The 104,520-nt window shown below is 48.8% G+C and overlaps 4 protein-coding genes and 1 long non-coding RNA gene across 18 annotated transcripts; 3 read left to right on the top strand and 2 right to left on the bottom strand.

Annotated features, from left to right (window-relative positions):
* Positions 1-1,028: 1,028 nt before the first annotated feature.
* On the bottom strand, positions 1,029-35,012 carry ubr2 (ubiquitin protein ligase E3 component n-recognin 2). 9 transcript variants are annotated; one of them, XM_021314443.2, is made up of 46 exons: positions 34,887-35,003; positions 32,201-32,475; positions 26,824-26,902; positions 26,625-26,738; positions 26,292-26,422; positions 25,556-25,694; positions 23,876-23,938; positions 23,031-23,151; positions 22,850-22,957; positions 22,167-22,255; positions 21,341-21,439; positions 19,379-19,542; positions 19,213-19,312; positions 19,009-19,137; positions 15,461-15,644; positions 15,330-15,391; positions 15,147-15,257; positions 15,014-15,079; positions 14,812-14,928; positions 14,674-14,734; positions 14,469-14,593; positions 14,317-14,369; positions 14,130-14,232; positions 12,716-12,764; positions 12,495-12,649; positions 12,314-12,416; positions 12,118-12,227; positions 11,946-12,029; positions 11,686-11,864; positions 10,467-10,711; positions 10,292-10,385; positions 10,051-10,212; positions 9,892-9,980; positions 9,750-9,810; positions 9,517-9,665; positions 5,230-5,285; positions 5,051-5,147; positions 4,910-4,977; positions 4,694-4,832; positions 4,513-4,603; positions 4,295-4,425; positions 4,117-4,225; positions 3,734-3,868; positions 2,793-2,963; positions 2,585-2,686; positions 1,029-1,707 (listed from the first exon to the last, which is right to left on the bottom strand). In XM_021314443.2, the coding sequence occupies exons 1-46, from the start codon at positions 34,992-34,994 to the stop codon at positions 1,566-1,568; spliced, it is 5,322 nt and encodes a 1,773-aa protein (XP_021170118.2). In that variant the 5' UTR covers positions 34,995-35,003; the 3' UTR covers positions 1,029-1,565. The 9 variants fall into 9 exon arrangements, with proteins under 9 accessions (XP_021170118.2, XP_021170119.2, XP_021170120.2 ...); XM_021314444.2 differs by lacking the exon at positions 21,341-21,439 and adding an exon at positions 21,172-21,270; XM_021314445.2 differs by lacking the exon at positions 21,341-21,439 and adding an exon at positions 21,172-21,270 and having other exon boundaries at positions 10,467-10,675.
* LOC118557213 lies at positions 17,798-18,955 on the top strand. Of its 2 annotated transcripts, none has more exons than XR_004927710.1 (3): positions 17,798-17,825; positions 17,914-18,441; positions 18,570-18,595. It is a non-coding gene; the product is annotated as an uncharacterized LOC118557213 (long non-coding RNA). The 2 variants fall into 2 exon arrangements; XR_004927711.1 differs by lacking the exon at positions 17,798-17,825 and adding an exon at positions 18,940-18,955 and having other exon boundaries at positions 18,314-18,441; positions 18,570-18,895.
* A 6,208-nt stretch (positions 35,013-41,220) lies between the features above and the next one.
* Positions 41,221-73,801, top strand: znf318 (zinc finger protein 318). Of its 4 annotated transcripts, XM_036126386.1 has the most exons (12): positions 41,222-41,643; positions 47,223-47,335; positions 58,847-59,453; positions 59,652-60,864; positions 60,982-61,076; positions 61,172-61,271; positions 61,520-61,833; positions 67,394-67,579; positions 67,671-67,764; positions 68,119-68,237; positions 68,843-72,022; positions 72,377-73,801. In XM_036126386.1, exons 1-12 carry the CDS (start codon positions 41,419-41,421, stop codon positions 73,436-73,438), a joined length of 7,308 nt encoding a protein of 2,435 aa, XP_035982279.1. In that variant the 5' UTR covers positions 41,222-41,418; the 3' UTR covers positions 73,439-73,801. The 4 variants fall into 4 exon arrangements, 3 of the variants coding, with proteins under 3 accessions (XP_035982280.1, XP_035982279.1, XP_035982278.1); XM_036126385.1 differs by having other exon boundaries at positions 68,843-73,801; XR_004927625.1 differs by lacking the exons at positions 68,843-72,022; positions 72,377-73,801 and having other exon boundaries at positions 41,221-41,643; positions 67,671-68,045.
* Positions 73,802-76,311: 2,510 nt separating this feature from the next.
* On the top strand, positions 76,312-92,012 carry ppp2r5d (protein phosphatase 2, regulatory subunit B', delta). The gene is made up of 17 exons (XM_036126089.1): positions 76,312-76,465; positions 83,704-83,784; positions 84,048-84,222; positions 84,608-84,807; positions 85,914-86,024; positions 86,126-86,218; positions 86,300-86,430; positions 86,505-86,564; positions 88,580-88,688; positions 88,756-88,809; positions 88,885-89,055; positions 89,141-89,268; positions 89,941-90,042; positions 90,121-90,193; positions 90,288-90,335; positions 90,471-90,581; positions 90,654-92,012. The coding sequence occupies exons 1-17, from the start codon at positions 76,439-76,441 to the stop codon at positions 90,789-90,791; spliced, it is 1,812 nt and encodes a 603-aa protein (XP_035981982.1). The 5' UTR covers positions 76,312-76,438; the 3' UTR covers positions 90,792-92,012.
* Positions 91,829-103,382, bottom strand: mea1 (male-enhanced antigen 1). Of its 2 annotated transcripts, XM_036126091.1 has the most exons (5): positions 103,300-103,382; positions 103,079-103,211; positions 97,397-97,740; positions 97,222-97,330; positions 91,829-92,380 (listed from the first exon to the last, which is right to left on the bottom strand). In XM_036126091.1, the coding sequence occupies exons 3-5, from the start codon at positions 97,724-97,726 to the stop codon at positions 92,199-92,201; spliced, it is 621 nt and encodes a 206-aa protein (XP_035981984.1). In that variant the 5' UTR covers positions 97,727-97,740; positions 103,079-103,211; positions 103,300-103,382; the 3' UTR covers positions 91,829-92,198. The 2 variants fall into 2 exon arrangements, with proteins under 2 accessions (XP_035981984.1, XP_035981983.1); XM_036126090.1 differs by lacking the exon at positions 103,079-103,211 and having other exon boundaries at positions 103,300-103,354.
* Positions 103,383-104,520: the final 1,138 nt, after the last annotated feature.

The following is a 104,520-nucleotide window of genomic DNA, read 5'->3' as shown; positions in this document are numbered from 1 at the left end:
TGTTTTGTTTTTGTAAAGGCCTTTCCAGTGATGAGCGTGGTACATTAGCCACAGCTACAGGTGCTTTAGTATATGACACTTAAATGTACATATTGTCCCTACTGAATAAAGAAATACATCAGTACATTTATATCTTATTTTGAAAGGATGTCAATGATTTTAAATGTAACTGATGTTGAAACAGTTACCCAGGTTTTGTGTCTGGCATTGAGTTTGGGTATCACCTGGTTACCTGGCTGATGTGTGCAGGTGTGGGTCGGATGGGAGGCCATCTTGTGGTGCGAGTTTTCATTTTACATAAAACTAATGAAATACTTTGAACAACAATGTTAAAGATGTTACTGACTAGCTGAGTCCGAGTTGTTAAAATGTTGATATCTAATAGCTGCAGATGTTTCTGTGGCCAACGTACAGAAGTGTGGCGCTGCTGCCAACCCAGTTGTTCCTTCATACATGTTCATGATGGGAAAACGTTATAATCATCATCTTTATTGTCACTGCAACACCCATGAAATCATTTAACCTGTTTAGGTTGTAGCTCAGAGTGCCAGTGTGTGGAAGTGGAACCAGGAACCTGATGGATCTGGTCCCAGACAGCAGCTTGATGGCAACGTTTTTTATCCCAGGACTTTTGGACGTTTCAGAAACTAAACGTCTAATAAAGTCTAACTTTAAATATAAATATTCCACAGAGGGATGATTTCAGGGACCAAAGTATAACGAGACGCTGACGTTAAGACGGGTCGGTACGCGGCCCACACCAGAACCCGTCCTTGTGGAACCGTCCCCATGATGTTTCTACAGATGAAGGTAGAACCTTCTGGAAGTTGGACCAAGGAGGAACCAGGCGAGTGTCTGGGCTCATTTCTTCATGATGTCTCAGAAGGAATCAGTTTGAGGCGTTTTATTACGCAGCCACAGGTGATCAGATTACAGCGCCATGACATCATCATCTGGGCCGTTCTGAGGGACAGTGGCGTATGTAAACTTCTGACAGGTCCGCTTTAATCAGTCAATGGACTCAAAGGTTCTTTTCAGTCCTTTTTATTGGTTCCTTTTCTTATATAAGACCAACTCATTTATACAGGAGTCGACGGGTTAAAGTGACGTTAAAGTGACGGAGCCGTCAGCGCAGTCCGCTCTGGATCCTTCGCTCCGTTCTCCAAACTCAAGCACACAAACAGGAAGTGATGTCACACACTCACCTGGTTAAATAAAACATAAAAGCAGAACACTTCCTAATCATTACACACATCAGATATGACGGCTGATCCAGCTCCGCTGCCACCGAGACAGCAGGCGCCATCGATCAGACCAACCAATCAGCTCACAGAACCTTTCCCTGGAGCAACTGCTGGCCAATCAGCAGCCGGCTGACTGAGCTGAATCAGGTACAGAGGCCTCTGATTGGAGGACTGAGAGGAGGGGACAGTCAGAGGTCCTAAAAAATCCCTGAAAGCTGCTCTGACCTCAGCTGCAGCAAGCTGATTGGTTCAAAGAAGAGGTTCATTGGTGGGCGTGGCCAAGGCTGCACGCCGGTGAGCGAGGGCGGGGCCAGTCCACGGTCACAGGTGCTGCCAGTCGATGGCGACCAGCGTCTGATTGGCCTCCTGAGCGTGGCCGATGACCTCAGCGATGCCGTGCTGCCGCCACAGACGCTCGATCTTCCTGTAGCGCTCCGAGCAGAGGTGGAGGGGGTTCCCCCGCCTGGAGACAGACAGACACACGTCAGAGAACATCCAGCTTTGACCACGGAACGTCTGAGGGTCGGCCATGACGGTTTGGGTTAAAGGTTCTAGAGAAACCAAAGAACATGATCCTCCCAGCGCCGCCTGCTTCATAACGATGAGCAACATGCAGGAGGTCCTGGCAGCTGCTCAGACCTCCATGATGGGGGTGTCAGGAGTCACTGGGTTCCCTTAGAGAACCTTTAACCTGTGCTGTGGATCGGCACCACATGGACAGAACTGTGGAACCGACCCGGTGACCCGGACAGACAGGAAGCAGAGCGGGACCGAGTGTCTGAAGACATCATTTAGGACGACTTCACAGCTTCATCCCTGACTCAGGGTCAGCTGGACGTTCATAAAGATCCACAGACTCACAGAGAGCCTGAGATGGATCACCAACACCGCAGTGCCTTTGGGCCAAGGACCGACATCCTGGGTTCACGCTGTTCTGCTCAGAACAGAAACAAACATTTACTGCTTCAGCTTTCTATAAAGGTCCTCTCTGTCTGGCTCCCTATACTGCATGTTTTATTCAGGATGGAGGACTTTATTTTATACGGCCCAGTTTACCACCATCCCAGGTAACCAGGTAACCAGGGACCATCCCAGGTAACCAGGGGCCATCCCAGGTAACCAGGTAACCAGGGCCCATCCCAGGTAACCAGGGGCCATCCCAGGTAACCAGGTAACCAGGGGCCATCCCAGAGGCCTACCTCCCTAGAGTTGGACCCTCTTTGGTTGGGTCCTGGTCCCTGCGGTGGAACCACTGTTCCTCCTGACATTGTTTTACCGACACACAGACATGAACGGTTCAGTTACCATGACCAGGTATCCCAGAGTAAACCCAGACGTACTTGAGGCCTTGGTCCGTTTCTCCGTAGTCGTCCAGGTAAGGTGGAGGATAGAAGCAGCCCTTAGTTTTACCTGCGACGAACAACACCTGACTCTCTCTAACCCTGCACACACACACACACACACACACACACACACACACAGGTGTAACAGCTGCAGGGTGGGACCATGAACACGTAGAACCAGACGCCACTGAGGCAGGTGTGTTACCTGAGGAAGAGGCCCACGCCGGCTCCACAGGTGAAGGTGTGGGCGGTGCAGGCTCCAACGTCCTCTCCGTCCACCTCCGTCTGGCAGCAGTAGCTCTGAGAGCACAGCATGCAGCCGCAGACCAGGCACAGCGTGGGAGCGCGGGACTTGTCCCCACCTGAGCGTGGGCACCTGCACAGGTAACAGGTAGCAGGTTATGAACCTGGTTCCAGAACTGAACTGGTCCCAGAACTGAACTGGTCCCAGAGCTGAACTGGTTCCAGAGCAGAACTGGTCCCAGAACTGAACTGGTCCCAGAACTGAACTGGTTCCAGAGCAGAACTGGTACCAGAACTGAACTGGTTCCAGAGCAGAACTGGTTCCAGAGCAGAACTGGTCCCAGAACTGAACTGGTTCCAGAGCAGAACTGGTACCAGAACTGAACTGGTTCCAGAGCTGAACTATACTCTTTTGAGGACTTTTTAAGACCCCTTGAAAACCCCGCCAGCACCGCTGGTTGTTTCAAACAGTGATGTTAAAGCTGCTGGTGGCATAAAGGATCCAGGAGGTCCAACTGCACTCTGGTCAATATAAAAACAGGAGTAGGATCACATAATCAATCAATACAATGTTTATAATCACTTGGTTTTTGGTTGGTGGAGAAGCCAATAATTTACAGAACCAGTAAAGAACTGGCTGTAGAAGCAGCCGTGGTTAAGAACTTAGACTAGTTTGGGTGAAAAGCCCCCGGACTGACCAGCAGGGGCCACCTGAGGACAGGTAGGAGCAACAGGTGAGGGTGGTCCTGTTGTTGTAGCTGCATTAAACCACCTGAAGCCATTGTGCCATACACACAGACGTGGATCTGGTCCTGATCCGGTATTGATCAGCTACAGATCAGTCTGGGTTTGTTCATCATTAAACAGCTCCTTCACTTTCCCTTCCACTCGCTGGGTACTGACGTGAAGCTGGACGCCTGGTTGATCAACACGCTGTAATCTTCTGGCAGGTTGATCAATCTGTTCGACTCTCTGGGGAATCTGACCAAGACTCCGCCCCCTTGTAGCACCTGTCCCACACCTGGATCGCAGCACCACCTGGATGACACACACAGTGGATCACAAACCGCGGACGTGTTTGTTAAGCTGGTAGTAAAAACACTCTTGGTGTGATAAGCGTCAGACGATCTGGGCCGTTTTATTTTCACATGATGTGTGAATGATGCAGAGTATAAGTGAGTATGTTGTATAACCACCACATCCTGCGACATCATGATCTGTCACAGCTCACACATGGAACCTTCTGACAGGTGTGTGCTGCGGCTGCAGGTGAGTGCAGGTGTTACCTGTGAATGAGTGGCTCCAGCAGCGTGCGCTGGCTCTGGTAGAGCAGCAGCAGGTTGGAGGGCAAACTGAGGTAGCTGCACAGCGCCTCCCACTGACCGGCTCCGGTACCTGAAACCCAGTAACACAGTCTATATGCAGCTCTCACAAGGGGAGCGGATGAGTCTTTGTTGTCGTTACCCAGCAGGTCAGCAGGGGGCGCTGAAGAGTTCAGGTAATGGAAGAAGAGGGCGGCGGTTCGGAGGAAGGGCAGGATGCCAGCCTTCACACATCTCCACAGCTGCCACCCAGAGGACACTTCAGGTAATGCACTGACCAACACAGGCAGATTCTAACTTAAACACCTGATCAAGCAATCAAACCATCACTCACACCTGATCTGATCCACCACCACACACCTGCCCAGGTGTTCTCTAAGGCTTAAGTAAAGCTGTAAGGTGAGCGCCTCCTCCTCTGACTCTTCACCGTCCTGATCCATGCACACCTCATCTGGAGACAAACAGGTGAGGTACCGACAGGTAAGGGGCCGACGGCTCACAAGCAGACAGGTCAAAGAGCTGCCGCCGGTCTGTTTCCCACCTGTGGTGAAGGTGAGCAGGATCTGAACCAGGTGGGCCACCGTAATGAGGTGAAGCAGGTGGAGATGAGCAGAATCCACAGAGCTCCGCCCTGATTGGTCCAGACTGTGAACTGAGCTGTAAGACAGCACGCTGTACACCTGCAGACAGAAGAGCAGTAGGTCACCTGGAGCCAGGCAGGTGAAGCCGGACTTTGACTGGACTGTGGCTGCCTTACCAGCAGGTGAAACATGTCCATGTTCAGGATACAGGGAGTGTCCTCCACCTGGGAGTTTGGCACCAGAACTGGACCAGAGCAAAGCAACCAGTTAGTGACTTATTGGGGGGGGGGGGGCAGACGGGCTGGGCGGTTCTGTACCTGCCAGGAGTCTGATGAAGTGGCTGTGGACGGTCCTCAGAGAAGCTGAAGTCCAGCAGGCTGAACTGAACCTGGTCAGAGAGCTCAGACAGTCGTCCTGAAAAACACCAACAGCCCCATCAGCTCCGTCTGCTGCAGACACCCGCCCGCCACCAGCAGCACCACCTGTGTGCTCTCACCTGTCGGCAAGGCAAACTTCCAAACAGAGGCTTCTTCTCGTCCATCAGGAGGCGCTCTGCAGAAACACAGGAGGGAGATCAGAACCGCGCCTAGATGGGAACAGTCAGGTTCACCTGACAGGTGAGCGCACTCGTTACCAGACAGGTGGGCCTACTCGTTACTGTACGAGAAGGCCCACCTGTCAGGTAACGAGAGCGCTCACCTGTCAGGTGGACGCACACTCGTTACCCGTCAGGTGGGCCTACTCATCACTGTACGAGAAGGCCCACCTGTCAGGTGAGCGCACTCGTTACCAGACAGGTGGGCCTACTCGTTACTGTACGAGAAAGGCCCACCTGTCAGGTGAGCGCACTCATTACCAGACAGGTGGGCCTACTCGTTACTGTATGAGAAGGCCCACCTGTCAGGTAACAAGTGCGCTTACCTGTCAGGTGGGCCTACTCATCACTGTACGAGAAGGCCCACCTGTCAGGTAACGAGTGCGCTTACCTGTCAGGTGGACGCACACTCGTTACCAGACAGGTGGGCCTACTCGTTACTGTACGAGAAGGCCCACCTGTCAGGTAACAAGTGCGCTTACCTGTCAGGTGGGCCTACTCATCACTGTACGAGAAGGCCCACCTGTCAGGTAACGAGTGCGCTTACCTGTCAGGTGGACGCACACTCGTTACCAGACAGGTGGGCCTACTCATCACTGTACGAGAAGGCCCACCTGTCAGGTGAGCGCACTCGTTACCAGACAGGTGGGCCTACTCGTTACTGTACGAGAAAGGCCCACCTGTCAGGTGAGCGCACTCATTACCAGACAGGTGGGCTTACTCGTTACTGTATGAGAAGGCCCACCTGTCAGGTAACAAGTGCGCTTACCTGTCAGGTGGGCCTACTCATCACTGTACGAGAAGGCCCACCTGTCAGGTAACGAGTGCGCTTACCTGTCAGGTGGACGCACACTCGTTACCAGACAGGTGGGCCTACTCGTTACTGTACGAGAAGGCCCACCTGTCAGGTAACAAGTGCGCTTACCTGTCAGGTGGGCCTACTCATCACTGTACGAGAAGGCCCACCTTTCAGGTGAGCGCACTCGTTACCTGACAGGTGGGCCTACTCGTTACTGTACGAGAAAGGCCCACCTGTCAGGTGAGCGCACTCATTACCAGACAGGTGGGCCTACTCGTTACTGTATGAGAAGGCCCACCTGTCTGGTAACGAGTGCGCTCACCTGACAGGTGGGCCTACTCGTTACTGTATGAGAAGGCCCACCTGTCAGGTGAGCGCTCTCGTTACCAGACAGGTGGGCCTACTCTTTACTGTACGAGAAGGCCCACCTGTCAGGTGAGCGCTCTCGTTATCAGACAGGTGGGCCTACTCTTTACTGTACGAGAAGGCCCACCTGTCAGGTGAGCGCTCTCGTTATCAGACAGGTGGGCCTACTCGTTACTGTACGAGAAGGCCCACCTGTCAGGTGAGCGCTCGCTGTGTGAAGACGTGTGAGGAACCTGTTAGAATTATTTTTACTATTCTCTACATGTTTTATTTTATTTACCATGTTCATTGCATTTATCACGTATTTACTCATTACTATTAAAAAGGTTTTAAGGTTTGAGTTCAGTCAGATGTTAAAGTGTCTTTCAGACGACTGATATCTCTCTCTTATGTATTATTGTGTTTATGAGTATCATTTATTTACGGAAACATATACCATGCTTCATCTTAAATTATGTGTTTCCACTGTGTCGCTCATCGTTGCAGAAGGCCTGCAGAGATACGACTCTTTTTCCAAGAACTGAACTGAGTGAACTGCTTTGTATTATCTCGAAGGTCACATTGCAACCTGCCCTTAGAGTAATAACGGGTTCTTGTAACTAGTGACCTTTCCTAAACCGAATAAAGAGAAATTAAACGGTGCTTCAGAGCAGCAGGATTTGTAACTGAACACATCTCTGCTGTTCTCCTTGCAAGTAAAAAGAAACTAGCGTCTGTTGTCTTTATTCCCTGCGTGGCTTAATGAATGAAATTTAGGTGTGTGAACCTGACAGAACCTGCCTGAGGAAACCACTTCCAGCACATCTGCTGGAGTTTACAGCTCAGAACTCTTAGTCCTTGAAAGCATCCTTGCACAACCCAATTCTGCACATTCAATGGTTTGTATACTGTGACCTTCTCCTGCATTGTTTACATTTCAATAGTTTTTTAAAGTGTACTTTAAATCTATGTTTACTTTTAAATCTCTGCTGCACCTAAAACTGTAATCTAACTTTTACTGCAATTTACAAAGCTGTATGCAACAAACTTTCGTTCTGTACGCACTCTGTGCATAAAAATGACCAATAAAGTTGTCTAAGTCTAAGAACCTGTGCAGATGTCTCCTGACTCAACCATGAGTTCTCCCCTCCGCGCTGCGTGGGTCGCTCCATCTGCTGAACGGTTCTGGTGGTTCTGATTAATGGAACGCAGCAGAGAAATGCAGCTCCTGCATGAGTTGCAGGTGTTTGGTAGAGAGGAACCTGCCTGGAGCCACATCAGAAGGTCCATGCAGTCCATGGAGTCCTCCTCTGGACCAGCTTTGTGCTAAAGGCCCGTAAGGCAGTGCTGACCTACTGCATAACAAGCGTACCTGTCAGGTGTGTGTTCGTATCGGTCAGGTGTGTGCGTACCTGTCAGGTGTGTGCGTACCTGTCAGGTGTGTGCGTACCTGTCAGGTGTGTGCGTACCTGTCAGGTGTGTGCGTACCTGTCAGGTGTGTGCGTACCTGTCAGGTGTGTGCGTACCGGTCAGGTGTGTGCGTACCGGTCAGGTGTGTGCGTACCTGTCAGGTGTGTGTTCGTACCCGTCAGATGTGTGTTTGTACCCGTCAGGCAGTGTTGTAGTACTCGAGTCCGAGACTCGAACTCGAGTCCGAGTCATTGGCTAAATTTAGAGACTCGTGACTTGACTTGGACTTGAGCACTGATGACTCGAACTTGGACTCGGACTCCTACATTCAGATCATTTTGACTCGGAGATTGAGAAAAAGACTCGACTTTTTTTTATATCATTAGGCTATAATTTTAATATGTCATTAGAATATTATTTGGTGTATGATTTTAATATCTAAATGTCATACCGCGCACGTGACGTCACCATCTCATGAGCAACGCCCCTTGCTGCTAAGGAAGGGCAAACAGTGTGAGAGCGCACGTAGCAACCAGCCATTACACATGCAACAGATACAACGATATGACCGACTTTACAGCTGTTAAACTTTCACAAGAGGATGTCCAGGCGCCCATTTTACTGGTAGAACTGTGGAACAACATACCAACGTTCAGCTCAAACGATGGCTTGAGTGTCGAGGGCTTAGAAAGACTGGAAAACGGGCCGAGTTGATAGAAAGGTAAGTCGTTGATTTCTCCTGCCCGGCGTTCATGGCGTCATTTGCAGTTTTTTCCTGTTTGTAGTCACCGTCCAGGAATCGGTATAAATTTTCCGGCCCGCCGAACAATTTAGTCCGGCCCGGTGGCGAAATGCATTATCATTATCCAACGGCTGTATCTCCTCGCTGCATCGACTGATCTGCATCAGATTTGTTGTGAGTCATGGGGGAACGCTGCCGAACGCGTTTGTGGGAATCGGCCGGTGGACGAGCGAGGAAAATGCGTAACAGCATCTGCGGTGGCGGGCGGCCGGCGGTGTGGGAACCCCGCCCGCCGGCCGGCACCGTGGCGGTGGCCAACAGGCCGGAGTGCGCTTGGCTCCGAAGGCCGATCGACGCCGCTTGCGGCTTTAACATCCTTCATATGTGGCCTATCAGCGTACCTCGAGTCGCTGTTGCACGTTCCATAACAACAATGTTTAAAAACCATGGTTAGGAGACGTCTTAGACTTGGAAAAAGCGGTAGTTTAACCGAGTAAAACCAAGGGTAACTACAGCGAAAGAGTTATTAGTGCAATGGAATGTTACTGCTTCATGTCATACATCACACATCACAGCATGTTCCTACAACGAACTTGGATCAATAGTGACTCGACTCGGACTTGACTCGGATTTTTTTTTTAATGACTTGGACTTGAACACTGGAGACTCGAACCTGGACTCGGACTCGAGGCATAGTGACTTGACTACAACACTGCCGTCAGGTGTGTGTGTACCCGTCAGGTGTGTGTGTACCCGTCAGGTGTTCGTACCTGTCAGGTGTGTGTTCGTACCTGTCAGGTGTGTGTTCGTACCTGTCAGGTGTGTGTTCGTACCTGTCAGGTGTGTGTTCGTACCTGTCAGGTGTGTGCGTACCTGTCAGGTGTGTGCGTACCTATGCTCTGCATGGTGTAGGCGCAGGTGGACCAGCTCAGCACCGGGACTCTCGGGTCCTGCTCATTTGGGTTCACTTTCAGGCCCACCTTGTAGGCCGACATGCAGAAGGTGTTGATCATCTCGCTGACGCTGCTGGAGAAGGGGTTCCTGAGGGAGGAAGTGACATCACTGGTGACGTCATGGACACCACCTGTGCCTCACCTCCATCAGTGTTCAGGTGTTAAAACTTACTGAGGAACAAAGTCAACTCTGAATCCTTCAGGGACGACTGGCTCCGCCTCCTGGGCTGCACCTGCAGCATGGACACGTTAATCCCAGCTGAACACCTGAAAACACTCACGCGCCTGCCTCCCACCTGCGACAGGTGACTGACCTGGGGACAGCTTCCTGTGGGCGGAGATGAGCACAGCTACCTGCTGACTGGTTCTGCTCAGCCACGCCTCTAGAGAGGGATGCTCCACACTGAGGAAAGAAAACATGTCTGCTAGCTCCAGGACTGGACCTGTGTAGCTGGCCAGGTGTGAGCAGGTACCTGTGGTCAGGTGAGGGGGTGTGTGGGAGCAGAGGGATCACGGTGTTGCTCAGACACTCGCACAGCGGACACAGGAACTCTCCGTTCTCCACGTCGTAGCTCGTGTGACCTCGCAGACGCTGCTGCCGTCTCTGCTCCTTCTGCGTGACTGCCTCAAAGTACCTGCACACGCACAGGTGTGGGCGGTCAGGTGATGCTCCAGTCAGCTCCTGACTGGACTGAGTCAGCTGCGGCGTCTTACCTCTGCCAGCAGGCGGCGTGCATGATGTGTCCACAGCTGGCCGTATGGGTCCCCACGGAGAGGTCGGGGTGCATGAACAGAGGGTCGTGATGCTCTGGAACGAAGGCACACACCTTTAGCAACAACCAATCAATCGCCGGCGCATCATTTTCACACCTAGCGGAGCTCCAGGCACCTGGGTCAGGGAAACCGCGGCTGCGGTTTTTGGATAAAACGGTGGACCTCTGGATGAAGGCTGCCAGCACCATCGCTCTACCCAGACCTCTGACCTCCTGCTCCTCCTGGCACAGGATGCAGGTGACCAGCTGACGGCGCTCCGCCCCGCCCATCCTCCTGGGGCCGACGCACACCTGAGAGGCGCAGGTCACCTCTGAGCTGGGAGGACTGCAAGACAGAAGACCGCCATGAGCCCCCGAGACGCTGGAAACAGGCAAAACACGTGTTCAAGGACATGTAAGGGTGTCCAGGTGTGTGCAGACATAAACAGGTGTGTGCAGGTATGCCCAGGTGTAAGGAGGGGGAGCAGTTATGGGCGACATAATCAGGAGTACGAGAGTGAATAAGTGAGCTTCTTTAGGGCCACTAGGTGCTTTATATCAGTTCCAAACCAGACACTCCAGAGGTGGAGTTACATGTGAGGCTCAGAAGAACAGCGACACGCTGCAGTTGTTAAGAAGCTTTGGGAAAAAGAGAAATTTGCTCCTCAAAGCCTCTCCAGAACCACGAGGACGTAGCGAGAGGGGAGATCCTTCAGAGCCTGGGTGCCTGGAAGGAGCGACCTCCTCCGGTCTGTGGGGACAATGAGGAGGTTCTGATAAACGGCCACAGCAGGGCTGCAACAAACAGCTGCTGCTTTGAATGGTGCTCAGGTGACGTCTCCATCAAACATCACGCCCAGCTTTCTAGGGCGTGGTTAAGCCGGCGAGCTCAGGTCACAGAAATACTGCTTGATTCCTGGAGTGACATCAGCAGGAGCAATCAGCAGCACCTCAGAGAGGCGGCTCCTTAACGAGTGCTCCTTAACGAGTGCTCCTTAACGAGTGCTCCTTAACGAGTGCTCCTTAACGAGTCCAACATCTCAGTGGGCTTAAAGGAGCGAGACAGCTGAATGCCGTCTGCAAAAAGGTGACAGAGACGTCAGCAAACTCCTGAAAAACAGGGGAGGAACATTCGGAGACACAGAATAGGTCCCAACACAGAACCCTGGGGCACCTCACAATAAATCTGCAGAGTCAGCGATGAGCTGGTTAGCCGAGACGCTAAAACTGCTAGCGGACAAATATGGCGAGAACCGAGCTGGTGCAGCTCCTGTCAGAGCAGCCAGGCCTGCAGTCAGGCGCTGAGGACAGCCCAGCAGGACCACAGCAGGTGTGACCAGGTGTGACCAGGCGTACCTGTGCTCGGCGGTAGACGTGGACGCCTCCAGGTCCTCCATGCTCTGCTGAAACAGCTCCTTGTTCTCATTGATGAAGTGCTTCTGCATCTCGGACATCTGCGCCATGATCTTCTCCCTGCGCAGACGGGCCATCTCAGCCTTCCTCTTCCTCTCCGCCTTGTCTTTGTCCCTCAGCGTCTGCAGGAAACGGCACCGATCACCTTAACGGCTCACAGCAGGTGAGTCTGAGCGAGGCGGCACGCCCTCTGCAGGCCTCACCTCCTCCGGCCCGCGGCTCTGGTTGACGTTGACGCTGCCGCTGGATGACGTGCGTTCTCGGGCGGTTTTGATGTTTCCAACCATCTGCAGACCAACAACACCACAAATCTTAGACGAGTCGCTGGGAACAACGAGGGAGAGAACCGGCAGAATCTGACGGGACACCTGGTACCTTAAGAATCCAGGTGATCATGTCCTTGTGGACCTCCAGGTGAGGAGCATTCTGCAGACTTTCTAACAAAGCCAGGACACTACCTGAGGTGCTGGGAGCGTCACCTGGACCTGAACACACACACGAGGCAGTAGTCATGACATGGACTGCTCACACAGGTAAGACACAGGTAAGCTGAGCGTGCTCGTGCGCTGACGTGCGATCTTGCTGCTGTATCTGAAGCTGACGTCGTCGTCTCCGCTGCTGTTCTCCAGCTGCTGCTGCTCCTCCAGCAGAGCCATGCCCACCAGGTGGAGCACCTACAGGTGAGCAAGCAGCACAGGTGAGTCTAGCGCAGCCGCCGCTGACGTCCCGACAGGTACGGCCGTGGGGCTCACCCTCTGCAGCATGGACTCGGTCCAGCCGCCGCCGCTGGGCTCCACGGCCCACTGCAGCACGGCGCCCTCCACGGCCAGCAGCACGTCGCACTGCAGCAGGTTCACCAGGCTGCCGAAGAGCGGGCAGAGAGGGGGGGGCAGGGGCGGGGGCAGGGCTGGAGACGCACACAGGTTACCATGGTGACCAGGTGAGGCACGGAGCGGGGTTTGACTGCGCTCACCTGTGTCCTCTGCGTTCTGTCGCCTCAGCTTCCTCTGAGCCTCCTCAGCCTGGGAACATAAACCGTAACAATGACCACACCCGAGAAACACCTGAGAAACACCTGAGTGACACCTGAGAAACACCTGAGAAACACCTGATAAACACCTGATAAACACCTGAGAGACATCTGAGAAACACCTGATAAACACCTGAGTGACATCTGATAAACACCTGAGAAACACCTGATAAACACCTGAGAAACACCTGAGAGACATCTGATAAACACCTGAGAAACACCTGAGAGACATCTGATAAACACCTGATAAACACCTGAGAAACACCTGAGAAACACCTGAGAGACATCTGATAAACACCTGATAAACACCTGAGTTACACCTGAGAAACACCTGATTAACACCTGAGAAACACCTGAGCGACACCTGAGAAACACCTGATTAACACCTGAGAAACACCTGAGCGACACCTGAGAAACACCTGAGTGGCACCTGAGAAACACCTGATAAATACCTGAGCGACACCTGAGTGACACCTGAGAAACACCTGAGAAACACCTGAGAAACACCTGAGTGGCACCTGAGAAACATCTGATTAACACCTGAGTTACACCTGAGAAACACCTGAGAAACACCTGAGAAACACCTGAGAGACACCTGAGTGACACCTGAGAAACACCTGAGAGACATCTGATAAACACCTGAGAAACATCTGATTAACACCTGAGTTACACCTGAGAAACACCTGAGAAACACCTGAGAAACACCTGAGAAACACCTGAGAGACACCTGAGTTACACCTGAGAAACACCTGAGAAACATCTGATTAACACCTGAGTTACACCTGAGAAACACCTGAGAAACACCTGAGAAACACCTGAGAAACACCTGAGAGACACCTGAGTGACACCTGAGAAACACCTGAGTTACACCTGAGAAACACCTGAGAAACATCTGATTAACACCTGAGTTACACCTGAGAAACACCTGAGAGACACCTGAGTGACACCTGAGCGACACCTGAGAAACACCTGAGAAACACCTGATAAACACCTGAGAAACACCTGAGTGGCACCTGAGAAACACCTGAGAGACATCTGATAAACACCTGAGTGGCACCTGAGAAACACCTGAGAAACACCTGAGAAACACCTGAGTGGCACCTGAGAAACACCTGATAAATACCTGAGAAACACCTGAGTGGCACCTGAGCGACACCTGATAAATACCTGAGAAACACCTGAGAAACCCCTGAGTGGCACCTGATAAACACCTGATAAATACCTGAGAAACACCTGAGTGGCACCTGAGCGACACCTGATAAACACCTGATAAATACCTGAGAAACACCTGAGTTACACCTGATAAACACCTGATTAGCACCTGAGAAACACCTGCGCTGCGCTCTGATGCGGTTACCTTGGACTGGTCCGCTCTGCTGTAGTGGTGGAAGTAAAGGTTGAAGTGTTTGCTCCACTCGGGCCGCAGCTCGTAGAGGCCCCGCCCCGTCACACCTGGCTTCCTGTGGAGCAGCAGCACAGGTTGATCTCTCAGGTTCAAGGCTGACTTACCGGGTAAAGTGGACGGCTAAGCAGCGCAGACTGACTTGAACAATGCAACGCTGTCGATGACTCTCTCCAAGCCAGTCTCCTTATTGCCCTGAAAGACAGGCGGGGAGTCAGGTAAGCCAGCAGGTAAGCCAGCAGGTAAGCCAGCAGGTAAGCCGACAGGTAACCAGGCCAACAGACACGCTCTTACGTTCTCAGGCAGTGCTTTGACCAGCTCGCTGTGAGCCATGGGTCTGATGGACAGCTGGTGGAGGATTTCTCTCCTGACCTCGTCCAGGGGCTCCACCTGGCCGACGCCGGGAAGGTACCGCTCACCTGGAAGAGACGCGCGGCAGGTAAGCTCACCTGCAGACGCTGCTGCTGTAGACCTGCCCGGCTTCTCTGTGGACACTCACCAACGACCATGATGATGAGGTGCAGCATCTCCTCTATCAGGGTGTTCTGCTGGGCCAGATCCTGCAGAGCGGAGAACATCAGAACCGGCGCGTCTCAGAACCGGCAGCAGATTCTGAAACGGGCCGGCAGGTTCTGACCTTATTGGCTTCTCTGTATCTCTTCCTGATGTCGACGGAGCTGAAGATGTGGAAGAGTTCAAAGCGGCTCAGAACGATCATCAGAAAGTGGTTTGGATCCATCATGGAGGCCCCCACCTGCAGCAAAAGCTGTGAGTGGAACAGAACCAGAACCAGAACCAGAACCAGAGCGGGTCGGGCCGCGCGGGGTCAGAGGGCGTACCTGCAGCATGACCACGTCCTTGTCGAACATCTCCACTCGGCACTTGACGTTGTGGTAATAATAGATCTGGAACACAGCAGACGTCACCAGGTGTTCCTGCAGGCGGGAAGTTCTGGTCCGAACAGAAACTCACCTGGTTGATCAGAGAGAAGCCGTTCCGCCTCCACATCCCAGCATGCACCTGTGCACAGAGCACCAGGCAGCGCAGGGGCAGCTCTATCAGGAGGTGGGGGCTGAGCTCGCCCTGAGGAAGCAGAGACAGCCGTCAGTCCTGTGATTGGTCAGAGCCGGTCATGTGATCAGAGGCGTTACTGACCAGCGGCAGCTGCTCGGGGAACCGGGACGCCACCTCCGTCCTGCTGAGGAGAACGTGGAGCCCTGAGAGGACACAGCAGCGTCAGGAAGCACGCCACCAACACGTATGTTCCTCTGCACACGCCTGCTTACCTGCCAGCAGCCTGCACACGGGCAGGTGGATGGACACCTTCTCCTGGGACACCTGGTACCTGAACGTGTCCACGCAGTGACCCGCCAGGCTCAAGCTGATTGGCTGCTCGCCGTCAGACAGGCCGGCGTGGCACTGACTGAGCGCGCTCAGACACTTCTTATACGCCTCGATCAGAACGCGCTCCTTCAAACCCAGACAGGACAACGGGTCAGTGCACAGGTACGGACCAGAGGACACGCCCACATGCAGCGTGAACACACAACCACATGCCACCTGGACCCAGTCACCCAGCCTAGGTGAGTCCCGGAGCACAGGTGTGACATGAATGCTGCTGCCTCAGGTGAGACCTGGAGCACAGGTGTAACATGAATGTTGCTGCCTCAGGTGAGTCCTGGAGCACAGGTGTAACATGAATGCTGCTGCCTCAGGTGAGTCCTGGAGCACAGGTGTAACATGAATGCGGCTGCCTCAGGTGAGTCCTGGAGCACAGGTGTAACACGCGTGCGGCTGCCTCAGGTGAGACCTGGAGCACAGGTGTAACACGCGTGCCGCAGGCTCAGGTGAGACCTGGAGCACAGGTGTAACATGCGTGCCGCAGGCTCAGGTGAGACCTGGAGCACAGGTGTAACATGAATGTTGCTGCCTCAGGTGAGACCTGGAGCACAGGTGTAACATGAATGCTGCTGCCTCAGGTGAGTCCTGGAGCACAAGTGTAACATGCTTGCCGCAGGCTCAGGTGAGACCTGGAGCACAGGTATAACAAGCGTGCCGCAGGCTCAGGTGAGACCTGGAGCACAGGTGTAACATGAATGTTGCTGCCTCAGGTGAGACCTGGGGCACAGGTGTAACATGAATGTTGCTGCCTCAGGTGAGACCTGGAGCACAGGTGTAACATGAATGTTGCTGCCTCAGGTGAGACCTGGAGCACAGGTGTAACATGCGTGCGGCTGCCTCAGGTGAGACCTGGAGCACAGGTGTAACATGCGTGCGGCTGCCTCAGGTGAGACCTGGGGCACAGGTGTAACATGCGTGCGGCTGCCTCAGGTGAGACCTGGAGCACAGGTGTAACATGCGTGCCACTGCCTCAGGTGAGACCTGGAGCACAGGTGTAACATGAATGTTGCTGCCTCAGGTGACACCTGGAGCACAGGTGTAACATGCGTGCGGCTGCCTCAGGTGAGACCTGGAGCACAGGTGTAACATGAATGTTGCTGCCTCAGGTGACACCTGGAGCACAGGTGTAACATGCGTGCGGCTGCCTCAGGTGAGTCCTGGGGCACAGGTGTAACATGCCTGCGGCTGCCTCAGGTGAGACCTGGAGCACAGGTGTAACATGCGTGCGGCTGCCTCAGGTGAGACCTGGAGCACAGGTGTAACACGCGTGCGGCTGCCTCAGGTGAGATCTGGAGCACAGGTGTAACACGCGTGCGGCTGCCTCAGGTGAGACCTGGAGCACAGGTGTAACATGCGTGCGGCTGCCTCAGGTGAGACCTGGAGCACAGGTGTAACATGCGTGCGGCTGCCTCAGGTGAGACCTGGGGCACAGGTGTAACATGAATGCTGCTGCCTCAGGTGAGACCTGGAGCACAGGTGTAACATGCGTGCAGCTGCCTCAGGTGAGACCTGGAGCACAGGTGTAACACGCGTGCGGCTGCCTCAGGTGAGTCCTGGGGCACAGGTGTAACATGAATGCAGCTGTCTCAGGTGAGACCTGGAGCACAGGTGTAACATGAATGTTGCTACCTCAGGTGAGACCTGGGGCACAGGTGTAACATGAATGTTGCTGCCTCAGGTGAGACCTGGGGCACAGGTGTAACATGAATGTTGCTGCCTCAGGTGAGACCTGGGGCACAGGTGTAACATGAATGTTGCTGCCTCAGGTGAGACCTGGGGCACAGGTGTAACATGAATGCAGCTGTCTCAGGTGAGACCTGGAGCACAGGTGTAACATGAATGTTGCTGCCTCAGGTGAGATCTGGGGCACAGGTGTAACATGAATGTTGCTGCCTCAGGTGAGTCCTGGGGCACAGGTGTAACATGAATGCAGCTGTCTCAGGTGAGACCTGGAGCACAGGTGTAACATGAATGTTGCTGCCTCAGGTGAGACCTGGGGCACAGGTGTAACATGAATGTTGCTGCCTCAGGTGAGACCTGGGGCACAGGTGTAACATGAATGTTGCTGCCTCAGGTGAGACCTGGGGCACAGGTGTAACATGAATGTTGCTGCCTCAGGTGAGACCTGGGGCACAGGTGTAACATGAATGCAGCTGTCTCAGGTGAGACCTGGAGCACAGGTGTAACATGAATGTTGCTGCCTCAGGTGAGTCCTGGGGCACAGGTGTAACATGCGTGTGGCTGCCTCAGGTGAGACCTGGGGCACAGGTGTAACATGAATGCAGCTGTCTCAGGTGAGACCCGGGGCACAGGTGTAACATGAATGTTGCTGCCTCAGGTGAGACCTGGGGCACAGGTGTAACATGAATGCAGCTGCCTCAGGTGAGACCTGGGGCACAGGTGTAACATGCGTGCGGCTGCCTCAGGTGAGACCTGGGGCACAGGTGTAACATGCGTGCGGCTGCCTCAGGTGAGACCTGGAGCACAGGTGTAACATGCGTGCGGCTGCCTCAGGTGAGACCTGGGGCACAGGTGTAACACGCGTGTGGCTGCCTCAGGTGAGACCTGGAGCACAGGTGTAACATGCGTGCGGCTGCCTCAGGTGAGACCTGGGGCACAGGTGTAACACGCGTGTGGCTGCCTCAGGTGAGACCTGGGGCACAGGTGTAACATGCGTGCGGCTGCCTCAGGTGAGACCTGGAGCACAGGTGTAACATGCGTGCGGCTGCCTCAGGTGAGACCTGGGGCACAGGTGTAACACGCGTGTGGCTGCCTCAGGTGAGACCTGGAGCACAGGTGTAACATGAATGCAGCTGTCTCAGGTGAGACCCGGGGCACAGGTGTAACATGCGTGCGGCTGCCTCAGGTGAGACCTGGGGCGTGTAACATGAATGCAGCTGTCTCAGGTGAGACCTGGGGCACAGGTGTAACATGAATGCAGCTGTCTCAGGTGAGACCTGGGGCACAGGTGTAACATGCGTGTGGCTGCCTCAGGTGAGTCCTGGGGCACAGGTGTAACATGAATGCAGCTGCCTCAGGTGAGACCTGGAGCACAGGTGTAACATGCGTGCGGCTGCCTCAGGTGAGACCTGGGGCACAGGTGTAACATGCGTGTGGCTGCCTCAGGTGAGACCTGGAGCACAGGTGTAACATGCGTGCGGCTGCCTCAGGTGAGACCTGGAGCACAGGTGTAACATGAATGCAGCTGCCTCAGGTGAGTCCTGGGGCACAGGTGTAACATGCATGCGGCTGCCTCAGGTGAGACCTGGGGCACAGGTGTAACATGAATGCAGCTGCCTCAGGTGAGACCTGGGGCACAGGTGTAACATGAATGCAGCTGCCTCAGGTGAGACCTGGAACACAGGTGTAACATGCGTGCGGCTGCCTCAGGTGAGACCTGGGGCACAGGTGTAACATGCATGCGGCTGCTCACGTCAGTGCAGCACCACTCCTGGATCATGGAGATGATGTGGGTCAGCTTCATCTGCAGGGTGAATGCTGCCTCCCACTCTGGCTCCATCTCGATGTGCTGGCCCACCTGTCTCACCACCGGGTCCATGCCCTGCCAGACAGACACACAGGTGAGATCACACAGACAGGCTGGACGTGCGCAGGTAAAGGGCTCGCTGGCAGTTACCTGCATACACCTCAGCAGGTCCAGAAAGGCATCAAAGCCGTCCAGAAACTTGAGCCTGAGCTGGTCGCTCCACTCAGGGGGCGGACTGATCAGGACGTACCTGCAGACACAACACCTGGTCAGACCGCCAGGAAGACTCAGGTACCTGAAGCTCACCGCTGCTTACTTCAGGTCTCCTATGAGGCTCTGCACCCGGCCGAACTTGAAGGCCTGCTGGGCCGTGTAGCGGTCGAACTGGAACCGGCCCTGAGGGTCTCTGTGACGGAGCTGGTCCACAAAGGTTCTGATGATCGTCATCATCAGGTTCTCCTCCACCATCAGCATACGGGCCTGCAGAACACACAGCCGTTTGTCAGTTCCAGAACGTGAACGGGTTCTAGTTCCAGTCTGAACAGGTTCCAGTTCCAGAACGTGAACGGGTTCCAGTTCCAGTCTGAACAGGTTCCAGTTCCAGACTGTGAACAGGTTCCAGTTCCAATCTGAACAGGTTCCAGTTCCAGAACGTGAACGGGTTCCAGTTCCAGTCTGAACAGGTTCCAGTTCCAGAACGTGAACGGGTTCCGGTTCCAGAACGTGAACGGGTTCCGGTTCCAGAACGTGAACGGGTTCCAGTTCCAGTCTGAACAGGTTCCAGTTCCAGAACGTGAACGGGTTCTAGCTCCAATCTGAACAGGTTCCAGTTCCAGACTGAACAGGTTCCAGTTCCAGACTCGTGAATGGGTCCCAGTTCTGGACTCGTGAACAGGTTCCAGTCCAGAACGTGAACGGGTTCCAGTTCCAGTCTGAACAGGTTCCAGTTCCAGAATGTGAACGGGTTCTAGTTCCAATCTGAACAGGTTCCAGTTCCAGACTGAACAGGTTCCAGTTCCAGAACGTGAACGGGTTCTAGTTCCAATCTGAACAGGTTCCAGTTCCAGACTGAACAGGTTCCAGTTCCAGACTGAACAGGTTCCAGTTCCGGACTCGTGAATGGGTCCCAGTTCTGGACTCGTGAACAGGTTCCAGTTCCAGACTGTGAACTGGTTCCAGTTCCAGACTGTGAACAGGTAACAGTTCCAGACTGTGAACAGGTTCCAGTTCCAGTCTGAACAGGTTCCAGTTCCAGACTGTGAACAGGTTCTAGTTCCAGACTGAACAGGTTCCATTTCCAGACTGAACAGGTTCCAGTTCTGGGCTCGTGAACGGGTTACAGTTCCAGAACGTGAACAGGTTCCAGTTCCAGTCTGAACAGGTTCCAGTTCTGGACTGTGAACAGGTTCCAGTTCCAGACTGAACAGGTTCCAGTTCCGGACTCGTGAATGGGTCCCAGTTCTGGACTCGTGAACAGGTTGCAGTTCCAGACTGTGAACTGGTTCCAGTTCCAGACTGTGAACAGGTTCCAGTTCCAGACTGTGAACAGGTAACAGTTCCAGACTGTGAACAGGTAACAGTTCCAGACTGTGAACAGGTTCCAGTTCCAGTCTGAACAGGTTCCAGTTCCAGACTGAACAGGTTCCAGTTCCGGACTCGTGAATGGGTCCCAGTTCTGGACTCGTGAACAGGTTGCAGTTCCAGACTGTGAACTGGTTCCAGTTCCAGACTGTGAACTGGTTCCAGTTCCAGACTGTGAACAGGTTCCAGTTCCAGACTGTGAACAGGTAACAGTTCCAGACTGTGAACAGGTAACAGTTCCAGACTGTGAACAGGTTCCAGTTCCAGTCTGAACAGGTTCCAGTTCCAGTCTGAACAGGTTCCAGTTCCAGTCTGTGAACAGGTAACAGTTCCAGTCTGAACAGGTTCCAGTTCTGGACTCGTGAACATGTTCTCACAGTTGTTCAGTGTCTTTCCTGATGAGTGGACAGAGAACCTTGCGTCCAACCTCGGTCGGGTGCTGAACAAATACCCACCACAGCAGAACTCTTAGGGTCACCGGCTTAACGCCGTCAGGCGGGGGGGCGGCCCGGTCCAGCAGCAACTCACCAGCGAGGGCACGGTGAACACCTGCACCGACAGGTCGGTGATGGAGAACTCGCGGTCGTGGTCGTCTCGGATGTAGTCACTCTGCAAGCGTTCATAGTTCTACGGGTGGGGGAGGGGGGACACAGAGAGACAGCGGTGTGTGGGGGTGCAGAAGAAGACCCGTACTCACCACGGTGGGGACGGTGAAGAGCTGCACAGACAGCGACGTCACTGACACCACGCGCTCGTGGTCGTCCTCCATAAAATCTGTCTGCAGCCGTTTGTAGTTCTAGAGGGGGAGGACATGTCACGTAGGGGTCAGAGGTCGCTGCTGTGCTACCGGCTCATAACCCCCCCACCCCTGTTAATCTGTGATCGCAGGGACCAATCAGAGCTCAGCCTCCCACTGGGTCGGCTCAGATAGAACCTCCTGCAGGGGGACAGCAGGGTTCTCCTGACGGCCGGGCCTCTGATCCCCCACCAGGCTGCCCTGCAGGCCCGACACGCGGTTCCCCACAGAACACCCAGAACACGGCCCAGAAACGTTTGCTACGGTGGACAGAACACCAGCCGACTGCCATCAGGAAGAAAACATGTCCTACTGTTTGACTCGTGATGGATCATCCTGATGGTCCTCTCAGAACCCACAGCAGAACCCACAGCAGAACCCACAGCAGCTTCTGGTCCCGCCTTTTAAAGCCACATTTCACCAGTTTATCCCACACAGAACAGTTCAGGTTCTCTGGGTTTATGACCACACTCTTCAAATGCAGGGGGTTCTGGACCAGAACCTGACGGTGAACCCGAATCAACACATGGTTCTGATTCTGAAATTGGGCCTAAACAAAACCAGGATCTAGAGTTGAATCAGGAACTTCTGGGACCTGATTCAAAACCCTGGATGGGGATCTAGACCTGGATCTGACCCAGGATCTGAAAGTGGGTCCAGAACCCTGGAGGGGCATTTGGACCCGGATCAATGGGGGGGGGGGGGGGGGGTGGACGGAGTCAGCTACCTTGGCGAACTGGATGGCAAAGATCTTCTTGAACTTGAGGTCCATCAGGAGGCTGTTCATGAGCAGCTGGTGGTAGATGTTCCGAGCTCCTGCAGAAACAACAGAACCATCATCAGAACCCCCCCGTCTGTGAGGGGGGGGGGCTCATAGGGTTAGACTATTAGATTATAGGCAGGAATACTTTTTAACAACATTTATGTGATATCCGTGGACTTAATGAGATCTTTATATCTATATAATAATCGCATGTTGCCTTTATGAAGTGGGCCCAGAACCCCCTCCCCCCCCCCCCCCCCCCAACAATGGTCTGGCCATTAAGACGAGTTTTAGCTACAGCGTCTGGAGCTCATTTACCGCTCCAGTTAAATCATGTCTGGGGTGCAGAAGAGAGAAGAACACAGAGGCTTCAGAGATTTTATGATGTTATTTAAAAAGTCTCAGTCTGGAACAAGGCAGCAGGCCTGCTGCGCCCCCTAGAGCCAGGCAGCAGCAATGCAGCCCTCAACCTCCATGCAGCTTTCAACGACACCTCGCTCTGACAGAACCGAGAGCTGGCCGGTCCAGGTTCTGGTCCAGGTCCAGGTTCTGGTTCTGGTCCAGGTTCTGGTTCTGGTTCTGGTCCAGACAGCATCCAGTGGTTCGGTCCGGTTCTGGTTCTGATTCTTTGGACTCGCAGCTCTTACCTTTCCACATCTTGGAGTCATTGAGCATCAGGCGGTCCACAAGCGAGGAGTTCTCTCCTTCTGGACCTTTCTGCAGGCCCACCTGGCACAGGATCCTCTTCAGCCCATCTGAAAGAGCCAACAGTCAGCAGAGGGAATGCAAGCAGAGCGAGGCATTGTGGGTAATGAAGTCCAGACATACCAGAGTACTGGATGATCTGTCCCAACCAGCTGAGAGCCTTCAGAGCGAAACACTGATGAGCCACCACAGACGAGTGCATCACCTGGACCCGCAGAGGCTTGGACTGGCGGCTGGTGTTCCTCTGGGGGTCAGGGGTCAGAGGTCAGGGACTAGAACCTGCTCATTCTCTGGGGTCAGGGGTCAGAGGTCAGGGACTAGAACCTGCTCATTACCGTGACCCTACAAGCATAGGCTGGACTGCGTTCTCACTACAGACGTAGGACTATAGGTACAGAGAAGCCCAGGTTGGCGATGACAGTGGACCGGGTCAGAACTGGACCATAAATCCATTTAATTATTTCAAATTTACACATCTTTAAGATGGCATTTTTGGAAAAATCAGGATGTTGTTTAGCCAATGTGCTTATTGGGCTTCCATGTTCAGGAGGACATGTTCAAAACGTCTTTATTCATCTACTTCTTTATTTTTAAGGTAGTTAGAAGGTCAACAGTGAAGTGTAAAACATTTACTTAGATTTTCATTGTTTACAACGCAGGGCGGCCATCTTGTTTCACAGCTTGGATTTAGTTGCACATCAACTCCCAGTTTTTTTAAATAATTTCTTTGTTTTTGTGAAAGGAAAAGGATGGGGAAAAAAATCGATTCATGGGATTTGGTAAAATAAAATCTAAGATTTAATTTCTAAGCCGTGTCGCCCGGCCCATTGATGGCATGAATCAAACTGGGCCTGAAGCCAGAACCCTGGTGTGGTGCCAGTGAGTCCAGACGGTTCCGCCCACACAGCCTACAGTTATCCTGCAGCATGAAACCATCACACACCAAGCTGCTGCTCTCAGAAACTCACCACAATGATGGACTTGGCCTGTTCACAGAACTGACGATCTCCGAACCGGACCGACTTCCTGCCCTGCAAACAGAGAGGCGTTAAACCCGCAACCTAACCCTACATCCCACAGACACCTGGACCTTCCTCAGGGCCCGCACCTGTGGCTCAGGTGTGGACACGCCGACATTCATGAAGGCCACAGGTGACCCACTGGATGCCGGTCACTGGACGAGTCACAACATGTGGACCAGAACTCGCCCACATGGGTGTCGTACAGGTGTAGTGAAGGTGTAGTACAGGTATAGTACAGGTGTAGTACTGCTGTAGCACAGGTGTAGTACTGGTGTAGCACAGGTGTAGTACTGGTGTAGCTCAGGTGTAGTGAAGGTGTAGTACAGGTGTAGTACAGGTATAGTACAGGTGTAGTGAAGGTGTAGTACAGGTATAGTACAGGTGTAGTGAAGGTGTAGCACAGGTATAGTACAGGTATAGTACAGGTGTAGTACAGGTATAGTGAAGGTGTAGTACAGGTATAGTACAGGTGTAGTGAAGGTGTAGTACAGGTGTAGTACAGGTATAGTACAGGTGTAGTGAAGGTGTAGCACAGGTATAGTACAGGTATAGTACAGGTGTAGTACAGGTATAGTGAAGGTGTAGTACAGGTATAGTACAGGTGTAGTGAAGGTGTAGTACAGGTGTAGTGAAGGTGTAGTACAGGTATAATACAGGTGTAGTACAGGTGTAGTGAAGGTGTAGTACAGGTATAATACAGGTGTAGTACTGCTGTAGCACAGGTGTAGTACTGGTGTAGCACAGGTGTAGTACTGGTGTAGCACAGGTGTAGTGAAGGTGTAGTACAGGTGTAGTACAGGTATAGTACAGGTGTAGTGAAGGTGTAGTACAGGTATAGTACAGGTGTAGTACAGGTGTAGTAAAGGTGTAGTACAGGTATAATACAGGTGTAGTACTGCTGTAGCACAGGTGTAGTACTGGTGTAGCACAGGTGTAGTACTGGTGTAGCACAGGTGTAGTACTGGTGTAGCACAGGTGTAGTACTGGTGTAGCACTGGTGTAGCACAGGTGTAGCACTGGTGTAGCACAGGTGTAGTACAGGTCTAGTACTGGTGTAGCACAGGTATAGTACTGGTGTAGTACAGGTGTAGCACTGGTGTAGCACAGGTATAGTACTGGTGTAGTACTGGTGTAGCACAGGTCTAGTACAGGTATAGTACTGGTGTAGCACAGGTGTAGTACTGGTGTAGCACAGGTGTAGCACAGGTGTAGTACTGGTGTAGCACAGGTCTAGTACAGGTCTAGTACTGGTGTAGCACAGGTATAGTACTGGTGTAGTACAGGTGTAGCACTGGTGTAGCACAGGTATAGTACTGGTGTAGCACAGGTATAGTACTGGTGTAGCTCAGGTGTAGTACTGGTGTAGCACAGGTGTAGCACAGGTATAGTACAGGTGTAGTACTGGTGTAGCACAGGTGTAGTACTGGTGTAGCACAGGTATAGTACAGGTCTAGTACTGGTGTAGCACAGGTGTAGCACAGGTATAGTACAGGTGTAGTACTGGTGTAGCTCAGGTGTAGTACTGGTGTAGCACAGGTGTAGCACAGGTATAGTACAGGTGTAGCACAGGTATAGTACAGGTCTAGTACAGGTATAGTACAGGTGTAGTACAGGTGTAGTACTGACATCTCGGTCGACGGTGGTGGCGAAGCTAACGGCTTCCTTCTGGCTGCAGTTGACAGCTTTCTGCAGCGTGTAGATCACCTGCTCATAGGTGTGGACCTCATCGTTGAAGAGCATGCAGTAGTAGGTGTCTCCTCGCTCCCTGTGAGGAGCAGACATGTGGAGGAGCAGTCAGTACCCAGCTGCTGACACACCTGCTTTACCTGTAAGGCCCGTACCAAAGTGCTGATAAAGAATAAGAAATAGTCACTATTATACAGAGTCAGGAAAACATTTAAATTATTAATGAACACCGTAGAGCTGGGTCTATAGATCTAAAGGTAACTAGTGAGGAGGCCTTCCTGCTTCCTAAAGGCGGTTTAGTGTGGAGCCTCAAACACCGACAGGTGAGACTCGTGCATTAGTTAGCGCTTACATTAGCATACATTAACTCGTACATCTGCAGTAGTGTAGATGGTGTATTATGTGTGTTTAGATGGTCAGAAGCAGCACACAGGTGACGAAGAATGGCCCAGGAGCAGATTATCAGCCATTGCTCTAGAGAATGTTGGTGCTCAGTGAGGACCAGGACCTTCTCATCTGTGAAGGACTGCAGAAAGAAGCAGCTCTGCTGGGCCTGGACTAGAAATGGTTACATTATGTGAGACAACCAGCACCAGCTGCCACAGGATTCACAGCTTCCTGTTTCCTCCTCCTCCTACTGAACCCAGAGCGCTGCTTCTAGTGTTGGTGTACGTACGGCGGCTCCAGGCCTGCAGGCAGCTGGTCCTCCTGGTCCCAGGTCAGCAGGTCCACAGCGTACTTCAGGATGATGGAGAAGATGCTGTAACTCCTGGCTACCATGTCAGGAGGCAGCAGAGAGACCGGGTCCTGAAAAACAAGCAGCAGGTGAAGAACAAAGGTGGTGCTGAGATCCTGAAGGTCACAACTGCTGCTGGCTGAGGGAGAACCGTCTGAGACGTTAATCCTGAGGCTAATGCACCTGCTTTCACCTCAGAAACATCTCAGTCGTTACCGTGACCAGGATGATTCAAACACAGCCGGTTCTTCTGGTACCACCCGAGTGTCTCACCTCCTCTGCCTCTCTGCTGCGGTCTGCAGGAGTGTGTTTCTGACAGTATGGACCCGTCTTCCAGGCCTCGGTGTCTCCACAGTCACAGAAACCTCCACCTCCTGATGTGGTCATCTGGGAAGCACAGAGACACCCAGTCAGCCTGCCTCTGGATTCTGATTGGCTGTCTGACACGGCGCGTGTGTGTGCGTGAACTCACTCTGTATCGATGGTGTCGGTGAACGCTGACCAGGAAACACTGCATACACAGAACACAGGTGGGGTCAGCTGCACACTCCCTGAACACACAGAGAGGTTCTGGATCAGTCGGCAGCCCCACATCAGCTGTACAGGTGTGTCTTCACCATGGACAGGTGCGTCTCTAACCCACACATCTCTGTCAGTCGGCCCAGGGCAGCTGTGGCTGCTAGCGTAGCAGCTAAGCTAGCAGCTATGCTAGCGTAGCTGCTATGCTAGCATAGCTGCTAGGGTAGCTGCTAGCATAGCTGCTAGCATAGCTGCTAGCGTAGCTGCTAGCGTAGCTGCTAGCGTAGCTGCTAGCGTAGCTCACCAGCATCAGGGTTTGGATGTGGTGTGAAGCGTTTTGGTGTCGTTGGACCAGGTAAAGCGCTGTACAGGTACATTCACTGTTCTCTAAATTAAAAGCTTGATCTCCAGAGAAATCAGAACATTTCAGAAGCCTGACCAGGTTCTCCTTGTTCTACGCCGCTCCAGGCCCATGGTGCTGCTGCCATCTTCTCTCCAGCTCAGCCACAGAACGTCTCTAAAGTTGTTTCTAAAATTTCTAAAGTTGAATCGGGACGAAACAGATTCTTCTTTCTGGACCCGATACTCTAAAAATCTTTCTTCCTCCTTTGCTGAATTCATTGTTGGTAGAACCGTATTAGCGGGTTAAAAACAGGCTGTCCAGGGTGACCTTCATTTTCAGAAACATCCATAATCAGAATCACCAGATGGTGATGGAGGAGGTGAGGATGGACTCACTGACGGAGGAGTAGAACTGCACCATCATTGTCCTTAGCAGGTTGAATTTCTTCAGCTGCCTTCTTCAGGAAGTCCATCCTCTGCTGGGCTTTCTTGGTGCACCATAATATGTCACATGGTGCGTTTAAAAGCAGCTCTTAGTGACGACGTTTCAGGAAACATCTCAGGATTTTACCTCTGTGAGATAAAAGTTACTCACTAAGCATCTCAGGCCTTCAGAGAGCTGCTAAAGTGACTAAATGTTACGACTTTTAGCAAACCTCAGTAGCTGTGTTTACGTGCACAAAATTTCACCATCGGATTAAAATGTATTCAGAGTAAATAATCGGATTGTACCGTTTATAAGGGCCCACGATCAATTAATCCGATCATAATGTGCGTTTATATGCATCTGCCTTTATTGACAATAGAGCCAGTTATCACATTTCCCTAAAAACCACAGAAGAAGAAGAACTTCTGTCTTTGCTAAACAACAGGAAATAGCAACAAAGCAGTTTTATACGAGTTAGTGCTCTGAGGGTCCAGGCTGGACTGGTACGATGTTCTAATTACGAAACGGAGTAAAGCAACAATTTTTAGCTCTTTGATTTTTCCAAACTTCATCAGGATTCATCAGGAACCCCGACAGTTTTGGTTCCCGACGTATTTCTGCCACGCAGCAACGTGGAAATACGTCACGTTGACGTCGGCTCAGGTCAGTTTGCCTCATTGGGAATAACTAGAGCCTGACGAGCATTTACTGTTAAAATAAGAAGTGTTTATTGTTAAAATAACAAGTGTTCATCGTTTATGGTTAAAATAAGAAGCGATTATTGTTAAAATAAGAAGTGTTTTTTGTTTATAGGTAAAATAAGAAGTGTTTATTGTTTATAGGTAAAATAAGAAGCGATTATTGTTAAAATAAGAAGTGTTCATTGTTTATGGTTAAAATAAGAAGTGTTTAAGTCAACCACGCCTAGCAACGGGGTCAACCACGCCTAGCAACGGGGTCAACCACGCCTAGCAACGGGGTCAACCACGCCTAGCAACGGGGTCAACCACGCTTAGCAACGAGGTCAACCACGCCTAGCAACGGGGTCAACCACGCTTAGCAACGAGGTCAACTACACCTAGAAACGAGGTCAACAACGCCTGGCAACGAAGTCAACAACGCCTAGCAATGAAGTCAACCACGCCTAGCAACGGGGTCAACCACGCCTAGCAACGGGGTCAACCACGCCTAGCAACGGGGTCAACCACGCCTAGCAACGAGGTCAACCACGCCTAGCAACGAGGTCAACCACAACTAGCAACCGAGTCAACTACGCCTAGAAACGAGGTCAACCACACCTAGCAACGAAATCAACAACGACTAGCAACGAAGTCAACAATGCCTAGCAACAAGGTCAACAATGCCTAGCAACGGGGTCAACAACGCCTAGCAACGGGATCAACCACACCTAGCAACGGGATCAACCACGCCTAGCAACGGGATCAACCACACCTAGCAACGGGATCAACCACGCCTAGCAACGGGGTCAACCACACCTAGCAACAAAATCAACAACGCCTAGCAACAAAGTCAACAACGCCTAGCAACAAAGTCAACAACGCCTAGCAACGAATTCAACAACGCCTAGCAACGAGGACAACAACGCCTAGCAACAAAGTCAACAATGCCTAGCAACAAAGTCAACAATGCCTAGCAACGAGGTCGACAACGCTTAGCAACGAGGTCAACAACGCTTAGCAACAAAGTCAACAACGCCTAGCAACGAAGTCAACAGGAGGAGACAGGAGGTCTAGACTACCAGGAGCTCTGGACTACCAGGAGCTCTAGACTACCAGGAGCTCTAGACTACCAGGAGCTCTAGACTACCAGGAGCTCTAGACTACCAGGAGCTCTAGACTACCAGGAGCTCTAGACTACCAGGAGGTCTAGACTACCAGGAGGTCTGGACTACCAGGAGCTCTAGACTACCAGGAGCTCTGGACTACCAGGAGGTCTGGACTACCAGGAGGTCTGGACTACCAGGAGGTCTGGACTACCAGGAGGTCTGGACTACCAGGAGCTCTAGACTACCAGGAGCTCTAGACTACCAGGAGCTCTAGACTACCAGGAGCTCTGGACTACCAGGAGCTCAGGACTACCAGGAGCTCTGGACTACCAGGAGCTCAGGACTACCAGGAAGTCTGGACTACCAGGAGCTCTAGACTACCAGGAGCTCTAGACTACCAGGAGCTCTGGACTACCAGGAGCTCTGGACTACCAGGAGCTCTAGACTACCAGGAGCTCTGGACTACCAGGAGCTCTAGACTACCAGGAGCTCTGGACTACCAGGAGCTCTAGACTACCAGGAGGTCTGGACTACCAGGAGGTCTAGACTCCCAGGAGGTCTGGACTACCAGGAGGTCTAGACTACCAGGAGCTCTAGACTACCAGGAGCTCTGGACTACCAGGAGCTCTGGACTACCAGGAGCTCTGGACTACCAGGAGGTCTGGACTACCAGGAGCTCTAGACTACCAGGAGCTCTAGACTACCAGGAGCTCTGGACTACCAGGAGCTCAGGACTACCAGGAGGTCTGGACTACCAGGAGCTCTAGACTACCAGGAGCTCTAGACTACCAGGAGCTCTGGACTACCAGGAGCTCTAGACTACCAGGAGCTCTGGACTACCAGGAGCTCTAGACTACCAGGAGCTCTGGACTACCAGGAGCTCTAGACTACCAGGAGCTCTGGACTACCAGGAGCTCTAGACTACCAGGAGCTCTAGACTACCAGGAGCTCTGGACTACCAGGAGCTCTAGACTACCAGGAGCTCTGGACTACCAGGAGCTCTAGACTACCAGGAGCTCTGGACTACCAGGAGCTCTAGACTACCAGGAGGTCTGGACTACCAGGAGCTCTAGACTACCAGGAGTTCTAGACTACCAGGAGCTCTGGACTCCCAGGAGCTCTAGACTACCAGGAGCTCTAGACTACCAGGAGCTCTGGACTACCAGGAGCTCTAGACTACCAGGAGCTCTAGACTACCAGGAGCTCTAGACTACCAGGAGCTCTAGACTACCAGGAGGTCTGGACTACCAGGAGCTCTAGACTACCAGGAGCTCTAGACTACCAGGAGCTCTGGACTACCAGGAGCTCTAGACTACCAGGAGCTCTAGACTACCAGGAGCTCTGGACTACCAGGAGCTCTAGACTACCAGGAGCTCTGGACTACCAGGAGGTCTGGACTACCAGGAGCTCTAGACTACCAGGAGCTCTGGACTACCAGGAGCTCTGGACTACCAGGAGCTCTGGACTACCAGGAGCTCTGGACTACCAGGAGGTCTGGACTACCAGGAGCTCTAGACTACCAGGAGCTCTAGACTACCAGGAGCTCTGGACTACCAGGAGCTCTGGACTACCAGGAGCTCTAGACTACCAGGAGGTCTGGACTACCAGGAGCTCTAGACTACCAGGAGTTCTAGACTACCAGGAGCTCTGGACTCCCAGGAGCTCTAGACTACCAGGAGCTCTAGACTACCAGGAGCTCTGGACTACCAGGAGCTCTAGACTACCAGGAGCTCTAGACTACCAGGAGCTCTAGACTACCAGGAGCTCTAGACTACCAGGAGGTCTGGACTACCAGGAGCTCTAGACTACCAGGAGCTCTAGACTACCAGGAGCTCTAGACTACCAGGAGGTCTGGACTACCAGGAGTTCTAGACTACCAGGAGCTCTAGACTACCAGGAGCTCTAGACTACCAGGAGCTCTAGACTACCAGGAGCTCTAGACTACCAGGAGGTCTGGACTACCAGGAGCTCTAGACTACCAGGAGCTCTAGACTACCAGGAGCTCTAGACTACCAGGAGCTCTGGACTACCAGGAGCTCTGGACTACCAGGAGCTCTAGACTACCAGGAGCTCTGGACTACCAGGAGCTCTAGACTACCAGAAGCTCTAGACTACCAGGAGCTCTAGACTACCAGGAGGTCTGGACTACCAGGAGCTCTAGACTACCAGGAGCTCTGGACTACCAGGAGCTCTAGACTACCAGGAGCTCTAGACTACCAGGAGCTCTAGACTACCAGGAGCTCTAGACTACCAGGAGCTCTAGACTACCAGAAGCTCTAGACTACCAGGAGCTCTAGACTACCAGGAGGTCTGGACTACCAGGAGCTCTAGACTACCAGGAGCTCTAGACTACCAGGAGCTCTAGACTACCAGGAGCTCTGGACTACCAGGAGCTCTGGACTACCAGGAGCTCTAGACTACCAGGAGCTCTGGACTACCAGGAGCTCTAGACTACCAGGAGCTCTAGACTACCAGGAGCTCTAGACTACCAGAAGCTCTAGACTACCAGGAGCTCTAGACTACCAGGAGGTCTGGACTACCAGGAGCTCTAGACTACCAGGAGCTCTGGACTACCAGGAGCTCTAGACTACCAGGAGCTCTAGACTACCAGGAGCTCTAGACTACCAGGAGCTCTGGACTACCAGGAGCTCTAGACTACCGGCACCGGTCCCTTCCTGCGTCTCAGATGCTCACAGGATAGATTCCTGAAAAGGTCTTAGGTCTCATGCGTTTACCCAGAATTAGATCCCAGGTGTGTCCAGGTGTGTCAGTTACCTGCAGGAGTAGGTGGGCTCTCCCACCTTGAACACGTGGCCACACAGTGGAGACGACAGGTTGTTCTCCTGCAGGAGCGCCAGGCCGGCCGCTGGCTCCTCCCCTAGCAGGAGCCACTCCAGAGGAGCGAGGAGCATCAGCTGACAGGCCAGCTCCTCCCGCTGCTCCTCCCTGCTGCCGCTGCCTCCGTGCGGCCCCTGGCAGAGGATCCGGGGGACGTAGGTGGCCAGGTGACGGTACACCTCCACCTGCAGGTCGGGAGCTGCCAGCCAGCGCTGAGGAAGAGGAGGAGGAGGAAGGTTAGAGACAGGTGGAGAACAGGTAACACCGTTAATCAGCCGCAGGTCTGGAGACTGTAGAACTGGACCTGATTCTCTGATGGTTGGTATAAACTGAAGGTTCTGCTGGTTGACAGAACCAGAACCTGCAGTAGATCAATCGTCTCAGGTGTCATTATGTCACCATGAGAACCACAGATTACACGCAACGGTTCCACGCTGTTCTCCAGCATGAGGAGCTCCTGGAAAGGGTGTAGCTGGTGCTGCAGCCCTTCAGGAGGATTACTGAGCAGGTTCCTCTGGCTGAGAACACAGAACCGGACCCTGGGTCCATGGTTCCTCCGGTGAAGATCCACCTGCAGGTTCTCAGCTTCTCAGGTCTTTTCCACTCTGGATCAGAACCATAAATTAACCTAAAGGATCTTAAAGCCTCAGAAATTCCTCTTTTACCCGAACAGCAGCCAGACTCTGCATGGTTCCGCAGGGTGCTGCAGGGTTCTACAGGGTGCTGCAGGGTTCTACAGGGTGCTGCAGGGTTCTGCACAGCTTCATAGGGTGCTGCAGAGCTTCACAGGGTTCTACAGGGTTCTGCAGCGCTTCACAGGGTTCTACAGGGTGCTGCAGGGTTCTACATGGTGCTGTAGAGTTCTGCAGGGCTCCACAGGGTGCTGCAGGGTTCTACAGGGTGCTGCAGGGTTCTGCACAGCTTCACAGGGTGCTGCAGAGCTTCACAGGGTTCTACAGGGTGCTGCAGGGTTCTGCACAGCTTCACAGGGTGCTGCAGAGCTTCAGAGGGTTCTACAGGGTGCTGCAGGGTTCTACACAGCTTCACATGGTTCTACAGGGTGCTGCAGGGTTCTACATGGTGCTGTAGGGTTCTGCAGGGCTCCACAGGGTGCTGCAGGGTTCTACTGGGTGCTGCAGGGTTCTGCACAGCTTCACAGGATTCAACAGGGTTCTGCAGCGCTTCACAGGGTTCTACAGGGTGCTGCAGGGTTCTACATGGTGCTGTAGGGTTCTGCAGGGCTCTGCAGGGTTCTACAGGGTGCTGCAGGGTTCTACACAGCTTCACATGGTTCTACAGGGTGCTGCAGGGTTCTACATGGTGCTGTAGGGTTCTGCAGGGCTCCACAGGGTGCTGCAGGGTTCTACAGGGTGCTGCAGAGCTTCACAGGGTTTTACAGGGTGCTGCAGGGTTCTACAGGGTGCCGCAGGGTTCTGCAGAGCTTCACAGGATTCTACAGGGTTCTGCAGCGCTTCACAGGGTTCTACAGGGTGCTGCAGGGTTCTACACAGCTTCACAGGGTTCTGCAGAGGTTCACAGGATTCTGCAGAGCTTCACAGGGTTCTACAGGGCTTCACAGGGTTCTACAGGGCTTCACAGGGTTCTACAGGGCTTCACAGGGTTCTACAGGGTTCCACGGGGTTTTGCAGGGTGCTGCAGAGCTCCACAGAGTGCTACAGGGTTCTACAGAGCTTCACAGAGCTCCACAGAGTGCTACAGGGTTCTACAGGGCTCCACAGAGTGCTACATGGTTCTTCAGGGTGCTGCAGGGCTCCACAGAGTGCTACAGGGTTCCACGGGGTTCTACAGGGTTCTACAGGGTTCTTCAGGGTTCTACAGGGCTCCACAGAGTGCTACAGGGTTCCACGGGGTTCTACAGGGTTCTACAGGGTTCTTCAGGGTTCTACAGGGCTCCACAGAGTGCTACAGGGTTCCACGGGGTTCTGCAGGGTTCCACGGGGTTCTACAGGGCTCCACAGAGTGCTACAGGGTTCCACGGGGTTCTGCAGGACTCGAGCAGCTCAGTAATCTGCTTAAACCTGCTCACAGAGTGACACGCTGACCTGGATACAGCCGGTGCTCTGAGGCAGCCACCTGCTAAGCCGGCTTCGAACCAGCAACCAGCTTCCTGCCCCACCAGCGTCAGACAGCCAGGTACGTCTCAGGTACGTGTCAGGCACACCTGTAAATCCAGCACCGTGAAGCCTGGCCCAATAGTCTGCTGAACCTGAGCCCTGAGGAACCTGGGAATCGAACCGACAACCTCGCTGTGCAGCCTCTTAGGGAGGGCGAGGCAGCACAGCCTGCTGTCATCTACAGCTGTTACCAAGGTTACTGACACCTGGCATTCAGGTGACGCGTTCACACCTGAACCTGTTTGTTTGCCAGGCCGTGACGTCACCGTGAGACCGCAGGTAGCAGCGCGTGCGGCGCTCCAGCCGCCCCGCTCCAGGTGTTGCTCCGCTTTCTGCGGCATTAGCGACCGCAGCTCCTGAGCCGAAAGCTCGGCGAGCTGCGGGCAGATTAAGCCCAGACAGCGGCCCCGGAGGCGGCCGGAGCCCCGCCGAACCCTCCGGAGGACGGCGCCGCGTCAGCGGGACACGCCGCGGCCGCATCCACTCACCGAGGCCGCGTCTCTGGGGGAGAAGTTCATGAAGTCGGCGCTAAGAGCGAAGGCTGGATCTCGGTCAGAGTCCGCCATCTTTCCTCCTTCTTTCTGCTGGAAAAACATCCGGAAACGGAAACGGTTATGGTGGGGGCGGGGCCAGTGCCCCTGAGGGCGGGGCTTCTGCATGACGGGGCGTGGTTATTTCATCAAAGCGTTTCTATTGGTTGATTTAAGAAAAACAAAGAAGCTGTTAAAAATAGACACCAACAAAAAATGATAAGCTGAGCAGCAACATGACCAGAACCAGAACCACTGGACTGTATCTGGACCAGATCCAGAACCACTGGAATGTTTCTGGACCAGAACCAGAACCACTGGACTGTATCTGGACCAGAACCACTGGACTGTATCTGGACCAGAACCAGAACCACTGGAATGTTTCTGGACCAGAACCACTGGACTGTATCTGGACCAGAACCAGATCCAGAACCACTGGACTGTATCTGGACCAGAACCAGAACCACTGGACTGTATCTGAACCAGAACCACTGGACTGTTTCTGGCCCAGAACCAGAACCACTGGACTGTATCTGAACCAGAACCACTGGACTGTTTCTGGCCCAGAACCAGAACCACTGCACTGTATCTGGACCAGAACCACTGGACTGTTTCTGGCCCAGAACCAGAACCACTGCACTGTATCTGGACCAGAAACAGAACCACTGGACTGTTTCTGGACCAGAACCACTGCACTGTATCTGGACCAGAACCAGAACCACTGCACTGTATCTGGACCAGATCCAGAACCACTGGACTGTTTCTGGACCAGAACCAGAACCACTGGACTGTATCTGAACCAGAACCACTGGACTGTTTCTGGCCCAGAACCAGAACCACTGCACTGTATCTGGACCAGAAACAGAACCACTGGACTGTTTCTGGACCAGAACCACTGCACTGTATCTGGACCAGAACCAGAACCACTGGACTGTTTCTGGACCAGATCCAGAACCACTGGACTGCTTCTGGACCAGAACCAGAACCACTGGACTGTATCTGGACCAGAACCAGAACCACTGGAATGTTTCTGGACCAGAACCAGAACCACTGGACTGTTTCTGGACCAGATCCAGAACCACTGGACTGTATCTGGACCAGAACCAGAACCACAGCCACCTGCTGTTTCTGGCCCAGAACCAGAACCACTGCACTGTATCTGGACCAGAACCAGAACCACTGGACTGTTTCTGGACCAGAACCAGAACCACTGGACTGTATCTGGACCAGAACCACTGGACTGTTTCTGGACCAGAACCAGAACCACCGCACTGTATCTGGATCAGAACCAGAACCACTGGAATGTTTCTGGACCAGAACCACTGGACTGTATCTGAACCAGAACCACTGGACTGTTTCTGGCCCAGAACCAGAACCACTGCACTGTATCTGGACCAGAAACAGAACCACTGGACTGTTTCTGGACCAGAACCACTGCACTGTATCTGGACCAGAACCAGAACCACTGCACTGTATCTGGACCAGATCCAGAACCACTGGACTGTTTCTGGACCAGAACCAGAACCACTGGACTGTATCTGAACCAGAACCACTGGACTGTTTCTGGCCCAGAACCAGAACCACTGCACTGTATCTGGACCAGAAACAGAACCACTGGACTGTTTCTGGACCAGAACCACTGCACTGTATCTGGACCAGAACCAGAACCACTGGACTGTTTCTGGACCAGATCCAGAACCACTGGACTGCTTCTGGACCAGAACCAGAACCACTGGACTGTATCTGGACCAGAACCAGAACCAGAACCACTGGAATGTTTCTGGACCAGAACCAGAACCACTGGACTGTTTCTGGACCAGATCCAGAACCACTGGACTGTATCTGGACCAGAACCAGAACCACACCCACCTGCTGTTTCTGGCCCAGAACCAGAACCACTGCACTGTATCTGGACCAGAACCAGAACCACTAGACTGTTTCTGGACCAGAACCAGAACCACTGGACTGTATCTGGACCAGAACCACTGGACTGTTTCTGGACCAGAACCAGAACCACCGCACTGTATCTGGACCAGAACCAGAACCACTGGAATGTTTCTGGACCAGAAACAGAACCACTGGACTGTTTCTGGACCAGAACCAGAACCACTGGAATGTTTCTGGACCAGAACCAGAACCACTGGAATGTTTCTGGACCAGATCCAGAACCACTGGACTGTTTCTGGACCAGAACCAGAACCAGAACCACTGGACTGTTTCTGGACCAGAACCAGAACCACTGGACTGTATCTGGACCAGAACCACTGGACTGTTTCTGGACCAGAACCAGAACCACTGCACTGTATCTGGACCAGAACCAGAACCACTGGAATGTTTCTGGACCAGAACCACTGGACTGTTTCTGGACCAGAACCAGAACCACTGCACTGTATCTGGACCAGAACCAGAACCACTGGAATGTTTCTGGACCAGAACCACTGGACTGTTTCTGGACCAGAACCAGAACCACTGGACTGTATCTGGACCAGAACCACTGGACTGTTTCTGGACCAGAACCAGAACCACTGGACTGTTTCTGGACCAGAACCGCTGGACTGTATCTGGACCAGAACCACTGGACTATCTGGACCAGAACCACTGGACTGTTTCTGGACCGGAACCACTGGACTGTATCTGAACCAGAACCACTGGACTGTATCTGGATCAGAACCACTGGACTGTATCTGGACCAGAACCAGAACCACTGCCACCTGTTAGGTGCCGGCGTGGAGCGCCCCGCTGGCACCAGAGCTGAGCAGATTACATTTTCCAAGGCTGAGCCAGAATCTAGAACCAGAAGCTAGAACCAGAAGCTAGAACCTAGAACCAGAATCTAGAACCACAGAGACGACAGTGCAGATAAAAGGTTTATGGCAGGTGTGGGTCATGTGACATGGACGAATAAATCTACCAATCTCTTCTCAGTCATTTCATTTTATTAAATGTTCTTTATTGTCAGCAAGTGAAGATCCAGCAGCTGTTAATATTTAGTTCCAGTAAAATGTGAATCAGACCCTAAAGATCATTTGCACAGCTTGTGTGTTTGGTACAGGTCAGTTAAAAACGTTGTAAAACTGCTAACGCACATATGAATAATAATTCATTGGTTCTCTTAATAACAGCTAATCAATAAAGCCATAAATCCATAAACAATGGGTAAGTTCATTATGTAGTTACACACTGATGCCTATAGGTGGCTGTAGCCGCCTACAGATGTGTGTGCAGCCTGGAGGCGTCTACTGCTGAGGAAACATGGAGAATCAAGAGCTCCTTCTACATTGCTTTATCTTATTTATTTATTTGAATTAGGACAATGTACATTTATCAACATGTCAGCTTAAAGCATCAATGTAAATATGCCACAATTAGCACAAAAGCTAATTTTCATCTGTTGTCCTAAGGAAGGTAAGCTGGTGAAGATTCTCAGTCATCAGGTCATGGTGATCCCAAAAAGTTAAAAACAAAGCAACTGGACTTGTTTTCCGTAGTGAAGACGTTTCACTTTCTCTCCAGGAAGCTTTCCCAATTCAAATGTCTGGAGTAATGATGAGTACCAAGCTTTATAGTACTGCCCAAAAAAGGCCTGTAATGGCTTGGATAACATGCAGATTCAACCAGGTCCACTTCTCTGCAATGGGGAGTTATTACAGTCGTTATTGGCTTGGCTTAAAGGAACGATGTTTTGATCAACCGTATGGAGGTGAGAGTTAAGGTGATGATTGGCTGGAATTAATCCTATAGCTGTGTTGTAAGCTTTAGAGAGCTGGAACCTAAGGCCTCCTCCTCTGTTTAAGGTTTCTCTCTCTTAACGTAGATGGCTTCCTTCACACCCCTTTCAATCCATCATCACATTCTTGTCCAAAATGTTCACACTTTGGTCCATTTTAAGGACCAAAGTGTGAACATTGTGGTCCTCAAAGAGTGTCCTTTGTCCTTAACAACAGTGAACATTAAACCAGACGCTATGGGACAGAACAGAGTGGACACAAACAGATAAGATGGCCATAACAAGATCACAATAAAATCAGGTTAACAGGCCCAACGAAACAGATGAATTCACCTGTAAACATGTCTGGTTAGTTTTCAACCAATGTTACAAGGAGATTTAAAACTTATGTAGACTGCACAGCCGCTAACATGAGCTAGCAGCGTGTTCCCTAACCGCTCCTCTGATGGACGTAACCGTTTGGCCAAGTTTGGTCCACCGCCGCTCAGATCAGGGCCGGATCATCCATGAGGGCCAGTGGGCCAGTGCCCAGGGGCACCAACCATGGGGGGGGCACCACATGACACATGCTTTAAAAATATATTTTTCATAAATTGTTATATTATTTACTTGAAATTGTTGAAAGACCATGCATTATTCGTTTTGTGAACACTAATATCACAATAATAATAAATGATAAATAAATCAAGATTTTTTTGATTTCAACATTTTAAAATGAGATATTTGAATATTGCTCACTGCTCATATGCCTACATGTAGTTGTGTAAGTTAGTAAATAGTAAATTACATTGCAGAAATCCCCTTGATTATGTCTGATGTTTTTGACCGGAGGACAGCACGGGTAAGGGGGGGGGGGGGCTTTGAGGTATAGTGCCCAGGGGCACCACATTGTCTTAATACGGGCCTGGCTCAGATTACAACCTCCTCTGCTGTTTGTTTTAGTAATGTTGCTTATAAAATCTGTTAGAGGAGGAGGAGCAAGTCCATTTAAAGCTTTAAAACAAGGCACGCATCCGGAAATATCGGATGGCGCTCAAGGTCTAAAATGTTACAATAATGATAACGTTAAGGCTTTTTGTCAAGAACTTTCAGAGTTTTCTTGCAGAGAGACTGTAGGGGTTTCAGAATAGCCTCTGAAGTGTGAGACCGTGTGGTTTGGCAGTAGTTTATAATCTAAATAAGCTAAATATCTCGGCAGGCATAAAGGTTGTTGCTGATTCAAAACTCAGAGAGAGATTAAACCTAATTATATTTGAGATTCTCTTTACATGCTGCTTGAAATTTAAATTAGAGTCAAAGACCACTCCAAGATATTTAAAGTGTTCAACCACATTCCATCTCTCTCCATTGATTAACACAGATGGTTCATCGCCCTCTACTGGCTGTCGGGAGAATAACATACAGACTGTTTTTCTAATGTTAAGATGTAGGCAGGAGTCCTGGAGCCACTGAGACACTGATAGCGCTGGAGAGAACAGCAGCAGCTTCACTTTTACTTTTTGCATGAACATATAGTACAGTGTCATCAGCATATAATTGGATTTTTACAGTTTTACAGATATTAGATAAATAATTGACATAAAAGCTGAATAGAATTGTGGAACTCCAGCAGAGCCAGTGAGGAAGGTGCACTGTGAATGATCTGTTTGAGTGGTTCCTGAGTGGTGTGACACAATCAACTCATTTCATTTATTTAAAGGTCTTTATTGTGTCTTTGTGTTATATGTCATCTGTTCACATCTCAAAAAATGGAGACAAAGGTTTTTGATTCTTCTTGACTCATCCACCCTGTGGAGACCTCACCCACTTTTACCTGATACTCCAGATATATTATTCCATGTTGTGGTTTCTGCTGTTCCATTTTTAGGTGTGTAGTGGGAAATAATTGATAACTGATTCCCCAGTTCCTTATTGAGCGCAATGAAACAGTGATTCAGCCAAGTTCCAGCATTTATTGAGAACCAGAGCGGAGATAAAGTAATCACACCCCTGGCTAGGCCGCAGTCTGCCCCTTGTCTGCTGCCAGCTGAATCTCCTCTGAATCCGTCCACCTCATTCTCACGTAATACGAACATCTCAAACCCAAACATTGACAGTCTCACACAGAAAATGTGCTAGTGTTGACCTTGTTTTAACCAGGGTTTCAAAGAAGAACACTTTCTATTTGTTTGTCTTTTTCCACTGGCATCATTGAGATGCATCAGTGTATTCTTAGTCATGTCATGTTTGTGGGCTCCACTTCCACCAGAGAGCCGGTAAAATACGGAGCTAAAACAGTGACAGCTTGCAGTGATATAGAAAAGTGATTTGTAAAATTACACATTGAAAAAGAGATTTGCCATTGAAAAATTAGACATTTTTCACCCTATACCCGAGGTGAGCTCTGACCGCCTGCAGTAACACCAATAATCCAGCAGGTGGCAGCAGTGGCCAATAACCAAGGTGAGCTCTGACCGCCTGCAGTACCACCGATAATCCAGCAGGTGGCAGCAGTGGCCAATAACCAAGGTGAGCTGTGACCGCCTGCAGTAGCACCAATAATCCAGCAGGTGGCAGCAGTGATACTTTTAGCAAGTAAGTCGATCAGACAAAGAAGAAGGGCTGCAGTGTGCTGCTCGGAGCTCAACTCACTAAATCTTCAAGGAAATAATAATTTAGAGTCTTTTTAACGGGCCGAAAGCTGCTGTGGCCTCCGGTTAGCTGTGAACCGCGGGGCCGATCCACAGTTCTCCGCGCGGCCTCAGCGCGTCTCTGCGGGAGAAGATGTACCGCGGCCGGCCTCCGTTTAGGGGCTACATGCCTCCTCCGAGGCCTCATCCGTCTGCAGGATACCGGGACGATAGGGCCAGGCCCAGACCTCCGTACCACCAGGACTACCCGGAGTACCGGGACCATGTAGGTCCGGACTCCTACCGCCGGAGGTACCCCTCCCCGGGCTCCGGAGGTCACCGTGGCGGGGACATGTGGGCCGCCGGTCCGCCTCCTGAGGTGAGTGCTACCGAACCCAAACCGCGCCGAATGATGTGAAAACCTGTCACTTCTGTCTCACAGGAAGGTCAGGTGTGAAGCTGGTCCTGGACCAGAACACGCCCAAGTTCTGACGGGTTCCCCGTCTGGTCTGCTGCTAATAGACGGAGCTGCAGACCAGACTCCATTCAAAAAAAGCTCAATTTAAACTGCAGCGTCCAGAACCTGAGACTCTGAGCTGCAGACCGGACCCCGCTCAGAACCGGAGATTCAGGCCGGTCATGTGTGAAATTCTGCTGCCCTAAAATAATCTGTAGTGTCGCTGGAGCATCCATGATGAGAGGAATAAGCAGCTAAACATGGCTGTTGCCTTGTTCTAGGTGGCTGAAATATTTTGTTCCCTCCATGCAACTTAGTTAAATAAATGTCTCTTAATGATTGGTTGTTGTGAGGAATAAACGACCCAGAGCGTTATTGGTTGATGCTGTCTCCCTGGGTAACAACATCACATGGTTCCCCTCTGATGTTTTTTTTTTTTTTTTTCTCTTTTTAAAGAGAGCAAATATGTTCTCATCCTTCAGTGACAGCATGCTTGCTAGATGAAGATATAAATTACCTAAAGGAGCAATAAGTAATAATGACACCTACTCTTTCAAATCAGAACAACAGCCTGCCAGTGACAATCTAATATGCCGTTTCCTCAGCGGTCCATTGCTGCTGTGAAACCCCAGTGAATGTTTACGTCCTCAGGGCGGGTCTATTATGATGTGTTCTGTTCTGGTTCTGCTTCTCTTTCTGGCTTCCATGTCCAGGGGTCCGTTCTTCGTACGTTGCTTAAAACATCCGAGATCAGACACATCCAAGATGATTTCATCCGGTTAATCTCGGTCTGGCTAATTGGGTTCTTCATCACACCTGTTGTTTATGATTAGTATGGCTGGATTGAGTTATCTGAGATAACTGCGCGTTCATGCGTTTGTTTAAAAGGGGAAATGTATCGATAGTAGAAACAATGATCAGCAGCGCTGCTATTGGCTGTTCAGCAAAGAACGCCCACAGTTTTTCTCCCAGCAGAACACGAGCTTTTAATGGAGGTTATGCTGAATTTGAGTCATTAATTAAAACGACAGGGAACACCTCAAAGTCTGCTAAAGCCAGGAGAGAGGGCTGGTAAAAAGCAGCAGACAAATTAATGCGTAAATACTGTCCATGGTAGATGTTTCTATCACTTTCTACAGTATGTATTTTTGCATTTTAATAATCTGATATTTACTTTGTTCTTTTATATCAGAGCCTCCAGGGGACCCACTAGAACATGGGAACAAGTAAAAGTGAAATACAATAATACTCTACAAAATGGTAGCCTTTAATTATTGTACATTATTTTAAAAAGGCACTTGTTATGTCAAGAGATCCAAATTTCAGTGTCATTCCTTAGACACTGGAAGTGGAACATGTGCAAACTGGGAATTTTAACAAAAAAATTCTTTATCTAGAAAAAAATGAAGTTCTTTCTTTTCCAAGTCATCCACAGTTTACACGGTAAAACTGTATTGCTCCGTGTCTAGATAATCCATCCATAGTTTTTTCTAATACAATATAAGGCTCGACAGGAAGCAAGCCTTTCAAAATAAAACTCAGCTTCACAATAAAATGGCCTGAACAAATCTTCTTACTGAATATGATAAAAATAAAAAGCAAACTATCATACAAATAACTTAAATATTTTATATTTATGGCTCCAACATCACTTTTTCCTCTTTAAAAGCCACTGTTAAATGATGTTTGTCTGTTTATAACAGCCACCAAGAAAAATCTCTCTACAATTACACTGTCGCGCTGCGCTAAAGGATCCTGTCTATTGCGCAATACGCGATTAAATCGAAAAACTCTGAAATTATTCTTGCACCTTTCGCAACAGGTTGCTGTCGTAAAAATGGACATGGCTACGACAGCCTTCCCTATCTCCGCTTATTAAGCTGCGATCTAATCTTGTTTACATGAAATAAGCCTGCTCTCGAGCAGGTTTAACCAGGCGCACATGTTGCTATGACAACAAGTCCAGGATGAGTTTCGAAGAACCAAACGATCCAAGATCATGCCAAATCGTCAACAATGAGATCCAGCTAACTGAGTTAGCGACGTACGAAGAACGGACCCCATGTCTCTTTAACTAACATAAAACACCAAACGCTCTGTTCTGTGCTGGGAACATTGGGAGCTCTCGTGTGATTGGTCAGGAACCAGGAAGTAAACACGGCTACACTCTAAAGCGAAGTAGTTCTGGACGGTACCTCCAGGGGTCACTACTGGAGGTACCGTCCAGGGGAAAAGGTTGTAAATCTACTCTCAAGACAGAGGACATAATTGAGAAGTAGTTAGACCAAAAATTATATAATTTGGGACAAAGAAAGAACATGTGGCCAAGATTGTATGGAGAGCCTTTGCATTTGTCACATATATCCACGACATCCGGGTAAATCTGAGAAAGCCTAGATTTAGAGAAATGAATCCTATGTACAACTTTAAACTGGATCAAACTAAGATGAGCACAGGATGAGGAAGATCGAATTCTGCTGATGGCATCATCCCAAATATTTTGTGTCAGCTGGATTCCCAACTCTTTATTCCATGCATCCCTAAGATTGACATTAGAATCAACCCTTAAATTTGAAATAAAACTATAAATCTTTGAAATCGGACCTTTTTGGATTGGATTATACGCAATAATTTTTCCCCAGGGCTGTTCAGGACGTATAGAAGGGAAATTTGGGAAACATTTGGAGGCAAAATTTCTAACTTGTAGATAACGAAATAGATGCGTACCAGGTAAACTATATTTGGAAGATAAATTCGCAAAGCTTCCAAATACTCCTGATGTATAAAGGCTTCTTATTTGTTTAAAACCTCTATCATACCAAACTGAAAATGATGGGTCAAAGAGGAAAAAAACACATGTTAAAGACATAGAAAACTAAAACAAGAAAAGGTAAAAAAACACGTTAAAAACATAGAAAACTAAAACAAGAAAAGGTAGAAAAAAACATCTAAAAACATAGAAAACTAAAACAAGAAAAGGTAAAAAAATTTAAGAACATAGAAAACTAAAACAAGAAAAGGTAAAAAAAACACGCTAAAAACAGAAAACTAAAACAAGAAAAGGTTTAAAAAAAAACATCTAAAAACATAGAAAACTAAAGCAAGATAAGATAAAAAAAACACGTTAAAAACATAGAAAACTAAAACAAGAAAAGGTAAAAAAAACACGTTAAAAACATAGAAAACTAAAGAAAAGGTAAAAAAACATCTAAAAACATAGAAAACTAAAACATGAAAAGGTAAAAAAACACACGTTAAAAACATAGAAAACTAAAACAGGAAAAGGTAGAAAAAACATCTAAAAACATAGAAAACTAAAACAAGAAAAGGTAAAAAATATCTAAAAACATAGAAAACTAAAACAAGAAAAGGTAAAAAAAACAAAAAAATAAAACAAGAAAAGGTAAAAAAAACACGTTAAAAACAGAAAACTAAAACAAGAAAAGGTAAAAAAAAACGTTAACATAGAAAACTAAAACAAGAAAAGGTAGAAAAACCATCTAAAAATATAGAAAACTAAAACAGGAAAAGGTAAAAAAAACATCTAAAAACATAGAAAACTAAAACAGGAAAAGGTAAAAAAACCATCTAAAAACATAGAAAACTAAAACAAGAAAAGGTAAAAAAAAAACACGTTAAAAATAAAACAAGAAAAGGTAAAAAAAACACGTTAAAAACAGAAAACTAAAACAAGAAAAGGTAAAAAAAAACGTTAACATAGAAAACTAAAACAAGAAAAGGTAGAAAAACCATCTAAAAATATAGAAAACTAAAACAGGAAAAGGTAAAAAAAACATCTAAAAACATAGAAAACTAAAACAGGAAAAGGTAAAAAAAACATCTAAAAATATAGAAAACTAAAACAAGAAAAGGTAAAAATAAACACGTTAAAAACAGAACACTAAAACAAGAAAAGGTAAAAAAAAAGTTAAACATAGAAAACTAAAACAAGAAAAGGTAAAAAAAAAACACGTTAAAAATAAAACAAGAAAAGGTAAAAAAAACACGTTAAAAACAGAAAACTAAAACAAGAAAAGGTAAAAAAAAACGTTAACATAGAAAACTAAAACAAGAAAAGGTAGAAAAACCATCTAAAAATATAGAAAACTAAAACAGGAAAAGGTAAAAAAAAACATCTAAAAACATAGAAAACTAAAAGAGGAAAAGGTAAAAAAAACATCTAAAAATATAGAAAACTAAAACAAGAAAAGGTAAAAAAAAACACGTTAAAAACAGAAAACTAAAACAAGAAAAGGTAAAAAAAAACGTTAACATAGAAAACTAAAACAAGAAAAGGTAGAAAAACCATCTAAAAATATAGAAAACTAAAACAGGAAAAGGTAAAAAAAACATCTAAAAACATAGAAAACTAAAACAGGAAAAGGTAAAAAAACCATCTAAAAACATAGAAAACTAAAACAAGAAAAGGTAAAAAAAAAAACACGTTAAAAATAAAACAAGAAAAGGTAAAAAAAACACGTTAAAAACAGAAAACTAAAACAAGAAAAGGTAAAAAAAAACGTTAACATAGAAAACTAAAACAAGAAAAGGTAGAAAAACCATCTAAAAATATAGAAAACTAAAACAGGAAAAGGTAAAAAAAAACATCTAAAAACATAGAAAACTAAAACAGGAAAAGGTAAAAAAAAACATCTAAAAATATAGAAAACTAAAACAAGAAAAGGTAAAAATAAACACGTTAAAAACAGAACACTAAAACAAGAAAAGGTAAAAAAAAAGTTAAACATAGAAAACTAAAACAAGAAAAGGTAAAAAAAAAACACGTTAAAAATAAAACAAGAAAAGGTAAAAAAAACACGTTAAAAACAGAAAACTAAAACAAGAAAAGGTAAAAAAAACGTTAACATAGAAAACTAAAACAAGAAAAGGTAGAAAAACCATCTAAAAATATAGAAAACTAAAACAGGAAAAGGTAAAAAAAAACATCTAAAAACATAGAAAACTAAAACAGGAAAAGGTAAAAAAAACATCTAAAAATATAGAAAACTAAAACAAGAAAAGGTAAAAATAAACACGTTAACAGAACACTAAAACAAGAAAAGGTAAAAAAAAAGTTAAACATAGAAAACAAAAACAAGAAAAGGAAGGAAAAAAACATGTTAAAAACATTGAAAACAAACCGTGAGTTTTCAATTTCCACTAGTAAGGCTGATTGGTTCCTGATAGGTTGAAGTGGTACAAGAACCGGACCGGAATCTGAACCTGAGACTCTGGGTGGGGTCAGGTTGGAGGAAAGTCTGTGTCGACCCGATTTGGTGACAGGTTCTGGTGTGTTCAGCTGTTTGCGACGTGAGGCATCCCGGGTCGGCTGAAGCATGAATGTGCTGTTGACTTAATGATCCGAGGTTCTGGGTGATCAGAACATCACGCTCAGATGAACAGTTGTGGAGAACGGGTTCTAAAACAAGAAGTCCAGATCAACCCAGTGGGCGGGTCCATTACTGAGCTAATTATCTGGTTCTGTGTGTTGTCTCCTGCAGAGGTCTCCGTCTCACAGAGGACCGGCTCATATGGACCACAACCGGGTCATGGGCATGGGGAACGAGCTGCCCGGTCCACATGGACCTGTCCCCCCGCCGCACCATCACGACAGGTAACCAGAGACACCAGAACACTGGAGGAAGATCAGTTCTGTTGGACCGGTCCGAATGTCACTGACTGGTACTGAGTCGGGCTCGGTATTATTCACAACCTCACAGTTCGCTTTGGATTCAATATTCATCTAAATGTTTCAGTATTGACTGATTTTGTGAGAAATTCCCATTTTTAGATGAGCAGTTGTTACATTTTATTTATTTATATTTTGTCCTCATGAACAGCCAATCAGCTTCCAGTTCCTGTAATAATCCGTCCATCCGTCTTCTTCCTATTATCCGGGGTCGGGTCGCGGGGGCAGCAGCTTCAGTAGGGAGGCCCAGACGTCCCTCTCTCCAGCCACTTGGGCCAGCTCCTCAGGAGGAATCCCAAGGCGTTCCCAGCAGAGAGACATAGTCCCTCCAGCGTGTCCTGGGTCTTCCCCTGGGTCTCCTCCCGGTGGGACGTGCCCGGAACACCTCACCAGGGAGGCGTCCAGGAGGCATCCTGACCAGATGCCCGAGCCACCTCAACTGGCTCCTCTGGACGTGGAGGAGCAGCGGCTCTACTCTGAGTCCTCCCCGGATGACTGAGCTCCTCACCCTATCTCTAAGGAAGAGCCCAGACACACTACGGAGAAAACTCATTTCAGCCGCTTGTATCCGGGATCTCGTTCTTTCGGTCACGACCCAAAGCTCGTGACCATAGATGAGGGTAGGAACGTAGATCGACCGGTAAATCGAGAGCTTGGCCTTTTGGCTCAGCTCTCTCTTCACCACAACGGATCGGTACAGCGCCCGCTTCACAGCAGACGCTGCACCAATCCGCCTGTCGATCTCCCGCTCCATCTTCCCCTCATTCGTGAACAAGACCCCAAGATACTTGAACTCCTCCACTAGGGGCAGCACATCCTCCCCAACCCGGAGAAGGCACTCTACCCTTTTCCGGTTCAAGACCATGGTCTCGGATTTGGAGGCACTGATTTTCATCCCGGCCGCTTCGCACTCGGCTGCGAACCGCTCCAGTGAGAGCTGTAGATCACGCCCTGATGAAGCCAATAGGACCACGTCCTGTAATAATGTTGTTGAGCAATTAAATATAAATAAGGAGGAAAAGGGTGACAGAACTGCACTGGAAATCCAAATGATTCTCCTTTCCATCAATGACGTCTGAAAATAAATCTAGCTGTTATCTGCTGAATGTGGATCAGTCCTCAGAGCTGGACTGGGGGGTTCTGGCGTTGATTTTCCAGCGAGGCTCCCTCCAGAGGGCGAAAGTAAAAGTGCACTGTCGTAAAGATGCTCAGCTGTTCTGGTTTCTCCTGTTCTTTGTTGTTGAACATCAAGCTTCCCGCAGCGGTAGCGTCTCGCCAACATTCAAAAAAAATAAAATAATAAAATAATAATAATAAAACTCGATATGCTTGCATGTTTATTTGACGTTAACACGCGGTTCTTTGTTGTTGCTTTTGCGTGTGCATATAGTGAATGGCAGGGCAAAAACACATGGAGTTCTCGTGGTAAAGCAAGACTGACTCTCGCAATGCACCAGACTTCTGAACCTGTGGGTGCGGGCCGAGGGCTCCTGCAATTGCAAGTGCCGTATTTCCCCCACAGACCACCAGGGCGGCCGAGAAAACCTTTGTTCGACCTGAAATGACTCATTTAATCATCCAAAACGGTATGGAACACATTAATTAACTGAAAAATGTTGCATAGTATGCCTTTTAAAAGGGCCGGTTGCACGTGTATAGACGAAACCTTTCATTTCATAATTTCACATAGAAGTATAAAAAATGCACAGTAACATAGAAATAGCAACCTTATGCCCAATTTATACAGTGTATCTGCAAAAAAGTTGATATTGGGGTGAGTTACACTTACAGGAGGCACAGTTTTAGCCACTTTATACACTTTAAAAGGATATATACCTCTACTTAATGACATGATATGCCTTTTTTTTTTTTTTTTGGGCTCTTGAGGGCCGGATAATTTACCTTGACGGGCCGGATTCGGCCCGCGGGCCTTGAGTTTGACACCTGTGCCTTAGAGCAACCTGAACTAACATGAACCAAAGCAACAAAATCCTATAAAGAGCCGACCAGACTGGGTCGTCCGGCTGAAGGAAGACAGCCAGAGCAGAAATGCTCGGTGAGTTTTATGCCTCAAACAAAACGTTCCAGGGATGAGCCTCCAACTAAAGCCCCAGCTGCTCTTCCACTGGTGACCACAACTAGCTCCATCCCTGACCCGTTTAGCCGCCCAGAACCCAACAGCGGGCCGCCGGAGCATCCCGTGGACAGCAATGTGTGTTCAGTTCTGGCTCGGCCAATGAGCTTTTTATTTTGCATTTCCCCTCGATAAGCTGCTCCGTGAAGATGGTCGGCAGACACAAGGCTTTGTTTTCTGTTCGAAAACAGAAACAAAAAGTGTAATCAGTGTTTTTATCAAGCTCCTCATTTATGTGTCATTTATTCAAAACCTCCTTCAAGCACTTTGACATCCAGATATTCCTGTTCACAATTACTAAACTCAGCTAAAAAAATTCTGCACTGTAATCATTACATCCTACAAGTAATCTAATTGTCTAAAGGTATATTCAGCTATATTTCTCATTAATTCTTAAAATAATTCATCCAATGTGTGTGTTACCTTTCAATGTCTGACATTTGAAAGTTCTCTGCAACATAATTTTATCATCTCACTGCTCACTAATGTTTGAAGGTTCACCTTATCGTAGTTAACGGACAGTCAAAGAAGTGTACTAAAACCTTTTGGAAACTCCTTGCTGAACCAGCTCTAAAATACTTTAAATGCGTTCTTAAAACCCAAACAGTAAACCCCTAAATGTATAAAAGATGCTCCACTCTGTAGATTTCCAAAATGTCATTGTTTTAATCAAAAGCATTCCTACATATTTTTCTTATTTTGAAAACTCAGCTGAGAAACAGGAAGTGTTTGCTTGCCCAAGAGCACACCAAGTCGTCATTGGTTGATATTCAGGAAGTGGGCGTGGCCTAGGGAGGGGACAGGAAGTAGTTCTGTGAATCAGTTTCAGCTTGACCGTGCATCAAACCAAAAGGACTTTTAAATGAAAGCAGATGATATATGCCTAAAGGGTACTGCAATTCTAACCCTTTAATTCCATATTTTAATAATCCCAGTTGGCTTTAACAGACAGTTTATCTACTCAGCCCTGGTTATATTCTATAACCCCCTGTTTGAATGTGTTTGAAACAAATCTTTAAACTGTGGACAGTAACCCATGTTTCTCTTTAAAAACATCTCCCCTTGTTCATTTAATTACTCCATACAGCTCTAGATAAATATGAGACTTTAAACCTGTTTCAAACATTTGTTTCAGTGATAATACACTCAACTACACTTTTAACTTTGTCCGAATCAGTCCTTTATTAAGTATCCCGTTCTCAGCTCTCATGTGTTTAGTTTAAACCCTGCAGAAGGAAGAAAAAAAAAACAGGTTACTCATTTGTCATTTATCAATAAAGGGCTCTAAACCCGCTTTACTAGACTACAGTATTTTTTTTGGAGACTGGAACCAAGGTCCACTGGACGCATTACCGATGTAAGCCACTCGCTACTACCGACCCGTTTAAAACAATTATCCTCAATCTGCTCACATAGGACCTGAGATCACAGCCCCTAAAGATTTAATAAAGGAAATCTCACCTTATCATCTTTGCAGCTGCTGCTGGAATGTTATCTCCCTCTGTGAACCTTTGGAGTCACCACTTGTTAAAGAATTGACCTGGCTATGTCACCCCGAGTTCTTTTGCTGAATAATGGGGTGTTTCTATTGTAGACTTCTGTACTGATAAAAAGACTCTTGAAACCAAAACTATATTTTAACATATTTTTTTTCCCAAAATATATTTATTTAAGTTTTAATTGTTTAAGTAGACATCTTGAACAGTGTATACAATATGACAACAGAAATAATAGCATTCCTTGTTCACACCAAAGTGAAGTACAGACAAAAACAGTAAAAAAAAACAGAAAAAAAAAAGACTAACAAATGTCCTCTCATAGTATCTGTTCTAGTACAGCTGGTCACCTTTCACATTATATTGGGAATTAAGTTTAACAGTAAAAGTCCTTCAATAAATTGTCTTTGAGAACTGCAATACACTTGCTCTTCAATTATTATCACCGTCTTCTGAAATATTTAAATGCTTGACATATGTGATGAAGGAATTCCAGATAGATTCAAACAGGTCCTGTTTGCCCTTCAATATATACATAATTCTTTCCAAAGGGAGGACAGATAACATCTGCTGCAGCCATAGGTTGATGGTCGGTCTGCGAATCTTCTTCCAACAGATCGATATACACCTCTTTGCATTAAGTAAACTTAAGTTTATAAACACTTGTTCATTTTTTGTATAAGTATGTTTTCCTGGGTATATTCCAAACACAAATAGCTTTGGCTCAAAGATTATCTGTTTGGAAATTCTTTTTTCAATGGTATGCTTTACCTCTTTCCAGAACTGTATAATTTCCCTGCACTGCCACATACAGTGGACCAGAGTTCCTCTGCCTTCTGTGCATTTTGGACATACATCAGGTATCTCCTTGTTATATCTGTTGAGGTCCACCGGTGTTATGTACACCCGCATTAACCATTTAAATTGAATAAGCTTAAGGGCTGTATTAATAGAGCTGGTGTGGGCCAATTTACAAGCTGTCTGCCAATCTTCTTCTAATAACTCTATCGATAAGTCTTCTTTCCAAGCCTGAAGTCTATCCTGAGATCCCTCTGAAGTATGCGACATCATTAAGTGATAAAAGTCTGTTATGATTCCTTTCTTCAAACTGTCCTTCGTTAACATTTTTTCTAACGTTGACATGACAGGCTTTGTTAACTCATTGTTCTGATTTGTTCGTATGAAGTTCCTAAGTTGGAGATATTTGAAGAAATGTTTCTTATCCAGATGAAATTTATGCTGTAAATCCTGAAAGCTCATTAGTATGTCTGAGTCTGACTCATAACAATTCTGAATCATTTGGAGTCCTTTGTCTTTCCATAGTTTGAATGTTGGGTCAGTTCTTCCAGGTACAAAGAGCTGGTTTCCCCACACCGGGCTGATTTTAACATATTTAATCTAAAAGGCAGAGGGATGTTTACGGCTTCAGTACTGGGCTCTCAAACACAACAGCGAGACGGGCAGATTTACGGACGCCAGAGAGCCCTCTTCATTCCTTACCCAGACGTTAAGTAGGACCCATTTTGTACACCCATTCAAGGCGTGTCCCGTGTGATATCCGTGTTCCCATCATCACATTGGTAGAGAAGATCATGCTATAATGCAGACGTGTCCTAGCTGACACATCTTCCCCTAATCATTCTGTCCAATCTAAGTATGTCAGGCTCTGTGTCTCCAGAGTCTGTTGTCTACCTGTAATCTACATGGTAACCGATTTCGCAGTCCAGTCTCTGTAATCTCATAATCTCTAACAAACAAGTGGGAGTGCAAGGTTTACCCATGGCACAGGATAGAACAACATTACTTAAAACCAGCATATGATCAGAACTAGCATTTACACCTATTTCAAGATTAGTCACAGAGAGGCCATGAGGGAGGACAATGTCCAATGTGATGGTGTGTGGAACCAGTCACCCACTGCACCAGGTTAATTCAATTCAATTAAATTTTATTTATATAGCGCCAATTCATGAAACACGTCATCTCAAGGCACTTTCCAAATTCAATCAGATCATACAGATTGGTCAAACAATTTCCAATCTAAGGGAACGGAGTTGATGGCATCAAGTCTCTCCAAGCAGCATTCACTCCTCCTGAAAGAGCGTAGAGCCACAGTGGACAGTCGTCTGCATTGTTGATGGCTTTGCAGCAATCCCTCATACTGAGCATGCATGAAGCGACAGTGGAGAGGAAAACTCCCCTTTAACAGGGAGGAGAACCTCCAGCAGAACCAGAACCAGGCTCAGTGTGAACGCTCATCTGCCTCCACCCACTGGGGCTTAGAGAAGACAGAGCAGAGACACAGAAAGCTCAGAAGCTCACATTGACCCAGGAGTACTTTCTATGTTAGAGAAGACAGAGCAGAGACACAGAAAGCGCAGAAGCTCACATTGACCCAGGAGTACTTTCTATGGTAGAGAAGACAGAGCAGAGACACAGAAAGCTCAGAAGCTCACATTGACCCAGGAGTACTTTCTATGTTAGATGGTAATAGTGGATGATCTGCCTCCCCTGATGATGTCACAGCTAACAGAACGCCAGACCAGGTGTACCTTCTATGAAGAGAAAAATGATAGAGAACAAAAAGTTAAAAGCTGAAATAACAACAAACTGTAGATTGGAGAGTAGTAGGAGAAATCAGTAGAGTGACAGAAATAGACCCTGATGTCCTCCAGCAGCCTAAGCCTATCACAGCACAACTATAGAGATAGCTCAGGGTAACATGAGCCACTCTGACTAGAAGCTTTGTCAAAAAGGAAAGTTTTAAGATTAGTCCTAAAAGTAGACGGGGTGTCTGCCTCACGGACCAAAACTGGGAGTTGGTTCCACAGGAGAGGAGCCTGATAGCTAAAGGATCTGCCTCCCATTCTACTTTTAGAGACTATAGGAACCACCAGCAGACCTGCAGTCTGAGAGCAAAGTGCTCTGTTAGGAACATACGGGGTAATCAGAGCTCTGATATATGATGGAGCTTGATTATTAAGGGCTTTATACGTTAGAAGAAGAATTTTTAATTCTATTCTTAATTTAACAGGAAGCCAGTGAAGGGAAGCTAAAACAGGAGAAATATGATCCCTCTGGTTGATTTTCATCAGAACTCTTACTGCAGCATTTTGGATCAGCTGAAGGCTTTGAACTGCATTTTGTGGACTTCCTGATAGTAAAGAATTACAATAGTCCAGCCTTGAAGTAACAAATGCATGGACTAGTTTTTCAGCAACACTCCTGGACAGAATGTTTCTAATTTTGGCGATATTCCTGAGGTGAAAAAAGGAAACTCTGGAAACCTGTTTAATATGGGATTTAAATGACATGTCTTGGTCAAAAATAACACCAAGATTTTTTACTTTATCACCAGAGGGCAATTTAATGCCACCCAGATTAAGTGATTGATTAAGAAGTTTATTTTTTTAGGTCCAAAAAATACAACTTCTGTCTTGTCAGAATTTAAATGCAGGAATGACTGCAGTCGAAGTAATTGATTGGATTCATCAGGATTTATGGATAGATATAGCTGGGGGCAACAGGACAAGTATAGACACAAGTCCATTATCTGAGGCCAGAGCTGTTTCAGTGCTATGATGAGCTCTGAAGCCTGACTGAAACTCCTCAAGTAGGTCATTACTTTGTAAATGTTCACAAAGTTGATTAGCAACTACTTTCTCAAGAATTTTAGATAAGAAAAGAAGATTAGATATAGGTCTGTAATTTACTAACTCATCTTGATCAAGAGAAGGTTTCTTAAGTAAAGGTTTAATAACAGCTACTTTAAAAGTCTGTGGTACATATCCATTTACTAACGATAGATTAATCATGTCTAAAATAGGGTCACTGATCAAAGGGAATATGTCCTTAAACAACTTGGTTGGGATTGGGTCTAACATACAGATAGGTTTAGATGAAGCTAAAGTTTTAGATAGCTCAGAAAGCTCTACTGCTTCTAGACAGTTCAGACACTGCGCAGGTTCTAAAGATTCCTCCAACGCTGCCTCACTTACTGAGGACGAGGTAATCATGTTTGGGAGGATGCCAATTATTTTATTTTTAATAGAATCAATTTTATTTATGAAGAATAAAGTCATTCCTACTAAGAGCTAAGGGAATGGATGGATCAATGGAGCTATGACTCTGGGTAAGTTTGGCAACTGTGCTGAAGAGAAATCTAGGATTATTTTTATTCTCTTCAATTAATGATGAAAAATATGCTGCTCTAACTCTGCGGTGGGTCTTGTTATACAACAATAGACTGTCCCTCCAGATTAAGTAGGATTCCTCTTGGTGTGTAGAGCACCATTTTCTCTCTAATTTCCTAACATTGTGCTTCAAGGAACGCAGCTCTGAATTAAACCAGGGAGCCAGCTTCCTGTGAATAATTACCTTCTTTTTCAAGGGAGCTACATTGTCTAATGCAGAACGCAATGACGAAGTCACACCGTTAACAAACACATCTTTTTGTGAATGGGAAGAAACAACATTGCTGCTATCTGCAGGGTATTTCTGTGATACTGAGGATATTAAAAGGGGGACAGACTCTTTTAAGTTTGATACAGCATTATCCGATAAAGATCTACTATAATGGAACCCTCTTTTGTGGCTGGAGAACTTAGTTAGATTAAACTCAAAGGTTATTAAAAATGATCAGATAGGACAGGGTTGTGAGAGAATACTGTTAATTCTTCACAATCAATGCCATATGTCAGCACAAGGTCTAAAGTATGAAGCCAAGAGTGCGTCGGTTTATGCACATTTTGAGCAAAACCAATTGAATCTAGGATAGTTTTAAAGGCTACACTAAGGTTATCACATTGTGTCAACATAGATGTTAAAATCCCCCACTATAATAACCTTGTCAGTGTTTATCACCAAATCAGATAAGAAGTCTGACAACTGATCCAAAAACTGAGAGTAATGGCCTGGTGGACGATACAAAACAAAGAATAATTGAATAACTGGAGGGAGTTGACTCATTTATACTAACATAGTCCTCTTGTAGCCAGGTTTCTGTGAGACAAAATAAATCAATCTGATTATCAGAAATCAATTCATTAACTAACAAAGTCTTTGGAGGGAGATACCTTATATTTAATAGACCACATTTAATTGTTTTATTTTTTGTTTCAAGGTGAACCGTATTGATTTTTATTAGATTTTTATGATTTGTTCCTTTTAGATCAGTTTTTGATCTGTTAAGTTTTGGCCGTGGGAAAGACAACGTCTCAATAGGATAATGGATGGGTAACAGTACAGAAGCTACAGAGAGGCGTGTTAAACTACGGCTCTGCTTCCTGGTCTGGACCCTGGGTTGTCAGCATTTAGGAGAACTAATAAATCCGGACAGATTTCTAGAAAGAAGAGCTGCACCATCCAAAGTAGGATGGATGCCGTCTCTCCTGATCAGACCAGGTTTTCCCCAGAAAGTTCTCCAGTTATCAATGTAGCCCACGTCGTTTTCAGGACACCACCTAGACAACCAGCGGTTCAATGATGACATGCGGCTAAACATGTCATCACTGGTCAAATCAGGCAGGGGACCAGAGAATTGTTTTAGCAAACTCACACACCGAAGCAACACCAACTTTAGTGACCTCCGATCGGCGTGACCGGGTGTCATTACCGCCAGCGTGAATAACAATCTTACTGTATTTACGCTTATCCTTAGCCAGCAGTTTCAGGTAAGATTCTATGTCGCCCGTTCTGGCCCCTGGCAGGCATTTAACTATGGTCCCTGGTGTCTCTAGTGCCACGTTTCTGACTATGGAGCTGCCAATAATCAGGGTTGGCTTCTCAGCAGGTGTGTCGCTGAGTGGGGAAAATTTGTTAGAAACGCAGACGGGTTGGTGGTGAACTGGGGGCTGAAATCTAGAGCTATGCTTCCTACGAACCGTCACCCAGCCGGCCTGGTGCCGGGGCGCCTAACAGCTGTTTTTTCAACAGCAAGGAGCCGGGTCTCCAATTCTGACACCCTCGCCTCCAAAGCTACAAAAACACTTATTACACTTTATTACAAGTACCATTATCACTAAAGGATGTAGAGGAATAATTAGACATCTGACACAGAGAGCAGGAGATAAGGGGAGACTAAGACGGAGAAGCTGAAGTAATAGTAGGAAAAGGAGCCATTGTCGCGCTAAAGCTAGGCTAAAGCTAGGCTAGCGCCCTCTTACCACGTCGAGAAAAGCAAACCGTGTGAAACACGAGGAGTTCCCAAACGTGAAGTGCAGCAACAGAGAATGTTTTAAAAGTTTTTATGTGTTAGAAACAGATATCACAGCAGAGAAAAAAAAACTGAGTCTTTAACACCAAAACCGCAATTCACACCTTGAGAAAAGGAAGTGACACAATACGCCTGACCGCAAACAGGAAGGAACAGAAACAAGAGGATTCAAAGAGTTAATGAAGGTAAAACAGTCCTCCACCAGTGGCTTCATGGCACAACTAAAATCCCCAAATATAAGTACTCAATCATAGTGAATCATTATTCTTGACAAGAAAAATAAGTCCTTAATCTATTTCAGAGGGCAGTGAACGACGGCACAGAGCCGTCAAATAACGTGACCTTGAAACTTGAAGGTGAAGATGGTGCAGTGCATGGTTTACATTGAAAGTGCTTCTTGTAAACAACCACGTTCCCCCTCCGCATCTTGATGTCCGAGGGGAGCCTAAATAGGAACACCCAGGTGGTAGAAGTTCCACAAAGACGCTGGACACACCGGGCTCAATCCAGGTTTTCGTTATACAGAGAAAATCCAGGCTACTGGAAGCGATGAAGTCTCTCAGGATGAAAGTTTTGTTTGCCAGAGATCAGGCGTTCACCAGGCCGAACCTGGCAGGAGGCGTGGGCTGCAGTTCGGCAGACCGAGGAACCCGGTGTAGCGTCCTCAAACTCAGCAGGTTAGCTCCGCGCAGAGCCCAGAGAAGCAAGGCGGGCGTGACCAGGTGTGGACTTCCATGCCAACGAAAACATCAGACAGGGATTAATGGGATCCAGAAGACACCGAGGCACCAAGGAAAACAGTAATCTATTCCTTACCAGGGAAATGGAAGTTGATCTTCCCAGGCAAATTTAAATTTTCACCAGCTGGCCACTATGTTTACCGCGGTGACGATGGCACCTTCGCTGAAAGTTTAAAGCTGGTGCTCAGCATGTACGAGTTGGGACTAAATAGGTGTGGGGGCAAAGTTTTATACCCACCATAGTGAACCACACCTTGACCTTTGAAATGAGATTGAATATCAAGGAGAGATTGACGATCATGCACGAGCAAAGACTTAATGCACATTTCTAAACATTAAAAACAAAAGGAACGCAAACAAAACAATGAGAGACCAAGAGCCTGCCAAATACACTGGTGCCATCTTGGTTCTTCCACACCTAATCCCTCTCCTTTATCTGCCAAACTAAGATCTTTGGCAGATAAATAGGTTGATACAGACCGTTCCCTCCATAGAACCCTCCTCTAACAATCTCAAACTGCTCCCAGGACGTGGTGTTCATGGATTGTTGATATAATATAAAGTGCAGCAGGGTAACCGAGTAACCACAGAACGTTCAACTTCTCCAGTCATTAATGGCTCCGAGGAACTCAAACGTCTCATCTTGTGTTGAAGTTGGATGCTCCAGGCTATTTAGCAGTAAAGTCCGGTTCTGTCAACACACAGATCTATGTGAGGTTATTAAATGTGTGTTCTCTTCTGGTCTGATCGGGCAGCATAACATAGGACATTTTATCACAGGAGATATTTTGAGACTCCTTTACCTGACAAGAACCAAACTGCTCAGTCAGCTCCACTTATGTTTCTCTATAGAGATTACCCTCCACGACCCCAATACGAGCAGTGCGGCAGTAGGGGCCGAAGTCCAGGCCAGAGCCAGCAACGGAGCAAGAGCCGCCACCTTGACCAAAGCCGCAGTCCTGACCGGAGCCGAGCCAAGAGCCGAGGGCGAAGCAAGAGCCGCAGTCCGGACCGGAGCCGAGCCAAGAGCCGTGGGCGGAGCAAGAGCCGCAGTCCGGACCGGAGCCGAGCCAAGAGCCGTGGGCGGAGCAAGAGCCGCAGTCCGGACCGGAGCCGAGCCAAGAGCCGTGGGCGGAGCAAGAGCCGAGGCAGAAGCAAGAGCCGCAGTCCTGACCGGAGCCGAGCCAAGAGCCGTGGGCGGAGCAAGAGCCGACACCGCAGCAAGTCTAGATCCAGGTCTAGATCCCGGGGTAAGGGCAGAGGAAGGAGTCATAGTCGCCGTAGACGCAGCAGTTCCAGTTCCAGCAGTTCCAGCAGAGACAGCGACCCAAAATTCGATAGGGCCTTTGAAGAGCTAGAGATGGCCCGACGCAAGAAGGAGGTTGAGGAGCTGTTGGGTCAGCCGACCAAATCCATCCTGAAGAAACACAACAGTTACGAAGACTCACCATCTGTCCGGGTATGTTAATTTCCACCCGAGTCTAGTACCAGTTAAACTGCTTAGTTACGGTTCTTTCTGCAAGTAAAGCCAGGAGAGTTCAGTTGGCGTCATCTAAACATGATGTTTGACATTAATGAGTCCAGAATAATGAGCTGTTCAGGTGTTAGATCCAGCTGATGAGGTGGTGTCGCATTAAATTGTCGTTTTGCGCCTCAGGGCTCCGACTCGCCTGGGGATCTGGACCGCACCATGTCCCGTGTGGCCGACCAGCTGCTGCAGGCTGTAAAAATGAACGATCCGCAGGCTGTGGCGGCGGTGCTCTCAGAACTGCGGTCCGACCCCCAGATGTCTCAGCGGGCCAACCTCAACAATGAAATCAAAGAAATCCTGACCCTGTTGGGCATGGCAGAACCGGTGGGCGGAGTTGAGCAGAGACCTTTGGACGATATCGATGACGAAGAAAAGTTCTTGTATGGAGATTTAGAGGAGCCCAAAATCTTGGCGCCCGCAGATCCAGTCCGACACAATAGCCTGGATCTGTTTGGAGATGTGACGGAGGACTCGTTGTACTCCGATCACTCCTCGCAGAGAGCCGGTGTTGCTCAGGTGTACAACTGCCCTCCGACCATTTCACCTCATCTTCAGGCCCCTCCCAGTGTGAGTGAGAGGAGCAGTTACATGAGTCGGCCCAGTATCAGCCCTGACCAGAATGTCACGGTTCAGCCGTCCAATCCGGCCTACCCACCGGGAATGGAACCCCTGGAGGAGAGTGAACGCCTGGCTTTGGAGGAGTATGAGAAGATCCAGGACCTGCTGAAGACCATCGGGCTCGACCTGGGCGTTGGCGAGATCACCAAGATGGCTGCCCGGACCAAGGAGCGCCTTCATGGGAACAAGCAGCCTCCAAAGACACCCACGCGGCGGCGCCGCTACTCTTCCGGCAGCTCCAATGGCAGCTGCCAGAGCCGCAGGAGGCGGAGCCGGAGCGGCAGTTCGAGTAGCAGCAGCAGAAGTCGCAGTCATGGGCGGGGGACCAAACGGGGGGCCAGCTGGAGCAGTGAGGACCACGAGCCCAAGAAGAACACAGCTTCTAAAACTTCCAAAGACTGGGAGGTGAAGGAGGCAAAGAGCGAGTGGAGTACCACCATGAAACCTCAGACCTCTGACCCGTCCCCCATCCCAACTCTCACGGGCCTACCCATCCCTAGCTACCCTCCTACACAGCTCCCTGGCATGGTGCCCCCAACCTACCCCACTGCAGCGTATGGCCAGTATGGAAACTATTTGCCCTACATGCATCAGCAGTGGCCCCCCATGTACCCACCCCCTAGCATGGCCCTGCCCCCTCAGACCACCACAGATGACCTGGTGGCGGCTGGGAGCTACAAAACGCCTTACAGCACACCTACCCCTGAGGCAGGGTCTAAAGGTTAGAAACCCACTCTCAGACCTGGCTTTAGTCTGCTGTGATTGGTCGCTCTGAGCTGCAGAACCAATCAGAGTGAGCCTGGTGTTCAGATCCATCAGCTGTGTGTGTGGTCCTCAGGTGCTGTGAGGAACATTAGTCAGGAAGAACAGCGGCGCAGGAGTCAGGACCAGAACATTTCTGACGAGCAGAACAACGAGAGCGAGAAACTAAAGGTGACTGCCGTGCTCCACATTCACGCTGTCCTGTTCCTGATCCCTCGGTTCTGTGGTACTGGTTCTGCTGACTGTGTATGTTTTTTTTTTTTCAGGTTCTGGAGGAGCGGGAAAAGCTGAAACAAGAGCGGGAGGTCAGAATGACAAAGAAAGAGTACCTAATAAAGGAGCTGGAGCGACTCCGAAAGCAGCAGGGTGAGTCCCTGAGGATTCTGCTCTGTTCTGATCCGGCTCCTGGAGTCCAGACAAAGTCACAACCAGGTGTAATGCAAAGTGTTTTAACCAAGATTTGGATCAGGATCAGTATGAAATGAGCTGGGTGCAGCTGAAGGAACTGAGTTACAGCTCTGCTACAGGTGACTGTGTGAATCACAGAGCTGTTCTGGGTCTGACCTCCATCTGGACTTCTGTGAAACGTTTCCCACATGTTCTCCTCTCTCCAGGCGAGCTGCTGAGGAAGAAGCGCCGCGAGAAGGACGGCCACAAGGACCCCCTCCTGCAGGAGATAAACCGCCTACAGGAGGAGGTTATGGCTCAGATCTCCAACCTGCGCAGGGAGCACGAGGCTGCCGAAAAGAAACGCAGCGAGATTGAGAAGGTCGCGCTCATCCTGGGCCTGAGCCCGTCAGACCGGCCCGGCAAGGCCGGCAAGCGGGTCAAAAACCAGGAGCAGAAAGGGCCGCCTCCACAGAAGGAGAAACCGGTGCCAGAGAAGAAGCCTGAGGAGCAGCCAGTGGCCGGCAGCTCTGCGGTAAAGGTACAGCTCCTTTGGTGGAGGTGACAGTGAGGAATAGTCCGACAGCATAGCTAGGGAAGGTTCTAACAGAACCCCCCTCGTTCTCATTCAGTCAGCTGATTTCACTAGCTACAATTCCTTGATCAGATTGAAATGTATTCAGAATGAAAAAGAGAGAATATTCATTGTTTATATGTGCCAATAATCTGCCCATATCTTAGTCTGGTCATGATTTACGTTTACATGCACCCGGCTTTATTTACAGTACCTGTAAAGGTGCGTTCACACCACACCCAAACAAGGCGACTGGAGCGAATGATTTACACATTATCACAATGTAAAGGAGCGATGAAGAGCAAGTTAGGGGTACGTAATGCGAACGACTCAAAACATTTCAGTCAATTCGTGTTGCATTAAAGAGTCAGTGATTTTTCTGGAAGTTTCCCCGAGTCCCTTATTGAAGAACTGGGCACATGCAAGACCGTCTTGCCTGCTCCTTTGTTCCTCAAGGGGATTGTGTGAAAAAAATCTCCCAAATCCACTCTGTTCTTGTTTCTTTATCCTGAGGCCTTCCTCTTCGTCCCATAAACATGAATGCGGTTCGCTTCTTGCGACTCTCAGCCATGTTCAAAGTCTACGGTGAGAGCAGCAGCGCTACAATGAACGGCTAACACCGAAGCTAACCACTAAGCTAACTGCTAAGCTAAACCCAAAGCTAACCGCTAAGATAGCTGCTCCGGCAACTGTTTATTCACAGTACCAATTGTTTATATACATTTGCAATACCATACTTTAACTGTAATATGCAATTACCTTCCACTGCACTTTAATTTAAATAGCTTCTGTCCAAACTTTATTTATGTGTTTTATAGTAACAGCTACCTGTATATCATGCTCTCAATTCTGCCTATAGTAATAGCTACCTGTACATATATTCATAGTAAATATTCACCTGTAAACTCTGTTATAATAACAATCATCTGTATATTATGCTATTGTACATATCTGTAAAACTCTATTTATAGTAATATCCACCTGTATATTATATTCGGTACATATCCAGCTGTAAATTTAGTTCACAATACTAGTTATCTATATATTATATTCATAGGACAAATCTATCAGTAAAATTCTGTTTATAATAGTATTCATCTCTATATTTATTCAGTAATAACCCATGTCCTGTACTTATGGAACCATTGTTTATTCTGCACTTGCTGCTATTGCACTTCTGGTTACACCTGAACTGCATTTCGTTGCCTTGTACCTGTACCTGTGTAATGACAATACAGTGTTTCCCGCAGGAATTTGTTTAGGCGAGGCGGTGAGTTGTTGGCCGGAACAAGATTTGCGCGGACAACTGACTGACGGAGCGGGGGGGGGGGGGTCGTATCCATGTATTTTCGCCTGTATGCACGCGCCAAAGCAACAACAAACAACCGCGTGTTAACGTCAAATAAACATGCAAGTATATCGAGTTAGTTTTTTTTTTTTGGAATGTTAGCGAGGCGGTAGCGTGAGTTTGTCGAGGCAGCCGCTTCGCAAAGATAGCGCTGCGGGAAACTCTGCAATAAAGTTGAATCTAATCTAATCTAAGCTAAACCCTAAGATAACTGCTATGCTAAACCCAAAGCTAACCGCTAAGCTAGCTGCTAAGCTAACCAGATACATAAACACTAGAAGTGCGCAGCAAGAGGAAACTAACAAGGTGTGTTCGGTGCGAAGAGCAGAGATTGGTTTTTACAGACCTTCAGCTCCCTCAGAAATAAAAAAATTGTATCCTCCTTTTTCTAAATACATAATGTATTGACCAATGGACGACCCATTTTACACAGTATAACAAAGTGTTTCTGAACAGGATTACCAGCTATAGCTTTGAGGCCTTCCTGTCCAATTATTTAAGCACAAAAATAAGTTTGTTACATATTTAGACAGAACAATTAGGCTATATTTCTATTGTGCAATGATTCCGACATTGTTTTAGCAAACTCACACAGCGAAGCAACACCAACTTTAGTGACCTCCGATCGGCGTGACCGGGTGTCATCACCGCCAGCGTGAATAACAATCTTACTGTATTTACGCTTATCCTTAGCCAGCAGTTTTAGGTAAGATTCTATGTCGCCCGTTCTGGCCCCTGGCAGGCATTTAACTATGGTCCCTGGTGTCTCTAGTGCCACGTTTCTGACTATGGAGCTGCCAATAATCAGGGTTGGCTTCTCAGCGGGTGTGTCGCTGAGTGGGGAAAACTTGTTTGAAACGCAGACGGGTTGGTGGTGACCTGGGGGCTGAAATCTAGAGCTATGCTTCCTACGAACTGTCACCCAGCCAGCCTGCTTACCCGGCTGCTCGGGTGCTGCTGGAGGACCGCTACATAAAGTTACTCTATGTGGCTCCGCGCTAGCAAAGGGACGGCTACAAAAACACTACATTTATTACAAGTACCATTATCACTAAAGGAGGCAGAGGAATAACTGAACATCTGACACAGAGAGCATGAGATAGGGGGAGACTAAGACAGAGACAGAGAAGCTGAAGTAATTGGAAAAGAAGGAGCCATTGTGGGGCTAAAGCTAGGCTAGGCTAAAGCTAGGCTAGCGCCCTTTTACCACGCCACAAAGCAAACCGTGTGAAACACGGAGTTCCCAAGCGCGATGTGCAGCTACAGAAAATGTTTTAAAAGTGCTTATGTGTTAGAAACAGATGTTACAGCAAAGAGATTAAAGATAAAAGCGAGAGAGTCTAAAGCAACAGACCACAATTCACACAGTGACAACAGGAAGTGACACAATACACATTACCGCAAACAGGAAGTGACGATCTCCACCTTAGACGATCTCCTAAGAACAGTTGAGGTGTTGCTGCACTCGCTAATAAAGCTACAGGCTTAGCTACGCATGCTTTGGTCGTTCTGCAGTACAGGAATTGGAGACTGATCCGAGTGACATGATTGGAACAAGTGGACACTGTTCAGATTAACAATCCACATAAACTACCATTTTATATAGCTTAACCTGATCACAATATTCTGATTGCTGTGTTTGCATTTTTATTCCGATTAGCCACTTAATCCAATTACTTATGTCCATGATCTGAAGAGTTGAGATCAGATTAAAACAGTTTCAGTTTAACCGCTTTTTTAACGAGCTCATTACCTGATGTCGTAACAAGCTTGTTATTAGATTTAAAGGGCTAGTTCAGATCGTTAGATGTTCTGTGAAGTTAATAGTTCAAGTTTCCTTTCTCTGGTTCCATTTATTCTTCTGTTAGAATAAAGACACTAGCCTGTAGCAGATGGATGTCAAATCACTGTGACTGAAAAAGTAAGTGCGCCCTGTGAGGTTTGAGCTAACTGCTGCTGAGGCGTACAGCCATCGTCTCAGTGGGACACGATGCTGTTTGTGGTCCTTAATGACCGCGGCTGGTCTGTCCTGTTTACCCCGGTTCTTACGGTTCTTAGTTTGGTTAAACCTGTCGGCGGTATAATCTGCCTTAGCTTAGCTTCCAACACTCGGAGGCCTGAATCTGTTTCCAACGAGCTCACAGTGAGACAACATCGGTCTGCTGCAGGTAAGTGAAGAGAACTTCCCAGAGCCTCTCTCTCAACAACCTGGACCCTTTAACTGGTTTCTAGGTCTTATCAAGTTTATCGGACTTGTCCCAGTTGATTTTAAGTTAATTTGTTAGTTGACCTAAGGAGTTTATGAAGTTATTTACCAGCATGTTAAGGCAGAAAAGCTGCATGTGAGCTCATCCTCTGACTTCTGATCCGGTTCCTGCGGGCCTCTTGGCTTCTGCTGCTGCCGGTTTCAGGTTCTAAGTTCCAGTCCAGACAGTTAAACTCTGTCTAAAGTGCTTGAAAAAGCTTCGGTCTGTTTTCAGAACAGCTCAGAACCTTACTTAGGGATGTGTTAGGATGGCAGGTGTCAGAACCATCTGACCCAGCTCTTTTTCTCATGGGTTTACACAACGTCCTTGTTCTCCACCGAATGGGCAAGATGAGAACATTAATCCAAACAATGTGACCTAATAAATGCAGCTTAAAGGTTGCTTTATGCTTAATGCATGTAGACACGACGCCTGCAGCATTTGTGCTCCGTCCATCTCTTCCTCTGCAGCTGCACTTTTCTCCTAGACTCTAGGGGGCAGCGTTACCCTGGAGTACTACACCCACAACACGTAGAAGTAGAAAACACAGCTGTTTCCAACATTTAAGCCTCTTACCTTCTTCTAAGAGTTGCGCTGATTTCTGTCAGGAAATTATCATGGTGATCACGGTGATCTTTTTGGGTTGAACCATAAAGACGTCTGTATTTACGATCTCGTCCGCCATGTTAGTGGTCAGCTGCTTATCCATCTGTTACGTTTTTTTAACTCTTAGGTTCTGGGAAAGGAACGCGCGTCTGAATAACACTGTCCCACTGACAACATTTAACCGTTTTTACCGATGTTTTTAGAATCCCTCGGTCCGCCATGCGCTCGTAATGTAACGTCTCAGAATGTTGTTGCGGGGGTACAATACAACTCTGTGATTGGTCAGTGACTGACGAGCCTCTTAGGCTACGTTCACACTGCAGGCCTTGATGCTCAATTCCGATTTTTTTTTTTTGTAAAATCAGATTTTTTTGTTTTTGCGTGGTTCACATTTCCAAATATATGTGACTTGTATGTTATCTCCTGTGTGAACTGAATTCATACAACCTAAGTGTCCCGTATGCGCAGTAGAGGACACGATGACGTCACATGTAGCACGCGTGCTCAGTGTTTGTGGAAGTAAACATGGATTATAATGCTGCCGCACATTTTACGGTCTTTAATTTATTTTCTAACCGAAGCTTTCCGTCCATTGACTGCTCTCCTCATTGTAGTCCGCTATGGGTGTCGTCTTCCTGCTTCTGCACAGCAGGACGCAGAATAGTGACGTTTGTTGAGTATCGGTGACGTACAGGTCGGATTAACGCGACCCGGCCGTACAGACACAGGTCGCATTAGAAAAGATCAGATACGTATCGGATTCAGGACCACATATCCAAGTGGCCTGTGTCACATTATAAAAAATCCGATCTGTGTCATAAAAAGATCAGATCCAGGTCACATATGGGCAAAAACATCAGAATCTGGTCACTTCAGGCTGCAGTGTGAACGTAGCCAATGATTGGTTGACGGGGCCGTCATGTGGGCTGGACTTGGCCAAGGCTGACCAGTTCAGGGCCGGATGGGTTAGTCCCTCATCAGCATGGCGGCGGCTGGCCAGGACGCGCGGTCTGCTGTTGGATCAAGAGGAGCAGGGAGGGGAAGCCGGCATCAGCGTGAAGCTCGTCGGTTTTATCTGCCGCGCTGATCCATAACTGCAGCAGCGCGCTGATACGCTCTTCGTTACGGGGCGCGCGTTGATTTCGTCTGATTTCGTCTTCGTTGCGGGACGGACATTGATTCTGTCTTTGCCGCTGAGTCTGACGGAGCTGGACTCAGAGAAGGTAAGTCTCCTGAGTTTTGCTGTCTTTGTAGCCGGCTCTGGTTTCTGTCCTGACCGTCTCCGTCTCCGCTCGCCGTCCTGACTCCTCCCACTTTTGTTTTCCAGCTCAGCCCGGCGGCTTCATCCAAAGCCGCCTCAGAAAAGCTGGCGTCCGCCGCCGCGGCTCTGGCTCCGCCCCCGGACCCCTTTGAGTACTACGACGCTGGAAACCACTGGTGCAAAAACTGCAACGTCACCTCTGGTTCCATGTTTGACTTTTTCACCCACTTGCACAGCAAATTGCACCGGAAGGTTTGTTGCCGATCCGGTTTGACGCCGTCGTTCTGAGTTGACCCGTTGCTTTTTGATCCGGTACATTTCACCGCCGTTCTCCTTCCCGCAGACTCTGGACCCGTACTACCGGCCCTGGGCCTCCAGCCCCTCCAAGCTCTGCAAGGCGCCGACGGGAGAAGCCAAGCAGACCAAGCCGGCCAAAGGTACTGGTACCACATCAGCACTAGACCCAGTTAAAGCCAGCATAGCTGTTGATGATGTGGTCTCTGAGCCACTGAATTTTGTTAGCTATCTTCTACTTCCAGGTGGAACTCAAAGTGGATCTTTGTGTCGGAGAAGAAGAAACATCTTCTGATGTCTTTTCATTAGCTTTTTCCTCATTAGTGCTGAGATAGCTGCTCTCTATAAACACCTGCAGCAGATATTTTCTGTCTGAATGTCTCCTGTCCTGACAGGTTCTCATTAACCTGGAGATGGCCGCCAGGTAAACATGATTGGCAGCTTATTTTGTCTCCTGCTGAGGCTTTGAGCCGCTCTGCGTCTGTGTTTGACTGCAGGTTCCGAGTTCCTGGTTCCGGTCAGAGGGTTTTTCTGCCTGCTGTGTAAGGAGTTTTATGGAGATGGCATCTGTGCCGAGGAACACGTCATCACGCACTCGCATAACGAGAAGTACAAGGTAGGGAGGCCTGCCCCACGCTGTCCTACCGTAAACTACGTCACCGCGTCCCGCCTCAGACCCGAACCGCGTCCCGCCTCAGACCCGAACCACGTCCCGCCTCAGACCCGAACCGCGTCCCGCCTCAGACCCGGTCCAGGTCTGAAGGCGCTGTTAAAAAAAGGTCTTAGGGAGCCGATGTGACGGCGTGTGGGTGGTAGTGACGCTAAAGCAGCTGTTCTGCATTAGAGAGCGGGTTTGGACCTGGGACCTGTGGGGGGGGGGGGGGGGGGGGGTGTAACCTGCAGAATGCAGCGCTTGGGTCTAAAGCTGCATCTCGGCCAGGAAATATCTGTTTCATCTATCCGGCTCCACGCGCAGCTTTACAGGCCGCTGGATTTGACGGTTACAGCCATTAAAGTGATCGCCACAATAAGAGTGATTTAAGTTGATTTAAGGGCATTTATGTCATTTATTTGAAAGGTCCTGATGTGTCGTTGTGTGTCACCAGCGCCAGCATGAATAACGCTGCATCTCTGGATGCTGAAGTGGAGCTGAATGACAGAGGAACCATGATGCAGTCTGGCAGAACCTAAGCTTTGTTTCTCCTGTTCTTCCTCCAACAGAAACAAACATTGGAGAACCCGCTGTACGAGCAGAGGAGGAACCTGGACCGGCAGGCGGGCCTGTCTTTGGAGGCGAGTGGAAAGAAACGCAAACACGAGGACGAGGACGACGACAAAAGCAGCAAAGAGCGAGAGGCCAAGACCAAAAAGGAGAAAAAGAGAGAGCCTGCTGAGAGCTGTGATGAGAAGGCCAAAGTGACAAAAGAGGAAGAGGAGCATCAGATGAAGGCAACCAGAAGGAGCCTGGAGGAGGACAAGTCTTTTTACGGCAAGAAGGACGGGGACGAAAAGTATAAATACAGCAGAAAGGGCGAGAAATGCCGAGAGGACGAAGACAAGAGCAGCTGGTACAGGAGCAGCAGTCGAGATGAAGAGTACCGCTACCGATCTCGCAGAGTAGATAACGACCAATATGACGATCATCCAAAGTACGGCACCAAGGACAAATACAAGCATGAGAAATGTCCAGACGCCAGATCTAAATACGACAGAGAGCGGGACGCAGGACAGCCTAAAGCTGGCAAGGAGTCCGAGAGACCAGCAGAGAGACCCGACCTCAGGAAGTCTGAACCGCCACCCAAACCCTACGAGCTGCCCAAAATATTCTGTGGACCCAGTCCGGCCATGAAGGCCAAGCTCCGCAAGCAGGCCCAGGAAGCCGGCAAGGCCCCGCCCCCTGCAGGCCCCGCCCCTTCCTTTGGGAGGTTCACCTGGAAGAAGAGGGAGAACCAGCTGGCCAAGGAAGCCCGGGAAGTTGCAGAAAAGTTCATAAAGGATGAGGAGGACTCGCTGGCAAAGTCAATAGCTGTTGCTAAAGAGATTGCTGAGAAGCTGGGTGCTGAGGAGCAGAAAGCTCCACCTGTGGCCCAGCCCGGCCGCGGACAGATCCGGCCCAACCTCCGCGCACCTGTGGCACAGCTGAGGAGAGCTGCCCTGGCCGGGAAACCCGCCTCTCTCAATACATTCCTAAACATGAGGGCCCCCAGCACTGATGGGGGCCCACCAGGGCCTTTTCCCAGGGCCCCTCTGAGGCCTCCCAATCCCCAGACTCTCCACAGCACACCTGGGCCTTCGGTCAGGTCACCTGCACCCTTAGGGCCAGTGTCTGCCCCCGTGGTGACTAGACCAGAACCGTTTGGTCCTCAACTCCCCCCTGGAATGTTGAAACCAGCACCATCTCAGGATATCTCTGCCTCAGCAGCTTCTAAACCCGATCCAGTTGGGTCTAAACCAGCTCCATCTGAAGCTAAACAAGATCCTCCGCTTCCCAAACCGGCTTGGGTCCAGTCTAAGCCTGCTCCAGTTCAGAATGCCTCTGCCCCAGCAGCTTCTAAACCCGATCCAGTTGGGTCTAAACCGGCACCATCTCAGGATATCTCTGCCTCAGCGGCTTCTAAACCCGATCCAGCTGAGTCTAAACCGGCTCCATCTGAAGCAAAACTAGATCCTGTGCTTCCCAAACCGGCTTGGGTCCAGTCTAAGCCTGCTCCAGTTCAGACTACACCTTCACCAGTTTCTCCCCTCCCCTTAAAACCAGAAGCTAAAGCTGTAACCCCTCAGGCTCCCACTGCACCACCATCCAAAGCGGCTCCCTCACAACCAGCAATGATGAAGATCGTGTCTGATGTGGCAGCTCCTGGTGTCCCGGAAAGTGAGCAGACTCGCACTGTGTTTGTCAAACCGCCCCCTTTCAAGAAGACGCCAGAGGGCCCTCAGAAGCCAGGAAAGCTGAAGAGCAGCCTGGCTGCAGCCAGAGCACAGGACTTATTTGATATTTTCTACAGCAGTGTCGGCCAGTCAGGGCCTTCTTCTTTCTCTAAGACAGAAACAGACACCACAGCTGGTAAAGGTTCTTCCCCAGCTCCTCAAGCAATGCAAAATAAAGCCCAACAGCCCCAAGAAAAACCAGAATCCCAACCACAGCCCCAGGATAAACCCGAATCCCAACCCCAGCCCCAAGAAAAACCCGAATCCCAACCACAGCCCCAAGAAAAACCTGAATCCCAACCACAGCCTCAGGATAAACCCGAATCCCAACCCCAGCCCCAAGAAAAACCCGAATCCCAACCACAGCCCCAAGAAAAACCCGAATCCCAACCCCAGCCCCAAGAAAAACCCGAATCCCAACCACAGCCCCAAGAAAAACCCGAATCCCAACCCCAGCCCCAAGAAAAACCCGAATCCCAACCCCAGCCCCAAGAAAAACACGAACCCCAACCACAGCCCCAAGAAAAACCCGAATCCCTACCACAGCCCCAAGAAAAACCCGAACCCCAACCACAGCCCCAAGAAAAACCCCAACCCCAACCCCAAGAAAAACCAGAATCCCAACCTCAGAACCTACTACAGCCCCAAGAAGGAGCAGAATCCCAACCCCAGAGCCAAGAAAAACCCGAAACCCAACCACAGCTCCAGGAAAAATCCCATTCCCAAACCCAGAACCAACCACAACCCCAAGAAAAACCAGAATACCAACCCCAGAACCAACTACAGACCCAAGAAAAACCAGAATCCCAACTCCAGAACCAACTACAGACCCAAGAAAAACCCGAATACCAACCCCAGAACCAACTACAGACCCAAGAAAAACCCGAATCTCAACCCCAGAACCAACTACAGACCCAAGAAAAACCCGAATACCAACCCCAGAACCAACTACAGACCCAAGAAAAACCCGAATACCAACCCCAGAACCAACCACAGCCCGAAGAAAAATCCGAAACCCAACCACAGCCCCAGGAAAAATCCTATTCCCAACCCCAGAACCAACCACAGACCCAAGAAAAACCAGAATACCAACCCCAGAACCAACCACAACCCCAAGAAAAACCCGAAACCCAACCACAGCCCCAGGAAAAATCCTATTCCCAACCCCAGAACCAACCACAGACCCAAGAAAAACCAGAATACCAACCCCAGAACCAACCACAACCCCAAGAAAAACCCGAAACCCAACCACAGCTCCAGGAAAAATCCTATTCCCAACCCCAGAACCAACTACAGACCCAAGAAAAACCCGAATACCAACCCCAGAACCAACTACAGACCCAAGATAAACCCGAATACCAACCCCAGAACCAACTACAGACCCAAGAAAAACCTGAATACCAACCCCAGAACCAACCACAGCCCCAAGAAAAACCCGAAACCCAACCACAGCTCCAGGAAAAATCCTATTCCCAACCCCAGAACCAACCACAGACCCAAGAAAAACCCGAAACCCAACCACAGCTCCAGGAAAAATCCTATTCCCAACCCCAGAACCAACCACAACCCCAAGAAAAACCCGAAACCCAACCACAGCTCCAGGAAAAATCCTATTCCCAACCCCAGAACCAACTACAGACCCAAGAAAAACCCGAATACCAACCCCAGAACCAACTACAGACCCAAGATAAACCCGAATACCAACCCCAGAACCAACTACAGACCCAAGAAAAACCTGAATACCAACCCCAGAACCAACCACAGCCCCAAGAAAAACCCGAAACCCAACCACAGCTCCAGGAAAAATCCTATTCCCAACCCCAGAACCAACCACAGACCCAAGAAAAACCAGAATACCAACCCCAGAACCAACTACAGACCCAAGAAAAACCCGAATACCAACCCCAGAACCAACTACAGACCCAAGATAAACCCGAATGCCAACCCCAGAACCAACCACAGACCCAAGAAAAAACAGAATCCCAACTCCAGAACCAACTACAGACCCAAGAAACAGCAGAATCTCAACCCCAGATCCAACCTGAACCCCAAGAAAAACCCAAAACTGTACCGCAAACCCAGTTGCAGCCACAACCTGAATCTCAACCCAAGGAACATCCCCAAACTCTAAAAGAACCCTTGGATGAACCTCAGGACCAATCAAATCCTCAAACAGCGACCCAACAGCGGTCTCCGTCACCCGCCCCATCTCCACCTCCATGTACGCTCCAGACCTCGCCTCAGAACCAGTCTAGCTGTGGCCCTGGAAGTCCACAAACCCAAACCAATGTTGACATTCAGATCACATCAGTTTGGTCTCTTCGGGGCTCCACAGCTCCCACAGCTGTGGCTGTTTGTCCTGAAACATCTGTACCATCGGTTGCATCAGAACAGGGACTGCCTCAAAGCTGGCCCACCAATCCTGAAACCCAAATCCAGACTCAGCCCGCTGCCCTGGAGCCAGCAGCTGCTCAGATCCACGAAGAGCCTCGGTCTGAACCCCAGATGGACCCGGATGCTAATGCACATGACAGGATGACTCCAGAGCCACAGTCTAAGCCCAAACAAGGTCCCAGAACCAGAGGCAAGGCAGCACCAATGAAGAAGACGCCTCCTGCTTCCTCTCCTGTTCGTCAGACCCGCTCCCAGACCAGATACCAGACCCGTCGGCAGCAGCAGAGTGTACCGGAACCTGAACAGCAACCCGCCATGGGGGACCAGGACGCCACGCCTTCAGAGACCAAAGGCTTGGAGACTTGTGGTCCGCAGCAGGAGGCCGACGCGGCCAAAGACACTGATCTTCCAGAGATGGAGATCACCCCAGAAACCTTGGGTCTCCCTGCAGACATGACCTCCCTGGACTTTGACTACAGTTTTAACTTTGAGTAGGGGGTGAGGGGGAGACAAAGACCTGAGCCTGGTTTAGTCAAAGGATGGATGTACGTCCAGCAACCTTTGGCTGGAAAACGGCCAGATTGATGTACAGTTCAGTCAATGCTTCTGATTTGACCTTTCTGAAGGCCTGCAGGTATAAAACTGATCTAGACGTTCTGGTTCTGCTTTGGACTCATGTTTTCAACCGTTATAAAATGATAATTTCCTAAAGGTCGCCATTCTGCTCACTGTAGGTTTCTGTTCTCTAGAGTCACGTTCCTCTGTAGATCTTTGGTTCCTTGTTTGTGCTTGCAGATATTTTTAGCTGTAATATGTTTCTCTCTGCTGAGTTGTAATAAAGGTTGGCAAAGAATGTTCTGAAGGCGTCCTTGTACTGTTTGAAACTTTAAAATCAAAGTTCTTAAAGCAAGAGAGGACCAGGAGCTCCAGTCTGTCGTTCCTGGTGAGGGCAGAATGGAGCAGGAGATGGATAGGTGGACCACAGCTTTGACTGCAGTGGTCATTGCTTTGGCCCCAGAGGGTTCCTTCCAGGTTCTGCTGGGAGGATAACCCAGAACTCCGCTATATATGAGACCCTCAGGAGAAGGGTTTCTGAGTCTGCTGGACCCAGAGACACCAGCGGGTCCAGAGGCCCGCCGGGTCTCTGGACCCGCTGGTGCCTTTGGGATCCGCCGGTGCCTCTAGACCCGCCGGGACCTCTGGGACCCGCCGGGCCTCTGGGATCCGCCGGTGCCTTTGGACCCGTTGGTGTCTCTAGACCCGCCGGGCCTCTGGGACCCGCCGGTGTCTCTGGGATCTGCCGGTGTCTCTGGGACCCGCCGGGCCTCTGGGACCCGCCGGTGCCTCTGGGACCCGCCGGTGTCTCTGGGATCTGCCGGTGTCTCTGGGACCCGCCGGTGTCTCTGGGACCCGCCGGTGTCTCTGGGACCCGCCGGTGCCTCTGGGATCTGCCGGTGTCTCTGGGACCCGCCGGTGCCTCTGGACCCGCCGGTGCCTTTGGGATCCGCCGGTGCCTCTAGACCCGCCGGTGCCTCTGGGACCTGCTGTCATATGAGCAGAATAGCGTAGATGGTTCTGGTAGTTCTGGAGTCTGCGTCTCTGTCAGATGATGGATGATTCGACAGCAAATGCTGACCCGGGTCATGTTAATCAGAACCACACAGAGAGCCTTTAGGCTTTGTACCATCTGGCCTCTGAAGTTCTGGAGGCTGTCCTCCTTATGTCACGCTGTTTCTGGTGAAGGATTCTGGGTACGGCTGGAAACCGACCCGGTTTTACAGAACAAACAAGCTGAATGCAGGAGGACCTGAAACCTGGACAACCACAAAGATCCGACTCATTTCCTGCTGGACCAGGGTGAGTGAAAAGGTGACCCGCATCCAGATGTTCCTGATGAGACCCCATGAAAGGAGGTCCTGACCAACATTACTCTAGAATCAGATCTTTTAATAACAGCGTGAGGTGTTTATGTAACGTGTAGCAGGACCAGTTTATTGATAACCAGTTAACAGAAGTCTACAGACTTTAATTAGGGGACAATAAAACTGTCCTGTGGACACTGGACACCCCTTAGTCTCTGTGGCGCCCCCTGCTGGCGGATAGAAAGCAGTTCCTGCCTGAGAGACAGCCTCCGAAACGGTGTAAGCCGGTCTGGCAGCCTTGTGACAGCTGCCACTAGAGACTGGCACCCTGTACTGGCAGCCTGTCTCTGTTGTGGCAGGTGCCACTAGAGACTGGCAGCCTGTACTGGCAGCCTGTCTCTGTTGTGGCAGGTGCCACTAGAGACTGGCACCCTGTACTGGCAGCCTGTCTCTGTTGTGGCAGGTGCCAGTGGAGACTGCCAGTAATACGCCGTGGCAGCCCGACCTGCCTTCGGAAATGCCAGAATGACCTGCGACTGCCACAAATTGCGCTCGGCCCTCCTCCCTTGCTGCGTTCATGTAAGTGTTGGCAGGCTGCAGAGGTTGCCGGTTCGAAGCTCTGTCTCTGTATTGAGCCCAGATTGGTCCCCATGTGCCACTCAGTGGCAGCTGACTGGCTCCAGAACCAGTGGGCCCAACAGAACCAGTGGGCCCAACAGAACCAGTGGGCCTGGTAACAGCAGCTCTGGGGTTGGTGGGCTGCAGGGAGTTGAGCTCTGGTTCTTCTCCCCACCGGGGGATGTGAGGACCCTGGAGGGTTCCATCTGCTCGGTTCCGTAAGGTGGACCCGAGCAGATGGACCCTCCTGCGGTGCGTTGGATGGTTGGTGGTGAGCTGGACTCAGAACATCCGGGTAAGTTATGGTGACTGGACACACCTACAGCTGAACGTTCCCGTGAGAAGAGGCCAAACCCAGAACTGGATCTGTAGTTCTGGCACAGACTCCTGTTCTGGTGGGTCTGCTGTAGCAGGAGTCAGAACCTGGGCTGATGGAACCCTGAGAGCTGGTTCCACATTATTCTGTCTGAGCAGAACCTCTCCAAACCTGTTCAGACCAGGGTTCTACACCTCCAGGTGTGTCCCTGGCCCAACACCTGAACCAAATGACTAAATCAGCTCCTCGGTCTGCAGGCGGGTTCTGCAGAGTTCTGACCCGGTTCTTCGCTCCGCGGCTGGATTAGATGATCCGGAACATCTGTTCCCTACAGAGAAGCTGCAGATTCTTCCTCGCGTCATTTTCACCGATCACTCCAACATTCGGGTCAGAACCCGCTTTCCCGGTGCTGGGGCGTCGGTTCGGTTCGGAAGCCGCTCGGTCCGGTGTTCTCAGGTTGCAGGAGACGCGAGTTGCTGGGGAAGACCCCAGACCTGCATCGCCTCGCACGCCTCGCGCTCTCAGCCAATAGGGAAAATCCTGGAGGGCGTTGCTAGGCAGACGGCCGCTCCCTCAGCCAATAGGAAGCGGCGTTTGGAGGAGCGGGCGCAGGAGCGGAGACAGACCGAGTGACAGCGTCTGATTCCCGGGGAGCAGGACCGCAGGAGCTCCGTGGGCAGAGCCAGCGCCGCGGACAAGATGCCGAACAAGCCGAAGAAGGAGAAGGTGAGGCTGGGCAGCGGGTGTTTGACGGGCCGGTGCCGTGGAAGGTGGAGCCGCGGAGGCTCCATCCTTTAGCGGAGCTAAGCGGCTAAAGGCCCGTTAGCATCAGGCTGAAGTTCGCCTGTGATGGAGCGGCTTCTCCTCCAGAACCACCCGGTCCAAAGGTTCTGCTGTGGTTCTGACGCGTTTATTCTGCAGGCCGGAGCGGAACCAGTCAGCGAAACTTTTCCACCGGTTTGGACTTTAATTCATTATTAGCTCCTAAATCATTAAACCCACTCCAGAACCCGTTTATTGGACCGGTTCCGGATGGACCCGAACGGATCAGCATTTAAAACCTGCTTCAGCGGGACGTGTTGGTCACCAAGTTACCCACAATTAATTTTAACTAGTTTAATGAGTTTAAACCAGTTGAATGTTTTCTGCGGCGGTCCCGGTGGTACCGGTCCAGTAGAACCGGGTCTGAGCTCAGGGCTCCAGGGCTCTGCAGCAGGCGGTCCCCGGGCCGCTGGTTCTGAAACCGGTTCTGGATCAGTGGCAGGATGCCAGTCAAACATCACCAGAACCATCAGCAGGTTTGTTTGGAGCGGTTCTAGAGCGGTTCTGGTAAGAGCATGGACCGGGTTCCTGTGGTCCGGTGAGGCCCCAGGGTTCTGAATCTGATGAGGATTAAAGGAGACTGGACCGCGCTGTCTGACACCCCCTGGTCCATTAGTTCGGATGGTTCTGGAAGAACCCGATGAGCATGTTCGGTTCTGACCCGATCAGATTAAAAACAGCAAACAGGGAAAACTTTGGTTTTCCTCCAGAAACAAACCAGTAAAGAGAGAAGTTTCAGTCCGGATGGTTGGAGAACGTTCTGTTGACCCGGGTTCAGCTGCAGAACTCAACAGAACCAAGAGAAACACGGAGCTTTGCATAAACAGAACCATGACATCAAGTTATATTGGATCTCAATGATTAATCTGCAGGTCGTGTTTTCATGGTTCTGGTCCCGATTTACAGGAACCAAGAGGTTCTGTTGCTGAGCGGAGGAGAACAGGAACTAAATGCTGCCTCACCTGCTTTGGTTCTGGTTCTGGGAACCCTGAGGAAGATGAGTAGTTAGGTTGTCGTAGCGTCTCAGTGAAGCGGCGCCGGTTACTGGACCGAGAAATCAAAGGAACAGAACCGATAATCCTAAAGTTAGAATAAGTGACAGAACCAGAATAAACGAGGCGAGGTCCACTGGTTCTCCTCCAGTCTGGACCTCGTCCTGATCCAGGTTCTATGTTCTCCACGGTTCACCTGCCAGGTGTCATTACCTGTGAGTAACAGACCTGCTGATGCTGGGGACCCTAACCCTGTGCTCACAGGGGACAGGTGTGCACACCTGCGTAACCTCGTTAGCTCAGGTGTGACTGCTTCACCTGCGTAACCTCGTTAGCTCAGGTGTGACTGCTTCACCTGCGTAACCTCGTTAGCTCAGGTGTGACTGCTTCACCTGCGTAACCTCGTCAGCTCAGGTGCGACTTCTTCACCTGTGGAACCTCGTCAGCTCAGGTGTGACTGCTTCACCTGCGTAACCTCGTCAGCTCAGGTGCGACTTCTTCACCTGCGGAACCTCGTCAGCTCAGGTGTGACTGCTTCACCTGCGTAACCTCGTCAGCTCAGGTGCGACTGCTTCACCTGCGTAACCTCGTCAGCTCAGGTGCGACTTCTTCACCTGCGTAACCTCGTCAGCTCAGGTGCGACTGCTTCACCTGCGTAACCTCGTTAGCTCAGGTGTGACTGCTTCACCTGCGTAACCTCGTTAGCTCAGGTGTGACTGCTTCACCTGCGTAACCTCGTTAGCTCAGGTGCGACTGCTTCACCTGCGTAACCTCGTCAGCTCAGGTGTGAATGCTTCACCTGCGTAACCTCGTTAGCTCAGGTGTGACTGCTTCGCCTGCGTAACCTCGTCAGCTCAGGTGTGAATGCTTCACCTGCGTAACCTCGTTAGCTCAGGTGCGACTGCTTCACCTGCGGAACCTCGTCAGCTCAGGTGTGACTGCTTCACCTGCGTAACCTCGTTAGCTCAGGTGCGACTTCTTCACCTGTGGAACCTCGTCAGCTCAGGTGTGACTGCTTCACCTGCAGAATCTCGTCAGCTCAGGTGTGACTGCTTCACCTGCAGAATCTCGTCAGCTCAGGTGTGACTGCTTCACCTGTGGAACCTCGTCAGCTCAGGTGCGACTTCTTCACCTGTGGAACCTCGTCAGCTCAGGTGTGACTGCTTCACCTGCGTAACCTCGTCAGCTCAGGTGCGACTGCTTCACCTGAGGAACCTCGTCAGTTCAGGTGCGACTGCTTCACCTGCGGAACCTCGTCAGCTCAGGTGTGACTGCTTCACCTGCGTAACCCCGTCAGCTCAGGTGCGACTGCTTCACCTGCGTAACCTCGTCAGCTCAGGTGCGACTGCTTCACCTGTGGAACCTCGTCAGCTCAGGTGCGACTGCTTCACCTGTGGAACCTCGTCAGCTCAGGTGCGACTGCTTCACCTGTGGAACCTCGTCAGCTCAGGAGTGACTGCTTCACCTGCGTAACCTCGTTAGCTCAGGTGCGACTGCTTCACCTGTGGAACCTGTTTAGTAGAAACAATGATCAGCAGCGCTGCTATTGGCTGTTCAGCATGGCCAAAGAACGGCCACAGTTTTTCTCCCAGCAGAACACGAGCTTTAATGGAAGGTTATGCTGAATTTGAGTCATTAATTAAAACGACAGGTAACACCTCAAAGTCTGTTAAAGCCAGGAGAGAGGGCTGGCAAAAAGCAGCAGACAAATTAATGTGTAAATACTGTCCATGGTAGATGTTTCTATCACTTTCTACAGTATGAATTTTTGCATTTTAATAATTTGATATTTACTTTGTTCTTTTATATCAGAGCCTCCACAGGACCCACTAGAACATGGGGACAAGTAAAAGTGAAATACAAGAATATTCTACAAAATAGTAGCCTTTAATTATTATACTTTATTTTAAAGAGGCACTTGTTATGTCAAGAGATCCAAATTTCAGTGTCATTCCTTAGAGACGGGAAGTAAAGGACACGTGCAAACTGGGAATTTTAACAAAAAAAATCTTTATCCATAAAAAATGAAAATCTTCCTTTTCCAAGTCATCCACAGTTTACACGGTAAAACTGTATTGCTCCGTGGCTAGATAATCCATCCATAGTTTTTTCTAATACAATATACGGCTCGACAGGAAGCAAGCCTTTCAAAGTAAAACTAAACTTCACAATAAAATGGCCCGAACAAATCTTCTTACTGAATATGGTAAAAATAAAAAGCAAACCATCATATAAATAACTTAAATATTTTCTATTTATGGCTCCAACACCACTTTTTCCTCTTTAAAAGCCACTGTTAAATGATGTGTTTGTCTGTTTATAACAGCCACCAAGAAAAATCTCTCTACAATTACACTGTCGCGCTGCGCTAAAGGATCCTGTCTATTGCGCAATACGCGATTAATTCAAAAAACTCTGCAAATTATTCTTGCATCTTCAGCAACAGGTTGCTGTCGTAAAAATGGACATGGCTACGACAGACTTCTCTATCTCCTCCGCTTATACAGATAAGATAAATTAAGATAAGATAGGCTTTATTGATCTCACATTGGAGAGATTCACATGTCACATCGGCTCAGTAATCAGTAATCAGAGGAAGGTGCCAAAAGTAGGACAAGGTGCATCAGGTATATACAGTGTGTCCTCATTTATACAGTGGATCAAAAAGAAGTAGATAAGAAAATAAGAACAAAAATACAAAATAGAAATAAGGCAGAGGATGTCTTATGTATATTCACGGTGACTTATATACATGTGTATTGACATATATTCAGATGTTATAGCAGCAGAAGTCACTTCTTTCAGGATTATTGCACATTATTACAGTTATAATTAGTTATTACAGTTACAGTTATAATTACAGTTATAGTTGCAGTTATAGTACAGCATTGTATAATCTGATAGCAGCAGGAATGAATGACCTACGGTAGCGCTCCTTTTAACAGACAGGATGTCTAAGTCTGTCACTAAAGGAGCTGCTCAGCTCCTCTACAGTCTGGTGCAGGGGGTGGAAGGTGTTGTCCATGATGGATGTGAGCTTGGACAACACCCTCCTCTCAGCTACTTCCTCCACAGAGTCCAGAGTGCAGCCCAGGACAGAAGTGGCCTTCCTCACCAGCTTATTCAGTCTCTTTCTGTCCCGCTCTGTGCTGCCAGGAGCCCAGCAGACGACAGCGTAGAGGAGGGCTGAGGCCACCTCAGAGTCATAGAAAGTTTGTAGCAGAGGCCGGCTCACTCCAAAGGACCTCAGCCTCCTCAGGAGGTGGAGCCGGCTCTGGCCCTTCTTATAAAGAGCGTCGGTGTTGTGAGTCCAGTCCAGTTTATTGTTGACGTGAACACCCAGGTATCTGAAACTCTCCACAGTTTCTATGTCCTGCCCCTGGATGTTCACAGGTGAGTGAAGTGGGGTTCTTCTCCTGAAGTCCATCACCATCTCCTTGGTCTTACTGGTGTTTAAGCACAGATGGTTCTTCTCACACCAGTCCACAAAGTCCATGATGACCGACCGGTACTCCAGCTCGTTCCCCTCAGACACACAGCCCACAATGGCCGAGTCATCAGAGAACTTCTGAAGGTGGCAGCTGTCCGTGTTGTAGGTGAAGTCCGAGGTGTAGAGGGTGAAGAGAAACCATAAGAGACAGAACGGTGCCCTGGGGGCCCCGGTGCTGCAGAGTGCCACCTCTGACTGACAGCCATGCAGCCGCACGTACTGAGGGCGGTCAGTGAGGTAGTCGATGGTCAGTGAGGTAGTCGATGGTCAGTGAGGTAGTCGATGGTCAGTGAGGTAGTCTATGGTTAGTGAGGTAGTCCATGGTCAGTGAGGTAGTCCATGGTCATTGAGGTAGTCTATGGTCAGTGAGGTAGTCCATGGTCATTGAGGTAGTCCATGGTCATTGAGGTAGTCCATGGTCAGTGAGGTAGTCGATGGTCAGTGAGGTAGTCTATGGTTAGTGAGGTAGTCCATGGTCAGTGAGGTAGTCCATGGTCGGTGAGGTAGTCTATGGTTAGTGAGGTAGTCCATGGTCATTGAGGTAGTCCATGGTCATTGAGGTAGTCTATGGTCAGTGAGGTAGTCCATGGTCGGTGAGGTAGTCTATGGTCAGTGAGGTAGTCCATGATCAGTGAGGTAGTCGATGATCAGTGAGGTAGTCCATGATTAGTGAGGTAGTCTATGGTCAGTGAGGTAGTCTATGGTCAGTGAGGTAGTCCATGGTCAGTGAGGTAGTCCATGGTCATTGAGGTAGTCCATGGTTAGTGAGGTAGTCCATGGTCAGTGAGGTAGTCTATGGTCAGTGAGGTAGTCCATGATCAGTGAGGTAGTCGATGATCAGTGAGGTAGTCCATGATTAGTGAGGTAGTCCATGATTAGTGAGGTAGTCTATGGTCAGTGAGGTAGTCTATGGTCAGTGAGGTAGTCCATGGTCAGTGGGGTAGTGGATGGTCGGTGAGGTAGGCCATGGTCAGTGAGGTAGTCTATGGTCAGTGAGGTAGTCTATGGTCAGTGAGGTAGTCTATGGTTAGTGAGGTAGTCCATGATTAGTGAGGTAGTCTATGGTCAGTGAGGTAGTCCATGGTCAGTGAGGTAGTCCATGATTAGTGAGGTAGTCTATGGTCAGTGAGGTAGTCTATGGTCAGTGAGGTAGTCCATGGTCAGTGAGGTAGTCCATGGTCATTGAGGTAGTCCATGGTTAGTGAGGTAGTCCATGGTCAGTGAGGTAGTCTATGGTCAGTGAGGTAGTCCATGATTAGTGAGGTAGTCCATGATCAGTGAGGTAGTCGATGATCAGTGAGGTAGTCCATGATTAGTGAGGTAGTCCATGATTAGTGAGGTAGTCTATGGTCAGTGAGGTAGTCTATGGTCAGTGAGGTAGTCCATGGTCAGTGGGGTAGTGGATGGTCGGTGAGGTAGTCTATGGTCAGTGAGGTAGTTGATGGTCAGTGAGGTAGTCTATGGTCAGTGAGGTAGTCCATGGTCAGTGAGGTAGTCGATGGTCAGTGAGGTAGTCCATGGTCGGTGAGGTACTCGGTGGTCAGTGAGGTAGTCGATGGTCAGTGAGGTAGTCGATGGTCAGTGAGGTAGTCCATGGTCAGTGGGGTAGTCCATGGTCGGTGAGGTAGTCGATGGTCAGTGAGGTAGTGGATGGTCAGTGAGGTAGTCCATGATCAGTGAGGTAGTCGATGGTCCAGTCAGCCAGATGTTTGTCCACCCCAGCGTCCTCCAGCTTCTCCCTCAGCAGCACCGGTCTGATGGTGTTGAAAGCGCTGGAGAAGTCAAAGAACATGACTCTCACAGCGCTCCCGGTGGTCTCCAGGTGGGTGAGCGCCCGCTGCAGCAGGTAGATGATGGCGTCCTCTACTCCGATGTTGGGCTGGTAGGCAAACTGCAGCGGGTCCAGAGTGGGGCTCACCACAGTGCGCAGGTGAGCTAGGATGAGGCGCTCCATGGTCTTCATCAGGTGGGAGGTGACTGGTCTGAAGTGGGCTGGTTCCCTGGCGTGCGGCGTTTTGGGAACCGGTACCACACAGGAGGTCTTCCACAGGGTGGGCACCACCCCCAGGCTGAGGCTCAGGTTGTAGATGTAGCTGAGGACCTCACAGAGCTCATCTGGCCAGGTCCTCAGCAGCCTGGGGGGGGGGGGGGGTACGGTCCTGAGGCTTTCCTCTGTTTCAGCTTCGTCAGCTGGATCTCACCTGCATTGGTGTGACTGTGAGGGGGGAGGAAGGTAGGGCTGGGGAGTGGGTTATATTAAACCTGTGGGTTTAATATTGCTGGTTCTGATCCTGTTTACATGAAATAAGCCTGTTAGCGAGCAGGCTTAAGTTGGCGCACATGTTGCTATGACAACAAGTCCAGGATGAGTTTAGAAGAACCAAACGATCCAAGATCATGCCAAACCGTCAATCAGGTCCAGCTAACTGAGTTAGCGACGTACGAAGAACGGAGCCCTGCAGTCTAGAAGTTATTTATTTTACCACAGCGCCCCCTACTGAGCAGTTCTCAGACCGTGGTTCTACCTGCTACCATCACAGAACCTGGCTGCAGGGACCGGTTCCTCCTCCACCAAACATCCTGACAACAGAACACCAGGCTGGAACCAGGACTGGTTCTGATCCAGAACCCCACTAAAACTATGCTTTGGTGTTTTTCAGGAATCCAGCAAATCTTCCAAAAGCAGCTCGAAGAACAACAACAGCAGCGGGAAGGATGCTGCTCCAGAGAACCCTGAGGAGGTGGGTCGCACACCGGTTCTGATCCAGAACCCACAGGTTTAAAATCGCCGGTTCTGATCCAGAACCCACAGGTTTACTGTCGCCGGTTCTGATCCAGAACCCACAGGTTTACTGTTGCTGGTTCTGATCCAGAACCCACAGGTTTGACACTGGTTCAGCCACTGCTGATTCTTACAGATGTTCTACATGTTCTAGTTCTCGTGACCCGGGTTCTGCTGCGTGGTTCTGTCCCTCTAACTGCGGTGTTCTGCGGACGTTCTCAGGCGCAGCAGCAGAGCGGCAGCAAGCGGCCCAGCACCAGCACGCCTCCGCCCACCCAGCTCAACAAGATCAAGTACTCTGGAGGTCCTCAGCTGGTGAAGAAGGAACGCCGCCAGAGCTCCTCGCGCTTCAGCCTGACGCGGAACCGGGAGCTGCAGAAGCTGCAGAACCTCAAAGGTGACAGAACCCAGACCCCACTTGGTAAAACCCAGACCCAACTCAATAGAACCCAAACCGACTTGATTGAACCTAGACCTGATTTGGTAGAACCATAATCCTTCTTGGTAGAACCCAGACCCGTCTTGGTAGAACCTAGACCTGACTTGGTAGAACCCAGACTCGACTCGATAGAACCCAGACCTGTCTTGACAGAACCTAGACCTGACTTGGTAGAACCTAGACCCAACTGCAGGAGAACCGGGGGCCGTCTTGCCTCAGGCTCTAATGTTGAAGGTTTTCTAGAACCGACTGAGACGTGGTGCTCAGCAGCTGGAACCCGGTCCGGTGTTCTAGCAGCCTGGCTGGCAGAACCAACCCCGGTTCTTGTGTTCCGCCCCCTCAGATGCGGCGCCCCCGGAACGTGAGGAACTCTTTGTGCAGAAGCTGCGGCAGTGCTGCGTTCTCTTCGACTTCATCGCCGACCCGCTCAGCGACCTGAAGTACAAGGAGGTGAAGAGGGCGGGGCTTAACGAAATGGTGGAGTACATCACGCACAACAGCGAGGTGGTGACCGAGTCCATCTACCCGGAGGCCGTCTTCATGGTGAGGGTTCTCAACCAGGTTCCTCGCATTTGGATCCAATTAGACCCGAAAAGCAAAGCGTTAGGATCCCTAGAGTCTGAGTAAATCCTCAGGTACCCGGGTCACAGCAGCAGCAGCCGGGATGGAACCAGAACCTAATGGGTCGGCAGGTTCTGAGAACCTCAGGGGAACCTTCTCTAAATCCAACAACCCAGTACCAGCCGGGATGGAACCAGAGCCTAATGGGTCGGCAGGTTCTGAGAACCTCAGGAGAACCTCAGGGGAACCTTGTCTAAATCCAACAACCCAGTACCAGCCGGGATGGAACCAGAACCTAATGGGTCGGCAGGTTCTGAGAACCTCAGGAGAACCTCAGGAGAACCTTCTCTAAATCCAACAACCCAGTACCAGCCGGGATGGAACCAGAACCTAATGGGTCGGCAGGTTCTGAGAACCTCAGGAGAACCTCAGGGGAACCTTCTCTAAATCCAACAACCCAGTACCAGCCGGGATGGAACCAGAGCCTAATGGGTCGGCAGGTTCTGAGAACCTCAGGAGAACCTTCTCTAAATCCAACATCCCAGTACCAGCCGGGATGGAACCAGAACCTAATGGGTCGGCAGGTTCTGAGAACCTTAGGAGAACCTCAGGAGAACCTTCTCTAAATCCAACAACCCAGTACCAGCCGGGATGGAACCAGAGCCTAATGGGTCGGCAGGTTCTGAGAACCTCAGGAGAACCTCAGGAGAACCTTCTCTAAATCCAACATCCCAGTACCAGCCTAAAACACTCTGAGAGAACCAGGTTCCCTGATGTAGAACCTGGTTCTTCCGCCATCACTGATCGCCGTGGTTGTTGTTCTTGAATGATCCGTTCAAAAGAACGACACGTTTGAGCGAGGGAACCTTTGAGAACTTTGTTCCTGTCTGGGTCAGGCTCCTCCTGCCGTCCTCTGGGTCTCTGGTTCTACGCCCTGCTGCTGCTGCAGGGAGGGAGTACGTCAGCGAGCTCATATGAGGGGATGAACCCAGCGTGCTGCCTTCACTGGCCGTGGGAAATCTGTGTGGTTCCTTGTTTTAGTGTGAGAGAGAACCGCGCGGTACCGACTGCTGTGTGTGTCGCTGCAGTTCTCTGTGAACGTGTTCCGCACCCTTCCTCCGTCCTCCAACCCGACCGGAGCCGAGTTCGACCCTGAGGAGGACGAGCCGACGCTGGAGGCGGCCTGGCCTCACCTGCAGGTACCAAACGTTCCCCGTTCCTTCCTCTCTGGTCCCGGTGGACCCATCCAGAACCAGAACCACCACCAGAACCAGGTCTAAGTCCACCTGTGTCTTCACAGCTGGTGTACGAGTTCTTCCTTCGCTTCCTGGAGTCTCCCGACTTCCAGCCAAACGTTGCCAAGAAGTACATTGACCAGAAGTTCGTGCTGGCGGTAAGGTGCCGGCGTGGGTGTGGCTTCAGGTGAGCCAGGTGAGCCAGGTGAGCCTCTCACCGTCTCCTACCTGCCTTCCAGCTGCTGGAGCTGTTTGACAGTGAGGATCCCAGGGAGAGGGACTTCCTGAAGACCATCCTCCACCGCATCTACGGCAAGTTCCTGGGCCTCCGCGCCTACGTCCGCCGGCAGATCAACAACATCTTCTACAGGTGAGCAGCACCTGGGCGTGCTCGTGCAGGTGAGCCCGGCGGCAGCGGCGTCTCACCGTGTGTTCCTTCTGCAGGTTCATTTATGAGACGGAGCATCACAATGGCATCGCCGAGCTGCTGGAGATCCTGGGCAGGTAGAAACACACCTGGTCGTCTTCAGCTCTACCGCTCATGGGGAGGGGGGATCAGCTGTTAGCCCCCGCTAAGAGCGATTCTAGCCCCCGCTAAGAGCGGTGCTAGCCTCCGCTAACAGCGCTGCTAGCCTCCGCTAACAGCGCTGCTAGCCTCCGCTAAGAGCGCTGCTAGCCCCCGCTAACAGCGCTGCTAGCCCCCGCTAACAGCGCTGCTAGCCCCCGCTAACAGCGATGCTAGCCCCCGCTAACAGCGATGCTAGCCCCCGCTAACAGCGCTGCTAGCCCCCGCTAACAGCGATGCTAGCCCCCGCTAACAGCGCTGCTAGCCTCCGCTAACAGCGCCGCCTCCTCTGAGATACCGGCGTCCTGCCAGCGTGGGACGCCGCTCAGGTCCAGGAGGGTCATTCCCAGCCGTCTGCTCAGGGAGGTGGAGACGTTTAACTTTTATTAACTTCACTTAATAAGATGGCCGTCACCTCGTTCTGTTAGCGGGTCACATTAACGTTCTCCTGTGGTATCAGACATGAATATGAAAAGAATATTTTAGCATTTCTTATTTCTAATATATTTACTTTGTGACATTCAGCTCAGGTGGAAAAACATCCATAAATATGACAGTCTGGAAAAACTGCAGTGCGTTGTAGCGCATTTAGCTGTTAGCAGTACCGAATACATGGAGGACACTCCGAGGCTGCCGTAGCAGTTATTAGGCGCGTAGCGGTCGTTTGTAAGTAATTTAGCGCACCACTAGATGGCGCACCAGTGAGAAAATCTTACACACTGGGGCTTTAAATTAGCTTTTTATTCCAATTATTTAATCTAGTATGTCACTCTGATCTTCTGAAATGGGACGTTGCCCGTCTGACTACAGTATTTTTGTCTGAAATGGGACGCAGCCCATCTGACCGCAGTATTTTTGTCTGAAATGGGACGCAGCCCGTCTGACTACAGTATTCTGTCTGAAATGGGATGCAGCCCATCTGACCACAGTATTTTGTTCTGAAATGGGATGCAGCCCATCTGACCACAGTATTTTTTATGTAAAATGGGATGCAGCCCATCTGACCGCAGTATCTTTGTCTGAAATGGGATGCAGCCCATATGACCACAGTATTTTTTTCTGAAATGGGACGCAGCCCATCTGACTACAGTATCTTTTATGTAAAATGGGACGCAGCCCATCTGACCAGTATTTTTGTCTGAAATGGGATGCAGCCCATCTGACCACGGTATTTTTGTCTGAAATGGGATGCAGCCCGTCTGACCACGGTATTTTTGTCTGAAATGGGATGCAGCCCATCTGACCACAGTATTTTTGTCTGAAATGGGACGCAGCCCGTCTGACCGCAGTATTTTTGTCTGAAATGGGATGCAGCCCATCTGACCACAGTATTTTTTATGTAAAATGGGATGCAGCCCATCTGACCACAGTATTTTTGTCTGAAATGGAACGCAGCCCATCTGATCGCAGTATTTTTGTCTGAAATGGGACGCAGCCCATCTGACCACAGTATTTTTTATGTAAAATGGGATGCAGCCCATCTGACCACAGTATTTTTTATGTAAAATGGGATGCAGCCCATCTGACCACAGTATTTTTGTCTGAAATGGGACGCAGCCCATCTGACCACAGTATTTTTTATGTAAAATGGGATGCAGCCCATCTGACCACAGTATTTTTGTCTGAAATGGAACGCAGCCCATCTGATCGCAGTATTTTTGTCTGAAATGGGACGCAGCCCATCTGACCACAGTATTTTTTATGTAAAATGGGATGCAGCCCATCTGACCAGTATTTTTGTCTGAAATGGGATGCAGCCCATCTGACCACAGTATTTTTGTCTGAAATGGGATGCAGACCGTCTGACCACGGTATTTTTGTCTGAAATGGGACGCAGCCTGTCTGACCACAGTATTTTTGTCTGAAATGGGACGCAGCCCATCTGACCACAGTATTTTTGTCTGAAATGGGATGCAGCCCGTCTGACCACGGTACCTGCTGTCTCCTGTTGCAGCATCATTAACGGCTTCGCTCTGCCGCTGAAAGAAGAACACAAGATGTTTTTAATCCGGGTTCTGCTGCCGCTTCATAAAGTCAAGTCTCTGAGTGTGTACCATCCTCAGGTCAGTCAGCCGCCGGTAGTCCTGTTCTTGTGTTGTTCTGCTGTCTGATGCTGGTTCTGTTCCTCAGCTGGCCTACTGTGTGGTCCAGTTCCTGGAGAAGGACAGCAGCCTGACGGAGCCGGTGAGTCTCCTGTTGCAGAAACCTGGAAGTACCTGAGCTCAGGTGTTATTACAGGCTGGCCTCTGACCCCTGCAGGTGATCATGGGTCTGCTGAAGTTCTGGCCCAAGACTCACAGCCCGAAGGAGGTGATGTTTCTGAACGAGCTGGAGGAGATTCTGGACGTCATCGAGCCGTCTGAGTTTGTGAAGGTCCAGGAGCCGCTCTTCAGACAGCTGGCCAAGTGTGTGTCCAGCCCACACTTCCAGGTACCAGAACCAGAACCAGAACCAGAGCTGCTACGGACAGCCGGTCCTGAGTGGGATGTTGATGGAGGTGCTGATGTGGTTTCAGGTGGCTGAGAGAGCGCTGTATTACTGGAACAACGAGTATATCATGAGTCTGATCAGCGACAACGCCGTCAAGATCCTCCCCATCATGTTCCCCGCCCTCTACAAGAACTCCAAGAGCCACTGGAACAAGTACTCACCTGAGTTCAACAACGTTCCCTCAGACCACCTGATCCAGCCCTCAGCTCTGCTGTTTGTCCTGGATCCAGACTCTGAGTGATCTGGATCAGTAGTTCTGGATCAGTAGTTCTACAGGAGTTCTGAAGGTTGGCCCGACAGAACCTGCCCAGAGAAAAACGTTCTGGATCCTGTAGGCGTGTCAAACCCATCAGGAAGTCACTAAAGGGCCGGTTGAACATGTATAGATGATACTTTTGATTTAATTTCAGTTTATATAAAAATATAAAAACTTCACAGTAACATGAAAGTAGCACCTCAGGCCCAGTTTATACAGTTATTGTGCTGAGTTACACTTTAAACTCATTATTCACTTCTTCAAACTGCCATCTAGTGGCAGGATGCTGTTACTACACAGTTAAAATAATCAACATGAGCTACAGGAGGCTCAGTTTTAGCCACTTTATACACTTTAAAGGATTTATGCCTCTACTTTATGACACAAAATGCCTGTTTAGCCGCTGGAGGACCAGATAAACCGCCCTGAGGGCCCATATCTGGCCCCCGGGTCTGTAGAGGAAAATGTGAGGAACCGAGGGCAGAATCAGGTGGTTCTGTAGCTCCTCCCACAGAAGGCCCAGGTGGCACCAGCAGAACCTGTTTAACTGAGCAGGTCTTCCTCCTCAGGACGATCCACGGGCTGATCTACAACGCCCTGAAGCTCTTCATGGAGATGAACCAGAAGCTTTTTGACGACTGCACCCAGCAGTACAAAGCTGAGAAACAGAAGTAGGTTCTGCAGGCCGGGTCCGCCGGACCGGACCGGACCTGCAGCACGCTCTCATGTGCCTCTGTGTCCTGATGCAGAGAGAAGTACAAGCTGAAGGAGCGGGAGGAGGTGTGGCTGAAGATCGAGGAGCTGGCCCGACAGAACCCGCAGGTATCAGCTGCCAGGAAGCAGAACACAGCAGGTTCTGTTAGCAGGGAGGGAGAACCTGTCAGAACCTCACCTCTCCTCTCACCTTCACTTTCAGAGCAACAGGCTGCAGCGCCTCCGCCCAGGACTCCGCCCACAGGAGGAGGTGAGGCGTGTAGGTGTGACCTCACACGGTCACACGGCGACGTCACACGGTGACATCACCGTGTGATGTCATCGTGTGACCTCACCGTGTGACCTCACCTTGTGATGTCACCGGTCCTGACCTGTCCTCTTTCAGTTCCTGATGTACAGCGACGGCGGTCTGGCCGTGTTCTCCATGGAGACGGAGACGCCAACGACGGAGGACATCCAGCTGCTGAAGAAAAGCATGGAGACCGAAGCCTCGCAGGTAACACACCTGGAGGAGGTCACCTGGAGGAGGTCACCTGAGGGCGCGCTAACGGCTGCTCCTCTGCTGCAGGGCGTGAAGGACCTGAAGAAGGAGAAGGCCCTGATGAGGAGGAAGTCCGAGCTGCCGCAGGACGTCTACACCATCAAAGCTCTGGAGGCTCACAAGAGGGCCGAGGAGTTCCTCACAGCCAATCAGGAGGCTCTCTGACCGCCCTGAGCCTGGCTCCGCCCCCCACCGGCCCACCTGTGTCCGGCTGTCTCAGCGCTGCGCTGTGATTGGACGTCAGCCTTTCTGCGCCTGAACGCATCATCAGCTGCAGAGACCGAAGATCCATCCTGACGAGCTGCGCCGGTTCCGGCTCGGTTCTGCAGCAGAACGGGCCGAACATCAGCTGCATCACCGCCGGAGCGTTTGGGCCCAACGGGTCAGAACCCGCTGGCCTCAGAGAAGCAGAACAAAGGCACGGTTCCACTGGGCCGCCTGTTTTAGATCGGGCCCGGTCCAGAAGGGCCCGGTCCGCTCAGAGAAGGTTCTGTATGTCAGGTCGTCTCCTGGAGGAATCTCTCTGTCGGCAGAGACAGAAGCGGGTCGGCGCCGTTCAGCGGGCCGTCGGGCCTCAGGGTTCCCTGGAGTCCGGTTCTGCAGACGGCGGCTGTTGTTCTCCGCTAAGTTAGAACCTGAGATCTTACCTGGTTAACAGAACCTCTGCTGAGCGGCGCCGGTTCCACGTTTGATTGAAACAAACGCAGGAAAGTGGGCGGAGCCGGTGGAACCGGGCCTTCAGATGGATGCTTGTAGAACCCTGGTTCTGGTTCTGTTGTGTTCAGGTTTCAGGACGGGCGCTCCACCACCTTTAACCTCACCTGACTCGACCAATCAGCTGCAGCCTCACTTCTGATGAACGAATGGGAGACAGGGAACGCAGACGTCCAATCAGAGGCGAGGATGAGGAGGCGTGGCCTGCTGACGGGAAGTCTACAGCCAGGTAGAACCTCAAAGGATCCAGAACGTCTCACCTGGTTCCTCCTGGTTCTGCTGAGCTGACCTGAATGTACTCAGCCCTCCTACAGATGGCGCTGTTCACCTACACAGGTGGATGTTTCTGAGGTGGGCGGAGCTTCGTCATGTGACTGCATCCCCACATAAAGGCCTCGGCCCCCCCACCATCCCCTCACTGGACAGAACAGGACCGGTTCTGGGTCCAGACCCGGTTCCGTGACACTACAACGTGACGCCACTTCCTGTCATGGTGTACAGACGTTTAATCAGATGTTCATGTATGTACAGAGAAAATAAATCCGGCCATGTTGGACCGGGTTCCACACAGAAATCACTGGTTCTGACAGAAACACGCTAACAGAACCTGGTCCACATGGTTCCTTCACAGGAAACAATCAGATTCTAATAATAAAATACATGAACTACTAACTGATGTCACTTCCTGTTTGTGAGTCATGTGGTCCGGATCAGAACCATGAGCAGCCGGTTCGTGGTGCATTCAGGGCCGGTCGGGACAGAATGTGGCGGCTCGGGTAAGATGGTGGAGGAATGGAGGAGCTGGTGCGTTCAGGGACGGCTGTGGAGGTGCGTTCAGGGACGGCTGTGGAGGTGCGTTCAGGGTCCCGGCACGTTGCCGCGGCGCAGCATCCTGAGCCCAGAGGAGCTCTGGCGGTCCTGCAGCGTGTGCTGCACCATGTCCTTCCACTGGTCGTCTGAGATCTCCTGAGCCCAGGGCGGCACCCCCAGAGACGGCAGCGCCACCGCCGCCATCGTCCGCTTCACCAGCTCCACGTGGTCTGTGGGGAAACAGGAAGTGATGTCAGCAGGTTCTGGACCCGCAGCAGCTTCCTGCTTCATTCCCAGGAGAGCAGCCGGTACCTGGGAACCTCAATGGTTCCTACTTCTGGTACTTTAGGGTGTTTATGTGGTAATAAATGTTAATCTAGGAATAAAATCCCAACATAACATTTAATATAGAAAGCTGATTGGATCTGGAAATTAACTTTATGAAATACTTCCTGATTCTATAAAACTGATTTTGTGACCTGAGAAACCAGCCTGGACCCGTTTCAGGCTTCAACAGCCTCCCTGGTTCCTGGTTTTCTAGCTAAAGGTGACGCTGAAGCTAAATCAAGAATAGAATTTAAAATTCTCCTTCTAACGTATAAAGCCCTTAATAATCAAGCTCCATCATATATCAGAGCTCTGATTACCCCGTATGTTCCTAACAGAGCACTTCGCTCTCAGACTGCAGGTCTGCTGGTGGTTCCTATAGTCTCTAAAAGTAGAATGGGAGGCAGATCCTTTAGCTATCAGGCTCCTCTCCTGTGGAACCAACTCCCAGTTTTGGTCCGTGAGGCAGACACCCCGTCTACTTTTAGGACTAATCTTAAAACTTTCCTTTGTGACAAAGCTTCTAGTCAGAGTGGCTCATGTTACCCTGAGCTACCTCTATAGTTATGCTGCTATAGGCTTAGGCTGCTGGAGGACATCGGGGTCTATTTCTGTCACTCTGCTGAGTTCTCCTACTGCTCTCCAATCTGCAGTGTTTGTTGTTATTTCAGCTTTTAACTTTTTGTTCTCTATCATTTTTCTCTTCATAGAAGGTACACCTGGTCTGGCGTTCTGTTAGCTGTGACATCATCAGGGGAGGCAGATCATCCACTATTACCATCTAACATAGAAAGTACTCCTGGGTCAATGTGAGCTTCTGAGCTTTCTGTGTCTCTGCTCTGTCTTCTCTATCATAGAAAGTACTCCTGGGTCAATGTGAGCTTCTGAGCTTTCTGTGTCTCTGCTCTGTCTTCTCTAAGCCCCAGTGGGTGGAGGCAGATGAGCGTTCACACTGAGCCTGGTTCTGGTTCTGCTGGAGGTTCTCCTCCCTGTTAAAGGGGAGTTTTCCTCTCCACTGTCGCTTCATGCATGCTCAGTATGAGGGATTGCTGCAAAGCCATCAACAATGCAGACGACTGTCCACTGTGGCTCTACGCTCTTTCAGGAGGAGTGAATGCTGCTTGGAGAGACTTGATGCAACCTGCTGGGTTTCCTTATATAGGACATTTTTGACCAATCTGTATAATCTGATTGATTTGACTTTAAGTGCCTCGAGATGACATGTTTCATGAATTGGCGCTATATAAATAAAATTTAATTGAATTATAGCTACAGCTAAAGGTGAAGCTGAAGCTAAAGGTGAAGCTGAAGCTAAAGGTGAAACTGAAGCTAAAGGTGAAGCTAAAGGTGAAGGTGAAGCTAAATGTGAAGCTAAAGGTGAAGCTAAAGCTAAAGGTGAAGCTAAAGCTAAAGGTGAAGCTAAAAGCGAACCTGAAGCTAAAGGTGAAGCTAAAGGTGAAGCTGAAGCTAAAGGTGAAGCTAAAGGTGAAGGTGAAGCTAAATGTGAAGCTAAAGGTGAAGCTGAAGCTAAAGGTGAAGCTAAAGCTAAAGGTGAAGCTAAAGGTGAAGCTGAAGCTAAAGGTGAAGCTAAAGGTGAAGCTAAAGCTAAAGGTGAAACTGAAGCTAAAGGTGAAGCTAAAGGTGAAGCTGAAGCTAAAGGTGAAACTGAAGCTAAAGGTGAAGCTAAAGCTAAAGGTGAAACTGAAGCTAAAGGTGAAGCTAAAGGTGAAGGTGAAGCTAAAGGTGAAGCTAAATGTGAAGCTAAAGGTGAAGGTGAAGCTAAAGGTGAAGCTAAATGTGAAGCTAAAGGTGAAGCTGAAGCTAAAGGTGAAGCTGAAGCTAAAGCTAAGGGTGAAGCTAAAGGTGAAGCTGAAGCTAAAGGTGAAGGTGAAGCTAAAGGTAAAGCTGAAGCTAAAGCTAAAGGTGAAGCTAAAAGCGAACCTGAAGCTAAAGGTGAAGCTGAAAGTGAAGCTAAATGTGAAGCTGAAGCTAAAGGTGAAGCTAAATCTAAAGGTGAAGCTAAAGCTAAAGGTGAAGCTAAAAGCGAACCTGAAGCTAAAGGTGAAGCTGAAGCTAAAGGTGAAGCTGAAGCTAAAGGTGAAGCTAAAGCTAAAGGTGAAGCTAAAAGCGAACCTGAAGCTAAAGCTAAGGGTGAAGCTAAAGGTGAAGCTGAAGCTAAAGGTGAAGGTGAAGCTAAAGGTAAAGCTGAAGCTAAAGCTAAAGGTGAAGCTAAAAGCGAACCTGAAGCTAAAGGTGAAGCTAAAGGTGAAGGTGAAGCTAAAGGTGAAGCTAAATGTGAAGCTAAAGGTGAAGCTGAAGCTAAAGGTGAAGCTGAAGCTAAAGCTAAGGGTGAAGCTAAAGGTGAAGCTGAAGCTAAAGGTGAAGGTGAAGCTAAAGGTAAAGCTGAAGCTAAAGCTAAAGGTGAAGCTAAAAGCGAACCTGAAGCTAAAGGTGAAGCTGAAAGTGAAGCTAAATGTGAAGCTGAAGCTAAAGGTGAAGCTAAATCTAAAGGTGAAGCTAAAGCTAAAGGTGAAGCTAAAAGCGAACCTGAAGCTAAAGGTGAAGCTGAAGCTAAAGGTGAAGCTGAAGCTAAAGGTGAAGCTAAAGCTAAAGGTGAAGCTAAAAGCGAACCTGAAGCTAAAGCTAAGGGTGAAGCTAAAGGTGAAGCTGAAGCTAAAGGTGAAGGTGAAGCTAAAGGTAAAGCTGAAGCTAAAGCTAAAGGTGAAGCTAAAAGCGAACCTGAAGCTAAAGGTGAAGCTGAAAGTGAAGCTAAATGTGAAGCTGAAGCTAAAGGTGAAGCTAAATCTAAAGGTGAAGCTGAAGCTAAAGGTGAAGCTAAATGTGAAGCTAAAGGTGAAGCTAAAGCTGAAGCTAAATGTGAAGCTGAAGCTAAAGGTGAAGCTGAAGCTAAAGGTGAAGCTGAAGCTAAAGGTGAAGCTAAAGCTAAAGGTGAAGCTAAAGGTAAAGGTGAAGCTAAATGTGAAGCTAAAGGTAAAGGTGAAGCTAAATGTGAAGCTAAATGTGAAGCTGAAGCTAAAGGTGAAGCTAAAGCTAAAGGTGAAGCTAAAGGTGAAGCTAAAGGTGAAGCTGAAGCTAAAGCTAAATGTGAAGCTGAAGCTAAAGGTGAAGCTAAAGCTAAAGGTGAAGCTAAAGGTAAAGGTGAAGCTAAATGTGAAGCTAAAGGTAAAGGTGAAGCTAAATGTGAAGCTAAATGTGAAGCTGAAGCTAAAGGTGAAGCTAAAGCTAAAGGTGAAGCTAAAGGTGAAGCTGAAGCTAAAGGTGAAGCTAAATGTGAAGCTAAAGGTGAAGCTAATGCTAAAGGTGAAGCTAAATGTGAAGCTGAAGCTAAATGTGAAGCTGAAGCTAAAGGTGAAGCTGAAGCTAAAGGTGAAGCTAAAGCTAAAGGGTGAAGCTAAAGGTAAAGGTGAAGCTAAATGTGAAGCTAAAGGTAAAGGTGAAGCTAAATGTGAAGCTAAATGTGAAGCTGAAGCTAAATGTGAAGCTGAAGCTAAAGGTGAAGCTGAAGCTAAAGGTGAAGCTAAAGCTAAAGGTGAAGCTAAAGGTGAAGCTAAAGGTAAAGGTGAAGCTAAATGTGAAGCTAAAGGTAAAGGTGAAGCTAAATGTGAAGCTAAATGTGAAGCTGAAGCTAAATGTGAAGCTGAAGCTAAAGGTGAAGCTGAAGCTAAAGGTGAAGCTAAAGCTAAAGGTGAAGCTAAAGGTGAAGCTGAAGCTAAAGGTGAAGCTAAAGGTGAAGCTAAAGCTAAAGGTGAAGCTAAAGGTGAAGCTGAAGCTAAAGGTGAAGCTAATGGTGAAGCTGAAGCTAAAGGTGAAGGTGAAGGTGAAGCTAAAGCTAAAGGTGAAGCTAAAGGTGAAGCTAAAGCTAAAGGTGAAGCTAAAGGTGAAGCTAAAGCTAAAGGTGAAGCTAAAGGTGAAGCTAAAGCTAAAGGTGAAGCTAAATGTGAAGCTAAAGGTAAAGCTGAAGCTAAATGTGAAGCTGAAGCTAAATGTGAAGCTGAAGCTAAAGGTGAAGCTAAAGGTGAAGCTGAAGCTAAAGCTGAAGCTAAATGTGAAGCTGAAGCTAAATGTGAAGCTGAAGCTAAAGGTGAAGCTAAATGTGAAGCTAAAGGTAAAGCTGAAGCTAAATGTGAAGCTGAAGCTAAATGTGAAGCTGAAGCTAAAGGTGAAGCTGAAGCTAAAGGTGAAGCTGCGTCCTCACCAAACGGCAGCAGCAGGAGGTGATTACCTCGTGAGACGCGATCAGGAGCAAATTAACGGTCTGCGAAGCGAACGCTGCGTTTCAGGCCAGAGCGGCTTGAGTTCAACCACCTGAACTTTTCTGTCACTTTTACGCGTTAAGGTTCTGCTCGCCCGTTCATTTAGGCTCAGAACGTTCCGTTACGTATTTAGACGGAACGTTTAGGCCATGTTTCTACTGACGATGGATTTAATGACCGCAGGGATCCGTCCCAGCCAGCAGCTCCGTTAGGCGCATAGACGCTCCTCCTGGCTGACGGTGCGCTGAAACGGCTTTTAATGGCCGCCATGTCCAGGCAGAGGAGGACACGGACGGGAGGAGACCGACGTCGTCTGTCTCCTCCCGTCCCTCGGTCTGGGCTCGTTGCGAACGCGCCTTGAAGAACTAGAAGTTGGAACCGGGTCTTATGAGCCGATTCTCCCCTGAACAGATTCCTGAGTCTGAACGGACTCTCAGTCCAAACACGGCGGGGACAGCGCGTCCTCTCACCTGCGTCCATGGGGATGGAGGCGCGGCTCCTTTGGGCCGCCGCCCCCTCGGGGTCCTCCTCCTCATCGCTGTCCGGAGGCGGAGCTTCAGGGAGGTGCAGGCCCATCACCTGCAGGGACAGGGCAGGTGAGACGGGCTTCTTTCAGGTCGGCAGCTGTTGCCGGGCAGATCTCACCTCTATCCTGTGCTGCACCTGCTGCAGCGCCTCAGAGTGGGACGCGTCCCCCCCGTCCTCGTCCTCAGGCTGCTCGCCCCCGTTCAGGCCGTCCGGGTCCTGGTTCAGAGGCTGGTAGTAGTATCCTCCGCTGCTCTCCTCCCCCTCCTCCTCCTCCTCCTCTCCATCCAGCTCCATGTCTCCCCCGTCCTCCCCCGCCTCCTCTCCCCCACCCCACACCGCCCCAGCGGGCAGCACCGCTCCGTCCCCTGGACGCTCGTCCTCCCCCAGCTCGTCCTCGGAGCTCGGCAAGACTCTCTCTGGTCCCATTGCTGAGCGGCACACTTCCATCCACGGACACAGCTCTGAGGACACATGATATACCAGTTAGTTTGGCTCTAACAATGTATTAACTTAACTTGATTTACTTATATTAAGGGAAGAACTGGTAGTTCGTCTGAGTTCACATAAACTAAGAGCAACATATATGCTCATGCTCTGAGTTTTGCCTGTTATCTTGTTTCTCACATAAAACGTGTTACTTTGATTTAGCTTGTTTTAACCTGTGGTGGGAATTTCTGACGAGGTGTTGTGAGAAGGACTGAAGGAAACTGGGAGCAACGTGTCGGGTTCACGCTCTGTATCCCTTACTCTGTATATATTCATGTGAAACTAGAATTATATTGTGCTTCACACACTGATATGCGCTCTGAGTTCGTGATGTTATTTTATTTCTCACATCGATTACGCTCATGTTGTTTTGCTTCACACACTGCTGAGATGCTGGGAACGGTTTCTGTTTTGGAAACATGTTTTGGGAAACAGGGCGGCTGTGGAGGGAGAAATGGCCGCTCTCGCTCCACATCTGACCCTTTGTTTATAGTATATAGTATAGTATATATAGTATATAGTATAGTGTATATATAGTATAGTGTATATAGTATATAGTATAGTGTATATATAGTATATAGTATAGTATATATAGTATAGTATATAGTATATATAGTATATAATATAGTATAGTATATAGTATAGTGTATATATATAGTATATATAGTATAGTATATAGTATAGTATATATAGTATATAGTATAGTGTATATATAGTGTATAGTATAGTGTATATATAGTATATAGTATAGTGTATATATAGTATAGTATATAGTATAGTCTCTCGTATAGTCTAGTATATATCGTCTATATAGTCTAGTAGTATCGTGTATATATAGTATGTATAGTCTCGTATCTAGTCGTATAGTCTCTCTAGTATAGTCTCTAGTATAGTGTATCTCGTATCGTATCTCTATAGTATATAGTATAGTATATATAGTATATCGTATCGTGTCTCTATAGTGTCTAGTCGTGTATCTAGTCTCTCGTATCGTGTATATAGTGTATCGTCTCGTGTCTATCTAGTCTCTCGTCTCGTGTCTCTCTCGTCTCGTCTCTAGTATCGTATCTCGTCTCGTCTCTCTCGTCTCTCGTCTCGTCTATCGTCTCGTGTCTCTCTCGTCTGTCTAGTATAGTCTCTCTCGTCTCTCTCGTCTATAGTCTAGTCTCTCTCGTCTCTCGTCTCGTGTCTCGTATCGTGTCTCTCTCGTCTCTAGTCTCGTGTCTCTCTCGTCTCGTCTCTCGTCTCGTGTCTCTATAGTCTGTATAGTCTCGTCTCTCTCGTCTAGTATATAGTCTAGTCTATCTAGTCTAGTATCTATAGTCTCTCGTGTCTCTCGTCTCGTCTATCTAGTATCTCGTCTAGTCTCTCTCGTCTCTCGTCTAGTGTCTCTATCGTCTCTAGTCTAGTCTCTCTCGTATAGTCTAGTCTCTCGTATCTAGTATAGTGTATATATAGTATAGTATATATAGTATAGTATATATAGTATAGTATATAACGAGGAGACTGGCCTCAGCCCGGTGAGTCTGCCGTGGGTTTGAGGACGCCCAGCCGTGTGTTTCCTCTAACCTGGACTGAGGGCTCCCAGTTCCGTGTCAATGGTAAGAGCTGATTCTAATAATCTGTTGAACATCACGCCTGTTTGCTACTTTGCTATATTCTGTGAGGAATAATGAAGGACATAGTTATTCTAGCAGAAACAGGGTTTGAGTCCTTATTTGTGTGTTGCTGATCTCTTCCCAACCTGAATAAAAATTTCATAAAACAACACAGGAGACAGTCTGAGCAGAAAATCTGAGGAGTCACAGAAAGTTCTACTAGAACTACAACATCACAGAAAGTACTATTAGAACTACAACGTCACAGAAAGTACTACCAGAACAACAACGTCACAGAAAGTACTACCAGAACAACAACGTCACAGAAAGTACTACTAGAACAACAACGTCACAGAAAGTACTACTAGAACTACAACGTCACAGAAAGTACTACTAGAACTACAACGTCACAGAAAGTACTATTAGAACTACAACGTCACAGAAAGTACTACTAGAACTACGTCACAGAAAGTACTACTAGAACAACAACGTCACAGAAAGTACTACTAGAACTACGTCACAGAAAGTACTACTAGAACTACAACGTCACAGAAAGTACTACTAGAACTACAACGTCACAGAAAGTACTACTAGAACAACAATGTCACAGAAAGTACTACTAGAACTACAACGTAACAGAAAGTTCTACTAGAACCACAACGTCACAGAAAGTTCTACTACAACCACAACGTCACAGAAAGTTCTACTCTTACCACAACATCACAGAAAGTACTACTAGAACAACAACGTCACAGAAAGTACTACTCTTACCACAACATCACAGAAAGTACTACTAGAACAACAACGTCACAGAAAGTACTACTAGAACAACAACGTCACAGAAAGTACTACTAGAACTACAACGTCACAGAAAGTACTACTAGAACTACAACGTCACAGAAAGTACTATTAGAACTACAACATCACAGAAAGTACTACTAGAACTACGTCACAGAAAGTACTACTAGAACAACAACGTCACAGAAAGTACTACTAGAACTACGTCACAGAAAGTACTACTAGAACTACAACGTCACAGAAAGTACTACTAGAACTACAACGTCACAGAAAGTACTACTAGAACAACAATGTCACAGAAAGTACTACTAGAACTACAACGTAACAGAAAGTTCTACTAGAACCACAACGTCACAGAAAGTTCTACTCTTACCACAACATCACAGAAAGTACTACTAGAAGTACAACATCACAGAAAGTTCTACTAGAACCACAGCATCACAGACAGTTCTACTAGAACATCACAGAAAGCTCTACTAGAACCACAACGTAACAGAAAGTTCTACTAGAACCACAACATCACAAAGTTCTACTAGAACCACAACGTCACAGACAGTTCTACTAGAACATCACAGAAAGTTCTACTCTTACCACAACATCACAGAAAGTACTACTAGAACAACAACGTCACAGAAAGTACTACTAGAACAACAACGTCACAGAAAGTACTACTAGAACTACAACGTCACAGAAAGTACTACTAGAACAACAATGTCACAGAAAGTACTACTAGAACTACAACGTAACAGAAAGTTCTACTAGAACCACAACGTCACAGAAAGTTCTACTCTTACCACAACATCACAGAAAGTACTACTAGAAGTACAACATCACAGAAAGTTCTACTAGAACCACAGCATCACAGACAGTTCTACTAGAACATCACAGAAAGCTCTACTAGAACCACAACGTAACAGAAAGTTCTACTAGAACCACAACATCACAAAGTTCTACTAGAACCACAACGTCACAGACAGTTCTACTAGAACATCACAGAAAGTTCTACTCTTACCACAACATCACAGAAAGTACTACTAGAACAACAACGTCACAGAAAGTACTACTAGAACAACAACGTCACAGAAAGTACTACTAGAACTACAACGTCACAGAAAGTACTATTAGAACTACAACGTCACAGAAAGTACTACTAGAACTACGTCACAGAAAGTACTACTAGAACAACAACGTCACAGAAAGTACTACTAGAACTACGTCACAGAAAGTACTACTAGAACTACAACGTCACAGAAAGTACTACTAGAACAACAATGTCACAGAAAGTACTACTAGAACTACAACGTAACAGAAAGTTCTACTACAACCACAACGTCACAGAAAGTTCTACTACAACCACAACGTCACAGAAAGTTCTACTCTTACCACAACGTCACAGAAAGTACTACTAGAACAACAACGTCACAGAAAGTACTACTCTTACCACAACATCACAGAAAGTACTACTAGAACAACAACGTCACAGAAAGTACTACTAGAACAACAACGTCACAGAAAGTACTACTAGAACTACAACGTCACAGAAAGTACTACTAGAACTACAACGTCACAGAAAGTACTATTAGAACTACAACATCACAGAAAGTACTACTAGAACTACATCACAGAAAGTACTACTAGAACAACAACGTCACAGAAAGTACTACTAGAACTACGTCACAGAAAGTACTACTAGAACTACAACGTCACAGAAAGTACTACTAGAACTACAACGTCACAGAAAGTACTACTAGAACAACAATGTCACAGAAAGTACTACTAGAACTACAACGTAACAGAAAGTTCTACTAGAACCACAACGTCACAGAAAGTTCTACTACAACCACAACGTCACAGAAAGTTCTACTCTTACCACAACATCACAGAAAGTACTACTAGAAGTACAACATCACAGAAAGTTCTACTAGAACCACAGCATCACAGACAGTTCTACTAGAACATCACAGAAAGCTCTACTAGAACCACAACGTAACAGAAAGTTCTACTAGAACCACAACATCACAAAGTTCTACTAGAACCACAACGTCACAGACAGTTCTACTAGAACATCACAGAAAGTTCTACTCTTACCACAACATCACAGAAAGTTCTACTAGAACCACAACATCACAGAAAGTTCTACTAGAACTACAACATCACAAAGTTCTACTAGAACCACAACGTCACAGAAAGTTCTACTCTTACCACAACATCACAGAAAGTACTACTAGAAGTACAACATCACAGAAAGTTCTACTAGAACCACAACATCACAAAGTTCTACTAGAACCACAACGTCACAGACAGTTCTACTAGAACATCACAGAAAGTTCTACTCTTACCACAACATCACAGAAAGTTCTACTAGAACCACAACGTCACAGAAAGTTCTACTAGAACCACAACATCACAAAGTTCTACTAGAACCACAACGTCACAGACAGTTCTACTAGAACATCACAGAAAGTTCTACTAGAACCACAACGTCACAGAAAGTTCTACTAGAACCACAACATCACAAAGTTCTACTAGAACCACAACATCACATAAAGTACCACTAAAGTACTACAGCATGCAGTACAACCAAACTATGAAGTTCTAAAGTCGAGCTGCACCCTAACGCCATCCACCTAACTAGCCGTTAGTTCCGGTTCTGGGTCCGGTCGTCGGTTCTGTTCGTAGCTACTGACCAGAACTAACGGTCGGAACCGCAGGCAAGTGGTGAGAAGAATGCTAACAGCTAACCGAGCTAGCTGCTTAGTGGTGTAGCTTTGGTTAGCTAGGCTAGGTCGGCTAGCTGGGTGGTTAGCTGGTTAGTTAGCTCATTAGTTAGCTCATTAGTTACCACGTTAGTTAGCTCATTAGTTAGCTGGTTAGTTAGCTGGTTGACTGCTTGGTTTCGCCGCCCGGCAACACTAACCTCCAGCTGTCTCCTTCTGGGTCTGTCAGCTCGAGTTTGGGTACAGCCTGCTGCTAGCTCAGCTGATGCTCTAACACTTCCGGGTACGTCACCACGTCCTGACGTTCCTCTTTTTATTTCTTCAAGTTTCAGACTTTTTTAAAAATATAAAATAAGCAGTAAACATATTTTCATCAGATTCTAAAATAAAGAACCAAACAAACAAATAATTTTACTCTCACCAACATGATGGTCCATGAAACCCAAACGCGGTGACGTCATCGTCGCAGAGTCCCCTGGAGAACGGGTTCAACACGTTTCCATGACGACGAAACTCATACAGGTCCATAACGGAGCTGTACAGGAAGTGACGTCACAAGTACAGATCCTCTAATGCTGAAGCTTCGTTACTCTGATTAACATTTAACATTGTTCAGTCGGGTGGGGTGCGTCTCAGCAGGTGGGAACTTCACACAGTTACTGAGACGTGTTGCATATGCTGGTGAAGATGGGGGTGAGTGGGGGGGGGGGGGGGTCTGTCAGGACTCGCTGCTTTCTTCTCATCAGACGCTGAAGGCCCGGTTAACATCATCGTCGTTAGTATATAAGCATAATGAAGTCTTCTGAGACAACGGCTCAGAATTCACTCAGATTCACAATAATGTGTTGAACTTTGTTTCTCTCTGAGAAATTAGTAGAATGGACCGACGACACTGAGGAACCTGAAGAACCAGCAGCATGTTTGGGAACATGTAACAGAGCATGAACTGGCTGTTGGGTTAATGATTCCCAGCAGGGGGCGCTAGACCTCACAGCTTGGAGAAAGAAGTTGTTTTTAAGTTCAATTCAGTTTTATTTATACAGCACCACTTCATGAATCACATCATATCAAGTCTCCTTCCAAAGTCAGACTCCATCAGATCCTCCAGGTTGGTGAGAAAGTTTCCTCTCTAAGGAAACCCAGCAGGTTGCATCAAGTCTCTCCAAGCAGCATTCACTCCTCCTGAAAGAGCGTAGAGCCACAGTGGACAGTCGTCTGCATTGTTGATGGCTTTGCAGCAATCCCTCATACTGAGCATGCATGAAGCGACAGTGGAGAGGAAAACTCCCCTTTAACAGGGAGGAGAACCTCCAGCAGAACCAGAACCAGGCTCAGTGTGAACGCTCATCTGCCTCCACCCACTGGGGCTTAGAGAAGACAGAGCAGAGACACAGAAAGCTCAGAAGCTCACACTGACCCAGGAGTACTTTCTATATTAGAGAAGACAGAGCAGAGACACAGAAAGCTCAGAAGCTCACACTGACCCAGGAGTACTTTCTATATTAGATGGTAATAGAGGATGAACTGCCTCCCCTGATGATGTCACAGCTAACAGAACACCAGACCAGGTGTCAAGGTGTACCTGCTATGTTATATATATATATATATATATATATATATATATATATATATATATATATAT

The sequence above is a fragment of the Fundulus heteroclitus genome, chromosome 22, assembly GCF_011125445.2.
Source record: "Fundulus heteroclitus isolate FHET01 chromosome 22, MU-UCD_Fhet_4.1, whole genome shotgun sequence".
Classification (NCBI taxonomy): Eukaryota; Metazoa; Chordata; class Actinopteri; order Cyprinodontiformes; family Fundulidae; genus Fundulus; species Fundulus heteroclitus.
The sequence above is the reverse complement of the archived record's forward strand: the minus strand, read 5'-3'. Positions and strand labels throughout refer to the sequence as shown.

Excerpts from the sequence above, each read along its gene's own strand:
- mea1 (XM_036126090.1), bottom strand. The coding sequence starts at position 103,339 with ATGACGTCACCGCGTTTGGGTTTCATGGACCATCATGTTG. Across the intron at positions 97,741-103,299 it reads TTTCATGGACCATCATGTTG|AGCTGTGTCCGTGGATGGAA; the intron begins GTGAGAGTAAAA and ends ATGTGTCCTCAG. Across the intron at positions 92,381-97,221 it reads CTCCATCCCCATGGACGCAG|ACCACGTGGAGCTGGTGAAG; the intron begins GTGAGAGGACGC and ends GTTTCCCCACAG.
- ppp2r5d (XM_036126089.1), top strand. The coding sequence starts at position 76,439 with ATGCCGAACAAGCCGAAGAAGGAGAAG. Across the intron at positions 86,431-86,504 it reads ATCAACAACATCTTCTACAG|GTTCATTTATGAGACGGAGC; the intron begins GTGAGCAGCACC and ends TTCCTTCTGCAG. Across the intron at positions 90,582-90,653 it reads TGGAGACCGAAGCCTCGCAG|GGCGTGAAGGACCTGAAGAA; the intron begins GTAACACACCTG and ends CCTCTGCTGCAG.
- znf318 (XM_036126385.1), top strand. The coding sequence starts at position 41,419 with ATGTACCGCGGCCGGCCTCCGTTTAGGGGCTACATGCCTCCTCCGAGG. Across the intron at positions 61,272-61,519 it reads GCGACTCCGAAAGCAGCAGG|GCGAGCTGCTGAGGAAGAAG; the intron begins GTGAGTCCCTGA and ends TCCTCTCTCCAG. Across the intron at positions 67,580-67,670 it reads ACAGCAAATTGCACCGGAAG|ACTCTGGACCCGTACTACCG; the intron begins GTTTGTTGCCGA and ends TCCTTCCCGCAG.
- ubr2 (XM_021314440.2), bottom strand. The coding sequence starts at position 34,994 with ATGTTTTTCCAGCAGAAAGAAGGAGGAAAGATGGCGGACTCTGACCGA. Across the intron at positions 21,440-22,166 it reads TTGCCATCCAGTTCGCCAAG|AACTACAAACGGCTGCAGAC; the intron begins GTAGCTGACTCC and ends CTCCCCCTCTAG. Across the intron at positions 14,735-14,811 it reads GATACAGAGAAGCCAATAAG|GATCTGGCCCAGCAGAACAC; the intron begins GTCAGAACCTGC and ends TCCGCTCTGCAG.